A 144,179-nucleotide genomic window follows, 5' to 3' on the forward strand; every position below is an offset into this window, starting at 1 on the left:
ATCTATCTGTCTGTCTGTCTATGTATGTATGTATGTATGTATGTATCTATCTGTCTATCTGCCATCATTATTCTTCTGCCTCTGTCTCTCGTTCTGTCTTTTCCCTTTTTTTCTCTTTGTTTTCCCATTGTCTTTCTTTCTATAAAAGAAGACATTTGTGGATTTAAATCCTGGCTCCACCCCTTACCAGCCACATTACCTGTGGGTGTTGTACTCAGTTTCCGGATCCTTAGTCTCTTTACGTCTAAGTGGAGATAATGGTGTCTAATTCACAGGCACACCACCAAGGAAGTTCACAGCACAGAGCTGGGCACAGAGCAGACATGAAGAGATGGCTGTTAATCACATCACGTTATAGCCCATCTTCTGCAATATGGGGTCAGCCTTTGGGCTCCCCCGCATAGCAGCCGGCAACTGTAATTACTCTAATGACTCCTTTTCCTGCATCATCAGCCCTTTCCTTGGCTTATGATGGAGGATAACCTGAAGCTCATTAATTAACATATATTTGAATTATTATATATTTCAAATTTAAGTTTGTGTTCTGAAATAAAATCCCCTGAATTAAAACTCATTTACCTTTTTCTTGCTCTGTCATGCAAACTTACAATGTTTAGTGATTTTTTTTCTTTCTCATCAGTTTGGTAATTTCTTTCCTCAGAGGAGCTTAATGTCATCTTTGGTTCTGGAGATTTCACCGCGCCCCCTCTTCCAGCCATTTATGATCTCAGCCTCAGCCCCTGGGATAGGAGCCTCTTTTCTGGCATGATGCTTCTGTCTTGTGAACCGGTTTCTTTTACATGATAAAGCAGTCTACTGGGTCCCCATGACTAAATTTGGTAAGATAGCTTGTCAGAGGCTTTTGAAAGTCTAAATAGAAGAAGTCCTTTCTAGTTTCTTGTTGGCATCTTTATCCCCTAAAAAGGTATTTCAGTAGATTGAATAGGGAATGTTTTCCTTACACAGACATTCTTGCTTTTCCCTTTTTTGGCGTTTTCTGAGGAATTTGGTGATCTTGTATGCTATAAAATGAGACGCCTGTGATACTTCCTGTGTCTGGTGTGAAGCCCTCCTTAACATGGTGGTCACACAGGCAAGCTTTTTGTTCTCTAGCTCTGGGTTGACAGGTCACCCTGGGTCCTGCATTTTGACCACCATTTTCTCCTCAAGTTTCCTGATGATTCAGAATTACGACAATGGGTGCATTTGTGTTAAGAGCTCCCTGAGTGGTGGCCACCGTTAGTTCTCTTTTCTCCAAAAATCAATTGTGGGATTGTAACTTTGAGTAAAGCAGCATTTCAGGCTTCCTGCTCTCTTTCATTTTCATCTGGAGAGGAGCTTTGAACCATACAAATCTGGGAGTCCTGCTGATTTTAGAGCTGGCTCTCTGCCTTTAATGCTTTTAAAGAAGCTCTCTGCTTGAGTGAAGCAGCACCCATTTAAACTAATACCTCTGACCCAGGCTTCCTTCCGCCAGAGGAAGAGGGATATACTTCAAACACGCGCACTTTAATCTTCAGCATCAAGGTTGTCTGGCGAAGAAACTGTCCCACTTCTGGGACCGTGGAGGTCCGTTTTACCACACAGAAATGAATGCATGATCATTGTGCTGTTAAATTTTGAAAAGTGTTCTAGGCCTGAGGGTGGGTTACTTTATCTGCTTGGGTAAATATTAGCATTTTTACTCTATAAAAAATATAATTGTTTTCAAAATTTATTTTTAAAATCAACATTTCCCATGAAGTCGGTTTTAGTAGGTTTGAAAACACTTGTGCTACAACATAGTAAGAGGGTTCCCTCAAAGGCCCAGAAGACTCTGCTTCTTGTGGGCCACAGACAGAGCAGGAACTCAGCAATGGGGCAAGGCAGCTGCATGGATGAGCAATCAAGGCTACCGCAGTTTTGTCAGGGTATTTTCATGGTTCATTAAAATGAAAAAAGAAAAAAACACTAGTAAGGAAAAAACGTTGGTTTCTTGGGCCAGCTACCTTCCAGGAGAGAGAGCTGCCGATATCTTTGGAACATTGTCTCAGAAAGCCAGAGGCACCTCAGAAAACCCGTCACCTGTAAGAGTTGTGTGCATAATTTTGGCTTCAGGACCTTCTTCCAGTGGGACCCTCCCCCAACGCACCATCCTACTGCTTATCCCTGAGTCTCCAGAAGGGACTCCTGTTTGCTGAGAAGAGAACAACACATCACTAGATGAAGTAAGAGAGAATGCACAGGGTTCAGCCAGCCCAAGGCTGGGCTCTGACGGGGGCCTGGGTCTTCTTCGAGGGGAGGCCTTGCAGTTGGTGTATCTGGGGCCTGGGGGTTTAGATGGCCAGGATGGGAGGCATAAATGGAGCCTCTCCTGTCATGTCCCCTTGTTGCTGGGCAAGTTTTTAAGTCCTGTGAAGCAGAATCATTATCACAGGTAACATCCTCTTGAATGGACTTTCTCTTCTGCCTCTGAGAGTTGACAAGATCATATTTCCTTCAATTCTATGCTTATATATTATTCTACAGAAACAAGATATCATTGGATGCTTCTCACCATGAAGACCTCTGTTCACTTGAGACAGAACTCTCCCATTTTTGGATGGGAAAGCTGAGGCAGAAGAGACGCATTGGGACAAATTCATTCAATAAAAATAGAAGCAGAACCAAACAGTCCCGGCCCCTGGAGCTGCCTCACATTTCTCACTCCCCACCCTACCTCAGTGCACCGAAGATCAGAGGGTTCCACAGGTTACAGCACCGTGAATACTGTGTATCCGTGAGTGCTGTGGGGCAACGGATCAGAGCTAAGGAGGGCGGTGTTGTGGGTATAAATGCGTCTCTCACAAGCAGGTGTTGCTTTTGGGCAAACCTACTTGGGGAGCATTTTGATTTCCTTATTTCCTCATTTCCATGCTTTGCTCTTGGTGTTTCCTTCTCTTCCTTTGCCCCTCTACCCTACAAATGCCAGGCTTCTCCTTACCTGGGCTCAGAAAGAGGGAGCTGGACTTGGAGACGGATGGAGAGATTCAGATCATGGTGATCGGAGGTTAGAGAGATGACGGGCAAAATGAAAAACGGCAGACTTCAGAGCTGCAGTGGGCAGATGTAGAGAAGGAGGGCTTGAGGGGAGAAGAATGAGAGACGGAGACGCTGCAGAGCAGAGGGCACCTGGAGGGGGTTTTCAAGGAGTTTCTGATTAGCTGCGTCTGGTCGCCTCTATAACCTTGGCTTGCTTTCTGTCCCTGGAGAGTTGGGGAGGTAGGGAGGAGAGGGTTACCAGAGGGAGGGCAAGAGCAAAAGCATCCTGTGATTAATTCTCTCGCCACAGAATCCCTCCTTGAGGTTGGAGAGCTAGGAGGGCTTGGCACCTATACAACGACTCTGCAGCTGTTCAAAGAGAAACCACTCTTTCCATTTCATACCAACTGCCTGCCCAGAATGCTGTCTGTCCCGCTCTTCCCCTAGAGTATTCCACGCTCCTCTGTCATCACAGCAATTCCCATATGTGCGTGCTGGACCAGGAGGTAGTTCTGGAGCCTGTGGTGAAGTGTCAGGTACCTGACAGGTCTAAGATGCATTAGTTTGTCCAATGTCTAGAGCAGGGAGCTGGCTGCTGAGATGCATGAATGAATCGCATTTTAAGAAAGGCGTGTGTGCAAGGACCCCAAGAAGCTGCACTAGGAAGCTTCCACCAAGGATACTCTTGACCCTGGAGTATGAACTTGACAACTCTGGCTGGTGCCTCTAAATTTGGGAGCTGAAGACTTGCCCTTGATTTTTTGGTTATTATCCTGTGAGTCCATGTGTGTATGTGCACAATATCATAGGCCAGTAGAGGCCACCTGCTCCAATTCATGTACTCATTCATTTATACTTTGATTTACCAATTTCAACGCATGTATATTTAGTATTTACTACGTGCCAGGCTTTGATCTAAATACTAGGGTATAGATCAAGGAGCAAAATGGATAAAAATTTCTGCCTTCATGGAGCTTACGTCCTAGGGAGAAGAGATGGACAATAGCCAATTCGGGTAAACTATAGGGCATATTTGAAAGTAAGTCCAATGGGGAAAAATAAAGGAGGAGAGGAAATGTGAGGCGATGACATGCAATTTTAAACAGGGTATTTGAAGAAGGCTTTAGTGAGTAGGAGATATTTGATGCAAAAGTCAAAGGAGGTAAAGAAGAGAATTGTGTGGATATCTGGGGTAAGAACATTCCAGGAAGAAGAATTAGCCAGTCAGAGGTCCTGAATGAGGAGCAGGTCTGGTGTGTTTGAGTCACAGTGAGGAGGCCAGGGTGGCCAGGGTGCAGTGAGTGAGGACAGTGGCAGACGAGGTTAGAAAAGTGGGCGGCCAGTAGCATGTGCCTTGCAGGAGATTGTGAGAAATTGTCTTTTACTCTGTGTGAGATGAGGAACCATTTGAGGTGTTAAGGACTGAAATGATATAAAAAGATCACTCTGGCTGCTGTGTTGAGACCAGGCTCAGGGAGCCAAGGTGGAAGCAGAGAGATCAGCAGTACAATAGTCCGGGTGAGGGAAAACACGATTTAGATGAGATTAGCGGTAGCTGTAGTGAGATGTGGTTGGATTCTGAATATATTTTAAATGTAGAGCCAGCAGATCTTCCAGCTGGGTTGGATATGGGATGTGAAAGGAAGAGTGGGGCCAGAATGAGTTTATTTTTTGCCTGATCAACAGGAAGGGTAGAGGTGTCATTACCTGAGATGAGGAAGGCTTCAGGTGGGGCAGGGGTGGAGAGGAGTGATCCGAAGTTCAACGTGGGGCATATTAAGTTTGAGATGTCTGTTTGATGTCCACATGGGTCTGTCTGATTGGCAGCTGGACATATGATCTGCAGTTCACGAGGGAGGTTCAAGTTAGAGGTAGGTATAAATCTGAAGTCATCAATTACGGTGATATTTAAAATCATGAAACTGGGTGAGATCATTATGGGAATGAGTACAGTTAGAGAAAAGAAAGGGTCCCCAAACTGAGCCCAGGGAGGCTGCACAGTTAGGAATATGAGAGGAAACCAGAAAGGCAGACTGTGGGGGAGTCTACAGTCTCCAGTTGCAGCTGAGTAAACCATATACTTGTGTCTGCTTGTTGCTCAGTTTGTGCGTTTTCATCATAGAGTATTTACCTGGAAGCTGATGTCGTGGTGTAGTAGGATGACTTCCCCCATTGAAAACAAACAACTATTTCAGTCCCTATGTAATTTCTTCTGTTAAAGGTAATGTGGAGGGTTGAATGATGGTCTTAGCGGGAGCAGTAGACCTTACTCCTCCCAATTCCTCTTCATCCAGAGGGAGTGAAGGCAGAACCCAAACCCCATGGAGACAGAACTGGAAGCAAAAAATTCTGGGTTCTAAAATACCAGGTTCCTATACCAAATTTGCCTTTCTTTTTTTTAAACTACAGTTACTTTAGGAAGTAATTTACTTTGTCTGAGCCTTAGTTCTCATGACTTAAATATAAGAATAATGATAAACCCTGTGTCTAATTAGCAGATTTTGTTTTGACATTTAATTTTTAACAGCTTTACTGAGGTGTAATTGAAATACAAAGAACCATACTCATTTAATGTGTGTAATTTCATTAGTTTGGACATAATGCAAACACCCATGACACCATCACCAGGACTGAGGAAATGGACGGACCGGACACTTCCCGGAGTTTTCCTGGGCCTCGCTCTCTCTTTCTCTCCCTTTTCCTGGGTTGGGGAGGAATACTTAACATGAGATCTGCCCTCTTAACAAATTGTGAAGGGCACAACGTTGTACTGTGACCTGTGAGCATGATGTTGTACAACAAATCTCTAAAATTGATTACCAGGCGTAACTGAAACTTTTTACCCTTTGAATAACAACTCCCCTTTCCCCACGTCCCTCAGCCCCTGGCAACCAATATTGTATTTCTTCTTCTGTGAGTTAGACTCCTTCAGATTCCTCATGTATGTGGAATGAAACAAACTGATCTCTCTCCCATCTTAAAGAAAATCTTTCTTGATCCCATTTTTTTTCATCTAGTTACCTTTTTTTGTGCACTTGGAAAAATACCCTCAAGAGAGTGATTATACTTTCTGTCTGTATTTCTTCTTCTCTTACTCTCTTTTTTTAAAAATAACACTTTACTGAGGTGTGATTTGACATGTAAAATGCTGTTTGGCGATTTTCAATGAGATCTTACTTATGAAAACATTTTACACATTCTAAAGTACTTCGTAAATGTCACTTATAATTTGCACATGTTGAAGAGCCATGGTCGATGTACTTTCCAGTGCAGAACTCCATCCTGCCTTTCCTTGCCACTGAGCTTTCAGCAGGTAGAGAGCCCTCTCATTCTCACTCTTTGTATGCACATAGTTTCCCTGTAAGGTGAGAAGCAATTGGGAAGAGACTCCGTCTGGACAGGCCTCCTTGGTGATGAGGACTCACGGATGTGATGATATCATTCAGAAACAGCAGTGTAGTCATGGTTCAGAAGTTTGGAAACAGTGCCAAGAGGATCTTGGACATAATTTCAGGATGTATAAGCCCTGACCTAAAGCAAAATGTACCAGTGACAGGAGTTTGGAGTTTTATACATAACATTTTCTTTGGCTGGAGTCTGGCTTTAATTGAAGAGTTGTGTCAACACAGGCAATTGTCTCCTTGGGCCCAGGGATTCCTCAGAGTGCTGGTGCCTCTGTTCCCTCTTGGAGGGTTGGAGTGAGTGTTCTCAGACTTGGAATCATGTGGGGTCCGTGTTTGAACAGAGACTGGAAATACTTACATCATCTCCACATTCTTTAACCATTTGTCACCAGATTGCAAATTGACTGGAGGGATGCCTGCTTCTAGGGAGAAAAGATAATGCTTCTCTCTGACTTCAGCAGAGAAGCAGTCACTTAAGTCATAGGATTTGATGAGTATCTATGGCCCTAAGGAGGAAAAGTTAATTTCTTTTTGGGCTTTGCTTTTTTTTTTTTTTTTTTTGTAAATTTATTGAAATATAGATGATAGAAAAAGAGCATTAAACTTAAAGTATCAAAAATAAATAAAATTATAATGCTATATAAGGAAATCAAGAGCATACGAAAGAAAACAGATCATAACCAAAACCTTAAGTTGATTTTCTGAAAATTCTAATAAGATGGATAAATGTCTGGAATTTTCACCAAGGAAAAGTGAGAAAAGATATAAATGAACTAAAAAATGAAAAAGCAAAAGTTAAAATAGATAACAGCAGGGATTAAAAATAATAAAGTAATATTATTGAAAAGTATTTATGGATGCAGTAGACACGTATCTGAAAATAAAAGCCTAACTGGCCCAAGAACACTAAAAAAAGATAACAAATTTTATTTACAAACCGGAAATGAGAGTCACAGACAGAAAACAAACTGTGGTGGTTACCAGGGAGGGCGGGGGGGTGGGGTGAGGAGGGGTAGACCAGGAGTTTGAGAGTAACAGATACACACTCTATACATAAAACAGATAAACAAGAACCTACTTACAGCACAGGGAACTAAATTCTATTTCTCGCAATGAGCTGTAATGGAAATATTCTGATAAAAGAAATATATGTATGTATATGTACAACTGAATCATTTTGCTGTACACCTGAAACTAACATTGTAAACTGACTACACTTCAATAAAAGGTAAGAATTTAAAAAGAAAAAAAAAGCCTAATTGGCCAAAGAACAAAAATAAAACTTGGATAGAATTATAATCATTAATGACATTGAGTTGCTGCTAAAAAGATGACCTAGAGATCATTCTAAGTGAAGTCAGCCAGAAAGAGGAAGAAAAATACCGTATGATATCACTCATATGTGGAATCTAAAAAAAAAAAGGATGTTATGAACTCATCTACAGAACAAAAACAGACTGGTAGACATAGTAAACAGTCTTAAGGTTACTGGGGAAAGGGGGTGGGAAGGGATAAATTTGGGAGTTTGAGGTTTACACATGTAGCCACTATATATTAAAAAAAAGTTTCTGCTGTATACCAGAGGGAACTATGTTCAATATCTTATAATAACCTTTAATGAAAAAAATATGAAAATGAATATGTGTATGTATATGCATGACTGGGACGTTGTGCTGTACACCAGAAATTGACACATTGTAACTGATAGTACTCCAATTAAAAAAAAAAGGTAACATCTCAGTCCTTCTCAATCTCCCATGGAAAATAATTTTACTGGTGGATTTTACCTAAGTTTCAAGGTGAATATATAACAAAGTATAAATATAATAATAACTATAAAAATATTATATAGATATACTATTAAGTATATAATCCCTATATATTACATTTTTCCAGAAAATGAAAAAAACAAAGAAAAATTGCCCAACTCATTTTATGAGGTTTGTATAATCTAGGTTAAAATAACTCTCATAGGTATATTATGTAAAAATATGTATACTAATTTTATAGATGGAAACCTTTTTTAGTATTATCCAAGGAAATTTAATATTTTTTAAGAACAGCATTTTTATGAAGTGATACTTTTCCCAGGAATACATAGATGATTCAACATTAGAAAAATCTATAAATTTACTATCGCATTGGTTGACTAAAGGAAAACAGAGTCATCTAAACATACACGGAAAAAATGATGAGAATTCTTAGAAAGCAGAAATAGAGAGGAACTTTGTAACCTAATAAAAACTATACTTAAAAAGTCTACAACAAATGTTATGTTTAATAGATAAATCTGAGGCGTGTCTTCTAAAGTCAAGAACAGGATGCCAAGTGTCAATGACATGTAGCTGCACAGTGCGTATAATTCTAGCCAGCACAAGGAGGAGGAAGATAATCGTTGATATGGAGGGGAACACATTAGAATTATTTGCTGATGATATGATCATTTACATTTAAAGTCCGAGAGAATTAATGAGCAAATTGGTCACACCAATAAGAAAGTTTAGCAAGATTTCCTGATAGAAGATTAACATATAAAAATAAATAAGGTTTCTCTAAAGCAGCAATAATCGATTCGAAAATATAATTAAAAAAAGATGCCATTACAGTAGCAACATAAATAAAAAAATGTATAGGACTTAAATTAACAAAATGCACATAAACTTTGTAAAGAAAAATATAAGACTCTAGTAAAGGACTAAAAAGAAAATCCAAATAAAGGTAGACATATACCATGATTAGGAATGGATAAAAATGCTCCATTTCCTTGTAAAAATGCTAACTTTTCCAAGTTTGAGATATATTAAGTACATTTCCAATAATAAGTACCATAGGAATCATGAGGCAAATTAGTATATTGTTTTAAAAATATATATAGAAAAAATAGACCCTAAAATAACTTTAAAAGATTAAAATTTCAAACTAAGGTGAAGAGGAGAGATACTGACATACTGTAAAGCAACAATTAATAAAACACACTAATTTTTGTGTAAGAAAAACAGGCATTTGGTAAAGGATTGGCACTTTGGAAACAGACCCATATTTTTATGTGATCTTGTTAAAAAAAATTGATGGATTTGACTAATTAAAAATAAATATTTTGGTTAACAAAGGACAACCAACATAAGTAGAAATAATAGTCCAGGAAGTGGTACTTGTATCATCAATGACAAAATGGTCTTGAGCTATACAAGGAAGTATCACTAATTTTAAAAAACAAGAATAAAAATGGACAAAAGATGTGATTAAGCTGCTCAAGAAGAGGTCTGTGAATGAATGAGAAGTCATTGAAGAGACTGTCACCATTGTTTTTAGCCAGAGATAATAACATTTAAACAGCCACACGGTCCCTCTGTTTTCTTTCTCCACAGTCGCTGCTACAACGTGGGTACTTAGCCTTCATTTTATATCTTCACATTAGCCTTTCAGGATCCAGTTATCTTTTGTCAAGAAACAAAAGCAAAATTGTCCTATTTCTCAATGGATTTAAATAAAAGTTACTTATCATATCAGTTACAATGCAGAATGAGACATGGAGAGTAAGAAGCTGGATTTTCGGGAGAATGGTGGCTCACGTGCACATATTGCTTGATTCCACACGTTCTCACCGGGCAGGTCTGAGCCAAGGACCGTTTACGGTAACTACTTGCAATTTGTTGGAAAACATAACCCACTGAATTTTTTTCCCCTGGTTTTTTGACGTTTAAAAGTAAATATATGTGATACTTTTTGAACTACTGTTATACCTTAGTTTGTGAAATAACATATTCACCAAATGTGAGTTTGAGGCTACAACCCAGCCCCAGCCAGATGGTGTAATACATTGAGCGTCATGCCTGACACTTATGAGATGCTAAACAAACAATTAAATGAAACAAGTAAGCAAGAAACAAAAAACAAGCAAGAACAAATGAGAAACCCATTTATAACCATATATTAGCAAAAATTAAAGTGCCATATAATATAAAGTGCTGATGAGATTGCGGAGAAATAGGAACCCTCTTGTATGTGAGTGGAAGTTATTATGGAAAACAATTCAAAATATTTCTCAAAATATAATGATGAGTAAAAGTAGTAAGAAAAAAATGTAGCATAATGCCAGGTATCTTAATTAAACACATAAGTGGGTACCTGAATAGAATATGAAAAGAAGAACCACACATGACTGACAATGTTATTGTGCCACAAAGTGAATATGGGCAGGTTAGCTTTTTGCCTCACTCCCTGAGGCTTAGTTTTTCCCTTTCTCCCCTGCAATCAGTGGGAATGAGAAAGGGTATAATTGGTTATAGTTAATTAATATCAGATTGTGATAGATCCTTCTCTTATTATCCAGTCTACTCATCTGAGGTCTATGGTATCATCAGTTCATGTCACCATTGTTAACAAATTTCTGAGATTACTTAGAAAACCCAAAATCACCTTTGATGATTTCTTACAATAAAGACTGAGCAATGTGGGGGTCAGGGCAGTATTTTCAACCTCCTTGCAGTCACATAATTAGTTCCCTTAAAGGAAGTAGTACTGCCAAACCTTGTCCCTATTTTCCTGTCCTCTCCTTTTCTGCTGCGTTTTCAATGGCTTTAGCACTTACATTACAATGTACTAACCGTATTTCCCATCCTTGACTGTTTCCACTCCTTTGTTTAACTAGTGGCAAGGAGATGATTGAGCTTCATGACTGAGAATCACTAACACTCCTCTAAGACATGATTTACTAAACCTTTTAACTAGTTGTACCCTTGTTTATGTAGTATGATGTATTTTTTATTCCAGTTTCACCCGTTCCACTAGCTTACTTTCTGACAAGACGTCTACTAACCTTTCCCAATACCAATGCCTGACCAAACTTCAGCTGGGTTCCTACAGCTGCTTGATAATAGTTGGCTCATTTGCTGATAAAACCTAAGAGTTTCTCTGTCAACCAACCTACTTCTGTTTTTCTTAAGCTTACTTCTGCTCACTTTATTCTTAAACAGATATTTCTTATTAATTACTACTATTGTTGCTCCCTCTAATTCCATTGCTACATACAATAGCTTAGAAAAGTTCCTGGGATGTAGCAAACACTCCATAAATACTTGCTGCTATTCTTACTACCACCACTCCTACCAACCACTACTAGAAAGTCTCCTAGAATCGCCATATGTCAAACGATTGTTACATGTTAAGCCTGGTGTCACATATTTTACGTATGTTGTCTCAACTTAATGCATCTTCACTGAAAACATTGAAATCATTCAAGAAAAAATCTTTAGCCTTTTCAAAGTCAGTGACTTTAAATTTTGAGCCCTCCATTATCCTTTTTATCTCAGAAAGGAGGGGTACTCTTCCTCTCCAAGGCCAACACTTCAGTAAGTATTTTATCTTCAGTCCTGTCCGTCACTCCCAGTACCGTGTTCTCTTGACTCCGTAGATTCTTCAGTCTCTCTCTTTCCACTGTCTCCTTTCTCAGCTTTCAAATATGCCTGGGTCTACCTAACTAGTCTTGAAACCCCTCAGGTTTGAACTTTTTTCTGTATAAGATTTTATCATATTTTTCTCCTTCCCATCATTGTACTCTTTCTTACGTAAGTTTTCAGTCTGTCCTACACCTTCATCTTGCCTGCATTCTATGTTCCTGGAACCCACCTCTATCTATTTCTGATCTAATCATAGTTGGTAATGATTTCCTAGTTACCAAAACCCTCTTCTAACTATTTATTCTCACAGATCTTTTTAGTGCATTTGCCCCTTTGACCACTGTACCCTTGAAACTCTTCTTTGGTTTGTATGATAGGACAGATTCTTATTCTCTTGCACCTTTCTGTGCACATTCCCTGCCTCTCCCTGCCTCTTTAAGGCCAGATGGTGAGCATCGTGTGAGGGCACCATCTGAGGGATCTTGGAAGCAGAGCACGCACAGAAAGTCAGGGCTGGGGCAGCAGTAGGGTCATTATTCATGTTGTCTGTTGTCAAGGGAGAAACCAAGAGTACACAGAAGGCAGAGAGAGGTGGAAGGTTCATATCCCTGGCATCCACTGAAAGCTGAGACAGCTGCAGTTTTAGGTGAAATATTACGAATGTCCGGGCATGGTTGAGTAAAAGGTTTACAAAAACTGATGGAACTGAGCAAGGAAGGGCAGAAGGTGTGCAGTTGGCAGTTGGGTGGTTGACAAGCAAGTAGGTAGGTTGGTGGGCAGAAGAACAGATGGAGAACAGAAAAAAAAGGATAAAGAGAAGGGGCTTTGGCATCATTTACTTACCTCCTCCTGATCAAGTTAATCCTGCATTGGTCTTTCTCAGGGGCCTGGGGTTAATGACGGTGTGAAGCAGCAGACTGAGTGATTGTGAGTGTGGGGCGAGGACGTGGTAGGGCAGCCTGATTATTGGCAGTGGAAAGAGTAGGACCTTGTAGAGGTTCAGATCCTATAAGCAAGACTTGGACCATCATCTTCCTTCTTCTTTAATAAACATCCACACATCTTAATAGCTTTTTATTGTAGAAATTTTCATATGTACATAAAAATAGGATAGTATCATAAGCCTTCATGTGTTTATCACATTCAGCAGTTGTCAACATTTCCCCAATCTTGTTTAATCTATCTTTATACCCTTTGGATATTTGTTTTTGCTGCAATGTTTTAAAGCAAATCCAGAACATCCTATTATTTCACCCACAAATAATTTAGTGCATTCACTTGTTTTGTATCTAAACGCCTGCATACTATTACATTTTTCGCTTCTGTGCTACTATTCATGTAGCTCTTCTGATATGATATTTGAGTACCATGTGAGTCTTAAAAAGGAGCAGTAGTCTAAAAGCCCATGTAATAAGGACTCTGGAACTAGTATCTTCTGTCTCCTTTAAATTTTGTGGCTTTGAGGCCCCACTAAGGACTAGCCCTCATTCCTTAAACTAAAGCAAAGTATTCCTTTCTTAAGCAGTCAGCTTGGTTTTTCGCGTGGATATTTGTATTTTGGGTAAAAAGGGCGTCGCCATTTAAAGGTCAGGAAGGATTTGTATAGGTTTCTAGCGGAAGGTAAGTTCAGAAAAGGACATAGAGGTGAGGTGGTGCATGTCATAAACTGTGTTTTGTGGAACATTAGTGCTGAGCAGATGTTCTTAGGTTTTTGTTGAAAAGATGTTGTGTGGTCAAATGCATTTTGAAAATGCCAATTGAAAAAAAATTCGTCTTGATTATATATTCAGACTCTGCTAACGTGCATGTCAATGAAGAAGGGGGGTTAGTAGGTAGTATTTCATTTTCTTAAAATGAAGCATCTGTTAATATCTAAAGAGCATGTGTTTCTCAGCACACAGTTTAGAAACACCAAGTTAAGAGTTGATCTTAAAGGATATGGAGAGTCACAGAAGGTTTTTCTGCAGGAGACGAAGTGACATGTCACCAGCATTAATCTGTGTGGTTTTAAGATGGAATAAAAAAGGAGAAAAGGGGAACAAGGAGAAGGTGAAAGGTGGAGTCCTGAGAGCCTGGTTTTGAGCGGTGGGTGTGTGAATGGGAAAAAAAGAGCTCACATTTGGGAGATAACACAAAGAAAGAATCTTCAGTTTCAGTAGAAAACTGAACGGGACCGGTGAGGGTGAGGGATAAGTCAAGGGCTTATTCTGAGGTTTTGAGTGTGGGCAAAATCTGTGACCGTTGACAGAAATGGAGGCATACGCAGAGAGAGCTAGCGAGCTGGAAAGGATGCTGAGGTCAGGACTGAGCTCACTGAGCTGCACGTGGCTGTTCAGGTGCTGGTGCACAGCAGCTGCTGGTGTGGGTTTAAATGTTTAGGAGAGAGAGGGCAAGGCAGGATGTGGAGGCTTGGAAATTTTTGTGGCAGGATGGAAGGCTGGTGTTGGCTCTGTGTAGACTTTATAGGCAGTGGGGTGTGCTGGAAAGAATAGTGTCTGGAGTCAGAAGATCTGGTTTCTAGTTCTGCCTCTGCCACTAATCCTTTGCACTTTGGGCAGATTATTTATCTTGCGTAACCCTCTCTCTCTCAACAGATAGATAGATTAGAAGATGATAGGTAGATAGATAGACATGCAATTAAAGATGCCTATCTCAAAGGACTGCCCTGAAGGTTGAACTAGATAATGTTTGCGCAGTATGAACTGTAAAGGGCTTTAACAGTGCTAGTTACTGCTATGAATGACAGGTCCAGGGAGTTAGGAACCTAAAATGTAAACCCCAGATTCAGAGGTCAGTCCCACACCGTTATAGTTCATGTCTACACAAGTGCCAAGATCTGTGGAACTGAACTCGCTTTGGGGAAGGTAACGCAGGGCACAAGTGGGCAGAGAATAGAGAATAGGTCGTAGCAAGGGATTCTGATGGCAACGATTAGAGATCTGCTCACTGGGAATCTGGGGCATGAGGGGGAAGGAGCCAGGGTGCCCTGTATGAGGGAAGAAATCCAGGCAGCAGGCCTTCTTTCTTGGAGGAAGTGAAAGATAAGGACACCCACTCCCCTGGAATGCAAGAGCAAGCCTGGTGATGCCAGGCAGGTAGGTGACTGACAGCCAGAATTCGTCTCAGAGTCGGGGGCAGAGCACACTTAAGGAGGTCCTTCAGTAATAAAAATAAAATAATAATAATTACCACTAGCGCTTACTGTGTGCAGGCACTGTTACAAGCTCTCCCCTCATACTGACTGAATGACTCAGTCCTCAGACAACCCTCTCATTAGCCTTTTGCAGATGAGGCAGCTGAAGCCCAGAGGCGTGAAGTAAGTGTCCAGGTTCACACAGCTGGTAAGTTGCCGGGGCAGGATTTTCCGGGAGCGGGCTGGCTTGAGAGCCTCCCCTTTACCTCGGGCCACAGCTACAGTGTTGGGAGGGAGAGAGGACTCCCTGAGGGGTGGCTACCCCATGGCACACCACGTTCCCGGAGTCTGGGGATTCTTTTTTTTTTTTTTTTTTAACATTTTTTATTGATTTATAATCATTTTACAATGTTGTGTCAAATTCCAGTGTTCAGCACAATTTTTCAGTTATTCATGGACATATACACACTCATTGTCACATTTTTTCTCTGTGAGTTATCATAACATTTTGTGTATATTTCCCTGTGCTATACAGTGTAGTCTATCCCTGTTTTTCGTGTCTCTAGAATCTCCATACCCCTTTCTGACGTTGGTCAGTGTATTCACGATCACCGTGAGTGTTAATCCTGTGACAAACGGTGGCTGGCTTTCCTCACTCTAGTGGAGTCTCTGTTATGGATGCAGCGTGACAGAGCAATGCAGAGTGGGCCCTGCGCTCCGGGGAGTCAGGGTCCGAGGCCTGGCTCCACTTGGTGGTGGCTGTGTGCCCTCAGCTGTCACTTAAATTCTCTAAGCCCCAGTGTTGTCACCTGTTGCTCTAGGCTAGTTGGGTGTGATGATTCCATGTACAGGGTTTGGAGTCAGATGCTTTGAGTCCTGACTTGGCCTTTTGTTAGCCACGTGCCATCGGGGAAATGATGGACTTCTCTGTTTCCCAGTTTCCCCCTCTATGAAATAGGCATAATAGCAGTCGTACCTCTGCTACAGGTGGGATGTAAGTGGAATATTAGCCTGATACCCGAGCACGCACAGAGGGTGCTCAGTCAGTGTTCCCTGTATGTCAGTTTACAGGTTACAGAGAGGGTGGCGCAGTGCTCAATCTGCAGTGGTGAGTCCAATGTACGGACAGAGTAAGCCCTCACTAAGTCTCATGTTAGCATCTCCTTTATCCTGATGCATTTATCGCAGAATGGCAGCAGTGAATAGTCCACGTTCTTTTCCTTGAGGGCTGACGCTCTGCATGTTCTCAGTGGGCGCCGTATGTCTTGAATTTAGACGGCCTCTAGATAGAATCGAATCTAAAATTCAGTGTTGTTACTGATTCCAAAATCCTGAGAGAAATTTTTGTCTTAGAGCTCTTGGCTGCAGGCAGCATCTTCCCAGCTCTTTTCTGTGGTCTCATCTGGAGAGCTCTCCTGTCCCTTGCAGCTCTCTGAAGGCTCCTCAGCAGGGGGCCTCAGCGCTCAGAAGCAGCCCCACTGGCCTCCCGAGTGATGGCTGGCAAGTCAGCTGCCTCTGCTTGCTGTTGGCTGAATGTCTCCTTGTGAGCCCGCTTCGTGAATCTCACCACAGTCCCTTCCTTGTCCTCAAGCTCCTGGCAGGAAAATACACTTCTCTTCCAGTTGAAGTTTTATTTTTATCAAAGTTAAAACATAATTATGTAAGGCTGAAAAAAGTATCTGTTCCTACTCTGCCCCTGCCTACCTCTGACTTTGGCTCCTCAGTCCTAGTGCTTTCCATTATTTTTTTAAGCTGGTGTATTTAAAAACAATCTTAATCTGTAATTAGTTGATTTTTTTTTCAGTTTTACATACCGTTTCTCAACTTTCTACTGTGGAAGAAGAGAATTTGGCTTTCTTACACTCCTCCCCAATACAAACGCACACAAGACAAACACACATACTTCCTTTCCCCGTAGAATAATTACGTCCTGATCTTGGTGCAGAACTGTATTCACTGTGCACGTTATTGCAATGATGTTAGTATTATTCATGCATAAGCCATAAATTACACTATTATCACCAATGTTACATTTCCTTTCTTGTAAAACTTTCCTTTCCCCTAGAGTTAATAATTACCACATTTTTGTTTGTTTGCTCAACTTTCCGTGTACCGACCACTACCTCACCTCAGAGCACTGAGCCCACAGTGTCAATCGCTGAGTACATTTAAGTAGATTAGCAATGTGTCAGTCAACCATTGTCATGGGGATGTCCCTCCTGGAGCCCCAGACGCCTGCTCCCACGGGGCTGGTCGGTCTTTGCTCACAGCACAGCTGTCCTTTGGCACCGCCCTTCTACACACCCCAGGGATCACCTTCGCTTTCTCTGGCATCCCTGTCTCCTGCATTCTCAAGTTTTCTCTCTCTCCTGTACTGCCTTACTGGTTGGAGAATATCCCTCTAGAAACTTCCTAAATGAAAGGAATGTGGGAAAAGAAAGTTGTTGTGGTCTTTCATGTCTGATAATGCTTTACCTTTCTGGACAACGGAGCCATACTTTGAGGGGGTGTAATGTTTTGTGCTGAAAAATCCTTTCTCAGAATTGTAAAGGGTCACTCCATTGTTTCTGACTTCCAGTGTTGCTTTTGAGGAGTCTGATCGCATTCTGATCCTCAGTCATTTTCCTATAACCTATTTTCCCTTTTTCTCTCTGAAAACATTTGAGGTCTGCTCTTTGTCCAGAGTAACCTGACATATCATGGCACTGAGCCTTGGTGTGGGTCATTTTTTAAAATGAAGCATGAGTGCCTTGGTGGATTCATTCAGTCTTGAAACTCATGGCCTTTCTTTACAGGAAGTACTCATTTATTGTGTTTTAGATAATATTGTTCCCTTCTCCTTGTTCTTTCTTTTTGGAACTCCTACTCAGGCATTGAATCTTCTGGGCCACTCCTCTCTTTCTTCCTTCCTTCCTTCCTTTCCTTCTTTCCTTCCTTCCTTCCTCCCTTCCTTCCTTCCTTCCTTCCTTCCTTCCTTCCTTCCATATGTATTTTCGCTAGTTTTTTCCTCTATATCTTTTTGCTTTACTTCTATAAGTGAGATTTTTCTTGACTATCTTCCTGTACTTTTATTGAATTTTTCATGTCTACTGTCAACATTCTGATTTTAAAGAACATTTAATTCTCTGACATTTCTTTTTCTTGTGTGATGTGATGCTCTACCTGAGGGATGCCTTACCATATGTAATTTCTCTGAGGAGACACATTGTATGTTTTTCGTAATACTTCTCTTTCTCCTGAGATTTGTGTCTGTGTGTGTCTTTTCTCTAGTGTTGGAGGTTTTTAAGATGACTGGTACATCCTAGCTTTCTGTCATATTTGTGATGAGTCGATAAAGACTATTTAGAAGCACAGTATGGACAGACAAAGCTTGCTGATGGGTGGGCTTCAGCGATCGAGTGGTGCCTCGGCTGCCTCAGCAGGGGACCTCCAAGTGTCAGCGTCTGTAAATTTCTTCTGCTGACTGGTCAGTGTACTCAGAAAGAAATTCAGCCATCTCTAGCGTGTAGAGTGTAAGTCTGGGTGCCAATTGCTAGGGTGAAGGGGATCCGAGGGTGAGATGGGGAAGAAGCCTCACTCAGTGTCGCTGTTTTCAGTGTATACTCACTACCCCTGCTCTTGGATATGCAGGATGTCCCCAGGGACAGAGTTCCTAGAGTGCAACCTCCCCCGCCTTCACCTGGGGTGGAAGAGGGGCAGCTCGCTGGCTGTAGGGATCTAACTGCTTCTGTGCAGACTTTTAAACCAGCCCTTACGTTACTTAGCTTTCGAACTCCCCCTCTTCCCCAATTCCAGAGACTTTCTAATAATCTGCAGTATGAATCTAGCCTTCAGGACAACTGTGTTTTTAGCATAGGTTTCTGTTTCTGAGTCTGTGAGGTTGGTTACCCATCCATTTTGCAAAGACTAAAATTTGCTCTTGTCTCCACTCCTATTTTCTTGATCCTTGAAGATTTGTACCTTTTGTAATCCTTTAATTGTCATTTTAGTGAGGAGTGAGAGGAAGAAGAGGTGAACTAACGTGGTAAATCTCATGCATAAGTGGAAGTTTTGTGAGAAGGACTTCACCATCTTCTGTAGGAGATGTGTGACTACCCAGTGTGGAAGACAATCATTTAAAAAAAATTTTTTTTAAAATTTTCATTCCTGACAGCAGCCAGATTTGGTTTTAGGATTTAACTCCGTCATAATCAGATGAAACAATAACAAGGACCTTTTCTCTTCTCAGGGGCTGGGCATGTGGCCCGTGCTGAGCCAGATTGATTCTTCCTCTTGAAATGTGAATGTTCAGGAGATCTAAGACAAGTCTGAAGACATTTGCCATTCATCCATCCCATCCATGGCGTCTTAACTAGACTCCTTCATCTGTTAGCTGGTTTTCTTGCCTTCTGTGCTTCAGAAACTACCTTTATTTATGTTTATTTCAAATCTGATTCTGTCGGCTTCCAGCCAATTTTATATGCTTCTGATAATGTTTCAATAATTTCATATTTGATTTTGTCTTTGCTCCAAGGTGGTATGATAGTTTGCATACCTTTGATTGGTGAGAATCTGCTTCATTACCCAACCCTGCACATTCTCAACTGACTAAATTTCCTCTAAATTCTTGCGCACTGACCAGTTCTTTCCTCAGTTCAGCTCTTTCAGGTAGCACCTTAATAATGTAGCTAGTAGCAGTCAGTTCATCTTTCAACATTCTTCTACAAAACATCTTCGCCTAATGCTATAATTTCATTAGTGATAGTTTGAGTTACACGTCACCATAGTCAACATCTGTGCCAAATGTTTTGCCTCTGTATAATACATAACAGCATTTTTTCAAGTTTCTGCTGACAGTCTCCTTGAAGCCCAAAGCCAATGCCACATATTTCAAGTTTTTATTATGGCAGAACCCCACATCTGTGTATCAATTTGTGTTCCAGTCAGCTATTGCTGTGTAACAGACAACCATAATTCTAAATGTTACATGACAAGATCATTCTTTTTTCATCGAATTTCCTTTACATCTTTGTGTAAGTTGATCATTTATGTATGAGTCTATTATCTGGATTCTACTCTATGTGTATGCCCTTCCACCAACACTACACTGTCTTGATTAATATACTTTTATAGTGAGCCTTGATATGAGGTAGTTTAAGTCTTCCAAGTTTGTTTTTTTCAAAATTGTTTCAGCTCTTGTAGTTCTTTTGAGTATTTTTCCTGTGTAAATTTTAGAACAACTTATCAATTTCTACAAAAAAAAATCCTGCCATGACATTTAGATTGCACAGACTCTATAAAACAATTGAGGGAGAACTGACATCATAACATTAAGACTTTCAACTCATGAATAAGTTATGTCTCATATTTTAGGTCTTTGAAGTCTCTCATCAGCTTTTTAGAGTTTTCAGTGCACAGGTCAGAAACATATTTTGCTAAATTTTTGTGTTAAAATACACCAAAGTATTTTGGTTTTTTTGGTGCCATTATAATGGTGCTATTTGAAATCTTTCAATTCCCACTATCTTAGTGGATAAAAGTAGCCAATAAATAAAATGTACATATAAGTATGTCAAGGGATAATAAGTGCAGTGACAGAAAATAAAGCCAGATGAAGGAGAAAGACATGGGGGTGCCATGCTATTTTATTTGTCATGGTCAGTGACTATTTCTCTTAAAAGGTAATATTTGAGCAAAGTGCTAAAGAAATGAGAAATAGTAGGGGAAAGAGCATTCCAAACAGAGGAAAGAGCAAGTGCAAAGGCCCTGAGGCAGTATCATGTTTGGAACTGGAGAGGAGAACACTGGGGGAGGAAGAGTGGTAGAGATGGGAGCTGGGAAGTTGCTGTGTACTGGCCATGGATTGCTTTATAGGCCTTGGTAATGACTGGATTTTATTCACAGAAAGGGGAAGCTATCGAAGTGCTTTTGCAGCTGAGTTGATTTGACTTACACTGTAAAAGACTCAGAGTGCTGTGGGGAGAACAGAGCATAGAGAGGTAAGATGGAGGTAAAGGAAGGTATTGCAAAAGTCCAGGCAAAAGTTGGCGGTAACTTGGTTTAGGGAGACAGCAACAAAGATGGTGAGAAGTGACTGAATTCTGCTTTTGTCCAGCAGGTACAGCTGGTCAAATCTGCTGATAAATTGTATGGGGGCTCTAAAGAAGGGAAGACGCCAACCCCTACTCCCTATCATTCCATTTGGTGTATTTTTTTTTAACATTTGTAACATTTTGAACATTTATAATTATATCATGTATTTTTCTTTCCTGTTTTGTGTCTTACTTAAATACTAGAATACGTACTTCATGAGATCAGAAACTTTGTCCACCTGTTCTTGGCTATATCCCAGCTCCTAGAAGAGTGCCTGGCACTTACAGACACTCAGTACATATTTGCTTGTATGAGTCAGTGAAAGGAAAGGAATTTGACATCTACAACGAGTCCCTAATTTATTTTTGCCTATTCACTCTCTAATTTCACTCCTAGGAGTCTATTTTGAGGAAATCTTCACCAACACAGAGACTTATCCCCAGAGATAGACATCAAAGCAACTGATTTTAATAGTGGAAAATCAAATACATCCTAACTGTTCAACAAGAGGAGAACTGGGGGACACTGTCCAAAGCTTCAAGGAAGACTCTGCCCACGTTCAGGGCAGGACAGTCAATGGTGGGAAACAGCTCTGTCTGCCAGGGCTTTAGCCTCCAGAGCCCAGCAGACCCATGGGCACAGGACTGTGCCAGCTGGATGGCAGGGTTATGTCAGTTCCCTTCAAATCATGCATTCTAATTAAAATTCTTAAAGTCTCCAGGGTTTAATTTAAAAAGTTTCACGGCAGGCTTTGAACCAATTCCTGGGGCCTCATTATTGTCAACTCTCTCCACCACGGGCCTGTGCGGAGGGACTTAAGGGAACAGAGAGAAGTGACTAAGGGAAGAGAAGTGTATATGGTAAAAAAAAAAAAACCCAGGGAAAGTGGGGGCAGAGCTTTAATTAAAACCCAGCTGCGCAATTTGCATCAGTGAGTTTAACCCCAAGAATGCGAGGATAGCCTTAGGAAATAATGTGGGGATGTGGATTTGCTTGGCCCCTCAGAGGTAACACTTCCCATAGACCTCGAAGTACAGCTCCTGGTAGGAACGCACCTTCCTGTGGGAATTCATCCTTGTGTATGCAAGCGTGAGCTCGTTGGCATGTATGATTTTACCAATTAATGAAACCTACATTTATTCCGAGTGCTGAGTGCTCGGGAAAATAAATGAGATACAACCCCATTTTTTCTCACCAAAGAAAGAATCTTTTTTTTTTTTAACTTGCACAACAGAGTTCTGAGTCCTAGTAACCGATCTTCAGCATATTGATTCCCAAATCAAAGAATTTCTGACCTGAAAGATAATCAGAGCTATTTTGCCTCCTTATTTTACAAATAAAGAAAATGATGCCTGGAGAGTACTTCAAGGTAGTAGAGAAAGGAAGAGAATGCTTTATTTTTCTGACCTTATTTCAGCTCCCTCTCCATGATTTTGTACTGTTTTCTCATTTTTTTTTCCTGGATTTATTTATTCAGTAAATATTGCCTGAAAATTTGTGTGCAATGCACTAGTTAGTCACTGGGGAAAGTGGCACACAAAGACGAAACAGGAATGAATTCTGTTTTCTAGAGCTGTGTCCTCTGGATGTATGTGTTCTCACACTCGTTCTTTCTCTCTCTTCCTTCTGCCTGACTCTAAAGCCAACTTTAGGTGGCCAAGATTTACATTATCAGGAGCCAAATAGAACCTAGTGCAAAGGAAAAAAAAATATAGTTACTGTTTGGTCTTCCAGACATTCCAAGATTTGGGTAGAATTCTTGGAGAAAGAGTCTATCAGATTGGCCTGGGGATTGTACATTTGTGTGTATATCTGGTGTAGCACTTGGGGGTCTTGGCTGGAAAGCAACAGAAAAGAAAGCCTTGGCTAACTTCTGCAGGGAAGAAATTTACTGGAAGTAATTTGGGCAGCTCTCATAACTAATGGTGTGTGTGGAGAGACGGGCCTGAATACACTAGGAACTGGATCTACATGTTCGGGAGTGCAGCAAATATTATGCTACAAGAAGAGTTTGGTTAGGACGTGGCTGCTGTGGTCACTGGCCACTGGATGTCACCAACAGAATTAACCCCATACTTTACACTCCCTTTGTGTCATCTGCTTGGTATTCGGTGTCCCAGTGGGCATGGCTGACTACTTGTGAGCTCCAGGGTTGAGGGCCTCTTCAGTCCATGTGCTTTGAAGAAGGACATTGTCTTCCACAGAGACTCAGACTGTTTGAGGAAGACCCCAAACAGAATGAGAATCCAAATGCTGAGCAGCCAAAAAAGGGAAAAAAAAAACCTTAAAAAAGCCCCTGTGTTTGTTTAAAATTAAATAGAATGAAATGAGTTGAGAGCAAAGAGGCAATCTGTATGAATCCAGTCAAATTTCCACTTTTTCACCCATACAAGGATTCTGGATATGAATTAGTAAGTACTTTGTCAATACAGATTCATCCCAAAGATACACTGAGAAGTAAGGTGCTATCATTAAGGGAAAAAAGCCCAGATGTTTTACTATTATGAAAATAATCTCTGAGTTAATTACCTACCTTTAAAAGAAAAAAAATCTTTTACGCATTAGTCTCTTAAACACCAAGCATACAACAAATTTCAAATCCAATTGAATTAATAGAAGATGACTTTGGTTGATCCATGAATCATGTTCTATTGAATCTCTTTCCTATTACTTGAAAACTTCTTTATGATTTCATATAGAACTAGATTTATCTTTTCCCCCTTTCAAGCACATAAGTCAGTTTCTCCCTTCATACTGGATTATTCACATCTTCATCTTAGAAATATTCTCTGGTATTTCATCATCTTAAAAAACAAACTTTTCTCTTAGTCCTTTATCCCTCCAGTTACCACTCTTTCTTTGCTTCCTTACTAAGAAAAATGTACCAAAAGTGCTTTGAATATGGATGTCTCAAATTCCTCACCTCCTGTTCTCCCCAACCTACCCAGGTGTTTTCTGACTCAGCCACCACCTACCCTGACAAGATCGCCAACAGCCTCCCCGAAGACTGATCCCAAAGTTCCATCTCCAAACTTCACTTTACATGACTTTTCCATAAGCATTTAACAGCAGGACTGTTGACATCTTCCCCCTCCTCTGCTATAAAAAATATCTTCTTTTCCACAGTTCTGTGATAGACTATAATAAATTTGGGCTTTCCTCTTATCTCACAAAGCTAGTCCTTCCCAGTCTCATTTTCTTGCCTCAAAATAGTGGCTTACAGCATTCTTAGTCTTCTTCTTCTCCTTAAGGAATTCAGTGTGGTCTAAAGCTTTGAATACCATCTATATTCTAATGAGTTCTAAATTTGTATCTTCAGACTTGACCTCTGCTCTGAAGTCTAGACTCATCTATCAAACTGCCTATCTAATATATCCTCTTAATTCTGTACACCAAACCTCTAAAGTCTAGACTCATATATCAAACTGCCTATTTAATATTTTCTCTTAGTCCCATACTCTCATTTCCCACTGTCTCAGTTAAAGGTACGGAAAACACTGAGGGCTCACGCCGAGAGCCCTAGGTGTCATCTTTGACTTCTTTACCTGTTTCCATCACATCCTCTTTATCAGCTTAGTCTATAGGTCCACTCTCAAAATATAGAGGGTTATATTTTCTGAAAATAATGACTATTTTCCCCTTCATTTCCAGTGTGTCTATTTTTCTTGCCCGTAACGCATTAATAAGGACCTCCAAGGATATGCTGAAGGTAGCACTAAGAGTGAACGTTCTTCTCATGTTCTTGAATTTAATGTGAGTGCTTCTAACTTTTTGCCACTTAGTATAATGCTTGCTAAAGGTTTCTGGTAGGATATGCTATTTGTTATAGAAAGTTTCTTTAATCATGACTAGGTCTTGAATTTTTCGAACTATTTTTTGTTATGATTATAAAGTTTTTCTCTTACAGTCTATGAATTAAGTGAATGTGCTAGATATACTAGAATTGAATCGTCCTTGCATTTTTGAGATTTCTCTGTTCCCCCAGTCTGCCTTCTCTGGACGTGGAGAGCGTAGCCTCTCTTGCTCTGTAAACCTCTCTGTGTGGGGCAGGCTCTCGGTTTTCTTTTGCCCTGTGATACTATCTCCTTGGATCTCTTAAGGGCCGTCCGATGCTGTGCTAGAGTTTTAGAAAAGGTCTTTTCTTTCTAGTAATTAAGGGCTGGGAGTTGAGGAGGCTGGTGCCTGTGCTGAGGGTGCCACCTTGAGGACAGACAGGAGAAGACCGGAGTCATCTTGGTTGATACAGAGAGACTTGGGGTCACCCTGGTTTAGAGGAATGTCCTTGACCCAGAATTTAATAACATATAACAGGCCTGGGGGAAGTGATAATTCAGAGATAATTAACATTGTCAAGTTCAAGTGAGGAGAGAAAAGAAACAGGTGTGGGAAGAAGTGAAGACAGAGACCATAAAATGTCAAAGCCTGAGGAATTTAGTTACAAACTAATTATATGTCTTGAAAGTTTCCAACATCAGCCTCCACAAAAATTTTCCTGAAAACATTCTCCTAAGTGCTGAATCTTGAATATATAAAAAGGGTGGGTAGAAGACCAATGGAAAGTTCCCTCTTGTCCAGTCTGATCAGTAATGTAATCAAAATTGTTGTAGCTTGGTATGAGGTAGGAAAAAAAAAGAAAAAACTGAAGTCACATTACAGCTTCCTTCTAGAATAATGGAAGAATTTCTTGGAATTTCAGTAAATATCATAGGCCTCTATGAGACACTTAATGGTGACAGGTGTTGGGAAACACCTGTCCGTCAAGTACCTGTCTATTACAAATCCCTATCCATCCAGAACTCTTGATGCGTTAGGAACTGCACTGTGCATTCAAGATAAAGCTCTGAGAAACACAGACATCAGCCCTGCCTTCATGAAATGCACGGTCTGGTGAGGTAAGAGAACATTAAACACACATTAAATGCGAACGTGATGAGAAGTATTGAGTGAAGCATGGGTGGTGTGACTGCAGGTAAACAGTGTGCACAGCCAGGACACGGCTGGGCATGGTGTTCCCTCTGAGAAAGGATCTTTTAAGTTGAAACCCCAAAGAGGAGACCAAGAACCAGTGGTCAGCCTTTCTGACTAGACTCCTCTCTTTCCAAAGCTGGGGAAAAAAACCCAAAGTCTTTGTCTATCCTCTCTGTCCAAAGGTACCTTTAAAAACAAGACTGTTTGGTTTCAGAATCACGGAATTCTACAGGCGAAGGCCTTGGTGACCATTGGTTACCTTTACCATCAATGGAAAACTGGCTTGTGTTATCATTCACTGGGCTCATGTCCTGCAGCTCACCCACGATGAGTGGAGGAAAGAGATTTGAAACCAGGAGGCATGTCCCCGGTGAGGAAAGGTAGGAGTCACATTTGCTCCAACAGCAAACTGGAGAGCACTTAAGAAAGGGGAGTTTTTAGTTGGACTTTTCTGATGACAAGTTAATAGGACCTGAACTCCAACGGGTAAAAACAAAAGGAAGCCGTTTCTTGATTCAAGAAACAGAAGTCCGGCAGTTGACCTCGAGCTTGAAGCACTGCTAGATCTAGATCCTTGGACAGTATCCTTAGGGACACAGAGCTTTGATTTGTCGTTGTTTTCCTTTGTGTGGGTTTTATTGTCCATCAGGCTCCCTTTTGTGTGAAAACGATATTGCAAGGCAGCTCCTGAACTAAATGGCTCATAGAAGCTGTGATCTCATTAAAAAAATTCATTCTTCTTCTACCAGTGACTTTACTACTTATCAAAAAAGGACACGGCTTGGTTCTATTTAAGTCACGTGAACATCTGTGGCCCAGTCACTAGGTCTAGGGGGTGGAGTACTCTGGTTTTCTGTGTGGTCTTGTACTTACTTTATATTGGGAATGCTGTGGTCCCTTGATTGACAACCCCATTCCAATCATGGAGAAGGCAGAGGCAGTTCCCAAGAAGAGGGTTCATAGAACAGGTGAATGTAAAGTCGTCCGCTGGAAAAGGGGCATATTAATTAATTAATTAATTAATTAATTAATTAATTAATTATTGCTCTGTCAGCTTATATCTGGCTCTTGTAGTCAGAGGAATAGTAGCTATGGTCATATGTTCTTTCAGTGAAGGACACTGCATCTGGAATCTAATAATCTGTTTCAAATTCTTGCTCTGCCATCTGTCACTTTGAAATTTAAATTTCCTTGTGTGCTAGTGAAGATGATACAGGCACACGTGGCTTAACAGTACTCCATTCAGCATGGGTTTGCAACGCTGATCCTCCAGCACGGAAACCCCTGACCAAAAAGCAGCCATGTATGCCTTACAAAGATTTCCCCTGTCTGCATGAACAAGCCAATATTTCTTTTGTTTGCTTGTCTTGGTCTATCTTTCTGGCACTGACATCAAATTTTCTCGGATAACAGACTTTAAATTGTCAGTGAATTCTCTAAATGTTCCCCAAAGGGGCCACAGTGGATGTTTGGTAGGCTGTGTGGCAGCTCCCATCTGTAGAGGTGAGATGGATGCGTGTGGTCCTCTATGCTACGGGAACAGTTCTAAAGAATGCTGTGAGGGTAAATATATAACCATACTCCCCTCCCTCCTCATGCATATGGAGTATATCTTCATGAAATTTTTAACTATTATCACGCTAGAGATTTACTTTCCAGGAACACATTCTCCTGCTTGGAATGCCTGTAATAGTTCCTTACTCATAGGGTCGCTGCAATCAGGAAATGACTTAGTCCAGTTAAAGCATTTACTGGCTGGCACACACTGAATTCTCTACCATGCAGTTGTTTTTATTCATTTGCAACAAGTTTCTGTTGACCACCTACCATGCTCAAACCATGCAAACAAAAGATATTTGTGAAATGTATGACATAATTTTAGGATAAAGAGGAGGGTGCTCTAAAGGCATCCAGAGAAAGACATTCCTGGGGTTAAGTCTCTGAGTCTGAGCAACTCTGGTCACCCGATAAAGCAAATGTAAAACACTAAACAATCAAGAAACAAATCTCAGGATTAAAAAATAAAACTAGAGAAAACATGGTTGAGTTGTACATATTACTAATTTTGAAAAATCACTGTTTAATTTAATCTCTGCCTTGCGAAAGAGTTAGTATAGTCTGAACAAGGTTGAGAAAAATATAAAGTTGGAATTTGGGTTGATTACATGAGGATTCGATCTTCTGCATCCAACGATCTATTTTAAAGTGAACAATTCTTCACTCCTTTCTAAAGATGCGTATGATTTCATGGGATTTTCTTGCCTCCCAGGCAGACAGACCAAGCTGTCAGCCACTTCCTTCTGGACCGGCCAGCTCCAGGCCTCAGAGAAAGGAACTAGTTTCTTTGCACCTTTTCAGAGAACTTCTTCACTGACAGATTCATCTTGCCAGGCTTGTCTTTGGGGATGTCAGACAGGGTCTTTACTCAGCAAAGAGCCGGATGAAGGGCTCCCACCCAAAGGCCTCCAGGAGCTGGGAAGAATGAGGTGTCTAGTCTATAGAAGCCACTCCCCCTCCACATACATGTAAAATTACACGCTATCCTTCGTTATAAGCCACCTTTAACACTGGTTTAATTCTCACCAGTGGCTCTGTCCTTCTGCATTCTCGAATATGTTCACTCTGGTGACTGGTGTCATGTCTCATTCTGCCTCCCTCCATTTTCAGAGATTCAGTCTGTGCTTGTGTATCACCTGGTCCGTGATAGGTTCTCAGTAGATGGTAGTTACTTTTAGAATTATTATTTCGCTCACTCCTAAGCTTAGTGGTAAAGATTTTAGTCTGATTTTGGTGAGGGTACTGTCTCATCTTGTGTAGCTGAGAAGTGGAACCCTTCCATTTGAAAACACACATACCACCCTGACGTAATGAGATTTTTATTCTTTGTCGAAGACTTGACTCTTGGTAAGTCTGCCATGTTGCCTTACGGAGACGGACAGTTAGGTAAGGAGAATGCATTCTTTGTGGATAGAGCTAGGATGGACTCAGATAATAAGAGAGAGAGGTGCTCAGGGACAGTTCCTGGCAGGCCCCTGACTTAGTTAGTCAGGACTGTAAACTTTAGAGCTGGAAGGGACACAGTGGCCCATCATTTAGGAACCTATGACCCTGGAGAAGCACTGCCTCGAAGACAAGCTAGTGTCTCAACCATCGCTACTGTCATCCTTTCATTGTTGCTCAGCTGCAACCACAGACTGAGCCATTAGGAGATATCTGATACTCATTGTGATCAACTTATTAAATACGTTTAATTATATTTTAATCAGTTAAGTTAAATTAACAAATAAGTGGCAATGTGGTGTCACTCGAATACAAACGAACATGGGGGAGCAAGCAGATAGTATCTCAAAGGAACATACTCAAGGAAGGCTTCTTGGAGAAGGTGACAAATGACCTGATTTTGTAAGATGAACATTTTTCCTTGTGTATAAAGAAAGCAAAACTATTTCAGGGAGAAAGAGCAATATTTGCAGATGTACGGAAACGTGAACCATGGTGATGTGTTCAGAAAACTGTAAACAGTTTGGATTTGAAAGAATAAAAGGCTGGGGACCTAGAACTCGAAGCAGGAGGGTAAGGCAGGGCCAGTTACTGAAGAGTGAGGCATTCTACTTGAAGGCATCAGAGTGTTACTGAAGGGTTTTTAGCTGAAATGTGTGGTTTGGCAGCACTTTGGAAGATTGGTCAGTTGGGATTGTGGGCAGAAGCAGGGAGGCTAGAGAAGAGGCTGTTGGGATAGTTTGGATGGCAGATACCAGGGACTTGAATTTTGACCATGTGGTGGGGATGGAAGGTGAGGAGTCAGGGAGGTGGCTGCCTGGCCTGGACTTGAGTCTCAGACCCAGAGTGATAGTAGTCTAGGTAGGGAGCAGTGAAGGGACTCTGCCCCCAGGGGCTTTGCATTAAACTTGTAGATCCAGCTTCTGGCTGGCACTGTGACTGTTTCATGCTGATGCTCAAACAGATTACTTATTACTGAGGAATCTCAGAGTGTTTGGAATTGTGGACATCCAGAGACAGTGTGCTGTGGTGCCAAAAGCACGGGGAATTGGAGTTAGAACACTGATCCTGAGTTCTCGGTCTGTCCCTTTCTCGTCAAGTGTAAGGTTGATGGCAAATCACTCACTTAAGCCTTCAGTTTCTGCACTTGTGAAATGACGATTGTGATAATACATCCTAAGTGTATTTTATACGCCTGGCAAGGATTAGATGGGAAGATGGAAGGGAAGGTTTTTGAAAAACATTGCACACGTATTATTTATTTTATAATGAAACCAAGACTCATCCACATTTGGAGCTTGAGTAAGAAGATACCATTTTGAGAAGTTTGCTACCAGGTCACCTTCCCCAGCGTATGTCCTTACAATGCATCGTTAAGTGAGGCGACGTTCTTGTGTTCTGGGCTATGAAGATAACTCAGGAGGAGCCATTCTGGTTTACATTTGGCAGAGCTGGGAGTCCCCCTCAAGGTCTTCTGGCCGGAGTCTTGTTGTCTTGGTGCACTTTTCACAATGACTCTACTCACTTTTATTTATTTCTACAAAGGTCTGAGGTGGGAGAGAGGAGTGGGAAACATGTTACCCATTTTAGACGTGTACAGCCTGAGCCACAGAGGGACACTACCATGCAGCCACCTCCCGTGTCCAGAGGAAGCGGTGCGCCTGTGACAGGGCGAGGGGTGATGTAGGAGCTGTAAGGGTCTTGAGGCTCCACCAGAATGGTGCACGGCTGTGGGGTCTTTGGTCCCCGTCTCCCTCCGTTTCTGCTCTGTACCTGAAGATAGGCTTCCAGAGCCATCCAATGGTTCCAGTCACTCAGGGGGGCTCCCGGGTCCATGTGCATTTTGACCCTCCACTCTCGACTTTGAGGACTCAGAGGAGAGGGGCCTGTGCCCTTGGGGTGTCCAGGACTGTCTCACTCACACAGACTGATCAGAGGTTGCACATGGCCTCGCTGGTATGGGGATGGATAATCCATCCAGAGTGCCACAGGTTGGGGCCCATCTCACGGGAGAGACCTCAGATGCCTTTGGACCTTATGATCTTCTCATTAAAGAATACAGGCACCGACTGCACATGGCACATGATGGGGTATCCATAATACATCCAACCTGAAGGAAGCAATAAGGAAGAAGAAATGAAGTGATGTGTGATGTCCTTATAGATTGTATTTCCTCTGTCGTCCCAGGAGACCCAGAACATTTTAAGTAGTCCCAGGTTAATCAGAAAAGCATCTGACTTTACCTTCCTGTCCAAGCTTATGTGCAGCCTAACTGGTCTTTTTCCCAGTTTCTCTAAGTTTTACATTTTCATCCCTACTTGATCCTGAAAAGTATATGTACACAGAATATAACTATTAGCATTATCATACTCTTTTTCTGTTTTGCAAGGGTGACTGTTCCTATGCATGACAAGAGAAGCTATGCTATAAGCAGTGCCATGGAATACTATTCATCTGTGCCAAAAAACGAGGTGGATTCACATACACAGGGGAATTAGGCAAATGAGGAAAAACACTGACTTACCTTCTTGGGATTCAAGTCAAATTCATTTGCTCCAATCTAATGGTTACGAGAGACCCCATCATTTGTCCAAGTTCTCTCTAATCTTTGCAAACAGAAGGGACCCTGCTCCACGGTGGAAGGAGATGTCAGGGGACCGCCCGTTGCTTCATAGCCATCAGCTCTTCCATCAGCTCAGAGATAACCCTCCCCGAGTTGTTCCAGAACACTCCTGGGCAGAGAAGCCCCCGAGTGTAAGGATTAGCCTGACATGTTCTCCCTGCCATCCCTGGAACACACTGACTCTCAATTTCATTCATTCGTCAGTGTTTATTTGGTGTCTGCTGTATGCCAGCTGGTGCACTACACGATGCTAGTGATACCAGGGTGCTAGCGGTAGACAGTAAGCAGAACAGACGTGATTCTTGTCTCTATAACCCTTGTAGATGTTCTCTCCGCTTACCAGCACTCTCTAACTATTCAAAATTTGGAGACACGATAGTAAATAAAACAAAACAAAAAATCCTGCCCTCGAGGTGTATAATGCTCAGTCCATAGGAGAGAACAAAGAAGATATTGTCCTTTATTTGTCAGGGGCCATTGTTATAACTACATTAGTAATTTGTAGTGATTCCATTTCATACTGACAGGTTTCTCCTCTGCTAGACTGGAAGAGCCTTAAAAATAGGGAACAGACCGCTATTTAACGTAGATCCTGTTCCCCACAGGGACACGTTACTCACCCGACGTGGAGAGGGTCCTTGGGCACCTTCTTAGAAACCTTGAGTTGGCCTCTGTCCCCAAAGATGTCCATGAAGTACACTCCGACCACACTGGTCACCTGGTTCCCTGGGACCTTGGACAGCACCTTGTCACTGCTGTGCTGACTGGCCCAGTACAAGGCCTGGCCCCCGATGAGCAAGCCCCCTCCACGTTTCACAAACTGGATCAGCTCTGCAGTCATGGTGTCATCGTAGGCATCGATGCAGTAAACCCCCAGGGGTTCTCCCGGTTCTGGCTGAACCTGGGCCTCAACCCCAGAGCCCTGCAGGATGCTGGGCTAGTGATGCCAGGGATGGGTGCACTCCAACGGGAGCCCCACGTGAGGGACAGAGCCAGCCCACTGCATTGAGAAGAAATGGGGCCAAGCCAGCCTCCAGCAGGTAGCCCTCGTGGGACACAACCACAAGGCGGCCTTGACCATAGGAGGAGGCGGCAATGAGGACCTGGCCCTGGTCATTCACCATGACTGGGAAGGCGGCCTCTCCAGTCAGAAGGAGTTCACTGGGGATGGGGTCTTTGGGGACATCCCAGCTTGTCACTCCAGACATGAGGGCCTCAAAGGCAGCAGCGGGAGTTGTCGCCATGGTTCAATCAGCTGCAGCAGAAGAGAGCAAAGACTCCAGTATAGGGAATGAATGAACAAAAAATAAATGGATAGTACCAGCTGTGCAAGTGTTAACAGTGAAAAAGATGAGTAAAAGTTTAGTAATTTCAGTATTATTATGAAAAATAAATAAATGGAGAAAGGCAACAGTTGCCTGCTCTCCCATGGTGACCTGCCCCACAGTAACTGCAGCCAGGCTCACGTCGTGTGTGTGGCTGCCTCTCCATTGGTTCCCCAGGCTCTAGAACTCTTCATACAGATGATTTCTAAGGGGCCTCTCCCTCTTGATTTATTTTCATTACTCAGACGTTACCTACAGGAAGACATTGTCTGTCCCTTCCTCCCGTTCCCCAACCTAGGTTTTCTTCCTGGCTCTGTCCTCTGCCAGCTCAGCTGTCCTCTCTTCTAGCGTCATTTTGCCCATTTCCAGTTATCCTTCATTTGTGGCTGCTACAAATGATACCCATAGTTTATCCATATCCTGAACTTCTCCAGTGAACATAAATTCTTCATTTTAATCAGCATATGGAGCACTTGCACTAATCCTGCTCCAACTTTGTATGTAGAAAATTGAACTCATTTCTGTCCTTCTCAACTAGTTACTCTTCGATCCAATACTTCAGCTCACCTTTCTCATTTGCGTAAGGAAGATCATACCAGCCTTGAGGATTTTGAAGTGAGGGATCGATAGCATTATTACATGGCGAGTCTTTGCTAAGAGCCTGGCAAGTTACACCATCAAAAGCAAATTCCTGTGCTTTCAGCACTTTTTTTGGTTTCTCCAAATGATAGGAAACAGCACAGCCTTCGAATCATGATCAGCCTTTTCCTCTCTCCTCTTTGAACGTCCAAGTTGATCATCAAGCTTTGTCAAGAATCTGTCTCTTTCATTCCTGTCGCCACTAACCTGCTTCAGGTTCTTAGTACTTCGTGCTTGGACTGACCTGACCTGGAATCCTCAGTTCTCATAAATCCCCCTCAGAGCTGCACCACAGGTAAACCACGAGTGCCTCTTTCAGCCTGGGAGTGGAGGTCTTGGGGTCCCCCCCATCATGGTCTTTCAGCTTTATCTTCTGCCATTTCCAGAGCAGAGACTCTGTCCACTTGGGAAATGTGAACATGGCCTGTGATGCTAGCCTCTTTGTTCTGTAGGACGCCATTTCCTCCTTCCCTCCCCTTCTCTTTTGCCAACATTCATTACAAGAATTTTAAATGACTCGAAGAAGGCTGGTGAAAAGTTTCTGTATTTATTCTGAGAATAGAACCTTTTTATAGAAGGCCCTGGCGAGGTGGGTGAAGACTCATGAAACATGGTTTCGGTGCATTTTGCAGCTTGGATGTGAGCAGCAGGCATTTGGTTGAGAGGCATGGTCTGCTGACTTCTCAGCCCGACAAAACACTACCTTCCCCCCTGGCTTTTTCCAATCACCGAGGCTGGTGAAGAGGGGGAGAAATTGTTTATCATTTTGAGAAGCCAGGAGGCTTGGCATAATATTTCCATTTTAGCACTAGCCCAGACTCTGTGGGCTATTGCAGGTGACTGGTTTTCAAAGTTAAAGATCTGGTCTCCTCTTTGCAAATTTAAGGAAAGGCAGGAGTTTTCTGTAGGATCATTGAGTCCCTGCAACCAAAAAGTTAGCTAACATCCTGCCCAGTAGGTGTGTCCTTCGATCCATCATCAGTGTGGTGGCAGAGGCATATGCAAAGGTCTTTTTATTTGGATGAAGCAATCAGTTGCTTTGCTTAATGAATCCTGGGAGAGTACTTTTCAGCCTCAGAAAAAAATATTTCAGAGACAATAGTTAAATGTTTAGAGAAAGATAAAAATTAATCTCCTGCTTTGCTTGAGAAGAAGCTGAGGAGGTAAGCTTGGTTGGAGAAAGTCTTGGAAAAAGAGATAGGTGTATGATATAAGAGCCATTGTGGTTTCATCAGAGGCTTTAGAGATAGTTGACATCTGATTCCCTTTCATCTCAGAAAATCAGGATCCATGAAGAGAGAAAGAAACGTGCTAGATCACCAGTCTGATGACAGGTCCCGGGTGGGCATGGGGACAGCCACGCGGGGGCAGACGTCCTCCACTCAGTACACTAGCCTGAACACCTGTGACTGGGGCAGTGGAGCTGCAGGTAGAGGAACAGCACATATTCCTGTTCAGAAGTAACTTATGATGTGGCTGCCTTAAAGCCAAGAAAAAGTTTTCATTACAAAACCAAAAAATGAAATTTTCTACATATAGCCCCTGGATATTTTCTGAAAGTTTAAACTTCCCAGTGGGTGGGGAGGGAAGGACTTGAGAGCCTTTAGGAGAGGGTGTGGAGGTGGAAGCAGTGAGAATGACATAGGAGATGAACTGACGCTGAGAAGGTGAAGGCGTTCTGTGGGCCCCGTGGGGATGGGTGACTGTAGCCAGACTCTGTAAAGTGTCCCCAGGGAGGTGGGAGTCTAAGGGGTGAGGGAGGAAGAATTTGGGTGCTATGTCTAGAGAAAGTGGACTCAGTCTCTGTAAAGATGTCCTACCTTAATTAAGTAGCAGAACCACTGCTGAGACCATGGAGAGTGGGCATCTCGGCTGTAGCCATTGTGGACCAGGGACCAGAGGGAGACTTCCTGAACGTTTTTTGCTTAAGTACTGAGCTGAGATTGAAAATTCCCCAGTGCTTAACAGACAATGAATTTCCTACTAATCCAAGAGGACGTAGGCTCAGAGTCAAGTCTAATTTGATTGAAAGAAGATACAGTATCTGACATTTCTCCTTTCGCGATTGTAAAGGTCATGAGAACAAGAACAGATTGTGACCTGCCACCACGTGTGTGACACTCTGAACCCGATAAGGAACGCTACACCCACGACACTGACTGGATGGTAGCTCTCCCCTCACACATTCCATATGTAATTGGAAACCACACCATATACTGAACTGTAAAAGAAGAGCAAACAAAATTCTGATTTTTTTTTTTTGGTGAAAACTTCAATTTTTTTTTTCAAAAACAAATGTGAAAATTCTTTTGAAAATGACTTTTGTTTTGACGCCTCTTCTTTGCTGCTGCCCCAGCCCACCCGTTGGATCCAGCAGGTCTGGGGACAGAGCATCCTCTTTCACCTCCCCAGGTTGCAGTTTTCTCACCTACCGTGTAACAGGACGAGGTCCCTAAATTCCTCTCAGCCCTGATGCTCTGCCTATGGCAGCCAAACAGACAAAATCCAGACTCTTGTCTGATACGACCTAACAAGGATAACTGTGGGAAAAAACAAAAGAAAGAGAACCAAAGAAAATCAGAAACAGAAAGCAGATCAACAGGAAAGAAACTTCTCTCGTGCACTTTGGGCACCTGGAGGCTCCAACTGAAACACTTGCATTTATGTCTTTCTTTGATCCAAGGACCCATTAGCTCACATCCTGTCAGTGTTATGTTTAAGCCCTAAGCACAGAAACCCCAGTTCCATCACACAAAGAGAGAACTTCAGAGAAACCTTCCTCCCTCCGTGCCCTGCACAGCGGGGACATTCACGCTCCAGAAGCAGTCGGAGAAGCCCATCTGATTGTGACTGTAGCTCAGGTCTGGTGTGAGAGGCGTCCGCCATGTAGGAGGGACGGCGGGATGGTCTGGAGGTGCTGCACAAAGGGAAGAGGATGTGATGATCTTTGGGAATATCCTTCTTCCTGCTCCCTCTTGGGACAGTGGTGCTTGGCTGGGAGACCTCCCAGAACACCTGAACGACACCCAGTGGTGCTCCTTGCGGGTCTCCGGGTCACTTCTCTCTGCATCTGGGTCTGTTACTGGGACTGAGATGATTCAGACTCTGAGGTTGTCTCAGCCTCCAAGTGTGTTCTCCAGATGCCACCATCATGGATATCACCATCATCATGATGGTATTTCCCTGCGGTGAGCAAAGGAGCCTCTGCAAAGCTTCTGTCACCTTTGGTGAGAAACATGGACCAAAAAAATGACAGGAAATGGTGGCTGGCTGAGGAAAGGCCTTTAACAAAATGAGCAAAAGCAATGAGGTTGGTGACTGCTCTGGGCACGTCCTGTCTCAGTGTCCTTGGAGGAGGCTCATCCTTTGGGTTTCATCTTTGCTCTTTAATCCTCGTCTAGGAAATTGAAATACTGCTCCTGACCAGACAGGGCAAGACTGAACATTCTGAGCTGGACGACTGCCCTCTGATAACAGTCCAAAGCGATGCATCCTGGTGCAGGGCATGGCCAGCTGCTGCACTGGGGATGCCTCACAAGCCACCTGGGGTCGGTGCTGATGGTTTACAAAGAACCATGGCACTGAAAGTCACTTCACCAAGAGCTAAAGTTTGAAAATCCATACACTGGAAGCTAGGGTTCCTAGTGATTAATTTGCTGGATTTATTTGTTCCTTTTAGCATTTATAAAAGGTGCAGCACTTTGTGTTAAATGGGTGTGGGTTTTGTTTTGGTTTTTGTTTTTGTTTTTGTTTTTTTTGTTTTTTTAGAGGTTGTTTGGTAACACTTTGAGACATAATTCATGTACCATGCAATTCACCCATTTAAAATGTATATAATTCAGTGGTTTTTAGTATGTTCCTAGAGTAGTACAATCATTACCACAATCAATTTTGAACATTTTCATTACCTAAATGGGGGTGGGTTTTGATGGATTATGAAGATATTTGTCTAGTTTAAGTTTCAGCTAATTTTTAATTTATGACAGACTTTGAAAGACTTTTCAATTGTTCTTTTCACCAAAGCCTTGCTACTGTAGCTGAAAAGAGGTGGGACAGAGAGAATGAACTGTCTGCTTGAGAAAAGATAGAGTAAAAAGTGACCACTGAAAAATGTATGTATCTTAAAAGTTAACGTAAGAGAAGAAAAAAGACTGAAAATAAATTGAACTAAAATCATATTAAGTTAGAAAATGATAGTAAAATAACACCTCCCCTCCAAAGCAGAAGAAATGAAATAATGAAACTAAGAGGAAGTTTTATTTAAATAGAAAGAAAATGGAAAAAATTCCACGAGAATAATTTCACTGTTGCAGCTGATGGTCAGGAGCTGTAAGGTTTTCTGTATGGCCACAAGGGGGAGACAAAGAGCAACATAGGTGACCCTGGAATCCATGTCTATTTATTCAAGATAAAAATCACTTTAATTCCCTTTAGCAGTGCTTGTTATTTAATTTCAACAATATTTTCCAGACGTATGAGGTTCTGTGGTTCCATTTAGTGTGACCAACTGCCAGTGCGTTAATGTTTTGAAATGAATTGCCCATTCCTCTAATAAGTCAGTGGCTATATTGGGCTCAGGGGACAAAATAGAGCCACAGTCCTTTTACCTCCTTTAAAACTTTGAAGCAGCCACTACTGCTTCCCTAAAGTACCACTGGGTGATTTATGTCCTTCGAAATTTATACAATTTGCTAGGACTTTGGGTATTTCAGATACTGAGCTAATAACCTACAGGAATGTATGCTTCCCGTTGACCCTGCTCTCAGACGTGAGGATGGAAGTTTGCATGTCCTTAAGAATGAGCGAAGAACACTTGGATACAAGCCCTGCGTTGAAGACAAGCTTCCTCTAGGACTCCACCAAGTTGTCATTTGAAGCATGGGAGCTTCAAAATCCTCCAGACTAAGGAGGTGGAGTCTTAGGTATTGAGGGATACGTGCCTTAGATGAATGACCCTGGTGGTTAAATATTCCTGCAGGAACTAGAAAGAGCCTGTTTGGGTCTTAGCAGTTTTCACTGGGCCATTCTGTGACTCAGCAGTCATACACACAGCTCCCTGCAAGCAGAGGTCCAGGCCGTAGCAGACCCAGTAACAGAACACAGTGTAGTGTTGGCTCAAAGTCTGAGACCAGAGGTCAACTTCTGGAGCTGGACATGTGGCCTCACCGCTTGCTAGCTCTGTGTCTGCCTCTCTGAACAACAGAGATAGTAATAGTTACTGTTCTGTAGGACTGTTGTGGGCATAAATGAAAAGCATTCACAAGACTTCCTGGCAAGCAGCATTTAATGATGATTCACCAGATCTGCACTGGCATCCATGGGAGCAAGTGTGCTCTGGAATGTGGAATACTCTCTGAGCGTCACAGTTACGGACAATTAATTCTGAACTTAGACAGAGCCACAGTCTCTCTGTAACACAGACAGGCTCCAGCTTCCAGAGAATGTGTGGAAAGTCAGGTTTTGTCTCGGTCTCTATGGCAACCTCTTAAACCCAGCATTTTTCGTTCCTTATCTCTGGCTTCTTGGGTAAGAACACCCGTTCTGGAGTTGAGTTGCCTGGGTTCAAGTCCTTGCTCTGCCTGTAAGGGAGGCTAACCACACGCTGGACAACCAGGAAATCAGGAGCAATACCCTCTTGGAGGTTAAATTTCATGTTTAATAACAATTCAGTAGTGAACATGGGATAAATCAGAACTTTACTGAACTTACATTTTCTAGGTGAATTTTTGTTTAAATTATTAATCATTTATGGAGGAAAGTGCCACAATTTTTTAATTGCAAAAGCCCCGATTCTTCTGTGATTTCAGAGGTAATTTAACATCCCTAAGTGACTGTTTTCTCATTTGTGAAATGGAGTAACTCAGAGGTTTGTCGTGAAGATTCCACGAGGTAACTCATAGGAAGTACCTCACACAATCCTTGGGGCATAAAGACTGCTCATTAAGCATGGGGTTTTCCTCCCACCCAGGCAGACAGGCCAGGCTGTCAGCCACTTCCTTCTGGACCGGCCAGCCCCAGGCCTCAAAGAAAGGAGCCAGATTCTTCTGCACCTTTTCAGAGAACTTCTGCACCCACAGGTTCATCTTGCCAGGGTTGTCTTCAGGGATGTCAGACAGGGTCTGGTACTCAGCAAAGAGCTCGGTGAACGGCTCCCACCCAAAGGCCTCCTGGAGCTGGGAAGACAAGGGAGGGCAGGGTGAGGCCCGGGGGTTAGTGGAAGTCCTGTGCAGCACGCATGCCCACGAGTGCACTTCCCTCCCGGTGCTTCTTCCCCTCAGTCATCCACTAGCTTCATTCACTTCTTCACTCGCCCCTGTCTCCCCTCTTACTCCTGCACATAAATACAACCCTGCTGGCTCGTTCCACCCCCTGGCCACGAAGCCTGTACCCCAGGATCTAGTAGGGGACTTCATGAGGATCCTACTGTCCGAAAAGAGGTAGATGCTCAATAAATGAGAGCTGTCACCATTATCTGAGAAAGACTTATATCCCCAGTTCCTTCGTGTTCTCCCAGGCACCAGACAGGTTTGTGCCTGACTGAGATGGGGACTGGGACCCCAAAGCTGGAAACTTCCAACAATTTTCAGACATAATAAAATCCTTTTTTTTTTTTCTTTTTTAGCCACCTCAGACCTGTGACTGTTCTCTTCTTCGTGGAACACTGCCTTTGGGATGAAACAAGGAAGAAGCAGGTATGTCACAAGGGGCTCAGCGTGGGAGTGGATCAGACTTTATAGGGAACAACTCACCTGAAAGCCATGGACAGGAGGCCCTTGTTAGCTAAGAATACAGAGATTTAGAATTAGCGGGGATCTTGGGGTTTCCAAGACCTCACTCCCCCTTTGATGGAGGAGAATCCTCTGACTCTGGGGTGTAAAAGCCTGAGGACAGATGACACTTGGATCAGCGCCCTCTGCTCGCACTGCCTTGGCCTTCGACGGTCCTCCTGCTCATCACCGTTAGTTTAATACATCGACAGATGTGGCACTTACTACACAAGTAACATTTATTAAATATCTGCAATGTGCCAGCTGTAGTGCTAGGCAAGAGCTCTTATCCTTCTGGAGGTCCCTGGCCAGCGGGACAGACAGACAGATGTGTAAGTAAAGAAATTACAAAAAAAGTTGGCTTGTCAAGGAGATGGCGTCAGGAGAAGAGGACGATAGAGCTGAATTGTGACAGGTGACTTGACAGGTGAGAGACAAGATGTTCAAGCACGTTTCAGCTGCAGGAGGGAAGCATGGAGCAGCCGAAACAGTGAGACGTGTTCCCAGTGGGGAGCAGGCGGGTAAACTGGAGGGTAACTGTGGAGGTGGGAGACTGGGAGTTGGGAGGGAGGTACTGGTGAACGTCTGATAATGAGGGGCCTTGTGCGCCCAGCCGAGCAGCTTCTGCTGTATCCTGTGTGCAAGGGAGAGCACGTGACGAGGTTTAAACGTGAACCTGCAGGCTGTTTTGGCGGTGGCAGTGGGAGGCGGGCTGCAGGGCGCCAAAGCAAGATGCCAGAACAGCCGGAGGAATGATGGGGAGTAGACCCCCCGCAGGTGGGGAAAGCCAAAGGTGTCTGTCTGTCCTCAGACCAAGCCTCAGATTCCAAGATGAGGGGGGTCTCTGCATAGCTTTTGCAAAATGATATCCAGGGCTCCCTGGTGAGTCGGCCAGTGGGTAGAGTGGAATTAGGGCTTTGTCTTGCACTTCAGTGCCGACTACCACGAGTGTCTGCTTCCCTGCAGACCCTCAGACTGGTTCTAGAAGAACCCTGAGCTGATGCAGTGCAAAGTGATCTCATTGACTGGGGCTGTCTCACACTCACTCTTCAGAAAAACGAGTGAAAGAAAAAGAATCAAAGCGGGGGTTATGGAAGTGCAAAAGTCTGGGCTTGTCACGAACTCCTGATTTCAGGTTCTGGGGCCATCATTTACATGTGTGACACTGGGCAGGATGCCCGCGGTCTTTAACTCGATACTGTGCCTATGAAAAGCGGGCCGTGCCCACTAGAGGGTCATGGCACACAATGTAGGGGACCTGATGTGGGGAGCGGCTTTGATGACTTGAAAGTATTAAAATTCAAAGCAGGATGGGCGAGGGGACAGGGATTTACGCTCATTTCACAGGCAGTCAACTTGCTTCAGGACCTTGGTGCTCTCCCGAGTTGGTTATTTATTTACTCATTTCAGAAACATTTTGGGTTCAGGTGGGTGATGGAATTCTGAGAATCTTGTTACCAGATTTATTTCCTACGAGGCTGTCTTAGTAATGCAGTTGCCCGTAACACGTCACTGTAAGTAACTAAGAAAGAATGCAATACTTACTGGACCCGTGAAATTAAGGAGAGGGAAAACAAAGCAAAACAGAGCAATTACCGTTGCTGAAACACTTTGGAGGGGACAAAGGACAAAAGCAGTGCGTGCGAGAGCTGTGGCTCAGTCTCGGGGAGTCTTACTCAGCAATTCCGCCCTTAATCAAGAAATCCGGGGCTGTGTTTCTCTCTACTTACTTTCTTTCATAACACTTTGCACTTCCTCTTACTTGTCATTGTGAAATCATAGGAGGTGAGAGGCACAGGAGTCACTGTCTCCATCTCAGAAACGTGTAACCAGAGCAGCACCGCCGTGCAGCCAGGGGAGCTGGTGGGCCCAGGCTAGCAGGGGTGGTTGGATCGAAGCTTCTACCTGACAGAAAGTTCTGGCCACCCCCACCCCACCCCAGTCTCCCTGAATTTCTGCTCAGTACCTGTAGATACAGTTCCAGAGCCGTCCACAACTCCCAGTCATTCAGGGGGGCTCCCTTTCCCAGATGTGTTTTGATCCTCTTCTCTCGTTCTGGAGGGCTCAGATCAGGGTGGGCCTGATCCCTGGGGATGCCCAGGACCGTCTCGTGCACGTAGACTGACCACAGGTTGCAGGTGGCCTCGGAGGTGTGCGGGGGGAACTCCCACTGCCAACGCTGCTGGTTGTGGCCCAGCTCGTGGATGGGTCCCCACAGACCTCTGCTTCTCACGCCTGTCTCATTGATGAGCTCCTGCACCGACTCCAGGTGGCACATGATGGGGTACCCTGCGTGCATCCAGCCTGGGGACACAGGACAAAGAGTGAGGAGGGGGCGGGGGCACCTGCCCAAACCCATCTCCCTTCGTTCCTCTCCACTGTGTACATTTCCCTCTCCATCCTGGCTGTCCCCAGTAATTCCAGAATCTCCATGCTGATTGGAAAGCAGATGCTCTCTCTGACTTGGTAGAGACTGAAGAGACCCTACCCTCTTCCCAGCCTCTCACTCTGGCCCTGGATAGTCCTGTCAGTCTGGCCCTGGAGAGTACCGTCACTCTGGCCTTGGATAGTCCTGTCAGTCTGTCCCTGGACAGTCCTGTCACTCTGGCCCTGGACAGTCCTGTCACTCTGGCCCTGGACAGTACTGTTACTCTCTCTATAACTCAGTGCTTCATTTTATGTGATGTTCCCTTGTATGTGAGTTTGCGATGTAAGGTATTGTGTCTAAATTTGAGATCCTTGAGGCTAGAACATTGCCATTCCTTCTCCCACATAAACCACTGTTGTCCAGGTTCATTCTCTTTCATATCAATAATCTTGTCTTTTTTTAAAAGATAAGAAACCAGGTCCAGAGAAATTTTCTGCACGTTGGAACCAGACGTCCTTATTTTTTTTAGCTGCCATTCTTTCCGCTAAGCCAGTCAGTACTTCACATAAGCCTCTTTACTCTCTTGTTTCGTTGCCAACTCTGACTTATGTTTGAAGGAGGTTCTTCTGTTTTAACTTCTCCTTGAAACACCGTCACTGTTCCCTTGAGCTCCTGGTACTGATTTTTCTGTGACTGTTCTGCCATCCTGTGAAATCTCACCTTGTAGATGAACATGATTTACCTTTTCACATGTAAACATCTTTTTATTCCCATCAAGGTCCATGTCTTGAATGTCTTTTTTCTCTTTACTGGTAAAATTATGTCTTACACATATTGGACATTAGAAAAAGGCAAAATAAAATTCAGCAGAAGGAAGGAAATAATAAAGATCACAGAGGAAATAAATAAAACAGAGATAAAAGCAATAGAAAAGATCAATAAAACTGAGAGCTGGTTTTTTGAAAGGATAAACAAAATCCTTAAGCCAGGCTAACAAGAAGAAAAGAGAGAGGACTCAAATAAGCAAAATAAGAAATGGAAGAGGAGAAATAACTGATTCTACAGAATACAAAATCGTAAGAAAATACTATGAAGTTATATGCCAACAAACTGGATAACCTAGAAGAAATGGACAAGTTTCTAGACACATACAGCTTGGCCAAACTGAGTCAAGAAGAAACATAATTTGTACAGACCAATCACTAGAAGTGAAATAGAATGTTTAATTAAAAAGACTCCCTACAAACCAAAGCCCAGGACCAGATGGCTTCACTGGGGAATTCTACCAAACATACGAATAACTGACCCCTAACCTTCTCAAACTATTCCAAAAGACTGAAGAGGATGGAACATTCCCAAAGTCATTATATGAAGCCACCATCACCCTGATACCAAAACCAGATAAAGGCACTAAAAAAAAGAAAATCACGCCCCCCCCCCAAAGGCAAAATGATAAATAAATGGTGTCCATAGACTAGGAGCCTCCCCCCGGGGTACCCACCGGCTGAGAGCTGCACGTCAGCAACAATCCTCTCTGGACAGAGGAAAGGGAAGGGCTGGGCTGCCAGCCTGGCTATGGCCTGCATCATCTCATCCCAGAGGCGGAGCAAGGGCTCGGGGTCGTCCAGGCCCCTGAGGTCTGCAGTTGGCAGTGTCAAGATGATGTTGTCTGTTGCCAGCTCCCCCCAGGGAGCCGGGCTCTCCTGGATACAGTTCCTCCACTTCTCCAGGGACGTCTTACCTGGGAATAAATACCATGGATCCTGTCACCCACTTCCTCAGGTTCCCTTGAGCTGAAAAACACCACCTGAACTCCCGGAGGAGGACACTGAAATAATGAGCGATCATCACGTGGGGCTGCATGCTGCGAACTGAAGGACAGGCCTCTAGACCCTTCCGCCTGTTCTGCCCTGAAGTCTCTGTGGACACAGAGTGTACCTCACCTCCTGCCTCCACTTCCACCTTGAACAGTTCTTCCTCCTCCTGGCCACCAATCCTCTCCCTCCCCTTCGTAGCAGCAGCCCACAGCTACTGCGGCGTCCCCAGATCTCCCGCCTCCCTCCACGTTCAGTCCACTCACCCAGCTTGTAATACGGGGCAGGCACAGCTCTTCTGATGGTGACAGACACAGGGCCCAGTGTACTGCCCTTGGGCACGATGACATAGAGAAGACCACCCCAGAGGCAGGCGACTGTCCGTGTGGTCCTATCCATGCTGCACTGGTAAGTCACCACGGGGGCTCGAGACAGCTTGCTGGCGCTCGTCAAGTCATCGGTGTGGCAGCCAACCTGTACCTGGAGAGGGGATTCCACCACGTGTGAGAGGAGCTGGGTCTCTGTGCTGTGGGTGTGGGGTTGTGTGTGGTGCGATGTGGAGGGCACGTATGAGAAAAACTCCGGCTTCCCCTTCCTGTGAGCTGTGCATGCAAGTCTATGAGATTTTAGCACTCCAAAAGGCATACGGACCGCAAGGTATGGAGAACCATTTTTCTGGGGATTTAAACAGCTCCACAGTGGACCATCATTGGGCGGACCAGGCATAACCCTGAGGCTGATATTGACCAGGGTCCCCGGTGCCTCTGCAGCAGGCGCCAGGGCCCAAGCCCATGTCGTTATTCTGATGCTGGGAGTGAGGCCTAGGGGCTCCTCATCCCCACTCTGTGTACAGAAAGGAGGCCCGTCCAGAGGCACTGGGGTCTGGGCTGAGCCAGGGAGGACTGGCTCTCTCCTCCCTCTCGGTCCCGGCCTCCCCTCCTGCTCAGATGGATTGAGTGTTGTTTGGTCTGGAGCCCTGGGGCTGCTTTTCGTAGGTTTAATGTAGGTGAGCTCAAGAAAGGAGACTGACACAGAAGAAACCCCAACTTGTGGTGGGAAGTGACCCCCCCAGAACGGAGGCAGGAAGAATTTAATTCTGCATGACGGCCTATTTTTGTGAGTGATGGGATTAAGTATACCCTTCAGGTGTCAAGGTAAAGGGGTTTTAAGACTCAGGAAGGCTGAGCTGGGAAATGAGTGAGACTCTGCACATGTGACAGGTGCTTTCTCCTCACGTCTCTGTCAGGAGGTGGAACTCTGAGGGCTTGTGTCTGGGCCTGGATCTGATGTTAGGAGCTCTGGCATCTTCAGCCACTGGCCTGGGCTCCCTGTGACTTAGCCGTTCCATCTGTGAAATCTGTGACACGGGCAGAACGATGCCCGGCACTCTTGGGAGCACGGCTGCGAGCTGGATGAGAATGCAGCAGCTCTGTGGCTCTGAGATGTGGCAGAGGGGGTTCTGGTCTTACCTTCAGGCCAGCAGAGGCCGCAGCTTCAGACAAGGAGACTTCTGCATCTTGTCCATTATGGAGGTAGAGCCCTGTACTCACCCAGGCATCCTCGCTGCCTGAGAAGAACCATAGGAGAGGCTGAGTTCTCCCCCGACCTGACTTCACCCCACCTGGAGCCTCACAGTCCCTCCCAGGGCTACAGCCCTGCTCTGCACACCTCCGCTCATCCATGCTTCTTGCATGCATCCTTCCTAAACCCTAAGCAGAATCCCAACCCCAGTTCCCTTGAAAGTACCTGACAGAATGGAGCTGGCCTGCCTGAGCTTCAGTGTCTGCGTGCCCCGGGAAGCCTGCTAGCCACACCTTCCCCCAGCCCCGTCTTCCCTACCTGGGTTGCTTCCATCGATCTCCACCGTGATGGGGTGATCTGAGATGGACAGACTGGGGCTGCAGGACCAGACCCCAAGCTCCTGCGCCAGCTGGGAGCAGTCATTGCCGGAGTGCGCCAGCTCTGTGGCCAGGTAGAGCACTGCCGCCTCGCAGGTGTCACTGGCAACTGGGTTTTCCCGGCTCACAGCTGGGAGGCCCGACAGGCGCAGAGTCTTCCGCAGGAGCCGGTGCAAGGACGCATAAGCAGGGACCCCCTTGGCCGGAATCTGGAGGAAAGCTGCACCATCGACTCCCAGTCTGGCTAGCCAGCTCTTTTCCAAGTTCCCACCCCCATGATTCAGGACAGCCTGGAATTCAGAGAGCGCCTTGCGGAAGTGGTAGCTCTGCTTCTCCGGGGAAGGGACAGGGAAGCAGCCTGGGTTCACTGTCTGAGCTAGGATACTGAGGCCAAAGCAGTTGAGGATGACGTTACCAGGGAAGCCAGCCAGAGCGGAGCTGCCTGGGTTCTCGGAGGCCCACCACCAGGCCTGGCCCCCGATCAGCAAGCCCCCACCCTCGGCCACAAACTCCTGCAGCTGCGTAGCCTCCTCGTCACTGTAAGCCACACAGCAGTAGACACACAGGTCTCCCGTCAGATGGGGCTCCAGACTGCATTCCAGGCCATGCTCTGATAGCAGGGCACACAGGTTTTCCAGACTTGTGTTCACCCCAACTTTGCCCGTCTGGCCTCTGGCCAGCCAGTGCACAGCATTGAGCAAAAAGGGCTCCATCTTGGGAGCACAGAGCATGCCTTCGTGGGCAGCTAAGACCACCCGGCCCCGGCCATAGCGGGCAGCTGCCAGGAAGCAGCCGAGCGAGGCATCTAAGCCCAGGGGGAAGGCCAGGGCCCCGTGCACCAGCAGCTGCGAGGGGATCACTCCCGTCTGGATGTCCAGCTCTGTGATCCCTTCCAGGAGCTGCTGCTGATCCTGCCGGGGATCCTCCCCACACCTGCAACAGGGACAAAGGAAAAGGAGCAGAGGAGCTGCAGTTAGTGAACCACTGAAATGAGTTCACTGAACAGAGAAATCTGTGTGGGTTCAAAGATTACAGAGTTCATGCCAATCTTATTCTTACTAATAACATTTGAGATTTTAGTATGTAATACCATTTATTGAGTGCAAGGCATATTTTTTTACCTTTTAAAACAATTGATGGCATATCATTTAATTGGCAGTTTCCTCTTTAAAACTAAAATTTAAAAAATTGAAATAAAATAAAATAATGGTGCTCCTTAAAATAAATGTCATAGATTTGATGAAATGCTGAAGAGTGAGGTAGTGGCTTTATCTGCACATTTTAAAACCCACATTCCCCAAGTAAACACTTCCAGGAGTTTGTTCTTTCCATGTTAATCGACTGAGTGTTGAATATTCTGCCTTGAATTTCAAGTCTTTAAAGTACAGGCATACCTCCTTTAATTGCACTTCGCTTTACTGAGCTTTGAAGATACTGCGTTTTTATTTTGTTTTGTTTTTTTACAAAGTGAAGGTTTGTGGCAACTCTGTGTCGGGGGAATCTATCAGAGCTATTTTTCCACCATCATTTGCTCACTTTGTGTCTCTGTGTCACATTTTGGTAACTGCATATTTCCAGCTTTTTTGTTATTACTATATTTGTTACGGTGATCTGTGATCAGTGATCTTGGTGTTACTATTGTAATTGGGCATTTTTTTTAGCAATGAAATATTTTTACATTAAGGTAGTTCAGACATAATGCCATTGCTCACTTAAAAGAGTACAGTCTAGTGTAAACATAACTTTTATATGCACTGGGAAACCAAAAACTTGGGTGACTCGCTTTATTGCGGTAGTCTGGAACAGCACCCTCAGAATCTCTGAGGTGTGCCTGTAACTAAGCTTTCAGATGAATTAAGTTAGAAAAATAGATCTGTTATTCCTTTAAAATGTAGTCCTTCTTATACATTTCTCAGAGAAGCGTTTCTGTAAAAGAAGGCAGCAAAAAACATCAAAGCCCCCTCTCCACATGCTGCTTCTGATCTACTGTTTAATACTAAACTTGAAGATTTATACAAGCCAACTTAAAAAAAATTCTCACTTAAATCTGATAGGAATATTTACTAATTTGTGTTGAGAAATGACCAAAATGTAATGAATTCAGAAATGATTTTGTATTTCAAGAATTTTTTAAACCCATCTGTAGATACTTTAAACGTCAAACAATAGGAAATTGGTTAAATAAGGTATGGTTAACTAAATAACAAACCATGCACTAATTTAAATAATTATTAGATATTATTAGTAAACGCTTAATAGAAAAAATATAAAAATCAGATTCCAAGATACTATGCTCTAAATAAGCCGAAGTTTGCAAACGAAACACTAAAAACAAAACCCACAAAACCAGACATAGAAACAGTATCTAAAGTACATTTATCAAAATGTCTTCAGTGGTCATGTAAACTAGTAGGGTCACAGATTAGCTTTATAAACCTTACTGTCTCATAATAAAAATAAAAAATAAAAAAAAAAAAGACTTACTCATTCGAATAGCAAAACATTACCAAACTAAAGCCCCCTTGTAGAGTTTCTCCTTAGTTTCTCTTCAGCATGAAAACGAGGACATATCATGGTTTAGTTTTGTCATCTCATTTTCAAACTAACATGGCAAATGTCAAAAGGTTTCAGGCGTCAGTTTGGCCTGTAGCTTTTTTTCTCCCTTTAGAGACTTAAAGACTTATTTTGTGGAGTAATGATGTTGAGTTACAAGACTCAGCTTGTAGACTTAGCTCCAGGTGTTCTTGCAGAATCTTCTGACAGATAAGGTCTCAGCTAATGATAGGACATCTTTACTATGGAGAGCCACGTTAATGCCACCGGTGACCTGCAGTTTACACGCATGTGCTTATAAAACTGTCTCACTGCTGCCATGCAGCTGAGCCAGCCACCGGGGGGCTCTGGCTCTAATCAGGAACGATCTCGCCTCCCCTCCGGCAGGGCAGCCAGAAAAGCCTTCCTTCTCAAAGCCACCACTTCCTCATTTGTTTCTGGGAGAATTCAATAAAGATGACCTCCCTAAACTGGCTAACATAGTGCCTTCAACACATGTTAGTGAGTATTTAAAATATATAAACACATACAGAATATTTATCTGATAATTAAGCCCTTTGTATCTGATAAACAGGGACCTTAGTACCAAAAGGTCACTGTTATGGGTTGAGTTGTGTCTCCTCCAAATTAATTTGTTGAAGTCCTAACCCCTAGTACCTCAGGATGTGACCTTATTGGAAACAGGATCATTGCAGATGTAATTAGCTGAGTTAGGATGAGGTCACACTGGAGAAGTCCTCATCCAGTATGCCTGGTGTCCTTATAATAAGGGGGGGGTCTGGACACAGACACCAGCACAGGGAGAACACCATGTGAAGTGAGGACAGTGCTCAGGGTGATGCTTCCACAAACCGAGGGAGGCTAAAGGTGGCCAGCAAACCCCCAGAAGCTGGGAGAGGGGCTTGGAATAGATTCTCCCTCACAGCCTCAGAAGGAACCAACTCTGCTAACGCCTTGATCTCAGATTTTCAGCCTCCAACTGTGAGACGATAAAATTCTGTTAAGTCAACCAGTTTGTGCTGCCTTGTCACGGCAGCCCTAGGATGCTGATAGGATCACAGTTCTGAGCACTGATCCACGTAGAACACCCTCGGTGTAGGCAACATGTAAAACCAGTCTGGATGTATCCTAATATTCTGGACTTACTTTCAGAAACACCGATACTGAATCAGAAGGTTGCTCTGGGGTAGGAGCACACTCTGTTTGTCTCCGGTTCCAGCAGCACCCAGTGTGGTCCTGGTGGGGAGACACTACCTAGCAGCAGTAAGACACGCCATAGAAACGAGGTGGCAATTATGTCACATTAACCTGCAAGGGGACTGGAGCAGCCACCCCAGCTGCACTGCCTCTCACCTCTTACCTCGGCTTCCTCTGCTGAAAAAAGGACTCACCCCCTCATTAAATATGTGAATACACGTGTGTATATGTTTGTATTTACATGTTTGTGTATACATATATACACATATGCACAGAGACCTGTGTGCACACACAGACATGTATAATACCTGTAGATGATTATATGGACGTGGGGAGAATATGGAAGCTAACACCCTGGGTTGTCAACACTGGTTCCCTGGGAAGGGCTGGTAAGATGGTGCACATGGTACCATGAAGGAAGAGCAAATAAAAACCCGGGATTTAGCCATACTGTGGCTTACTATTTACCAGTTGAAAACAACAGGTAGACCTAGGACAACTAACATGGATAGTTCAGGATGAATCCACAATAAACTGACAAGGGCATTCTGGATTGAGTGATGGAGAGAAGGGGCTGGTATTGAAAGAGATGCTTAAGGGGCTTTTGTCTTGTCAGTATTGTTTCTTTAAATAAGGAGAACCTATAAATACATTTCTCGGGTAATTAACAAATTTTAAATGTTAAAGTAACTGATGGAAAATAGAAATAAAAGCATAGTCTACAAATGTACTGGGAGAACTTAAGTAGAGAAAACTAGGTCAAATAGAGTAGAAGCCAAAAAAAAAAAAATTAAAAAGAAACAATTAAAAACAAAATAAGAAAACAAGACGACAAGAGTAATACATTTGAATTATCAGTATCTCTGAATGGATTACATTTTTATATGAAAAGATAGATGCTCTCAGAATGGGCTGAAAACATCTAGGTACAAACTGCTTATAAAAGACACACTAGAAACTAAATGCCACACAAAGACTGAAATGAGAAAATCAACAAAGCTGTATCTGGAAAATACAACAAAAAGAAAGCAGAAGTGCCAGTATCAATATAAGATGCAGTTGACCTCAAAGAGGAAAGAATTAAAGATGACTATTTTCTATGAACAGAAGTTAAGCTTTCCAAATACACAATTTTCATTAACTTTCATGGGCCTAAAAACAAAGTGCTAAAAGCAAAAACTGCTGCACAGAAAATTAAAACTTGATGAATTCATCATCGCATTTGGAGATGGTAATGGATCTCTCAGCATCTGATGGACTGATTCAAAAATGAAAGGACAGAGATCATTTGAGCAGAAAGACTGACAAGCTTGATCAGAACCAGAAGACAACAGTGCTGTATCTTAGAATCTGAGGACGAGAAAGTGAGAGCCTACAATGCTGTACTGTCAGTCTGTTTTGTAAACATAACAGAAGAATGAAGACATTCTGAAACATGATACATTAAAAAGAGTAAATTTTTACAACACACACACAGGCAGAGACAAGCAACTGAGATGATTCGTATCAAACTTCTAAGAGTGTCTGCCTGAGTCCAGGGGATGAGCCCAGGAGTGGTGGTGTGAAGGGGCAGAGGCAATTTGCTGATCTCCTCTGTACATTTATGTATTGTTTGTATTTTTCGTAGTAAGTTTGAATTAACTTTGAAATATTTTTGTAAAGAGATGAACTGTTTCTCAAGATAAAAAGAAGAGAGAAAGAAGGGAGGGAAGAAAGGGGGAGGAAGGAAGGAAGGACGGATGAACAAGTCAGCATAGAAGATGGGATGCTAAGTAATTCTTAACAGATATTTGTATTTACCAATATTTAAAGCTTTTATAAATCTGCATTTACAATATTTAAGTCTGGATAATAACATAACGGAAGTAGCTATTATGTAATGAGGTTTAAGATATGCTAGGCATTTACACATACTGCTTATCTCTTTTATAGAACAAACCTGAACCTATTCTTGCTTTCATAGATGAGGCTTAGAAGAGTTGGGCAATTTGTCCCATGTTCCTTAGCTGATAACCAGCAGGGACAGGAAGCAAACCCAGGGTGGTTTGTCTCTAAAGCCAGTGGTGGTGTCCACACACTGGAAATCTCACTCTATTACTGAGTCTTTCGATGAAGCCCACAGCAGCCGGGTGTGCGGCAATCAACAGGTATATTTTGTGCAAAAGAGGCTTTAAATTGACATGAAGGTGCGAATGATACTGTATTTATGCAAATGGAAAAGCATGTGTTTCTTCAGAGCTGGAAGTGCAAGAGAAGGCACTGAGGAGGGAAGGAAAGGAGAGATGGCGGTGTTTAGGTAACATACCAAATCACACCTGAGCAAACAGGTGATGTGGGCGATGGCTTTCTGGATGGAGACTTAAAACCTGGCATAGCGATTAATGACAGCAATGACTGGGGAGTCCAGTGTGAAGCGAGCTGCTGGCATTGTCACCATGCCCTGGCCTTGTCTCCTCTCTCCCTCATGGTGGACACTTGACTTACTTCACCAGGCGTGTTTGGTTCTTAATTTGTTCTCTTCACTCTGAAATCCCCTTTTGCATGTCCTTCTGTCTCTCCGTTTATTTTACACATATCTTTAGGAAGTTCTGTTATGCTGTGAAGCATTCTCAAGGAATGAATGTGTATTCATTCATCTATTTATTCACTAATTACATAATCTACAAATATTCTATTCTGTTCACTGGGCCACATTTTTCTTCCAGGCATAATTGATTCTGTTGTCTTTCCGTACTAAATTTCTGTCTCTCTTACATTTCCCTTTTAAATTAATTATCGCCTTTTCATATAGTTACTGTACAGATTGTTTTCACAATTGGCACGAGCAGATCTTTGCACATCCTGATATCGTATGGGTGAGCTCTTACCCAGGACCTGTCTGTATGTAGATACACACCATGTCCATTCACCCTGAAGTATATCGGGTCTGTATAATGCTGCTTTCGCCTTCTTGTCACCTGAGGTTTGTAGCACTAACTGAAGGGCAGAGATCATCTGGGGCCTAATACTGTCCTTGCTGGGGCCTCGTTCCTCCACTCTTCAGGGACCTAAATCAAGGCCGACGCCACCCACCCAGGCATGGAATGCACTGGAGGGGTTCAACCCGACCCCTGTGCTTGGCAGATGGCAAACACCAGCGTCCCTTTCTGCCTCCACCTAATCCTGAAGGAGCTCGGCTGCTTTTACACTTGTACTCACCCAATCTGCTCATTCTTGTGTCATGAGAAGGCATTAATGACACCTCTTGCATTTGTGGGTTCAGCTTTTTCCCTTTGGTTGTGCGTCATGGGTAGGCACAGTGTCAGGAGAGGCCGCACACTGCACCACACCTCAGTCACCTGGCCCTCCCGCTGGCCATGAAGCCGCAGTACCTGGGATCAGCATCAAAGCCTCCACACTCAGCTGCTTGCTCACTAGTTATCATCCACTCAGTCAGACTTGGTGGGAGGGCAATTCTGGGATCTAGGCTCATTTCACACTCCCTCTACCTGGAAACTCTCTACTTAGGGACCTTGAATATGAAAACAGAACCATGCTGCTTACAAGCTGAGAGTCCTCAGACAAAGACCTTGCACTCAGCGGGGTTGTGGTGGGGATCGAGAGAGAGAACACATAATCGTCAAGAGAGGGATAAACCTAAGCGACTAGTATGTATTCACTTTTATATGAGCAGCTCCTAATATGTTCTGCACCTTGCGGGTCACACCCCGTGTAAGCATAATGAGCTGTTGAGCCAAGGTCAGTGTTTCCCCCAGACTCTTCTCTGTCTTTGGATCTGGCTTTGCATATTAAAGTGTGGGCAGTGTATATAAACTTAGGTGTGCAGCCAGCTCTTGCCCGTGGGGATAAGACCCGTGAGAGGATCTTTTGTTGGTTTTTAGAGACTGCTCCTTCCCTCGGCAGACAGGACAGTTCCCTTAAGGAGTTCCAGAGCCTCCCTCGGGGATCTTACATTAGCAAGCTTGTTTGATCAGCCCAGGAGCCTTTAACCCAGATTTGCTGGCAGGCAAGGTCACTGAAAACTTCAAAGGAGACATGCATGGAGGAGGCAGGCATCTGAGCTGAGGGCCTGGGCTCAGTGCAGGCCCTTTTAAGACTTTAGAGTTGATGGGGTTGGTCAGCTCCAGCTCAGTTTTGGGCTGAGGGTGGAGGCCCCCGGAACTCAGCACGTTCCATGACGTGAAGCTGTCTGTAGTCTTAACCCTGGTGTCACAGGCCACCCTTTCTCTCCTATGCTTTAGAATGTGTGTTCGTTCACCTATTTACTCATTAATTTATATGGTCTGTAACATCTGTTGCTCTCTGCTACGTTTCGCACACCGCGCGCTGAGAATAAAGCAGCACACAGCGGGCAGGGTCAGTGCACCCGGGGAGCTTCAGACTCCGGAGGGCTGGACACGCACTGGCATGTACGCAGACAGGGTATTTACAGATTGTGGTCACTGATGTTAAGGCAAGAGACGGAGAGAAGTGAAACTGGAAGTTTGGCCCTGGGGTCACTGAGGAAGGCTTTTCTGAGCAGGGTGTTTGAGCTGAAACTGAATAAGGACAATAAACTGGCTTTCCAAGAGCTGAGGGCAGATGCAGAGTGGGAAGAGAAATCCCCAAACCAAGCCTCAGACTTAGCTTGGCCATTGAGCTGCCAGGCTATTTTTTTGACTAACTGCATTTCTAAGTATCTTAGTATTTTATAAGATAAGAAACTGTAAAGAAAAAAATGTTGCCATTCCAGTTCTAAAGGGTCAAGCCATCAGCCACCACAGTCACCCACCTACAGGGCACCCTGAGAGGAATTCAGGATGGAGAAAACCCGAAAGCATTCCAGCTTTGGACTTACTGGCCCCTAGATAGTTAAGATGCACATCTAAGGAAATATTGGACATGACCCCAGATTCTTGAATCTTCCCCGACAGAAAGGCACTCAAATCATTAGCTTGGGATGCCTGTTCTTTGTCATTAGCAGTAATCTTTTGATGTTCAAAGACATGTTTTTTCCCAGCAAAAAAAATTCATGTATATATCCTGGCGCCTCCCTGACCTCTTCAGAGCCGTTCCTCAGAGCTCTCTAGAGCCCATCTCCCAGGCTATAGCTCTCAGTAAGTCCCCAGATAAAACGTAACTCACAACTTTACGTTGGGGTGTGCTTCCTTCAGTTGACAAAACCTAACGTTGCACTTGCGGCCTCTGCACTGAGGGAGATTTCTAAAATTCCTTAAAGATGTGAATGGCTGATTTGTCAGTTACAGCCCCTCCTCAAAATACCCAAACCAGAAGATAGCTAAGTACTCAACTAAAGGAAACAGCTAAAACAAATTATGGAACATATATTGTGGTTAGAAATTCGCCTTGAGAAGATGACTTTTAGAAATAGGAAAGTGTCTTTAAGCAAAAACAAAACAGTGGTACTATGTAGTCACAACTAGCAAAGATATATGACAGTGGAAGATGGGTGAAGGTAAAGATTTTGTTGGGGATGTTATGAGAAACTAAAAATATTCAAATGCTTAATGTCATATTGCTATTTCAGTAAAAGTTTTACAAATAAGGAAAACTGATAATGTGAAAAAATTATTTTTATTAAAGTATAGAACAAATACAGACTTAAATGCTACTATAATCCCAGTGCCTAAAATAGCATTTAGAATTTAATAGGCACTCAGTATATTTTAGTTGAATGAAAGAATGGTTATATAGATGGGCACTAGAAAGAGGGAAGGAAAACTGATATTTAAGAAGATTTGTTTCTTTATACATTTTGTTGCTGAATTAATGAAGCAATTTAAATGATGTGAGGTCAGAAAAAGTATGATTTGAAGACCATTTTCCTACTGTTTAAGGGTTTACAAGAAGGCAGAGAAGTAAGGTAAAAACTTTTCCTCCCCAGGTTATAGATAGACAATTTGGAGATAACAAATGTTTAAAGATAAAAATAGTAAACATCCATCAACTTATCACTAGAGATACAATATTAATACTTTTCTTCTGGTGTTACGTATTTCACCTACATATGCACACATTTTGACATCATTTGAATTTAGTTTTATACCTTAATTTTGTCTATTATATTATGAATATTTTCTTAGTCCTTCAACTAGTCTTTGACACATGATTTTTAATGGCTACATAATTATTCACTCTATAACTCTAGGATATATCATAATAATTTAAGCAATGTTCCATTCATGGACACAGAGTTCTCCCAGTGTTTTAATTAATAGCAAAAATACTATTTAAACATTTTCTATCAAATACTTGCCTCATAGCCCAATTTCTCCTCCTGTCCAATCCTTTTCCTTCCTTCCTCTCCCCTTCTGATGTTGACGTGGAGTGTATGCCCTGACAAACTTCCCACACACTGGTCTCTGTCTCTGAGCCAGCTTCCTGGGGAACCCAGTTCTGGGGAATTTGGTAGTCTTTAGCAAAATTACATTTGCATTTCTCCTTTGACTTGGCAATCCCATTTTCAGTGATATGGCAAAAATATGAAAATATACGCACAAAGGCATTTGTTACAATATATATGCAACAGTAAGAATACTAGAAAAATTTTTAGAAAAATACTTGAAATTTGAACGTCGGTCAATAAAGAACTGAGTAAACTATACTGCATCTATACACTATATATAAGAAAATATATAGTGCATATCTCTGTACTATTATAGAGCCACATCCAGGAAATCATTTTTAGTAGAAAAGTAAGGGGGGAGGAGAATACACATAGTACACTATTGCCTTATTCAGGAAAGAAAAGGACCCCAATGTGCATGTGTGTGTGTGTGTGTGTGTGTGTACTTATATATAAACAAATTTTTTAGAAGGGGAGTGAGGAAGGACATTATACGAAGGGGACAGGGCTAGAATATAGGCTCTTGAGATTTTACTTTGGATCCACATGACTATTTTACATAGCTATAAATTAAAATTAATTTGCAAAAGTATTTCTGAAAAGCACAAGTAAAATAACCAAACGAATCTCCATGTGTATTTACTCAGTGGTAGAATCACAGAGAAGAACTATTCTAAGTGACTTTAAGGATGGTTATTTGATTTTAGATAACCTAATAAAATATGCCATAAGGATAGAAAGAACTAATAGAATCTTTAATTGTGCTGGTAGCAGTACATTTACTTTGCAGTTGTTATGTGTGTATTGTGGGATAAAGCAAACGAGTCATGATGTTGCTTTCTCACAGAACTAGGATTTTTCATCATGGGATAAAAGGAGACACAGATCTAAGGTTGCTGAAATTAAATAAAACTTTGTAGCTCCAAACCTGAACCTGAAATATCAGTGTGAACTCTTGATGTATTTACTTTTAAAAATACTTATTTCCTAGCTCTGCCCACTCAAAACACCCAGAAATAATCAACCCAGCGGATTGTGATTTCTAAATACCATTTTCCACTAAAAAATGAGGGCTTTTTGGAGAAATGGCTGATCTTGGGTCTGGGGCAGGGAATGTGTAACATGACACGGAAACTTCTCGTTACAGTAAAAATCAAGGAAATCTATTCAGGTTAGGTCAAAAAGATTCAGTAATCAACTCAAATAGGCTCACAATGACCAAACACAAGACAATTTTGGCATTGATAATGATAATAAATGAAACAACACATTTGTTATGTGGGTGTGTTTCAATCTGTGAGTTCATAATGATACTAAAAAAGTTTCAAACAAGGAGGGGAGGGTACAGCTCAGCGTTAGGAGTGTGTGCTTAGCACGCACTAGGTCCTGGGTTCAATCCCCAAGTACGCCGTTAATAAAAAAAGAAAACTAATTACCTCCTCCCAAAACAAAAACAAAACAAACAACGAAAGTTTAAAAAAATTTAAAAATTTTTTTTAAAGTTTCAAACACAATGGTAACTGTTGGAATATACTAGGGATCCAGCTCAGTATTTTGAAAATGTTAAAAGGAGTGGGGATGGGGAGGATCAAGCATGTATCTTGCCTTCCCTATGTAAATTATACCACGTGGTAAGCAAATATATTCTGTCCTCGGTATCTGTACATCCATGCATTCCGCCAACCCTGTGTCCCTTCCAGTCTGGGGTTGCCTGAATTCATGGATGTGAGACCTGTGCATAGGGAAGATGGACTGCAACTCTGCCACTTTATGTAAGGGACTATGTCTCCTCAGGTTTGGTATCCACAGGGGTCCTGGACCCCCCCCCCCCCAACAGATATAAAGGAACAATTGTAGCTGACGAAAGGAAGTTTGTTTTTTTTTTATAGAATATTCCAAAAATATTAAATAAAAGGAATGCTAGAATTTTAAACCTGCCATTTGATAACCACTAATGAGTTCATGGATCAAGGGCTAGGCAATGACTGTTAGACTGCTGACGTCAGGAGGAGAGAAACAGACGCTACCTTCTAACCCAAGGAAGTACGTGCTACCACCCAGGGAACAGGCCAGAAATTCAAACATGAATCCGATCAAGCCGCTCAACCAGGGTGTGGGAAGCTTTTTCTTAGCAGCTGGTTATAAACATCTTATGCTTGGGGGCCACACATCCTCCACTGATGCTACTCAGCTCTGCCGCGGTGGCTCAGACACAGCCACAGACAGTACGTACACACGCAGACCCATCTGTGCTTCTGTAGAACTTTAGTTACAGAAACAGGGGGCTGGCCCACAGGCCATAGTTGGCCAACCCCTGCCATAGACTCTAGATCTAACTTCAAATTTACGAAAAATACAGAGGACAGAGGAACACATTCAGTGAGACCACAGGGATCCAGTCAGCAAAACCCAGACTGAATTCTGAAGCAAACTCTTAGGACAAAGTACCTAGTTTCTTCAACAAAAAGGCAGCAAGAGATGAAAAGAGCTGGAAAGGAAACTCACACCTTGTATGAGACATAAAAGTAATCAAAACATTTGGGTCTTAATTCCAACAAACTGAGAAAAAAATGAGATAATCGTGGAAATGTATAATGATATTAAGGAAGTATTACTTCTTTTAGGTGTGATAATGGTGCCTTGTGGTTATATTTTCAAAGCAGTTTAAACCTTTAGAGATACATACTGAAATACAGATGGAATATGCCTGCGATTTGCTTCAAAATAATTTGGGGTGAGGCAGGGGTGGGGCTATGGCTGAAATTCGACTGACTGTGAGTGGGCTGGTTTTGAGGTCAGATGAAATGACTCCATGGGGGCTGTAGTATCTCTATTTTTGCATACGTTTGAAGTTTTCCATAATTAAAAGTTAAAATAAACACAAAATATATCCCAGATTTAGCGGCAGAGATGAAATATGTAGGCATAGATGAAGAAAAACAGGTTTTAGTTTGCTGGACAGGAGTCCTTTGGAACAATTAAGAGGAATTAGATTGATGGGGTTTAACCTGTTTGTCCCTTAGAATTAGAGTCAAAGACAAGCTGGAGTGAATCAGATCTACCCTGCCATCTCCGAGAAACCCATCACCTCCCAACCCTCTCAGAGGGAAGGAAGTCCAAGTGGGCCAAGGCGTGGGGCTGAGGGCCCAGGGCACTGCAGGGTGCTCGTCAAATATGTGTATGCCCTTCCTTGTAGCAGAATCTTGATTTCTTCAGAGATGCCAGTGCCCATTTAAAAATATTCAGCCCCTCAGACCCTCTGGCAGTTAGCTGAGCTAGTTTTGGCCACTGAAATATAATAGGAGTCTTTTGATCAAGGCTCCCAGAAAATACATTATTTTCTGCATTAAAAGGGACATATTCAGCAGGTGTACCCATTCTAGCTTATTCTTGCCCAGGTGTAATTGCAGTGCCCGAAGCAGCAGTAGCAATCTCGTAACCATAAAGGTAAAAGTGACACACCACGATGGTGGGGGTGGAGAGAGAGGATGAATGAATCCGCTTGAGCGAACCTGGGAGGTCACGAAGCAGGGAGTCACTGCCCAGGCCTGCCCTGCCTGGACTTCATGTTACGTGAGAAAACAACCTCCTACGTGGTCAGTCCACTGTTGTTAAGTCTTCTGTGACAGTGACCCAACACAGTGACTTACTGATTTAACAAGTTCCCTAAAACCCCAGATATCCTGAACTAAACTCCTCACCTCTAATCTGTCTTCCAGTCGCTCACAGCTCCTTAAGCGGCAACGCCCATCCTGAAGGCATTCGACCACCAAAACTCTTGACTCCTTCCCCTCTTACTGCATATTCGGTTGAATAGCCAAGCCTGCTGGGCCCAGAAACTAACCTCCAGCCCCTCCTTATGGCTGCAGTCCAGGTCACCATTTCTCATTTCAATACCTCCTGAATGGGCTCCTGTTTCAACCCTTGCCTCCTACAGTCTGTTCTCCACCATCACTCCATCAATCAAGGGTTCTTTTTGGATTGTAAGTACCTTATGTCAACCCTCTTCAAAATCCAAAAATGCCTTCTCATCTCGCTACGGATAAGAGCTAAAGGTCCACCCATGGACTTCCAGTTCCTGTAGGACCTCAGCTCCAGTCCCCATTCACTCAGCTCCAGTCACACTGGCTGCCTTGATGTTCCTGGAATGAACCAAGCGGGCCTCGGCTTTAGACTCTCATCTTCGCTCCTGGCTCTGCCTGGAACCCTCTTTACATATTTGGCCCTATGGCCATTTTCTAAATTCCTTCAGGTCTCCTAAATGTCACCAGACCAGAGAAGACTTCCAAGCTGGCTACCGGCTTGTTTGCCCTCAGATCCTCTTCCCACTCTTGTCTGTCAGCTGCGTAGCAGGATCTGCATTTCCTGGGCCCTCAGCTTCTGGTAGGTTCAGCCCATTAGAGGCAGAAGAATGGAGGCAGGCAGGAAGGAGGAAGGGGTCAAGGGATGTGTCTCTCTCCAGTCTGTGTCTCTGGCCATCACTGTGTCTTCTCTGAGACTCAGGTTCCACCATGCAGCTCCTACATACATCTGGGGTCCCAGCTCCCACTGGACAGGCCCAGCACCACCCCAGGCTCCACCAGGCGGCTGCAGGACCTGGCCTCCAGGACCACCCCCACCTCCCTCTGTGGGTCCTGTTGCTGCTCATCTTTCAGTTACCGTGCTGTCGCCTGTGCAGTTTTCAGCTCGTGGATCACCGGTTTAGTTAGTTCCCCATATTAAATCCCTTCTGTTTGAAACACGAACTAATCCTGACCAGGCCTGATTGATAAACCTTCCCTGATGACCTTAAACAAAATACCCTCCACTCTACTTGCTGTCACTCTATCACTTACCCTGCTTTACTTTTCTTTAAGCTCTTATCAACACCTGCTAGAGTTTGTATCTGTTTCCTTAACTGCCTAATTCTCCACTAGAATATAAGTGACAAGGCAGCAGGGCTCTGTCTGCTGCATGGAGCCTGGGACATGGTACGTGCTCACACAAGGGAGCAAATGCTTTCTCATTCCTTTAAGAGATGCACACACTCTGTGTCTCAGGCACCAGACACGGGAGACAGCGTGGCAAATATGACAAGCTTTCCTATTAGACTGATTGTCACTCTGGCCACCAGCAGGGGTTGCAGTGAGAACCCAGCCCCTCTTGGGCTTCAGTGCATTTTAATTATCCTGTTTTTCATTTGTGGTGGTTCTGAAAAGGAGTGAAAAAGTATGTGTATTAAAAGTGGACGCTCACTGAAGAGGGGGATCAAATGTATTGTGAACATGTGTCAGACTCCCCATAGGGAAACACCACTCACCTGACCTGGAGAGGGATCTTGGGCACCTTCTTAGAGACCTTGAACTGGCCATTGTCCCCACAGGTGTCAGTGAAGTACACTCCGGCCACACTGGTCACCTGGTTCCCTGGGAACTTGGACAGCACCTTGTCACTGCCGTGCTCATTGGCCCAGCACCAGGCCTGGCCCCCGATGAGCAAGCCCCCTCCACATTTCACAAACTGGATCAGCTCTGCAGTCATGGTGTCATCGTAGGCATCGATGCAGTAAACCCCCAGGGGTTCTCCCGGTTCTGGCTGAACCTGGGCCTCAACCCCAGAGCCCTGCAGGATGCTGGCTAGTGATGCCAGGGATGGGTGCACTCCAACGGGAGCCCCACGTGAGGGACAGAGCCAGCCCACTGCATTGAGAAGAAATGGGGCCAAGCCAGCCTCCAGTAGGTAGCCCTCGTGGGACACAACCACAAGGCGGCCTTGACCATAGGAGGAGGCGGCAATGAGGACCTGGCCCTGGTCATTCACCATGACTGGGAAGGCGGCCTCTCCAGTCAGAAGGAGTTCACTGGGGATGGGGTCTTTGGGGACATCCCAGCTTGTCACTCCAGACATGAGGGCCTCAAAGGCAGCAGCCGGAGTTGTCGCCATGGTTCAATCAGCTGCAGCAGAAGAGAGCAAAGACTCAGTTTGGTCAGAAAAAACGAACGAGTGAAAATTCAAACAACTAAATGCATTCATATGAAAACCACTTGCCAGGTTCCCCAAAATATGCCAAGCCCTGGGGGTGTGGCAAGGAACACAACAAAGTCCCTGCTTTCATGAATCTGATACTTGAGGTGGAGAGGGACAGTAAATAACTCGTTAGATAAACAGATAAAATGCAGCAATTAATAATTGTTAGATAAAAATAAAACAGGGATGTGATATCGAGCAACTGGAAAATTACTTTCGATTGGGTGGCAGGAGAGGCCTACATGAGAAAGTGACATTGAAGCTGAAACCTGACATTTAAGTCATACATACATGACATAAAGGCCCTTCCCTGCTGGCTTCCCCTCTTTCCAGGATTTGTCCTCCCCACGTCCTCACTGCAGTGCTGGGCTCACTGCTCAAATCAGCTACCTGCACTCAGGTCCATCTGTCAGGCTTTGCTTTGGGGAACGGTGTCAACAGACAAACACCAAACCCTTCTGCTCTGTCTGTCTCATCCTTCCTCCCTCCTGTGTCCTACACCGTCAGCCGCCTCATTTAGTTCATCTTCTTTCACCAGTCTCTCCACTATTGGTCCCTGTGGTTTCATATGGTTTCTGTCCCCAGGATGTATTCTTATCTACAGCCATCTTCAAGCCATCCGACTCACATGTCTTCCTAATCAGAACCCTCCAGATTCATCTCTCCCCTGAGGGAAAAACAGTGCCTCCCCCAGAATTTAAGCCTCCAGGGTCTGTGCTCTCCAGATTTTTAGACTTTTTTCCTTTCCCTTTCTCCTCCAAATCTTTAGTAGGCTTGGCTCTCTGAGCACTCCCTGTATTTCCAGGAAAATTCTAGCTTCTTTTTTTCTCTTTTAACTTCCTTCCCAAGTACTACCTCTTTCTTAATATTGTCTCCAGGAAAGTGAATTCACAAAAGAGCACCAGTCCCCAGCTGGAGAATGGAGCCAGTGCGTGCCTGACCTCAGCTTTCGGGAAAAGGCAGCGGGAGGTGAGGAAGCCTGAGGTTGAGTTAACTGCCTCTGACAAGCCAAGAGAGGTCTTTCAGGAATTTGAGCCTCCCTAGTTTTACAAGAAAAATAACTAAAAAACCCCAGAAAAAAATATGTTCTCAGTACTCTGACCCCAACTCTCTATAGCTGCGTGCACGCGCGCACGCACCCACCCCCACACAAGCACCCTCCACGCCATCACACATCATTTATCAAATTCCTGACCCACAAATTCAAAGAGGTGACAGAAAAGTGTTTTGAGAAAAGTAGCAAAGAGCGAAAGAATGGTGAAACGAAATAAAAACATGAGCCTAAGAAGAGACAGACACCCCGATTGCCGCGAACGTTCTCAGGCCTGCGTCTGGCACCTCGGGGCGCACCACCGTATCCAGGTGCTGGCCCCCGCCCCTCCCCGCGGGCCTGCTCGGACCGGCGAACTTACGCTAGGACCGCAGAGGTGCGCAGCGCAGGCTGGAGAGCGAGGACTGGGCAGGGGCGCGGCGCGCGGTCCAGACCTGCGGCCGGGCCGGGGCGGGGCGAGGGGCGGGGCCCCGGGGCACCTCCGCTAGGCCCCTCCCCGCCCGCTGCACCTGGGGCAGCGCCCTGCGAGGCGGGTTCCCTCGGCCTGCGGGGCATCGGGCCCGACACCGCCCCTCCTAGACCCTCCGAGGGTTCCTGCAGTGCCAGAGGAGCTCCGCAAAGTTACTGTCACACTTGGTGAGGAACATAAACGCCAGGTCTCCAATAAATCAGACTTGGGGCGGACAGTCCCCCAACGACGACGTAACTCACGGCCGAGGATCTGCCTTGGCCCCTCATGAAGCCGGACACCCTCCCCTCCGGTCCTGGGGTGTGGCGTCCAAGAACCGCAGCCGCCGCGTCACCCCCGTCCCGGCCGCTCCCGCGTTGAGGGGCTGCCTCCTGGTGGTCAGCACCCGGCCGTGCGCCCCGTGCCGGGAAAGATAAGCGACGGTCCAGGCAGCTCAACCAAGAGAACCGCGTCTGGGAGTGTAAACAGAAATGCTGCCCAGTGATGTGTCTTACAGCGCCAGGCACGTCCATTCCAGCTGAAACTATAGAGTGGTCGCAGCCTGAATTTCTATCAAAGAGGGTTGAGAAGGTCAAAATCAAGGTGCAAGAGCTCTGGATTTGGCCGAGAATCTGATTTTGCATAGCCTTGATCAGCAGAATGCTATTTTTACTTCTAGGGAATTTTTGTTTTTTTAAGGGGAGAGAGGGTACAGGAAGGGAGCAAGGGGTAGGGGAGTGAGCGTTATGCCTTGAGGGTGATTATGGAGAAGGGGGCTTTGGATCCCTGTTTTTTAAATCTCTCCCTCCCACTTTGGGGTTACCACTGGTTATACATGTAAATCATTGCACTGCTTATAAAGTTACCAGATGTGTCTATTTTTCTTAAAGGTTCATGACTGTCTCTTTAGAAGCATTATTTAAAGGCAGCAGTTATTCTCACACCCTCATTGAATTTTAGCACTTCGCTTGTATTCTCTTCTGTCTTGGGGGCTCATCAAGGCCAGTGTCTTCTCCAGATCTCCAACCCATTCTCTTTATAAAATAGGTAGCATCTCCTCCAGGATCTTGCTGTCCGATTCCTTCTCTTTTTTGTGTTTTCTTTCTGTAAATGTCTTTTTGACTTTTTCCTGGATAAAAACATACCTCTGGTATATTCCCTTCCTTGCCTCTTTGAATAGAACCTGTCATTTATTCCCTGCAGCTCACCCTCTCCTTTGCCAAGAATGAGGCTCAGACGTGGGCAATCCAGCTGCTGGTGCTGCTTCATTTCCTTCCCGAGGTGGCCAGTGGACTCCTTCCCAAGCCCAGGCTCCACCCTTGCCTCCTTGCCTTCAGAGCACGCTGCGTAGTGCTCACTGACTCTTCATTTTCACTCTTTCTCTCTTAAACTAACATAATGGTATATCATTACTCTGTTTCTCTTTGGAACTTTACTAAAATGTATTTTCAGCATAGCCTCTGCGTGTGTGTGTGTGTGTGTGTGTGTGAAGGCAAGGATTTCAGAAGAACTTGATAATCATGGTTACTTCTGATAAGTGATTCCAGGGTATTTAGGAATGGAAAACACTTTTCCTTTTCATCTAGTGTAGTTCTTTTTTAATATGTAACTTTTCTTTTTCTTTCTTTTTTTTCTTTCAGTTTTATTGAGATATAATTGACCTACAACACTGTGTAAGTTTAAGGTGTACAGCAGAATAATTTGAGTTACATACAGCATGAATTTATTACGACAGCAGCAAGTTTAGTGAACATCCATCATCTCATATAGATGCAAACTTAAAGAAATAGAAAAGTTTTTTTTCTTTGTGATGAGAACTGTTAAGATTCACTCTCTGAATGATTTTCATGTAAGATACAGCATGTTAATCACCTTTATTGTTTTGTTCTTTACATCCCTAGGGCTTATTTATCTTATAACTGGAAGTTTGTACCTTTTAACGGCTTTCATCCAATTTCCCCTCTCTCATTTCTTCCCCCACCCCCAGCATCTAGTAACCACAAATCTTATCTTTTTCTATGAGTTTGTTTGTTTTTGAAATATAATTAACCTACAACACTGTGTTAGTTCCTATTATGCAACATTGTGATTTGATATTTCTATACATTTAAAAATCATCACCATTATGTCTAGTTGTCATCTGCCAATGCACAAAAATATTATGTAATTATTGAATGTATTCTCCACACTGTACATTTTATACCTGTGACTGATTTATTTTGTAACTGAAAGTTTGTACCTTGATCTCCCTCACCTGTTTTCCTCCTCATCCTCCATCCTCTCCCCTCTGGCAACCTCCTGTTTGTTCCTTATCTTTTTGCTCTGTTTCTGTTATGTTTGTTCATTTTTTTGTTGGTGTTTTTAGGATTCCACATATAAGGGATATCATACAGTATTTACCTTTCCTATCTGATTTATTTTAGTTAGCATATTACCTTCTGGGTCCATCCATGTTGTTGCAAGTGACAATATTTCATTCTTTTTTATGGCTGAGTAATACTCCAGGGTGTGTGTGTGTGTGTGTGTGTGTGTCTGTCTGTGTGTCTGTCTGTCTGTGTGTATAGAGGAGAGAAGAAATTAAACAACTATAAAATCAGATGAATTTATATAGATACTGAATTGGCTACAAATTAAGTGCAAGGTAGCAGAAAGGAAGAAGCAATTATTTCTAATTAATGTATTGGAGAAGAACTTATGGAGATGACACTAAAACTTAGCTCTGGAAAAATATGTATGATCTTTGTGGGGAAATAAAAGTGGAAGTCTTCACAATATGAGGCTACATCATAGTCCATAGCATGGAGATGTGAATGTGAAAAGCTTGGCTTGGGAAAGAGAAAATGTTCATCATGACTGAAGCTTGTTAACAGGACTTCATATATATAATGCTAGCTCTGTGAGGCGTTTGGGCCACATTTTGTACCACCAAAGTCTGGTACACTAAGGAATTTGGATTGTAATTTACAGTCTGGAGGAAGGTTTTTTAGAAATGTTGTGTAGGAAACAGTGAGGTTTATCCCCTCAACATCTATTCCCTGTCCCACCTCTGTTGCCCTTTCTAACCAAATCCCAGTTTTGCAGATAATCTACCTCTCCCCTACGAGATTCAGTGGGAAATGAAGCCATTTCCAGTTCCAGGGGTGGATATGGATTAGCTTGAGCCAAGTGTGTTAACCTGTGCCCTTTGCACTGCAGTGACTGGGTTTTCTGAGTTGTAAATAATAGATTTGCACAAATCCTATCATAATTGTTCAGCACATGCAAGAAGCATACACAAGTCAGAACTGTGATTGTTATCAGTGGTACATCAGTCCTTTTTTATCAAATAGAGGAAAAACTCACAGTAATTCCAGTTTCTCACTGAGTCAAGTGCGGGGGTTACTTTGTGTACGTGCTTTCCAACAGTGGGCTGGCATTAATAGTCACTGGCTTCCTTCTTCAAGTATTTTTAGTTATGAGTTAAACTTAATGTGGTCCCGTATATTCTTTCCATAAAGGGCCTCAGGAATCTGAAAAGGATTAGCCACACTCTAATTCAGGAATAGAGATGGATGGATCCTCCTATGTGCATTTACTGGTATGAATCACTGGGGAGGTTTATTAAGTCACTGTTTAGGATGGTCCAGAACAGGTGGCTACAGCTGTTTTAAGACTGACTGAGTACTATGGTGGCCATGGAAATGTTCGGCTCAGATCTCCAACTGCAGGGAGTGGGTATGTAACTGACAGACAGCCCCAGCAGGTGCTTTCTGGAATCCTTGGCGCCAAGACCATGCTGCCCAGAAGCTCCTGCTGGCCAGTGATTAGGGATGGTGGAGATACTAAGGTGGGCCCATTCCTAGAGACATGGGACTCTTTTGGTGGGTAACTTTGGCTTAAGGGCTCCCCAGTGGCCTTGATGAAACTTTCTGCGGTGCAGTGCAAGCCATCCCTTCTTTGACTCATTCCTTCACAAGGGTTAAAACCACATCACAGTCTGATGGCTCTCCCAGCCCCCTCTGGGTCCCTCTCCATTTTCTCTCACAAGTGTTTCCCTTAATAAATCTCTTGTACACCTGACCTTATCTGGCTTCTGCCTCTTGGAGGACCCCAGCTAACATAAGTACTGTTATAATTATATCTCCTAACATTAAAACGCTCAAGTGTACTTGTTAAAATTGTATTGCGACGGGAGCAAAGAGCAGAGTCATGAGCTTGGGAGTATTTACGAAAGACTTATCCACTACATTTTTCCTTCTTTAGTACATGTATGATAACCTTTATTCAAATTACAGCATGATCTATTCCCAAGGGCAAGTTCCTGCCTGCCTGTTTATTTAAAGCAATGAAGCTGGAGTTTGCTGCTTCTCTTGACAGGTGCCCAGCCCTAACTCAAAGTTATAAAGGTGGTCATATTCTCCCTTGGTGTATTTGTGAAATTAATGTGGGCTTATATTTTCTTTTTGGGTCAGAGGTGTATGGGATACACATGGTAAGGGCCAGCAATATTCTAATCACAGAAGATGTCTTGGAAAATATCACTGCCACTTCAGAGGTATCCAGGCTGAAACTCTCTTCCTCCAGTAACGAACAAGGGAGGGAGCTTCATACATTTCTAAACTCCTGTTTCCAGGTCAGGCATAAAGTTTGATTTTTACTGAAGTTTTCAGCCATCTGAGAGCCAGTGGAACTGACTTAGCCCAAGGCTGAGACAGGATGTTCTTCCTCTGGCTCTGAAATATCAGACCCAATGGGTAGGCATGCAACAGATACAATTTCCTATAGTGGCGCCTACACCAGTGTGAATTATACATCTTCAGACACAAACCCACAAGGGTTGCAGATACTAAGATGCCACAGGGGCTAGTGTATGGGGATTAGGAATCATGGAAGGTTAAATATCTCCATAAGAAAATCCCTACAGAGGAAGACTGTGTCAGAGTTCCTAGTCCTGTGGGAGCAGCAACATTATTATCTTTCTTGTAAATGCAAACAATTATTTCCAAATGGATTTGTGCCAGAGTTCCTGTGACATTAAGGTCTTCCTTCACAAGGCTTTCTATTATATATTGAGACTTGCGATCCTAAGTGTCTTTTAATTTTAACTGAGGATGAATGGACATTATTTGGCTTGGGCAGGTGGGGGAGGAGAAAGGGTGGATATGGAATAAGAAACCAAGAATAACAGCCTGAGTTTCCCACTGCTCTCTCCACATTTGTCCTGATGCATATCAATGTGTAAGACTAAGCGTTCATTGCTATGCAAATTTAGTCATTTCTTTCCAGGTCAGTTTTCTCCATATGAATTTGGTTCCAAATTCCACTTAGATTGGATCCATTAGGCCATTGACAGGGGCCCAGGAATTAGTGTCAAAAAGTATTGTCATGTCTCCTTGGGCATCCAGGCTTTTTGGCAGAGGGCATAGCAATCACTGAGATAAACCCATCTTTCTTTTTAGTCAGAGAAATTTCAAGAGGGAGAAGCTGCAAAATTTACCGTGAAGTGTGTGTTGGCTTCATGGTGTGAGGACAGACATTCAAAAGTTGTGAGTTTCCGTCAGGTCAGTGGCTCCGTATCGTAACGTGAAGGTCAGAAACCTGTGCTCGAGACTTACATGTGAGAGAGTGGCCCTTGACTCTTCTAGGGATCAAATGCATGTCTGCGTTGCTTCTCTCAATATGCCAAGTATGATTTTACCCCTCTTTGCCATGAATTCTTTATGGTTTCTCTAATCATTTCCTTCAAGAATCTGCTCAAAAATCACCTTACCAGAGAGGCTTTCCTGGACCTCACTACATAAAACAGCAACCACGCCCATTTGTCCAGTCCCCTGCCCCAGAACACTCTCTTCCCTACCCTTAGTTTTATATTCCTTCACAGTACTTACCATACCTGTTGTATGTTTATTTGCTCATTTTTATGTTCAAACTGGAGCATGGGCAGAGCTTTATTTGGTTTATCTTGTATTTATTTGTTTATCTTGGTATTTCCCGTCCCTGTAACACTAACGAGCATTGCAGTTAGTGTTCAATACATGTTTATTGAATGAATTTTTAGGTGACTTGATGGCTAGACTGGAAGAGGATGCCCAAATGTGGGAAATGCATCTTACAGAAGCCAACATTGTATGATGATTAATGAATGTTTAAGAAACATGTTATGAATGCTTCTTAAAAGAGGGTGGGTAAAACAAGAAAGGCTTGAATTTAACTTAAGTAAGTATTTCTTGAGTGGCTTCATCTAGTTTAGTGCTAAAAAATACTGAAAATCTGGGTGAGGACATAGATCTTTACTACCTTAATCTCCTGTCCCAATGGAGCTCATAAATTTAACAAGGGAAGTTTGATCAGTGAAGAAACAGTTTCTATTACCCCTTTCAACCAAGCTTTATCTATCTAGTGGAAAAGTATCTTTCGGTTTCTGTTTTAAATTTCAGTTCCTTCTGTGTGGCCCAACCATAGCAGTTAGCAAGCGAATTTACATGGATTGGAAAGGTATATTGTTACTCCTCCCGGGTGAAAGCAAACTGCTACCCTCATGACTACTCTCTGTTCCTCCCAGGAATGCTCTGGAGTCTACATTTGAGGAGTGGGGATGTTTCAGACAGTAAGTGAGTGCCCCCTAAGTATTGAGTATGGCCCCAACTTCACTTTAGTTTATAACAAGACTACAGCCAAATTGGGGGACCATCCAGGCACCATCCTTTCCTAGGCGATCTCTTGTGTGCCTTGTTATCTTTTCTTCTAATTTGTCCCTTATGCTCAGTCAACCGACGTGCAGTTTTGAATTTTCTGTAAGGCAAACAAAGGCTTTTTCTCTACTCTTTTGCATTGAGAAAGAAAGAAAGAAAAAAAAAAGAGCAGCCCCTGACACCCAGGATGTCATCTGACACTCAAAGCTAGAAGGAGGCCACGTTTGCTCCTGTTGGACGTAAACAATTTCACAGAACGTAGACATCAGATGCAGTCACTCTGAGACTAGGCTAAAGGAGATCGAAGCAAGTTCTCTGGGCAACCACAAAATACCAAACATACCACTTTCTCGTCTAAAGTAACTGCTCCTTTTTGAAAAAACAGTTACAACTTTAAGCTTACTTTAGTCAGCTCTTGTTAAAGATAAGATTTATTGAGAAACTCAATCATAGAATTGCCCCTGTATCCAATTGATAGCATCCAGTCCAGAACAAAGCCTTGCTTCTTTTGACCCTCCCCTAAACTACCGAACGAAGCCACAACACCTTCTTACTGAGATGGCCCCAGTTCCCCAGGCTATGCACTTCCCCCAGCTGCAATGAGTAATATGTCCAACTTGTTCAACTACAGGTGTGTTCCTCATCTCCGGCTGGAGGGCCCTAACACCATCAACCACTTTACCCGAGGACATTCTCTCCTCTCACCCCATCAAAGGCCCTTCTTTGTCCAGTACCAGAGAAGCTTTATCCAAAAGGTCACTTGGACACTATTGACATGAGTCAGCAGTTTTCCCTTTTATAGTTCATCTCAGAGTTTCCCTTGGAGGACCTGAGATTGAAGTCGGCTCTAAGTTTTGATTGTTTGTCATCAATAAATAAGTTCATAGTGCCAGTCCTTTCGTGATTAGATGTCAAAGGCTCTAAGGCTTATTATTGTTTCTTTTTTTTTTTAACATTTTTTTATTGAGTTATAGTCATTTTACAATGTTGTGTCAAATTCCAGTGTAGAGCACAATTTTTCAGTTATACATGAACATACATATATTCATTGTCACATTTTTTCCCACTGTGAGCTACTATTATTGTTTCTTTTGTAACAGTTTGGCTCCAAGGCTACATAGACAGCAAGAAAAAGAGAAGCTCTGTTAAAAAAGCAAGTTGGAGTTTCCTGTCCCGCCTCTGTTAACCTTGATGAAGGATAAGGAGTGAGTTTATGATCTCTTTTCAGGTCCTTGGCTCCTGTTTAAAACACAGACTTCACAGATACAACAGGACGAGGCATAGGTCTGGCCTGCTATATTGTTGAAAAGTGGGGAAGGCCTTCTCTCTATGTCTCTAGGGCCTCTTCTGAACCACCTGACTTGATTGTTTTTATACTGCACATTTGATCATTTTGTCCCCCACCACCCCACTGTTTCAGCACCATCTCAGTTCTCAAATTATACTAAATTTGGCCATCTGTAAAAGTGAATTGTATGTCCAAATTTAAGCAGTTCATGCAAAGAAATTTTTAGTACCTCCATATACATATTTCTTAAACAATTATATATGAGTTCCTATATAGTACAGATGAACAGAATTAACTTTCCAATGGCCCCCGGCACACTTCTGTGTATCAGCATAATCCTTGACTCCTGACACTGTCACCACTGGTCAGTGTATAGCTTGTTTTTAATTTACTCATTTATTTATTCTGTTTATTTCTAATATAATGAGCACCGATGAAGCCAGCCACCCAAAATGACACTCAAACATTGACAATAATGTAAACCTCCCAAGCTTTCCTATCAAAGAATTCTACTTTACAGCATTTAAATCACAAGAATTCAAATAAGTAACATTGCTATAATGCTATTGAATTAGACATGGAATTGTTTTTGTGTATATGTAGCTAGAAGATGTCTGAAAAGTTAAGGGTCACCCCCATCCCTTCCCTACCGTGCTTTAGAAGACTGACTCTAATGTTGTGGGTCAATGAAAGAAATCTATTTCAAAAATGGAAGCCAAGTAGGGGGTCCAAAATCTTTGAAAGAGTAAAGAACATAGGAGTGAAGTCATCTTGAAAGAAGGATGTGTTACTTTTGGCAGCAAGAGTCAACAACTAAGTCTGCATCTGATTACCTACTGGCCTGTTAAGTACATATATTAGGTGAGATTGTGACACTGGGTGGGGACAATGATTTACGTATATTAGAGAATGATCTTATGAAAAGGAGACGGGAGGGATCTCCAATAAATACAGCTGTTGAAGATTGGCAGTAAGGCCAATGCTCATTAGAGAGATCCAGTTGGCCTTGGGAGTTAGACAATAGAAGAAAGTAATTTAATGGAGAAGGAGGAGAGCCACCAAGAGACCAGGCACAGCAGGACACAACAAAACTTTAGAAGATGCCCACTAGATAGTTGACTTTTTCTCCCAACTACAGGGGAAAATAGCTGGAAACTATTCTGAAAACTAAACTGAAATGTGGCAAAGAACAAACCGAGGAGAATGGCAGACAGAAATCCTCTGACACCACCTGGTCTCATACATGACTAACACTTAACAAAACTGTCAGATGAATGGGAGTTCATGAAAGCTTACAAGACAGTCTTGAAATGAATAGAGACAAATATCACGTGCTTTCTCAGGAAAGAACACTAGTTGGCGATCTTCATGAACGCCCATTCATTCACTCAGCAGGAGACTGAAAACCCGTGAGGCGGTATACTTAATCAACAGGCACGTGGTGAGATGGGAACAGGCTCTGTTTTCTGCGGAACACGTGTAGCAACAAGAGGAGGGGTGGTGTGTCTGAGTGGTTGGAGGTTAGTGTGGCTAGAACTACAGAGTCGTGGGGGTATGATGAGCCAGGGCACGTCAGGTGGACCCAAGCACTTAAGGGCTTTTTATAAGCCATTTTAAGGGTCTTGGTTGGACTGTATCTTGGTCAATATGAAGCCACGGAAGGATTTTTATTTGAATTTATTAAAAATTTCTCAAATACATGCACAAGGTAAAAAATTAAATAGTACAGAAGGACTTAAAATGAAAAACATGGTTTCCCACCCCACCCTTTTAACCCTAGTCCCGTACCCTAGACGCAATGCACTTAACAATTTCTATTTTTAGATATTCTGTTAACTAACTTCCTAACATTAAATAATACGTTTGAACAATAATTTCTTGACTTATTAACTTTAGACAATCTTTAATAATTCCCCATTACAAAAGATAAGGATTTAACGTACGCAATTCCCACCTTTCATTTGCCTATCCTTTCCCAAGTTTTTGATAGATGTCATTTTTAATACCTAGGTTGGTTTCATTTATAGTTTTGAACAGTAGCTAATTCTTTAGTTCTTGTCCCATTGACTGTACACTTGATCTTTTCACTTTGAATAGATACGTAATTCTAGTCTTCCTTCCACTCCACCCCCCCCACCGCCCCTCCACCTCCACCCACAACTAATCCTCAATCTCTTCCTGCTTTCTTTTTCCTTGTCAGGATTAACTACTTTGAATTTCATTTCTGAATAAAAAATTAAGCCATTCATATTTTGTCTATAGGCTGATCAGAACACCAAATACCAATAAATAATATCTACATTATTTTGACTTTGTACATACTGTTTACTGAGAGCTAAGTAGAGCTAGGATATTTTCTTCCATACATATCCAGTGTCACGATTCCTGTGTCACTTGAAATGTACCTACCGCCGCTGTCAAATCGAGTCTCTTCTTACATTCTATGAGTATTTTTTGCTGTTGTTGCATAATTGGACCTGAATTTGACGTATTTTTGTTTTGTTTTCTTTTTGTTGACTGAAGAATGTATCTCCTCTGTATTCTCAAACATTCCAGCTTCTCAGTGATACTCCCTATGGTACATAATGCATATTCTCCCCAGGGAGCCCAAGACTGTGTACTCTCATCTGAAATGGGTCTCTTGGATGACTGTCACTCTAGAGTGAGACATCCTGTTGGATGACTGTCACTCTGGAGTAAGCCCATCCTATTGGATGAGTGTCACTCTAGAGTGAGATATCGTGTTGGATGACTGTCACTCTGGAGTAAGCCCGTCTGTTGGATGACTGTCACTCTGGAGTAAGCCCGTTCTGTTGGATGTCACTCTAGAGTGAGACATCCCTGTTGGATGACTGTCACTCTGGAGTAAGCCCATCCTGTTGGATGACTGTCACTCTGGAGTAAGCCCGTTCTGTTGGATGTCACTCTAGAGTGAGACATCCCTGTTGGATGACTGTCACTCTGGAGTAAGCCCATCCTGTTGGATGACTGTAACTCCAGAGTGAGACATCCTGTTGAATGACTGCAACTCTGGAGTGAGACATTTTGGGTGAGGTCCACTGTTTTCTGGATTCCACTTCTTCCTCTTTCCCGATTTTCATCCTCATTTTGCTGGAGAACTTCCTCAAGGTACTTCCTCAGTAAGGGTGCAAAGAAGGTAGACTTTCTGGAAACATGCATGTCAGAAAATTTCTTTCTTTTGACTTGACTCTTGACAGTTTGGCTTGCTGTGGAATTCTGGGTACAAGGATTTTCCATGTGAAGACACTTCTCTATTGGCTCCTAGCATTGTGTTGCTGATGAAAAATCTGCTCCCAGTCTATTTTCATCCCTTTTCAGTTGAGTTAATTATGACCTAGTTTTATTTTCTCTCGGTACTTTCATTGCCTTCTTTATCCTTAATGTTCCAAATTTTCACAAGATTGTGTCTACATGTAGGTTGAATGGGGTCCCCTTAATTTGGAGACATAGTTCTTTCTGTTCAATTCTTTTTCATTTCTTCACCTACATTTTCTGTTCTCTCTTCCAGAAACTCCTAACAGTTAGATATCGATTGTCTATGTCTCTTCCCTCTCTTTATATTTTCTGTTTCTTTTTGCTCTGTTATCTAGGGAGATCAGCTTGACTTTATATTCCAGCCTGTCTCTAAATATTTCACCTTTGGGAAAGTTATTTCACATTAGGGAAAATTATTTCGCCTTAGGGTTCTTATTTTCAGGGTTTCCCCTTCTTTGTAGCATCCTGTTTTTATCTAACAAATACACCTCAGATCTCTCTGATGATATAGTTAGATTTTTAAGTTATCTTTTTTCCATGTTAACTCTGTTTCCCCCAGAGTTTGCTGTAGTTTTCAAATCTCCTGATTCTAATTGGTTATTTTTCTTAGATAATTCTCTCTTGGTTCTTTCCCCAACCCCTGCTCCCAAGGCTCAGTGTCTGGGAATTCCTAGCTGACCATTTGCACTGAAGAATTAGTATGACTGCTGATGTTATATGGGAGTTGCTGTGGGTTCCCTCTGCCACTGTGTGGTCAGTCTGCTTCTCCAGCAAACCCTTCTATGACTAGAAGCACTTGGTTACTTGAGTAACCAAGATCTCAACTGTCAGTACAGAATTAGCTAATGGGCTAGGGGGTTACTTATTTCCACAAAAAGAGAAGTTTTATCTTGGAACACGAACTCCTACCTCGCCTCAGGCAGTTTATTCGATTCCTTTATACAAACAACAATAGACTTTTAACTGAAACCAAGGGTAGATTGCCCGTGTTCTGTGCACAATGGTTTGGGTAGAATGGGATGGGGTTCAATTTCACAATTAATATAATTCTTTAGTAGATAGACTTTTCAGATGCCCAAGTCTCTTTGGGGTTATGTGTTCAGATCAGCTTATTTTCTGTCTGAAAGGGAGCTTCACTCCTTCATTATCACTTCATCCATTTTCTCTCTTCCAGAAATGTGTTGAGATCTTCTTTACTAATAACCAAATCCCTTCAGTTTTGTTGGCTGAGACGTGTCAGTTCTCTTTTATGTTTCTTGACTTCGGTTTCAGTGGGGCCTAGGGAGGGAGGGAAGTAAACTTACATGTTCAGTTCATCATCTTAAATTCAAAGTCCCACTGGAAATTTTTAGACAAGGAGATTGACATGGATAACTTGATATTTTTAAAAGGTCCCCATGGTTGTACTGCTGAAAATGGCTTAAAGAGGGCAAGAATGAATATAAATATTGTTCTAAATGGCTGAGGATCTGATTTCTTTTCTGAAAACTTGCAGTGTCTGGGGCTTTTAGGAGTCAGACACTTTACCAAAATAGCCCATCATTCAAAATCCAGTAAGCTAGCAGGATGCTTTCATGGTGCCCTAGAGGGAAGGACTGAAACTTGAAGAACTTGGAACTCAGAAGACTAAAGGGGTCATCCAGCCCTGTCCACTGGGAAGCATGTCAGGAGCCTGCCTCAAGTCTTCCTTTGAACTGGCATTTGGGATAAACAAAGGACTTCCTGTTCTGATAAAATCAGATGAGGGGCAGCCAAAGTCCTGGCAAGTAGGGACATAAAGGTCCTTCTACTTGCTGGTTGGTTTCTTCACTTACTCATTTATTTGGTTGTTCAAAGTACTGTAGTTACTAACACCTAGTCTGTAATCAGAATGCCTGGGTTCAAATCCCACATCTATCACTTACTAGCAGTAAAGGCTTAGGCAATTTACTCAATCTCTGTAAAATTCAGTTCACTCATTTGTAAAATGGGAGCAGTAAGTTTCCATCCCGTAAGATTCCTGTGAAGATTAAATGTAACAATCTATACTTTGCACACACTCAACAACCCACCAGTTGATAGCAGTTATTTAAATGTTGAATGTTCATTCAGCGCCTATGTTTAAAGTATCCAGATGATAGATGTTTATGAAATAAGGGAAAATAATTCTAGGACTGAGAAATAACATGATAAAAGAATTCAAAGAAAAACACTGTCCAGGTCAAATCTTATTGTCTGTGCATCCACCCAATTCCCAATAAAGGGAAGAAAAAAGTGCATTAAAACAATTAAAATAAGTGAGTAAAGGGAAACTGGGTGGATGTACACAGCAATAATCCTGGAGCCTCAACTCTAGGGGAAACGTCGAAGAAACGAGAGGTTCTGAATAAGATTGGAAGAAAAGTTAAGAAAATCTTTGAATGCACTGTAATTAAATGAAATCTGGGTCGGCGGTATCCAGTTATCTTGTTCCAAAGTAAAGGTTTCTATTTGTGCATGGACTTTTATCTGCCAAACAGCAATAGGAATCTGTGTCACTACGGAAATACAAACGCTGTTACTAAGCCGGATGTCCCTTGTTTGCTAAGGACAAACACTGTCATGCAACTGTCCTGGTTTTTCAAGCAACCTCCACTCTTGACTTAATGAAAGAAGAGATTTTACCTGAAAAAGGGAATTGAAGAAGGAGACCAAACTCTCCAAGTAGGTTTAGAACCCCACTGTGGATTTAGAGACCTTCCTTTAGACCACAGGGCAATGTACCAGAATCTTTTCAGAGTCACTGTATAAAGTGTAGGACGGGACAGGATTACTTCACTGCATCTGTAAATGCCATCTTAAAAGTGCAGTCCTGCTCCAAAACGATATTGAGTTGATCTGATAAAAATAGTGACAGCTGACATCTTCTCAGTACCTACTCACTGACAGGTACTGTTCTAAGCACTTTTAGAGGCACTAAAATTTAATCCTCACAAGAATCCTATGAAACAGATCCCATTTTACAGATTAGGAAATTGAGTCACGGAGAAGTTAAGGAGCTTGCCCGGAGTCATACAACTAATTGGTGAAAGAACCAGGATTTGGATGTGGGGAGTCATCTGTGAGATGATGACCTTAACCCCTGGGCTTTGGGAAGACAACGGGGAGTAGGAAGCTCACTACTCTGGACCAGCATAAAATAAAACCACGCCCTACAGTGCAGGCACGGGAGCCACACAGCTCCTCAGAATTACCAGAGTCTTCATGGCAACCCTGTGAGGCAGGGATCTTAACCCTGACCTCACATACAAAGAAAGGGGAGTTCAGGGACAAAATGACTTTCCTAAGAGCTAACCCTAGTTACAGGCCCTTCCGACTACACCAGACTGCTTTTCAAGCCACCCAAGATACAAAATCTATGAGTTATCAGGGAGCTATCTGAATATCATGGTAAATTTGTGTTTCATTTGGGTTCTATGGTCAGGTCTGGGGGGACATGATTAAAAATAAGAGCCCAGAGAGTCCTCAGGATGTCAAAAGGAGAGCCACCCTCTATGGGCTGTGGCCCTTGATGGTGAACCAAGGGCCATCCTAGAAGCAGGGGCCAACGCTCTCAGCACGGGCCCAGTCCAGGGACAGGAGGGAACCTGATGGCTGACAGCAGAGGAATGAGGCTCTGCTCCTGAGAAATTCTGATTCCACTTTTTTCTGTTTTCTTAACCCACTTCCCAGAGATACTGCTGAGATCCAGGGGCAGTGACCTGAGGGGGCAAGGCTAGGACCTAAGAGACAGAGGTCGAGGAGTGAATCCCCATCTCTGCCTACCTCCCCAGACCTCTCTACCTGCCACCTCGCTGGGCACTCCTTACATCTGTGTGAGGAGGTACAATTTCATAATATTTTCCTTCCATTCGGGCAGATATGCCAGGCTGGTTGCCACTTCCTTCTGGATCGGCCAGGCCCAGGCCTCAAAGAACGGAGCCAGATTCTTCTGCACTTGGTGGGAGAACATCTTCACCCACAGGTTCATTTTGTCGACGTTGTCTGTGGGCAGGTTGGTCTGGTTCCTATACTCAGTGAAGAGACGGATGAACGGCTCCCACCCAAAGGCCTCCTGGAGCTGGAGAGAGAAGGAAGAAGCAGGATGAGCCATCTGGGCTACAGAAAGGAGACCTGACCAACACTCTGAATGGACTCGTGTATCTCACCCGTTAAACACCAGCTTCACACCCATCACCAACCCTCTCCTGTTTGACCTGCTGGCCTTGCATGCTGCTGTCATGGTCTGAGGATGAGAAGGGCCTCTGAGCGAGCACGGCGCTCAGCACAAAGCAGACAATGGATAACTGCAGTGAATATTGTCAGGATTTACCACCACTTACTCATCTGTCTCACTAGATCATAAAAGTAGTGGTAGGATATGACACAAGGATTTAAAACTGGTTGAAGTGAAAAAATCCATTGTCTTTCATAGTTGCAAAGGTAAACTCCCACCCCTATTCTGCCATAATCTGCACTAATCATAGGTCCATGTCAATTTGCAAGGCGACTAAAATGGCTTTTGGGGAAAAAAGTGAGTTCAGTAGAAGCAGAAGACAATACACAGCCCAGGTAGCAAGAATTAAGAGTAAGGCGTCATTTTGGGAAAAGGCAGCCATCCTGAGGCTGGTGGAAAGAGGCCGTGTTAGGCTGGGTTAGGACACTTGGGAGCTCAGAGGGACATTAGCACTTCCATACTCAGCTGGGTTTCACAGATGAGGAACTCCTGTCCCTGGGGTGAAGTGGCCCCAATGACACAGTTAAAGCAGAGTCTCCTGGCAGCTTCACTGTCAGTTTCGTGGTGGAGGGAATCGACAGAGAGAAGTTGAGCAGCTGGGAGGACCAGAATAGTGTGTGCCGGGCCTGAGCCTGAGGTCCAGAGTCCAAGGTGATGCAACTCCCCATAGTGAGCTGGGAACTGATCCAGGGACTGGGGGGCCGGAACTGGGGTGTTGAATGATAACTCCAAGGCAAAGGCCACCCCCATGTTCAGGCCAGTGAGGAATCCTGGCTTGCTACTAAGGTGGAAACTGAGGCACAGGCAAGTCGTAAGGAGAAGATGGTATTTATCTAGGGGAAAAAATAGCTTCTATCCCACATATTGTGTGTGTGTGTGGGTGGGTGGGTGCGTGAGGAGGGGGTGTGTTGAGTTTGAGAGAGCTATTTAAGTAGCACAGTTTGGCTTCAGTCTCAGGTGTGTCTGGGTTTAAAGCCAGTGATAGTAAGTTTATTTATAGTATTACATTTGCCTCTTAACATTTTTTAACCTTTTCTCAGTGCTTTCTATCTACTCTCATAATCTCTTAAAAATTCTGGGGTGAATGGTGGGGCTGAGATAATTAAGTCCACTTCAGGGTCATACAAAGTGACTCCCTGAGTGGCATCGGCAACCAGGACCCACACACCTGGGCCGCGTCAGGGCCTCCCTCGGCCTGGTGTGGGAAGCAGATTAGTGTGAGGGCCCCTGGGCAGTCGCAAAACCATATGCTCAGGGTCCCCACAGTGGGGCTCCCACCACCCCCCATGCTGGCCCAGCACCTGCAAGTACGTTTCCAGGGCCGTCCACGCATTCCAGTTTTTCACATTGGGACCCTTGCCCAGGTAGATTCTGACTCTCTTCTCCCGAACTGGGGGCCACAGAGCGATGTTGGCTCGTCCGCGAGGGATGCCCAGGACCGTCTCGTGCACGTAGACACACCACAGGTTGCAGGTGGCCTCGGTGGTGTGTGGAGGGAACTCCCACTCCTGCCGCTGCTGGTTGCGGCCCAGCTCGTGCACAGGGCCCCAGAGACCCTTGGTTCTGATGAGTTTCTCATTGATGAGCTCCTGCACCGACTCCAGGTGGCACATGATGGGGTACCCCGCGTGCATCCAGCCTGGGAAAGGCAGGACAGGGAAGAGAAGGTTAGAATGCTTCCCACCCACCTTACAGAATTCTTCTCTGACTTGCATCTCCCGAAACTCCCCGTCATCCCCAATGACTTCCAGAACTCGGTGATGCTCAGAAAGGCAACCCAAACCCAGACCCTCCCAGGCTTTCCTCCTTCTCCTCTCATTCTGTAATAATGCCTGCATCCTCACTCTGACTGGCTGTGGGAGGTGAGGCAGGTATATATCGCCGCTCATGCTACTGTTCAGTTCTTCTGTTTCTAGGAGAGTGCCTTGTCCACCTGAACCTGTCATTACACTCCCTTCTCAGAATTAAGAACTTGTTGAAGGCATGTTCCCTTCTCATTATTTAGAAGTGGACTTGCCCACCTGACACTACTCTACACTGATCACCTATGTAAGCCAAGCAAGCTAGCGTCCAGAGAGATTTCCGTGGTTCTTAAATTTCTATACCTCCCCCTCATTTTTTAGGGCTTTTGACCCACTGGCAAAGATCTTTTTATTCAGTGCCTTCTCGAAGTTGTTAAATTCCTTCTTCCAGCAACTGTGATCTAGGAAGAGGCCCTCCGCCATTTTTAGCCACCCCTTGAAGTCCCCTGATGGACATCTGTCAAAGCCCTGCATGTATTTTCTGCACCATCCAGACTGGCTGACAGCATCCCTTGACATGTTGACTTAAATGGTTACATATTTTAACATACTCCATACTTACAGTTCTAGGATCTGCTTTTTTGGTCACATAATCTCATCATATTTCCTTTAGCCATCAAAATATCACTTTAAATGTCTTCCTTAATGTCCATTGAAGGTACACATAATACATTACATAACTGTTCCACAAATGTTGGACATTTAGGTAGTTTCCAATTTTTCTGCTTGGGAAGATGGCCAAGTCTTTTTTTTTTTTTTTTTTAATGTATTTTTCCCTTTTGATTTAAACAGCAAGGATTACATCTATGTCCTGCTAGAAAAACATTTTTACCCTGGTGGCTGCCCACTGCGTGGATGTTGTAAAACAGGAAGGCCCCGAGGGGCAGCATGCACAGAGGTTCGCCCCGGGTACCCACCAACTGAGATCTGCACGTCGGCCACGATCCTCTGAGGCAGACGCAGTGGGAAGGGCTCGGCCCCCAGCCGGGCCACGGCCTGCATCACCTCGTCCCAGAGGCGAAGCAGTGGCTCAGGGTTATCCAGAGTGCGAAGGTTGGCAGTTGGCACAGTCAAGATGATGTTGTCCGTAGCCAGCTCTCCCCAGGGGCCTGGATTCTCCTGGATACGCCTTTTCCACTCCTCCTGGGATGTTTCCCCTGGAAGAAAGGCCACAGGGCTTGAAACTCACTTTCTCAAACCCCTTGGACATTAACACGTGCAACTTGAACACCAGGAGGAGAACATCAAGGCCATGAACAGCCCGACCCCACCTCTGTCCCTCTTCTGCAAAGTTCCCGTGGATGCGAAGCGGTTTGGTCTTCATCTCCTTTGCCCCAAAGCTGAAGCTATGGAAGGCTACCTCCCGTCCCTCCACCAGTCTGCGTCTCTTCCTACACCAGCAGCCCCAGATGACCACCTCGCCCCCAGCTCTCCCTGTCCCTCGGGGCTGGCTCCGGGGCCTCCCCTCACCCAGCTTGTAGTAGGGGGCACGCACAGCCCCCTTAACGGTGACGGGCACAGCGCCCAGCTTGCTGCTCTGAGGCACGATGATGTAGAGGAGGCCGCCCCAGAGGCAGGTGATCGACTTCGTGGGCTTGTCCAGGCAGCAGCGGTTAATCACAAGTGGGCCTCGGAACAGCTTGCTGGCCCTGGTCAGGTCGTCAGTGTGGCAGCCAATCTGTACCTGGGGCAGAGAGATCCCCCAAGTCACCATGGGGTGTGTGTAGTCAGAAGGAGAAAGTGCCCAGGATGTGGGGACAGGAAGGGTCATAGGGCCCCATGCAAGCCCAAGCATCTCACCACTTATGAACCATATCTGCTAAACCCATCCTTTGAGGTCACATGGACCAGATGTGTAAATCCCCTCTCTGGGTGGGGGGGTCAAACAGCTCCACAAAGGGTCATGCTGAGACGCCGTGTGAGGGGCAACAGGTGTGACCCACAGGCTAATTCTGAGGAGGGCGACTCCCACACATTATCCCTTGGTGTCTTTGTAGCAGAATTGTAGGCTGCCTATTCCCTGGTGGTGATTTTGGCTTTGGGAGTGGGCAGAGGGGATCCTGCCTTTTGCTGACCAGAGAGAAGGCCCAGTGGGAAGGCAGTGTGATCAATGGATGAGCGGAGGGTTGATTCCCTTCCTCCCATTCACCAAGGCCCCCCGTTCCTGGGCCGATGGAGTGACCCCTGCCTTTGGAGGAGTCCTGGGACTGTTTTCCCGGGTTTATGCTAAACAAGTTCCAGGATAGATATAGGCACAGAACAGACTCTAAATATCAGGGTGACCCTCAAAGGGGACAGAGCAGGACAGCAGCTTAATTTTGTGAACAGGGTGTGTGTATGTGAAAGTGACAGTGAAGGTGGGCTGGGCAGGTGAGGAACAGCCTGTGGCATCGCAGGGAAGAAGCTGACGTCAGAAGGGCCTCGTGCTCCAATGTGAGATGTACACAGCACGGAACATGAACGAGGATTTACTGGACGCTACTGTGTGCGAGGGCACCTTCCACTTGGTACCTTCCTTATTCCCCATCTTATGATGTAAACTAAAAGCACGGGGACCTGAGCCAGACGTCGGTTAGGTTTGAGTCCTAGACTCTGAAATGTGTCAGGTCCATACATTTAAATCAGTTAGCTGTTCTGTACCTTAGTTGCCCTGTTCTTAAAATGGAGGTAAAGGTACGTGCCCTGTATCACCAATAGGGTTTGTAGGAGGATCAAACAAGATGCCGACTGTGAAAGCAGGAGCATCTAGGTTCTGTGTTACGTACGTAGCGAGATCAGGCATGCCTTACCTTCAGGTCAGCAGAGGCAGCAGCTTCGGGCAATGAGACCTCTATAATTTGCCTTCCTGGTATGTAGAGCCCGGTACTCATCCAGCAATACCTGGTGCCTGCCAAAAGCAAAGGAGGAGCAGGCGTCACCCCTCCTCCAGGATGCCACCTCCACCCAGCTTCCAGGGTCCCTTCAAGAGCTCTGCATGCTGCCTCCCCCTCTGTGCTCCCTTGGCTGCACTCTTCCATTACCCGAACCCCCAACCCCCATCTTCTTGAGAGTGCCTGGCAGAGGACGGAGATGGCCCCTGGGAGGCAATCAGACCCTGTCCTGTCCCCCAGGTCCCCACCCGCTGGCTCCCTCCCCTCCTTCCACACCTGGATTGTTGCAGTTGACCTCAACAGTGATGGGAGATTCCGAGGGGCGCAGGTACTGGCTGCTGTACATATCTTCCATTTCTGGGACTAACAGAGAGAGGTCACTTCCCGAGTGGGCCAGCCCGGTGGCCAGGGAGAGCATGGCACCCCTGCAGCAGTCGTTGATGACCGGGTTCTCTCGGGTGGCCACGGGGAGCCGATAGCGGCTCAGCAGCTTCCTCAGGAGCCGGTGCACCGACATGTAGGCGGGGACCTCCTCGGCCGGGATCTGCAGGAAGGCTGCGCCGTCCGGGCCCAGCTTTGCCAGCCAGCCCTTTTCCACGTTCCCTCTCTTCCTGCCCATGATCACCTGGAACTCGGCCAGGGTGGAGCGGAAGTGATAGGTCCTTATTCCTGCCTTAGGGGTGCGAAAGGGCCCGGGGTTGAGGCTTTGGCTGGTGATGCTGATGCCAAAGGGGTTGAGGAGGAGGTTTCCCGGGAATCGAGCCAAAGGGGACACTCCTGGGTTCTTGAAGGCCCACCACCAGGCTTGGGCCCCAACGAATAGGCCCCCGCCCTCTGCTACAAACTCCTGCAGCTCCTTGACCCCGACGTCACTCACGGGCTCAAAGCAATAGACACTCGCATCGCTGGTCAGATTGGGCTCAATGCTGGTGTCTATTCCCCCCACGGCAAGCAGCCCACTCAGAGTCCTCAGTTCTGTCTGCACCACGATCTTGCCTCTGCGGCCCCCGTCTAGCCAGCGGACAGCATTGAGCAGAAAGGGGCCCAGTTTACCAACGGTGAATAAGACCTTGTGGCCAGTCACGACCACCCGGCCCCGGCCGTAGCGGGCAGCCGCTATGACACAGCCGTGGTAGGAATCTAGCCCCAGGGGAAAGGCTAACTGCCCCGTGCACCAGCAGCTGGGACGGGAAACAGTCCGAGTTGCTGATGTCCAGCTCAGAAATCCCGTGCAGGAGCTCATCTCTGTCCTCGGAGAGATCATCTTCACAACTGCAAAAGAAACGTGTTCTCTATTACAAAGCGCTCAGAACACCCCCCGGCATATAGCAAGTGTCGTGTTTAATAATGTAATCATTTTTAGCTCTTAAAGGAGAACTGGGAGAACAAAGTGGGCAGATCTGACCTCACCAGGTATAGAGATTTGTTTGAGGGAAGACAGGGACTTGGCATTAATTCTGCTCTACTTGTTCTTGAAGCAAACTCTCCAAAGGAAATTTTGAAGGAATCCTCTTGAGTTTACCCAATAACATGTCTCAGATATTATGGATTTAAATGTTTTGTATCAGCCTTTTAAGCATTACATAAAGAACTGAATGGCTTTCTTTTTATAGAGTCTTGTTTATAAATTTCATGCAGCTAATTTTCTGCAAATAAAGTCAACAGAGAGCTGAGTTAGTTACTGGCGCTGGTGAAAAATCACCATTATCTCAAAAGGTGGGGCAGGGAGCTGACTGACCTCAACTCTAGAGAGACCCTCCTGTCACTTGAACCCAAGAGGACTGACTGTGTCCACCCAGCATTCCACACATTCATTGTCGGCCCAACAGGAGTGATACACAGCTATACTGTAAGGTTTTTCTCATCACCAACTGTTCCTGTCTAAGGATAACAAGCTTCCTTAAGACTTCAGGACATCTGTAAGCCCCAAATGGGGCAGAGAGCCCTGGACACCTATGGGGTTATTAGAGGGTAAGAGGTACAGAGATCTCTATAAGCTTGAGATCCCAGAGCAGGTTGAATCACTTCTGTAGGTAAAGCTGTGGCAACTGAACGGTCAGAGGCAGCTGTAAGGAAAACACTGAAAACTGGGGGTCGGGTAGATGGTATACTTGCAGGATCTGTGTTGTACTCTCTGTGGTTTGCAGAACTATAATTAACTGATAGGGAAACTGTAGTCCTCTTAGCAGGTACAAACCTCTCCTAAAGATAAAGGTATCTATTATCTTACGAGATGACTCTCCAGCCCCTTGAAGGCTGGCACTTCTTACTCTGATTTCAGGTTTACCCAACAACCTTGTGTTAAAATCTTGCTTTCTATGATCATCAGCCTAAAGAAATAAGTCATTGGCCAGGCCAATCAGAATGTTCTATTTTTGTGACATTTATATTTCTCAAGCAATATCTTAATGTATCTTTAATCTGCTGATTCTAAAATTTAAAAAATTCATTTTTAAACTTTAGTGCTTTAAACATGTATCGAAAATTAAATGGAAAATGTGTTTTAATTCTAATAACCAGGAGTTCTGTTCATAAATTTCGTGCAATTAGTTGTTTTACAAATTAAGTCAGTGAAAAAATGAATTACTGTGCTTTAAATTAATACTCTGATACAATTAATTAATTGGTATCAAAGTTTATGCACTAGCCTGTTATGAGAAGATGAGCAATACTGAGTGTGCAAGGTTGAGACCCAGACACTGAGGCACTAGCAGGACCCCAGGTGAAGTCCTGCTCAGTGCTGAGCCAGGGGCATCGTCCGAGACCTCTGTCTCTTATTTCCAACAGCCATGACTTATATGCAGGGGGGAAATAACTCTTTTATAAAAAAAGGCTGAATTGGATTTTTATTTCTCTTTACCACTCTGTTCTGAAATAAAACAAAAGCTATTAAAATAAGAATAAATCCATGATAGCACTGGATTTTGAGAAGGGTGCAATCAACAAACTGGGACAGGAGGACTTAAGAGGAAGTTTAAGTCAAATGGAATCAGATTGATCAGAAACCCACGAGAAGAGAAGAATCTATAACTGCACATATGAGGAGAAGATCAAGAAAACAACACTGGAATTTGACACAACATTGTAAAATGATTATAAAAAAAAAAAAAAGAAAACAAGAGCCACAGAGGTTATCATTTGTCTTTAGAAAATACACTTCAATAACCAAAAATGTTCAATAGGATTTCAATGCTATTTAACATTTAAATAAACAAGAATCACCAAATATTTGATGAAAATTAACAGCACGAAAGACAAGCACCAAACTAAACAAAGGGAAAACCAACTCCCTCCAAAATAACTGAAAAATGAACAAGAAAGTCCTAAATAAATATTGTACATCATTGGAGAGTACAGAGATGATATATCATCTCTCTTCAAAAGCTGCTATAAAAAGTTACTAATTAGAATAAAAACGTAATTGCCAAACAGGTAATCCCACTTACACATGGGCAGAAAATGAGTCTTAACATAAAGACTACGAATAAATCAACAGGAAAGTTGAGTGAAATGATTCTTCCAAACAACAGTGCTGAAGGTCAGTCAGATGAACGTTTATTAGAAAAAAATTAAGAGATAGCAAAGGACAGATGAGAAGATCTAATGGCTCGCAAGGAGTTCTAAAACAAAGAACAAAGAGAAAAAAGAAGAAATAAAGAAAATTAGATGAAAATTTCCTTGTGCCGAAAAACAGATTTGCGTTTTTAGAATGAAATGACTATCCGAATGCAAAGCAGCACGAATAAAATGAAGAACAAAGTCTGGTCAATTCATGGTAAGCTTACGAACTTCAGAGTACAAAGAAAAGGAAAAAAAAATGCCTACAAAGAAATAAGTGAAATGAGTGCCCTAAAAACAGTATTTTAGGGCAATGAAAATACTCTGTATGATACAAAGCTTCAGGAAGACTCTTCACTGGCACAGGGAACCCTGAAAAAATGTCAGAGGGACTAATGAAATTTACCACTCATGAAAGTTTTCCAGAAAAGCTACTTGAGGTTATGCTGTAGGTTTAGAAAAACAAAAATGAATACAATGTAGGAACAAATTTGCTACACGAAGCAGTGGTGGGCAAAAATGCCGGTATAATTTATAACTAATGCTGGAAAACTGCTGATAAAGTTCTTGTGATACTTGATGTGATTGGCAACAAATCATTCCAAGTTAGTAGGAGCCACAGTGTTAAAAAAACAAAGCGAACAAAGAAACAAATAAAGCAAAGTTAAAACCAAATTGGAACCAAATACCAGACAATTTCAAAAGAACATGGGCGGTAAGGAGTGAGCACAGGAAAGCAGAAGGATGGGACAAAGGAAGTTCCTGTTTTGAATGGAAAGGTAGATTATAAAAACTAGTTAATTCCCAACTCAGAAAAATACACATCTGTTAAAAAATTAAAGGCAACATGGTAAATGTGGGTATTAGTAATATAATAAAGGTGGCATTTTATATTACCTGGAAAAGATAGATGTTTTCACAAATGTCGTTGGTACAACTGATTGCCGTTTGGAAAAAGATAAACTGAACCCAGGATACACAAGAAAAGATTCCAAATGCATCAGAGATACACATTTTAAAAATGAAAACACACAAGTACTAGAAGAAACCAAGAGTGAAATCTTTTCTAATCTGGGTGTGAGGAAAGGCTTTTAACTATGATCCTAAATCAGATGTGATAATAGAAAAGACTGGCAACTCTTACAGTGTTGTGGTCACTTTAGCTTTCTAGTAAACCTTGAAATTAAGTTATGTTAGTTCCTTTCATTTGCATATAATTTTAGAACCAATATGAATTTTGTCTGGGACTGCACTGGATCTACAGATCATTTGGGGAAAAACTGACATCTTAAAAATATTGCATGTTCTAATCCATCGACGTAGTGTATTTTGCCATTTCTTTAGGTTTTAATTTCTCTCAGTGATGTTTTATGCTTTTCAGCACACAGGTTGTGTGATATATTTTCTTAAATTTATCTGCTAGTATCTCATGATTTGGGGTTCTGTTTTAACTGATACTGTATTTCTAATTTCAGTGACCAATTTTTGATTACTAATATACAGAAATAGAATTTATTTTTGTATTTGGACTTTATATCCTGCAGCTTTGCTAAACTCAGTTATTACAGTAGCTTTTTTGTAGGGTTTTAAGAATTTTTTACACAGTCATGTTTTCTGCAAATAAACACAGGCTTGGCTCTTAATTTTTAACATCTATTCCCTTTTACTTGCCTTACTGCACTGACTAGAACATTTAGTACAATGTTGAATAAAAACAGTGAGAGCGGTCATCCTTTCTTGCCCTGTTTTCAATACTTAGGGTATTTCACCTAAGTTTGTTTATTAAATATGTTCGTAGCTCTAGGTCTTTCAAAGATGACTCATCGCATTGAAGAAGTCCCCTTTTGTATTTAGTTTGCTGAAATTTTATCATGATTCAGCACTGAATTTTGTCAGAGTTCTTTGATGTGAGTGCATCTGTTGAATTATATAGTTTCCCTCATTGATTCTGTTATTATGGTGAATTAATTCAATGTTTGAATGTTAAACCAGCCATGCATTCCTAGAATAAGCCTTACTTGGTCTTGACGTATTATCCTTTTTATGTACTGTAGTCTATTTACAATATTTTGTTAAGAATTTTTGCAGCCATATTCATGAGGGACATTGTTCTATAGTTTTTTGTTTTGCAATTTCTTTCTCTGGTTTTAGTGTCAGAGAAATACTGGCTGAATCAATTAAGTTACAGAAACTTTCCTCCTCCCTTACTTCCTGAAAGAGTACATGTAGGGTTAGCATCCAAAAAGACACAGTCCAAACCATTAGCAGTGATCACCTCTGGGCAGAAGTGGTAAGAGGCAGAGGTGGAGGACAGAAGATCTTTCACTTTTTATTTTATATACTTTGGGACTGTTTCCCTTTTCTCCAGGAAGCAAATGTTTTGAAATTGAAGAAAGGAAAATGTTCATAAAAAGGAAAAGAAAACTGAATTGTGATTTAGCAATTTCTCTTGTCAAGTGGCTCATCTTCCCTCTTGAATGTACTCTCTAAAAACTTATAGATTATTTTGTGAGAACCAAGTGATACCATTCTGCTAGACACGGCTAGGAACACAGTGAGAAGGGCAGAGGACGAGTCAGGCAGGTATGTTCACCCCAGCATGCAGGGCCGTGACCTGACATACCATCTGTGGTCAGCATTCTGTCCATCCTAGCAGTGACTTCCAAGGACTTGTGGATCCTCGTTACAAATAAGCTTATTAATATCTGCTCAGATATTTTTGTTTTCCAAACAACTTGGGGAGTCATATTCATGCTTCTCTTCCGTACATTTTCTTGTTTCATTTGAGCTCAATTCAAGTAGATAGTCAGTTCTCAAGATTCTGAAATCTTCATAATCTGGAATTCCAAAGACTCCTTTTATGTATAGTATCTCTTGACCATCTTTCAAAATGAAGTGGAGATACATGCATACAAACATATGGCATCATTTTACAATGTCTGCCAATTCCGGTTTCACGGGTGTTTTCAAGGTGAGGAATGTGAAGCACGTGGACATTTCAGAGCATGACCATTGTACCACATTCTTTCCTCTGCATCTCTGATGACTCTGTGAATATATAGGGATCACTGAAGACTGAAAACCAGTCTCAGTGGAGTAATAGCTGAAAGGGGGACTAAGACCTACTCCAGCACTTTCCCTTTAGAGGGAAAAAGAGAGTTGAAAGCACATGCTGAGGTCACCACATGCAGCTGCTGGCAGCAACCCCAGGTTTCCACTGAACCACGACATCACAGTCCTCTTCCTACAACAGTTACTTGGTTTTGCAGTTTCTTCCAGGCCTGGTTATTGGAGATGTTTGTGTGCTTCTAATTCTCAGATCTTTGGAAGTCATTTTCTTGAAATGAGAAATAATACCTGGGAAGTAGCGTATACTCAATAAATGCTCACTGAATGAATGAATGAATGAGTGAATGAACATAGAACTAGAACTCTAACAGATGCCTGAGATTTGCGTTATAATGAGACACAGGCCTTCTTATCCAAAAGACAGAGCAGACAGACTACTGTGGAACTATTGTGGTCAATTCTCTTGAAACCTCTCTTAAGATTCGTTACCTAATAATATGTTTAATCTGCATCAAATCCCTTTATTGGCTAAAGCCAGTTCCTAATCCCTGTTTTGTAAAATGTATAAAGAAGGTAAAACGTGGCTTCCATCATGATGCTGCGGCCTCGGTCTGGTGGAGGAAGTAGGAAGAGATATCAGTTAAAATGTCAATAACTTATACAACTGTAACAACATATATGACTTGGGGCAAAGCAGAATAATGATGGATGCCATGTAATTTTCAATTTCGGAATGATATTCATGCCCTCATCCACTTCCATACCATAGCACGGAGGCTGATGTCAAAATAATTAAAGTGTTTTAGGTACTTTGAGCATATTTCTTCATTTAATCCTCACAACCACCCTTAAAGGTAATCATTATTAATCCTGCTTTAGAGGTGAGGCTCACCTGTGGCTCAAGGTTTTAGAGCAAGCACTAGACAGAGCTTGGGAATTTACTAAGACCTGCTTCCACTAAAATCGGTGCTTTTCCAGTATATATGAAATATCTTACTAGAATCCTGAGTCCTGCAGTGAGACTGGGAGTAGTTTACGACAGTTGGATCCAGTGTGCGCTCAAATGAAATGCTTAATAGGAAGAAGGTGGGACTGGTTTTTGCAAGTACCATAGCTGTTGCCCTCAGAGCTGGAGGCACAGTGGAGGCCACTGAGGACAAGCGGGTGGAAGGGCAGAGACTGCTCAGGGAACAGAGCACCGGTGGCTTGGTCATGCTGATGCCACAGAGGCTAGTGTTCTCAACACAGTTCCTGATGCTTTCCAGACGGGAAGTGAGGGCAGGGACCACGGGGCTTGCGTCCTGACATCTGTGGGTATCCTCACTAGGCTAAAAGTAGATCCTCCGGTTTTATTACTTAGGGTTTTATTTTTCTGATCATAAAAGGAGTAATTTCTTCTGATAAAAATTTGATTCATCTTGGTAAGACCTGTGGACAGTTTACTCTTCGAAGGTTGAGATGATCCCAAGATCTTATTTAGGATTTAATTTAGTAAGAAATGTGCAAGCAACAAGGTTAAAGCCATCTTAATTCACACTCACGTGTTCAAATGCGAGGTTTAAAAATAAATAACAAGACACTTGGGCAGAGTAACTAAATCCATAGGGGCTTTCAATGTGAACCTCACATGGCCTGTGATGGAAATAATCTTCCTTCTTGAATTCTAATAGAAGCATGTTGGTGTCTAGTACTGTCTAATATTTCTAAAGTGCTTTGAAGATATTTTATACAGTATTACATAATTACAAGACCGAAAAAAAGATCCAAATCCTCAACAGTAGGCAAATGATTAAATAAATAAGGTATATACACTGGTATTCCCATAAAAGCCATCAAATATAATTTTAAAGATTACATAGAATGAAAATTACTTATGAGCAGAATTCCAAACAGCATGTGTGCTAAGATGACAACAGCATAAAATTATGAATGAATAGGGAAAATAATGTGCAAAGATGAAAAGAGTTGTGGGTTTATGATTTAATAATTTTAAAATGAAAATTAAAAATAAGAGATCCAGCAATATTGAAAATGTAGTTTAAAAGAATATCCCATGAAGAAAAATCATAATTCAAAAATACAGTTGACCCTTGAACAACATGGGTCCACTTATATGCGAGTTTTTTTCAACAGTAAGCACTGCAGTACTGCAGGATCCAGTTGGTTGAATCCGAGGATATGGAACCAGAGACATAGAGGGCTGACTCTAAGTTATGTGTTGATTTTCCACTGCATGGAGCAGTGCCCTCAACCCCCAAGTTGTTCAAGGGCCAACTGTATTGGTAACACCGTGTGTGTGTGTGTGTGTGTGTGTGTGTGTGTGTGTGTGTGTGTGTGTGTGTGTGTGTGTGTGTATTCAGAGATACTAGAAAGGAAAAAGGAAAAAAAGTGACCCATTAAGTGAGTTAGAATTTTAAAAATATTTTCTTTTTATATAATAAGAAGCATTTGTGTGTTGTAAAGATGTGGGATTTTTAACGTGACTTCTGAACTGCATGTGAAGCAAGGTAATGAAATATATGCCTCATTAAAAAATTTGATAGAAGGTTTGGAAAATTAAAGTTTATAACTGAAAATCATCTATCATTATTCGATGATCAAGAGATCCACCTATTAGTACTGTTTTGGGCTCTTTTCTTATGTAATACTCTCTACACATAGCTATATTTTTTGAACAAAATTGGGAACATGTTGAACAATTATTAGCATCCTGCTTATTTCATTTCATGGTGCCCCCCAAAATATTTTTCCTATGTCCTTAAATATTCATGGAAACGTAATATTTGTAATGGTTAGTTAATAGTCCATTGTATAACATTACATAATTTATTTATTTACCCATTCTACTCTTACAGGTAACAAATAATGCGTAGTTGTGATCCTTATACATGAATCTGATTATTTCTCAGATTATTTCTTTATTTTTAAAAGTCCTATTTAAAAACATTTTTTCAAAGGTTTATTGAGATTTAATTTACATAAAGTAAAATTCACTCAACTTCAGGGTACAATTAATCAATCTGGATAAATGTATACCGTTTGGTAACCACCACCACATCAGGTGGGAAAAAGATAGCTCAGTGTCGACCTTTAAGCATTGTTTTGATTTTTTGAATTCTGTGACTACATTATTTAGTAGAAGGAAGGAAATAAAGAAGGGAAGAGCAAGGGAGAGGGAGGGAAGGAGGGAGGAAGAACACACACTGGGCGTTTGAGAGCTAATACTCAGAACATTGTGGGGTTAGGTTTTCCTTTTCTCTTTTTCCCTACTCTACTCATGTAAAAGTAGTTCTTAATGTAGGTATGTTAAGAAATATATATATATCACACACACACACACACAGATACATATTCTCTTGCACCTTTTTCTTCTCTTTACTTCATCTCAGCCAATTAGCTTAGGAAAATCACTGCTGCCATCTTCAATTCATCCCCAAGTCAAAAAATGACACACATAACACAGGAGTAACACTATGATATACCTACCTATATAAGCAGAGGCAAGAGTTATGATGCAGTCTTACCTAGTGAATAACCAATGCTAACAACGAATACTCTCCACAGTAGCTTTATATACTTCCTCTATTAAGTCTGGTCGTCTCCTCCAGCGTTAGCCTTCAAGTCGATTTCACACGTGTGCGCACGCCCCCCCCCCCCCCCACACATACGACTAACCAAAAAGAAAACAATTCAGATTCCATGATGATGGGATATAGGCACAGCTAAAGAAGAAAGAGCTATGATTTTGATAGATAAAAAACATCTTTTAAGGCAACTAAAGGGGATTACACGGTTTAAAAGCAGAGTTATGGCCGTCCTTTCCCTTCCTGTGCCGTACGATGAAGATCCACCAGTAAGCCGAAGTTTGATCAATCTGATCAATCACTGCGCCTCTGAATAACTCTTTCCTTGTTGCACGTGTGAGAATGCAGCTGTGGGTGTTGCAGGAGTTCCATGCCTCAGAGAGGCCACAGCTCATGCTCTCTCTCTATTCTATATCCTGGTGTGCCCGCCTCAACCAATCCTGCCTTGGGTCAGAAACACCAGTGCTCTTTGCTCCAAGGAGGCTGTGAGTTTTCCCATACAATTTAGGGCGTGGCCTGGTGTACTTTTTCTACTCCTGGGACAACTCCAGCTTCTCATCTCTCTCTTCATCCATCCAGCAAATGTTTACTGAGCACCTATTAACCTGCTCCATGTTTAGCACTGTATGAGGTGCTGGAACACAATGTGAATGGAACAGGATGGACAATGCCCTCAAAGAACTTTCTGTCCAGCCTGATTCTGCACCCGTCACCTGCCTCCTTCATTCTCCATTATCTGATTTTTTTGCCCCCAGAGGTTAAAAATCCTTTCTTCACTCCAAGATTTAAGATTCAGCACATATCACTTTTGCCAACTCTTCTGGTATCTCAGCTTCTGAATCCTCTAATTTTCACTTCCATCCTAATCCCAACCAGCTGTATATTTCAAAACCTTTCCCACAGTTCTCTAGACTTTGTCTTCTGGGGTGCTTTATGTCTCTTTCCCTTTTTCTCACATTTCAGTCGCAAGCAACCTTCTCCTGGGAACCCTCTTGGATTAGTCATACCAGATCTGAGATTCAGCAATATATTTTATTAAGCTAGATGCCGGGGGACAAAATGGTCACAAGGATGTTTCTCCCCTCAAAAAGCTAAGTGATCTGGTCCAAAGAGGCAGCAGAACCAGGGACCCTGCCCCTCCTGTGCATTAAGGTATTTTAAAACTCTGGTTGATTCATGGTGAATCCATGTTCAAGTGCCAAATTCTCTTACGTTAGCCTGGGAGTAGCCCGAAGACAAGAACCATTTGTCTGCTTTTTAACCTGGGACCAAGTCCCCACGGGGGTAATACACTCACCTAACTAAGACTGGGATCTTGGGCATCTTCTTAGAGACTTTGAAGAAACTTGTGTCTCCTTTGTTGTCGGTGAAGTACACGCCAGCCACGCTGGTCACGAGGTTCCCAGGGAACGTGAACAGAACCCTTTCATCGTCGCCCTGGTTGGCCCAATCCCAGGCTTGGCCTCCAATGAGCAAGCCCCCTCCACGCTTCACGAACTTGACCAACTTTTCAGTCATGGTTTCATTGTAGGCATCAATACAGTAAACACCCAGGGAGTCCTTCACTTCCGGCTCAATCTTTGCCTCCACACCAGAGCCCTCGAGGATTTTGGCCAGAGGGGCCAAGGATGGGTGTACACCAATGGGAGCCCCAGGGGAAGAGCAAAGCCAGCCCACTGCATTGAGGAGAAAGGGAGTGAGCTGGGCCTCCACCAGGTAGTCCTCGTGGGACACCACCACCAGGCGGCCTCGGCCATAGGAGGAGGCGGCAATAAGGACCTGGCCCATGTCATTCACCATCACCGGGAAGGAGGCTTCTCCAATAAGAAGCAGTTCACATGGGATGGCATCTTCGGGGACATCCCAGCTTGTCACTCCATTCATAAGGGCCTCAAAGGCAGCAGAGGGAGTCGCCATGGCTGGATCGGCTTCTGCAGAGAGGAAAGCAAAGACAGCCTGGTGAAAGGTGGATAAACAAACAAACACGCCAGGCAGTTCACTCCCCCACTGGCTGGGGCAGTTCTTCCCATTCAGCAAATGAGTGACACTGCGAAATGACTCAAGAGCTCACCGGGGTGTCAGTGTCTCCCTGACCCCAGGAGCACCGTTGTGTCCCATCCTCTAACACTCCTCTGGTCAAACTAAATGAGTTCAGTACTTTTCTGTCACAGAATGAAACAAAGAGAAGTGAAGAATGAGAGCAGAACTGGGTCCCCAAAGACATATTTAAGTACTAACTCCCAGTACTGGTGAATGTGACTTTGTTTGGAAACAGGGTCTTTGCAGATGTAATGAAGTTAAGGTGTGCTCATACTAGATTTGAGTAGGCCCTGATGTAATGACTGGTGTCCTTATGAAAGGAGGGTATTTGGGCGCAGACACAGATACACAGGAGAGAATGCTATGAGAACACGGAGGTGGAGACTGGAAGGATGCCTCTACAAGCTAAGGAATGCCAAAGATTGCTGGCAAAAACACCAGAAGATGGAAGAGAGGCATGGAACAGATTCTCCTTTGGAACTTCCAGAAAGAACCAAACTTGCCAACACCTGGATTTCAAACTTCTAAGCTTCCAGAACAATTAGAGAATACATTTCTGTTGTTTAAGCTACCCAGTTTGTGGTACTTTGTAGTGGCAACCACTGGAAACGAACATGCTGCCTCCCCACTCTCACTTCACCCAACTCAGCTCCCACACTGATCCAGTTAATCCCAGCTTAGGGCCAGAACCTCAGTCTGAAAATTCTGGGTCCTCAGAGAGTGTTCTTTGGTCACAGTCACACGTAGGTAAGAGGAAAGCAGAAGTCCTCTGTGGCTCGAGTCCAGATCCCAGACAACCAGAAGCAGAAGGTAACACATTCTGAACTACTGGCAGATTCTTACTGACACCTGGACATAGCAGAGAAAGGTGTGTATGTCTGTGGATGTGTCCTCACAGAAGTCCTCTGCTTCTTCACCGTGAGCTCCCGCTTAGGGTCACGCTATTGTCTGACCTCCGTTGTATGCACTTCCCTGGAGCACTTCCCATGTGTAATAGTCAGGACATCCAGGCCCATCATCCTCACCGACCACTTGGGTGCAGCTTCCTGGCCTCGGAGGCTCTTACCTCTTCTAACGTTACGGCCTGAGCCAACCTCATCATCTGCAACCTCTCAATCGACTCACTTCCTGTCTTCCCTTACCGCTCCTGAAAAATGCAGGTATTCCTTATGTGTTTATCTTTGGCTCCTACTGCCTCTCCCTTGTTAGAGAACATGCTCACTCTCCAGGTGCTGTGGCAAAGTAGGCAGAAACTTAGACGCTGGAGTTAGGCTATCTGGGTTAGAATCTCAGCTCTGCTACTAACTGAGATCAGGCAACACTTCCCAGACTCAGTTTCCTCATTCATTAAGTAGGGATAATAGTATCTACCACATAGTATTAAAGGAACAACATGGGTTAAGTGCCTTCCCATTATTTATTATATGTATAAGTATTCATGTGTTTTTATATATATATATATATATATATATATATACACACACACACACATATATGTATATATATATATGTATATGTATTTGCCTAAAATTACTTGGTTAAGAGTAAACTATTTAAGTATATACATAATAGGGAATTCTTATAAAGTGAAAAAAATCTAATTTTTAAAGCATTTATTGATTCTGATTTTATAAGTTTCCTATTTTGGAGACAATACTAACACTAATGATGGTATTTCCTTCTTAAGTGTTCTGTGGGCCCTTGAAGAAGTCCTTGGCATAGGCCTTCCCTGTGCCTTCTCCCGGCCACAGACGCGAAGACCTTGGTCCTGATATAACTAACAAACTTGAGACCCCTCGTGAATGCACACTGTCATTTGTAGCTATCTCTAAAACTAAAAGGTCTAAAATTTATTCTTTTCCCTCCAAACCAGCTCCTCTTGGGTAAATTACATAAACTCAAGGTTCCCAGTTGTTAAAGAGGGGACCCTCTACCTCTTCACTTCTATTCTACTGAGAAGATGCAATCAGCAAACAGCTGGTTGATAAGGGGCTTGTCTGTCCCTGCTCCTCCTGGTGTCCACAAATAGCCAGGACAGCGAACTGCAAGAAGTCACAGTTGTGTCCCTTCTCTCTCCTGGTCCACATCCAGCTGGTCACAATGTCCTTCTTCATAGCTTCCAATCACACAGCCGTTAACCTCGTTTGCATCCTCAGTAATGCATTCCTGAACTAAATGGATCCAGTTTCTAAGTCACCAGTATCTGTTCTTGCCTTTATTCTTCTACAGCAGCTGACTGTATTATTTCTCAGAAAAGATCCTTCCAGAGCTTCGCTTTTGCCCACTGGGGAAAACCTGAGCTTCCTCCTGGGGTTTAAGGCCTTCGGGGCTGTCTGCTCCTTACTTTCCAGCTGTACCTCCTTGTCACCTTACCTCCCTGCAGCTTCCAGGATATTTGCCCTTCCTGGACGTGCCCTGCTTTCATTTTAGATTATCTTTCTATTGTCTTTCTTCGTGTTACCTCTCTCACATCTTTCTACCTGATGAAATCCTACCCTTCTAAGAGAAGACTCTCACAGAAGAGGAAATTTAAATAGCCCAGTAGTCTATGAAAATATGCTCAATCTCACTAATCAGGCATTTGAAATATATGTTACCCATAAGATTGTCCAAAAAGAAGGCGGGGAAAGAGGAAAGAGGAGGAGGAGAAGGTGAAGATAATGATGTCCAATGTCCCCGAGGCCATGGAAACACTGTCACAGTCTGCTGGAAGGACTGAGAATCTGAAAGTAGTATGACAGTGGCAACTCCGTTTTAAAGGTGTGCCTGTCCTTAGACTAGCGATCCCTCGAATGACCTTTCTTACAGAAATAAGAGCAGCTGTATTAAAGATAAATGTGCACGGACGCTCACTGCCACACAGAACTGCAAGTGGACACAGATTAAAGGAAAACCTAGACGTGCAGTTAGATCAATGACAACAATATTTCCCAGAGTCATTTCTGACTCCCATGGGTGCAGGGTCTCTAACCCACAGCTACAGCTACCGAGCTTCTACATTTGCCCCCGGCGCCCCCCGCCCACCAGAGCCTACTGTGCCCAACGTGAGACTGTGAGGCACAGCCCCAGCCAGCCACCCACACACACCCCTGCAAACAGCTGCCTGTTGCTACCAGTGTTGATACTCCAGACACACCTGGAGCAGGGCACTCACAGTTCTGTCTCACTAGCTGTATCTGAGCTAGCTCACGGGAGAAGAAATATCCGTGGTGAAGTGACAAACGGCTGGACAGGTGGCCTGGAGATTTGAACAGTAGGGGACCAGATGGAAGAGGGGCACTTTTCCTGCTGTGTCTCCTCCTCCTTCCTGGTTCCCTGGCTCGACTGCCAGCCTGAGGTTAGGGGGGTTTGGGTGGAAACACCCGAGCGCCCCTCTGGCTGCCAGCTCTCCCCTTTCCTACACTGTGAGTGAGTTGCTGTGTCAGCCACACTCTGACCCCAAAGCTGTGGGTGTGGCAAGACGAGTTTTGAGAGGGAGAGTGTTTGAAGTAAAGTAGGATAATCAGTACTACAAAATACCACGTAGCTATTATAAAGAATAGAGTTAAATCTACTTTCCTTCTACCTAGAAGAATGTCCTAGATACATTTGAAGTGCAAATTTCAAGTCACTTTAATATGTAGGACACAAATCCATTTTTGTACGGATGAAGGTACTACTAGTAGTAGTACTAGTAATTTTCGTGGCCGTAAGGGCAATCCCGGGCTCACCAGGCTCTAGGCCTCCTCATGAGTGCCTTATATACACTATTTAATCCTGATAATAAACCTGTGAGGTGTGTACTATTACTATCCCAATTTTAAAAATGGGCAAAACCAAAAAACAAACCAAACAAAAAACCTGACGGCCAGAGAATCTGTTACTTGCTTAAGTCATGGAGGTGGTAAGTGGTGGATCCAGCATTCAAACCCAGGAAATCTAGGCTTGGAGCCCATGCTCTGAAATACATAAGCCTGTTCCTAGGGCTTTACAGACACAGAAAATTTAAAGAAGCCACATTTCAACAAGCTAACACTGACTGCATTAGAAAGGAAGAGGTGGACAGTACTCTTTCTCTTTACACAACTCTGCAGCCTTTGAATTGTGGTGTATGACTATTACAATTAAAAATAGCACAGGAAATACAAATTCAAGCAAGCAAACACACATGAAATGGTTGAGTATATAAATGATTAGATTCATCAGCTGACCCCACCTCAGTCATCCTAAAATGTCTTCCTTCATCTCCCAAAAGATTGTGCATTTGGTCACCAATAAATCTGATTTCCTCCTCTGCAGGGAATTCCCTGACCTTTGCAGTGGGTTCTGTTCCCACTTTAACCAGCTATCGGTGACACTTGATTTTTGAAGCAAATGTTTCCTCTCTGCGCCTCTGTCACTTTCTGCCCTCCCCCTCGGTGAGCTCAGATGGACACAACATGAGGGAATCTCTTATTTCTCTTCCTGAAGTTCTTCAACCTTGATTCTCCTTCCATGCTCCTGCCTTCTCTCCCCCAGGCCCACTAGCTTGCTGGAACCCAAGGCACTTCTAAAGCAGGAAGCACCTGACGCTCACCCTGTAACTCAGGGAGAGGGCTTCCCAAATCCCCTACCACAAAGAGCCCCGTGGTACCTAGACAGGGCTTCCCTTTCTAAGAGATGTATTTGGGAGGGAAGGAGGGTAGCAGGCCTGCATTATAGTTTGATTTCAAGCCCCCAAAGTAGGGTAAGTGTCTGAGGTCAGGGGACACGTTTTATTCTTTGGATTCCCCAGGAGAATGAGTAGGTACTCCATAGATGGATGAGCGAATGATGGATGTGGGTGTAAGGGCAAACTGGGATCACTTCTTCAGCAAACAGCTGCCCTGGCCTTGAAAAGGATTCATATCACAGACATGCAATTCTATGGGTCTTCTCTTCTTCATGCTGTTTTTTTTCATGAACCCCTTGTTTCTTTTCCCTTATACATCCAATATTTTTTCCAGTGTCCACCATCTTCTGCAAATAGTAACCAGAATTGGGGTGGGTTTAGCTCTTTTTGCATGCTTAGACACAACTAGGGCAATCTTATTTATTTGATTTTCACTTAAAAAGGGTTTAATTCATGCATTTAAAGAAATAAGTAATGCACGTGTAAGAATACAGACAGTAAAAAATCATAAAACATTTAAAAAATTAAACAAACTCCCATATACCAACCATCCAGCACAAAAAAACAGACCATTAATGATCTTTGAATACCCTCTCTTTGCCCTCCAGAATCAGTTCCTCTCTCCATCCCTATAAAAGTCGGCACAATTCAAAACTTTTGCTTTTTCTCTTCCCTATTTCAATCTTAATGCACCCCGTTCTTAATCCTAAATTCCCCTGGCGCTCTCTGTCTTTCTCTCACTCATGTTAGCTCACTTCTTTCACTAGTTTACTTCCAGGAAAACAGCATAATAGATGAACATGAGCCCAGCAGTGAGACCTGGGCTTTGGGGGGAAAAAAAAATCCAGGTGCTGCCTCTTACTAGCTGCTGACCAGCCTGCTTAAGAGGGTGTCCTATCAAATGGACAACGTGAGAGACAGATGTCCCTAACTCCGAGCTCGGGGCTGTCAGCACTAAGTTCTGGTGTGGGATCCCACTTTCTCCTTCTTTCTCTAGGGCCTCACCAGGCCAGACTTTCCTTCCCAGGCCCGGAGCCAGTCTGCAAAGAGCATGTCGGTGACGTCAGAGGAGGAGTGGAGAGGGGGCTGAGGTAGGGGGAGGCAGCAGGGGGAGGGGTGAGCGAAGGGGGCAACAGACAAGTGGAAAAGCTCGCGTTGGCAGGGAATTCTCTAGGCCCGCTGGCACGGAGGTCTGGGTGGGATGGGGGTGCAAAGACCTCTGTCCCCTCTTAGACACGCACACGCACACGCACAAACACACACATCCCCCAGCGTCCGGGGGGCAATGTGAGCGGGCGAGGGATCTCAGTCCCAGAGACGGTGTTTGCAAAGATCAAAGGGCAGTAGGACAGAAGTGATGCTCTGTCACCAGCTACCTGGGTGACCCTGAGCAAGCCCTGCCACCTCGTTGGCTACGGTAGTCTCATCCGATAAAGCTGTGGATCAGACGTTGTTTCTCCAGGCCAGGCCTGTGCGTAACTCCGCGACACAAAGCAGGCAAGCAAACATCAGATATCAGAACCCAGAGAGGAGGAGCAATGCGGCAGGAAAGATGCAGAGGGGGAGGAGAGAGAACAATCGCCGCAGAAAGGCGGACACCACAGCAAGGGATTCTGTAGCCAATTTGGGCACCCTCAGCCTCGCCGTGCGCCCGCAGGTGGGCCCGCGCGCCCCTCGCGCCCCCTCGGCCTCCGGCACCGCCCTCCGGCTACCCGAGCTCAGTCCACGACCACCCGCCCCTAGTCCAGCTTGCGGGGCATTCGGAAGAAGGCCACTCACCAGGTCGCCCTGCAACTTCCACGGGGGCAGCTGGAGGAAGCAGGCCTGGGTGCAGAGGGGGAGACGCTCGGTGGGGCGGGGAAGGGGCGTCCCATGCAAGCAGGGCTGGGCGAGCGAGCTGGGAGGAGACCGAGCGGGAGGAGGGGAGGGGTTCCCCACCAGTCTCCTCCCCACTTCCTCCCGGGATCGCGAGCCCGAGAGGGCGGCGCTTGGCAGGGGACAGGGCTTCTTTGTGTCGCCAGCCCTGTCGGCTCGGCATTGCGGCGCCCCCATCCCGGCAGTGGGGGCAGCCGTCTTATTAAAGACAAACTTCTCAGCCTATTCATTAGTAATGAAAAGGCTGAACAGACCATAGGACACAGTCTACAGAGTACGATTCAATTCTTAAGAGGAGCTTGGATTTCCATTTCGTTGAGGGAATGTACTTCCGACATACTGCCTAGGGGAAAATAAAAATTGTAGAAATTGTTGAATATACTTTCATTTCTATAATAAAAAGCAGCCTTGCATATATTTGTATTATGGTGGGTGAAGGGAAAGATACAACTCTACCTCCTAGAATTGTTTCATCTGAGGAATAGCGGAGGGCAACTTTTTTATAGCTCTGTGTCATTTGCAGTGTTATTACTTTACTTTTTTAAGTTAAAAATAAGAATATATCATATTTCAAACAAACAATAGGTGGCTGAAATTTATTCTTCTGTATACATTTCAAATTCTCTTTCTTTCCTTAAGTCCTTTCTGATAACCCGTTGCCAGCTGCTCCTCCCTTCTATGAATTGCAAGTTCCTACTGTGTGTGATGCTTTACCTCCTCAGGGGCTATGATAGTATAACGTAGCACAGTGGTTAAGAACTTAGACTGTCATCAGATGTCCTAGATTCAGATCTTAGTGCTACACTTTACATGCTGAGTTGACTTTGTGCAAGTTACTTAATTTTTCTGTGCCTCAGTTTCATGACCCGTATGTAAAATGGGGATGCTAAGATTAGTACCTATGTTACAGATTTATTTTATAAGGTTTAAGTTTGATGAGTGAATACTTGCAAAATTCTTAGACCAATGTCTCACATATAGTAAGGCTGTACACATGCTTGTTAAATAAAATAAATATTCAGGTCGTCGAAGATTTAATAAATATGTTTCAGGAAAATGCATACCTTTTCATCTTGACTAGGATTTTGGTCCAAATCCAAGTCGTATTTCTTTTCCGCATTTCCCTTCAATCCTCTTTCCCCAAATTGAATCATATGAACAACATTCAATAGGAGCATGTGGGTAGGTGAGCTCACCGGCAGGGTCTATGTAGAGGAAACGCCAGGAACAAAAATCAAGAGAACCTGAATTCAGGATCCTGCCCAGTCAAGGAGTGATGGACGCCCTTTATCTTCTCCAGGGCTCAGGATTCTTAGCCAAACAAGGAGGGCTAGTGACTTGTTTGCTAAGTTCCTTTTGGGTCTGAAATGCCAAGACCAGTAACGCCAAGGTAAAAACCCCCAAATGTTGAGTTTCACGAAAAAATTTAAAATTCACAGTGAAAACGCATATATTTCTTACGTAAAAATATATAATAAAAAGACCAAAATATACAAGGGAGGGATACAACCTAACTTACCTCTGAGGATGGCAGCATGAGACTTGGTGGGGTAAAAAGGTTTTAAATGTCGGATTTTGTGTCTTTAGAAAGGAGGAGAGGCACGGAGGGAGAAAGAGGGAGTGACGTTAAGAGAGGAGCTGAAGGAGAGGTGAAAAAATGTCAGCATCTGATAAATCTGTTACATTATTTTCTCTACTTATCTGTAGCTTTGAAAGATTTTATTATGAAGAATGTTTAGAAAGGGCAGCGATATATTAGACTTTTGATGCCTTCCTGGAGGAGAAGAAATACAGCACTAAAGAAATAAGAGCCAGAGGGGTAGGAAAAAAAGGTGAGCGAGAAACAGACATGAAGAAAACACAGGGAATCTTCTCTGAAAGACATCTGCCTCCTTAGGCCCAAACGGTCTCAGGCCAAAATCCCGATCACCTTCGCAGGCCCGCAGGGCCCCGTTCCCTGCGCTCCCGCAAACCCGGCTGCGTCCCTCCCTCTCCCAGCCGGGCATTAGGGGGTTTGGTCGGTGCGCCGGCCCGCTCTGCTTCCTGAAACCATCTTTGGACAAGACTCACCCGTTTTCCAGCAATTTCCACACTCGCTACTTCAGAGAGGGAAGGGAGTCCTTTGTAGAGATGTGACAGGGAGAGGAGACACAGAGCCTGGGATTTGAAAATTGGTGGAGGTGGTGGTGGAGGCTGCGGATGGAGGTGGGCAGCTATGGGGGTAGTGGTACTGAGAAGGGGGCCGTCCCAGGAGCTGATTGGCGGACGCGGCAGTGGGGGCGGAGCCTGGCCTGCCTCCCCCAAACTGCAGAGGCCCAGCTTTTGTGTCAGTTTCTGCGCGAAGATGTCACCCCAAATCCGGGATGGAGACCCTGGCACCTGCCCGGGAAGAGGGGCAGGGCAATTTGTCAAAAAAAAAAAAAAAAAATCCGTGAAACTATTTACCAGCAAGCGAGTTCGTTGATAAATAATGATGTCTTAATATAAAATAATACAGCTATTTACAAGGATGTCTTAAATCTATATATATTTGCCAGGAGTTTGGAGATATATATATATATATATATATATATATATATATATATATATATATATATATATATTAGTATATATATAAGTACACACACACACACATTTAATGGAGACTTTGTATTTCTGTAGATATAAAAAATATTTTTATATGCTTATATAAACAAAAATTATATAGAAGACATACATCAAACTATAAGAATCGGTTAGTTAAGACAGGAAAGAGAAGTTTACTTGTATTTTTTCTTTATACACCTCATTAACGTTTCAAGAGTAATATGTATTATTATGTGATAAAAATAGATAAATTTAATGAATTAAAAATAGATAAAATATCTTTGCTCAAATAGCTGGTAGTGACCCCTCTATAAATATGATCTGTCTCTCTAGATAGGTTTCTTGAGTTTTGTTCCTAGTTCTGACTTACTTTAATCAAGAAATAGTGGGTTCTAACACTTGACTTTTGAGCCAGGACTTGGCTTTATGCCTGACTGGGTCCTGTCTTGAATCAGTGTCTGCTCATCTAGCTTGGTGACCTCAACATTAGAACCTGGGGGAAAACCACTTGCCCTTTTTTTATGGCTGGCCCAAAAGGCTTGCAAGATCCATGTGACCTCTGTACATTGTCCTGTTTCCTCACTCCTCACCGCCCTGGCTGGTGTACGTAAGGAGAAGGTGTACCCAGACTAAACTGTCCTCAGCAAGAGACCACTTTAAAGCTTTCTCCACTAGCACAAAACAGTATCCAGGCTGGACCTTCCACAGGAATGTAGATTCAAGGTAAAGTGGATAGAGTACCACATCTTGGATTACTTTAGGGTTTCATTACAACTTCCCAAACTAGAGGAAGCTTAAGCCAAGAATTGTTTTATTCTTCTCTAGATTCTCCACTTCATGTGGTTGTAAACAGGTGCTCCATGATGTCTAATTGATGGCTGGATGGACAAGACGGGTAAATGTGGGGTAAGGAAGGCAAACTAAGGATCACTTCTCAATGAAACAAATGGGCATGAGGTAGACAACTGACCAAATTTCAAATTTCTGTACTGTAAGTTTCATCTTCATGCTCTTTTAATATTCTCCCTTAAGCCTTTAGTTTTTTTTCTATGTCTCCCCAAATTTCAGTTGGTTCTATCTTTCCTTTGTTTCAAACTCCATTACTAGCTCAATTATAAATCCTGTATCCTCTCTTATTTCTACTTACTTGCCCTCGTGTTTCTGTTTTACTTTCCAGTTTCTGCCCTGAGTAATAGAAGCTGTCATGAAATCCTGAAAGCACTGAAATAACTTTTGAGATATTAAGTTCTGCAAATACTCAGCAACATAGGAATGAATAAGTTATTAAAAATCCATACTACAAAATGTTACACCATTCTTAAAAAAGATGAGCTCAAGTCAAACCTTGAGGAATGATCTCAATACATATTTTCAGTGAAAAATTTATGATCCTGCTTTTGTAAGTTTCTGTTTCTCTAATGGGAAAAATAAAGACATATTTGGCTATGTCATGAAATGGGGAGGTCATGAATTTTTTTCTAAGGAAAACAGTAACTTTTTCTTTAGACATTTTGTACTTTTAAAATGTTACAAAAATCATTTTGAAATTTAAAAAATAGGACTACTCAGTAATACCACTCTTAAGTATACATCCAACAGATATGCATACACATGTCACCAAAAGATATGTATAGTCTGTTTTTGTGTGTGTGTGTATGTGGAAGAGCTAATATGTTCAGGAAAAACCTGAAATGGGCTAGGTCTAAGAAAGCTTAAAATTAACCTTTGATAGTATAAAAGTAACCTGCTAGTACTTTATCTGTCCCCCACTCCCAAAAAATCCTCTTTGAAAAACAATAACATCAACCAGAACTTTATGATTTTTCATTCATAATGTCCTGCATCCAATCAAAAATTTAGAAGGAGGCGAAAAATAGATAAAATGTCAAGAACTCAAGAGAAATAACAAATAATAGAAACAGACTCACAAGTGGTTCAATGAGTTCTTAGATAGGGACTGACTTTAAAATAACTGTAATTAGTGTGTTCAAAAATAACAGAAACAGGCTGGAAAATTTCAGTATAGAATTAAAACTCATTAAATATTAAAATGAAAATTTTAGAAATAAAAAAATAATTGAAATCAAGAATTCAACAGTTGACTATAATAGCATGTTAGACACAAATGACCAGAGAATTGGTGAACTGTCACAAGGATCAGTAGAAAGTATCCAAAAATAGCACACACGGAGAGGAAAGGATTATGCATATAGAGATGAAAGAATGTACAAAGGCTATATAATAAAAATTATAAGACATGGTATAAAGTCATGACATATGTGTAGAGTCCCAGAAGGAGAGGAGAGAGAATGAAACAGAAGCAATATTTAATAATTAATGACTGAAAATTTCCTGAAAGAGATGAAAAACATTAAAACTCAGATTGAAAAACAAAGAATCCCTCTACATTCCCTAAGGAGAATAAATACAAAGAAAACTACATTTAGGCACATCATATAGTCAAGTGCTAAAAAACAAATTCAGAGAGGAAATCTAAAAGTTAGTGGTAAGTGAAGGATACTATCCATTCAGAGGACGAATAATACATCTGGATTTTCAAAAGAAATGATGGAAACCAGAACACAATGGTTTTGCCACAGGAAAAAAAAAGAAGAAGATAATCTGCCAACCTAAAACTTACACAGAGCAAAAATATCCCTCAAAAAATGAAGGCAAAATAAAGACAATTTTAGATTAAAAAAACCTGAGATAATTTGCTGGCAATGCAGTGTAAGAACTATAAAAAGGAGTACTTCAACATCAAGAAAAATGATCCCAGACAGGCATCTATAACTATAGGAAGGAATAGAGAATGCTGGAAAGAGTAAATATACAGGCAAACACCAATTAATATTGACTATTTAAATAAACAAGTACCTCTTCTGGGATATAAAGGCATATAAAAACGTACAATAACAACAACACAGTTGTAAGATGGGGGTTAACGAAGATAAATTGGTTTAAAGTTATTGTGCCGTTTGAGCCTTACCCGTACCCTGATACCAAAGTCAGACAAGCAGACTACAAGAAAAGAAAATTACAGGCCAACATTCCTGAAGAACACAGATGCAAAATCCTAGACAAAATATTACCAAAGTGAATTCAACTGCATTAAAAGAATCGTACACCATGATCAGGTGGGATTTATTCCAGGGATGCATGGGTGGTTCAACATCTGCAAATTAATAAATGTGCTACATTAACAAAATGAAGGATAAAATCTTCTCAGCAGGTACAGAAAGAGCATTTGACAAAATACAACTTTCTTTCATGACAAAAACTGTCAGATATTGGACATGGAAGGAATGTACCTCAACAAAATAAAGGCCATATATGACAAATCTACAGTTAACATCATACTCAAGAGTCAAAAGTTGAAAGCTTCTCCTCTAGGATCAGGGACAAGGCAAGGGGTCTCCCTCTCAGTTTTTTTCAACATAGTACTGGAAGTTCTAGCCAGAGCAATGAAGTAAGAAAAAAATGGAAAGAAGGAAGTAAAATTGTCTTTGTTTGCAGATATCTCTATTTGCAGATGACTTAATTTATTGATTAAGCTTTTTTATATATAAGATCATGTCATCTTCTAACAGAGACGGTTTAACGTTATTAATTCTTCCAATCCATGGCTGGAATATCTTTTCATTTATTTGTGTCTTCAGTTACTTTCATCAATGTTTTATCATTTTCAGTGTATAGATCTTTTACCTCCTTGGTTAAATTGGTTCCTAAGTATTTCTTGTTTTTGACGCTACTATAAATCAAGTTGTTTTTTAATTTCCTTTTCAGGAAATAGCTAAATAGCTGTTAGTGTATAGAAACACTACTGATTTTTATAAGTTGATTTCGTATCCTATAGCCATACATTCAATTGATTGTCAACAAATGTGCAAGGAGCATACAACGGGGGAAGGATAGTCTCTTCAATAAATGGTGTTGGGATAACTGGTTATCCAGATGCAGAAAAATGAAATTGAATTCTTACCTCATACTATATATAAAAATCAACTCAAAATGCATTAAAGACTTAAACATAATGCCTGAAACTGTAAAGCTACTAGAAGAAAATGTAGGAAAAAAGCTCCTTAACATTGGGCTGAGCAATAAATTTTCAGATATGGCCCCAAAAGCATAGGCAACAAAAGCAAAAATAAATAAGTGGAACTATATCAAACTAAAAAGTGTCTGTACAGCAAAGGAAACAACAGAATGAAGGACAGAATGGGAGAAAGCTGTTTACAAACCATATATCCAATAAAGGGTTAATAATATCCAAAATATATAAGGAACTCAAACAACTCAATAGCGAAAAACCAAATAATCTAATTAAAAATAAGGAAAGGACCTGAATAGACATTTCTCAAAAGAAGACATACAAATGGCCAACAGGTATATGAGAAGTTTTTCAAATCATTAATCATCAGGGAAATGCAAATCTAAGTCACAAGATACCACTTCATACCTGTTAGAAGGGCTAATATCAAAAAGACAAAAGATGACAAGTGTTGGTGAGGATGTGGAGAAAAAGGAAACCTTGTGCATTGTTGATGTGAATGTAATTGATTCAGTCATTATAGAAAACAGTATAGAGATTCATTAAAAAATTAAAAATGGAACTACTGTATTATCTAACAATCCTAATTCTGGGTATATATTCAAAGGAAATGAAATTAGTATCTGGAAATGATATCTGCACTCGTATGTTCATTGCAGCACTATTTACAGTAGCCAAAATATGGAAACAACCTAAGTGTCTATCAAATGGATTAATGAATAAAAAATTGTGGTATATATATATATATATGAATTTATTTAGCCATTAAAAAGAAGGAAATCCTGCCATTCGTAACAACATGGATGAACCTCGAGGGCATTATGCTAAGTTTTGAAATAATTCAGACAGAGAAAGACAAATACTGTACAAACTTACATATATGTAGAATGTAAGAAAGTTGAACTCAGATGCAGAGAGTAGCATGGTGTTTAATAGAAACTGGGGCGAAGTTGGAAATGGGGAAATATTGATCAAAGGTTGCAAAGTTTTAGATATTTAGGCTGAATAAGTTCTGAAGATCTAACGTATAGCACAGTGACTATAGTTAATAGTATTGTATTATATACTTAAAAATTTCTAAGATAGTAGATCTCAATTGTTCTCACCAAAAAAGGGTAAACTATTTGAGGTGATCAATGAGTTAATTAGCCTGAGTGTGGTAATCATTTTACAATGTATATACATAAATCTGTCTAAAAGTCACATTGTACACCTTAAGATATATGCAAATTTTAATTGTCAATTGTATCTCAATAAATGTTATAAGTTAAGTGTACTGTACAACTAGAGTTACTCCTAAAACATTTGACCTAAAACATTAGAACATGTAACTTCCAAATAAGAGGAGGAGTAAAATGGGGAAATATAGGAGAGAAAAGAAAGAATGGTGAGGAATGAAAGAGACAGATAAACCATAAAAAATTAAAAGCAAATAATAAGATGGTAGAAGTAAATCTAATTGTATTACTAATCACAATAAATATAACAGGACTAAAATTCAATGATAAGTTATAAATTGTCAATCAATAATTTAAAAAACAAGATTTAAAAAATACAAGTAAGTTTATGACATATATACTTACAATGTAGATTTAGAAAGATTTACAGTCAAAGGATGAAAGAAAGATAAATGAGGTAAACACCAATTAAGGAAACCTTGATTTGATGATACATGAACACATTAAAAATTCAAAACAAAAAGCATTAAGAGATAGCCATAATATTTTATATTCCTACATTTGATATTTCCAGTTTATTCCAATTCATTAGTAACATTGCAGCAAAATATGTGAAGTAAAACTACAAAGATCTACAATGAGAAATTTCAAAATGCAGCATCATAGTGAGAGATTTTAACATACCTATTTTTGTAATTGATAATTCAAGCAGATAAAAATTGGTGAAGATATGGCAGATCTGGATTGCATAATTAACACTTGTTTTAAAGGTATATGTAGGACATTACACAATTAGAGACTACACATTATTTTCAAGTACACAAAGAAAACTGACTACATGCTATGTTATAAAGCTAGCTTCAAAAAATCCAAAGGAATTGGCATCTTATGGTCCCTGAATGAATTATTAGTCAGCTAGGCAACATTTACTACAAGACAATAAAATATTCTTCATATGAGTGATTAGGCATTAAAATACACATTTCTTAAAAATTAATGGTTCAAACAATAAACCGTAATGGAAATATAAATACTTAAAGCATGAAAGCAAAAATATTCACATCAAATCTTGTGAGATATAGCTGAAGAGCAGCAACACAAAGTTATAGCCTTAAGAGTTTATGTAAGAAGAACAGCTCAAAATTAGTAAGCTAAGCATACACCTTAAGAGCTTAGAAAATAAATAACAGAAAAATTCAAAGAAAGAAGAAAGAAGTAATAAAATAAATTTTAAAAACACAGTTTTTTTTGTGTGTATGTGAAAGAGCTAATAAGGTAGTCTAAGTTCCAGTAAAATTAATCAAACCAAAAACAGAAAAAAAAATACACACATTAGTAATGAAAAGAAGATCATAATAATAAATGAGAAAATATTTAAACAGATGAGAGAATATTGTGAACAATTTTGTTCTATTAATTTTGAATATATATACACACGTGTATATATAAAATAGTTAAATATCTTGGAAAATACAATTTATGAAAACTGATTCCATAAGAAAATCTAAATAGGCCTATAATCCTTAAAGTAATTGGACCAATAAGTTTAATACCGTCTGACAAACTAAACTCCAAACTCTGAGTATTTTGCTGGTGATCTGAAGTAATATTCGACCAGATAATTCCAATCTTGCACAATTCTTCCAGAGAATAGTAATAGTGAGACTACTACTCATCTTATTTTATGAAATGATATTAACAACAGATAGTGTTAGTACCATGAGGAATATTTATAAGCCAATCTCAATTCACATATATAGCTGCAGATACCTAATACTTATCTTTATATCTATATCTAAAAGTTATTACATATTCATCATAGAGAGTTTATTTCAGGAATGTAAAGTTGATTTAATATTAAAAATTAAATACTAAACTTCACCATGTTAACATATTTAAATTAAAAAAATCATATGAGAAAATCAACAGCTACAGAAGAAGCATTCAATAAACTATTTACTCATAATAAAAGTGCTTGCCAAATGAAGAACCAAACTTTATTATCATGGGACAAAGCATTTACAAAATAACCATGTGATATTTAAAGCTGATATAATTAAATCTTTCTCTCTATTATCTTAAGGATAAAACAAGACACCTTTCTCTACTTTAACATTATATTGGAAGTCCTAGCCAATGCAGTAAGGCAGGAAAAAGAAATTAAAGGTATAAGGATTAGAAAGGAAGAAACAAAACTGTCACTATTTTCAGATGATATTACGGCCTTTATAGCAAATCTGTTCTACAGGTAAATTTAGAATTATTAATGGAGGCTATCACATTTGATATATAATCAGTATATAAAAGGCAATTGGATTCCTATACATCAGCAACAAACAATAAGCAACAAATACAATTTTTATGAAGGAAAACATTTACAATAGCAGTTAGAATATAATGTACTTAGAAATAAAGTTAACAAAAATGAGCAAAAGGAAAACAATGAAAAATATTATAGAATATTAAAAAACATTAATGGTAAGCTAAATAAATGGCATTAAATATCAAGTTTATAGATGAAAAATTCAACATCTTGAAGAAGCCATTTCTCCCCAAATTGATATACAGAATTAATGCAATGTTAATAAAAATACAGCAGGCTTGTTTCTTTGCTTATTTTTTTTTTTCCTGTTTTGAAGAATTTGACAAGTTTATTTAAATATTTACATGGAAGGTCAAAGATCCAAGAATTGCTAAAACACTCTTGAACTAGAATAAAGAGGTGGGAGGATCTTTCCTACTAGATTTAAACTTATTATAAAACTACTGTAATTAAAAACAATTTTGTATTGGTGTAGAGTTAGACAAATAGATAATGAAAGAGAATAGGGAGCTTACAACAAATTCATGCATATATGAAAAACTTGATTCATGCAGATCACTGATACTGGGATAGTTGATTATCCATATACAGTAAACAGTATAGTAATCAATTTCCAGGTGGAGCAAGGCTAACTGCCAAATACAAAACCTTAAAAACCTTTAGAGGAAAGTATAGTAAAATTGAAATTAAAATTCAAAACTTAGTTCATTGAGAGAGATAGTCAGACATACAGAGAAAGAAAAGCTAAGCACCAAATTGAAAGCAGACATTTGCAGCATATATAGTTAACAAAGGATTGATTAGCATTCAGGCTATATAAAGAAAGCATTCCAATGAGACAATAAGAAAAAGGTAAACAACCCAATATGAAAATGAATAAAAGACTGGAAGGAGGCTTTCTCAGAGAGAAAGCAGAATAGCTCGTCATTCTATGAAAATATGTTCAACTTCATTAGTGATCAAAGAAATGCTAGTTAAAATCAAAATAGAATGCTATTTCATGCCTGCTAGACTGGCTAAAAATGAAATTTGATAATACCAAGTTATGACAAGTATGTGGAGCAAGAGGAACTGTCATCTGTTGCTGGAGAGTGCAAACTGGCTCAACACTTTGGAAACAGTTTAGGAATAACCTAAGAAAGTCAAACATATACAAATCTTACAACCCAGTAGTTCTACACTGAGGTGTACACTCCACAGAACCAAAGTGTACCAGTGTATGTGAACCAGAACGCATGTACAAGATAGAGAACATTGTTAATACTGCCTGTAGTAGGCAGCCTTCAAAATGGCACCCAATAATCCCTGCCTCCAGATATTCATGGTCTTGTGTAACCCCCTTCCGTTGAGTGTGGGCTAGAACTAGTGACTCACTTCTAATGAGCAGAAGATGGCAAAAATTATGGGATATCACTTCTGAGTGTAGGTTACAAAAAGACACTGGCTTTTGTCTTTCTCTCTCTCTCTGGAAGCCTTCAGTCTGGGAGACGCAAGCTGCCCTTATTAACTCCTGTACAGAGGCCCAGGTGGCAAAGAACTGATATGTCCTACTAAGCCAGTGAGGCCCACAGGCCGGTCGAGATTCATGCTAGTGAACTTAAAAGGGGTTCCCGTCACCCCAGCCTTGAAATGACTGTAGCCTCAGCCAATACCTTGCCTGTAGCCTGTGAGAGATACTAGGTCAGACTCCCAACAAAGCTCATCCTGGATTCTTGACCCACTGAAACTGTGACATAATAGGCTTTTTGTCTGTTGGTTTTGTTTGTTTTAAGCTGCTAAGTGTCGGGGTAATTTGTTATACAGCAATGGATAACTAATACAAATCCCAAACAAGCAACAACCCACACGTAGAGTAGATAAATTAAGGTATACTCAAACCCTAAACAGTGAAAATGAAGGAATTACCAACAGGGGTGAATCTCAAAAACTTAAGAATATGTACAGTATAATGCCATTAATATGAAAGTAAAAAACAGGGAAAGTCAACACATATATATGTTTTTGGAATACACACAGAGATAATAAAACTATAAAAGAGAGCAAGGAGCTGATTAATACAAAAAAATCAGGATAGATGTTGTCTCTTAGGGAAGGGAGAAGGATGGGCATGATCTACAACACAGAGGGGTTTCTAAGGTACTGCAGTGTCCTATTTCTTGACCTAGGAGATGGTCAGGCACTCACTTTATTATCCTTAGATGTTTTATATACTTTTATTAATGCATTTAAAAAATAAAAGAAAAAAGGAAAGTATTGAAATGAAGTCAATTCACAAATATTTTGTAGTATGGAAGGAAGGATGGATGGATGGCCTGCTAGACAGATATATTCTGTCCTTTATGTCGTTAGACCTGCACTTCTTCCAAGAAGTTTCCATGATTATCTGATTGGTACATCTTTTTCTCCCATATGTAAGGCCTCCCTCCATTGCAGGTTGAGCCAAGCTCAGTGGCCACCTCGGGGCTGTTAACCCGGGAACTGTTCTATCCAGCACTGACTGCCTCAGGCCAAAGCATTGCAGACTAAACAGGACGCGCAATTCCCCACACCCAGTGCTGCGCACCCCGAGCTCCCTCCCCCACTGCAGACACACGCTTAGAGCCCGTGGGCGCCTACAGCACCCGGGGAGGAGGGGACTTTCACCTTGGGGGTTATGCAGAGGCAAGCTAGCCCCAAGGAATTCGAGATCAAGTCCCCAGGAGGTATAATGACCTCGCCTCCACAGTTCCTTTTAGCTCTTATCTCAGTGTCTCCCTGCAGAGGACAAAAAGCACAAGAAACAGGGGGGGTCCTATGCCCCCAGACAAGCAGGGTTTAATAACAATGCGGCAAGAAGGGAGCTGAGACGGAGCTGCAGAGACATCAGGGAAGAGCCGAGAGGCAAAGAGCGATGCAATCCTCCGTAGAATTCGTCTGCTACCCTGCCTGGGGGACCGCAAAGGACCCACGCCAGTGCCCACGTCTCCCCTATCCCGCGCAGACACACAGACAGCCTCCGCGGGCATCCTCCACGTCGCCCAGTCTCCCCGCCCGGCCACCCGCGCTCCAGGCTGTGGCCTGTGTCACCGCCAGGGCTTTCTTGTCCAGAACCCATCGCAGGCCCCCACTCACCGTTTGCCCCGCTATTCCCTGCAGCGCGCGTTGGAGGCAGAGAGGACTGGCTAGGAGGCAGCGGCAGTTCCCAAGGGGCAAGAGCTTCTTAGGCGAAAAGGGACTGGGCGGCAGACAGAGGCCTGAGACGTGGAAAGTCAGTCGCCGGGGTACAGGGGTGGAAGAGGAGTCCGTCCTGGGATCTGATTGGCGGCGGCGGCGGCGGGGGCGGAGCCTGGCCCTCAGCACCCAAGCTGCAGAGGCCCCGCTTTGTGTCAGTTTCTGCGTGAAGATACGGCCCCAAATCCAGGGTGGAGACCCCCGCCCCCGCCCTGCGAGTGCGGCAGGGCAATTTGTCAAAAAAGAAATCCATGAGAATATGAACAAGTGAGCCGTGGATAAATAATAATATATTTTTTCTGTAAGATAATGCACAATTATTTCCGAGGGTCCAGTTAAATCTGTGGGTCCTAGACAAATTGTTCATTAAAAGAATGAAGTTGCATTACAGTGGAGGCTATGGTTACATTTTCGTACAAGAAGAAAATGATTTCACAATTGCTTTTATAGGGGGAAGGGCTAAGAGTGAAGATGGCTATTGGTACTTACCTTCGTAACCGCTGAATTGTTTTAAACTATCACACATACTGTTTCATAAACTAAACAGGAAATTGTTAACATTTTTTTGCTAACCAACAGATAAGTGACAGATACTATGCAGGAGAGTGAGAAGAAAGGTGTGGTAGTTGAAAGCATGGACCCTGAAGCCCCCACCACATCCCCTACTCACCAGCTGGGGAACTATGGATACCTTAACAAATGACCACAGATTCAGTGGCTTGAAACAACGCATTTATTATCTCTGTAGCCAGAAGTCCAAGAGGGTCTCACTGGGTACACTGGGGTGTAGTCAGGGAGACTCTTCCTTCTGGAGGCTCTGGGGGGAACCTATTTCCTGGCCTTTTCCATCGTCTAGAGGCTGCCCAAATGCTCCGACTTGGAGCCCCTTGCTCCATTTTCAGAGCCAGCGATCTGATCCCTTGAACCTCTGTTTCTATCGTCACATCCTATTCTCTGCTTCTCCTCTTTCACTTATTTCTGAGCGAGTTTGACCTGTTAGTTCCTTCGTGCCTGGATCCAGCAGGCCTCCCTCTGTTCTAAATTCCACTTCTCTTCTTAGCTCATTTTCCTTTGGTCTTTCTGTTCACCTCCTCTCTTTTGCATTATGTCTTTGTCCCCCAGATAATTTAGTTTTTCACAGGTAGGAAGTGTAGTGGGTAGAACACCTTATCAACAGAGCAATTCCTTGTCCTCTTACTGCCACTCAAAATTCTGCTGCTTCTCGGAGTTGTTGAAACACGTGTGATATGTGAGAAGGGATGTTCTAAGGTCCCACTCTGTGTGGACTGCTCTCTCTCTCTCCTTTCCTCTCCAGACCCTCACTTAAGCCAGACTTTCCTCCCCAGGCCCAGAGCTAGTCTGCAAAGAGCACATCCATGATGGTGACATCGGAGGAGGAGGGGCAGGGGGGCTGGGGTTGGGAGAGGCAATAGGTGGGGGAGGGGAGGGGAGCAGAACAGGCTGGCCCCCATTGGCAGGGAATTTGCTGGCAGAGGTCCTCATAGTCTGCATGTGATTGCAGGAGGGAGGAGGTTTGCAGGCTGCTCTGGCCTTGTGTCCTCCCCACCCCCAAAACACACACACACACACACACACACACACACACACACACACACACACACACACACACACACACACACACACACACACACACACACACACACACACACACACACACACACACACACACACACACAGCAAAGCCCAGAGGACTGGGCCAGTGATCTTGGTCTCGGGGGTTTTGTACTGGAACCACTGGAGCCTAGTTGGACATTGAATGTCAAGGTCATACCCCGTCTCTGCCTGCGCTCACCTTTTCTGCTGCCTGCATTTCAGTATTCCTTTTCTGATAAAGATGGAGGTTGGATGAGATGTTTTAGCTCTGAAACTCTGTGACTAATTGCACAGCAAAAACAACACCAACTACAAATAGTGGACTCTATGAGTATGTCTGGGGAGAGAGCGCGGACAGGCAGTCATGTGTCATGTTGACCGTCAGGTTCTGAGGGGAGGAGGGATATGGCAAGAGAGAGATGCAGCTGTCTTGGCAGAGAGAACGAGAAAGAGAAAGCTCAAGGCCAAGGAAGCTGGGTCTTTTAGGAATGCTTAGTCTGCAATCCCTCAACACCCATCTACCTCCACAGGTCCCCCAGGACACCCCACTCAGCTGCACAAACATGCCCAGACATTGGCTTTTCCTTTTAGCTTCAAAGGACATTGTAGTCAGAAACTACCCCTCTGTGCTTGTGCAGCCAGGGTTGCTCACTTCTAGAAACCTCTGAGAAGTGAGCCCCCTTTTCTGCCCTCCAATCTCAGGTCAGGCTTGGCAGGGTAGCTCTGAGGGAGATCAAGCTTTGGCCGGGAGGCGAGGGAGAGGGGAGCAGAAGTCGTGCCTGTGAACACAAAGGCTGACCCTCCCCTGAGTAAAAGAAAATTCTTCTTGCCTTCAAACTGGGACGTGGCCTGTTTTCCTGCCTGCAGACTCCAACTGAAACATCGGCTCTTCCTGAGGGTTGAGCCTGTTGACCTTCAGAGTGGAATTACACCCTCAGCTCTCCTGGGTCTCCAGCTTGCAGGCTCACCAGGCACATTTTGAGACTTACTAGCCTCTACTTTTTGACCCTGATGTGAGCCAATTCCTTGTAATAAATCTTTATCTGTATATCTGTCATCAATCAATCAATCAGTCTATCTGTCTATCTATCCTATTGTTTTTGTTTCTCTAGGTAACCCTAATACAGCCCACACCCTCCCCTGGGTTATTTATTTGGAACTTGCTGCCCAGTGCTCCGTGTCCCTCAGCTGCTGCCAGCCTCCACATGGCTTCGCTGCTGGTCACTCCTGTTAACTCCTGAGCACAAGCCTCTCACGGGGGCTTCTCTTTATTTACAGAAGTGAAGGGTGAACTCAGGACAGGCCTCACTCCCTATTTCCCTGTGCTTTTTTTCTCCTCATCATCCCTTAGAGAGATCCCTGCAAAGTACTGCCTCTGTGAAAGACAGAGATTTCAGTGCCCTGATTGTAACTCTCTACCAGAGTCTGGGATGAACCCCCAGGGACATAAATCTGCCAGAGGAGGGCCTTTGTGGTTGCTTCCCTCTCTCCCTATTTCCTTCCTTCCTTCCTCATACATCCCTTCCTATGAACTTTTATAGAGACAAAAATTGATTTTTTTTAAAAAATGGAATTATAGTAAACAGCAACTTGAAGAAGAAAATTTAAAGCTTATGCTTGATTTTGTGTTTGGAAATCAAGTATTGGTCTTAAGTAGGAACTTCACTGAGAAATAAATATAATCAAAATAGAAACAGTGGGAGAAGGGGAGAAAACTGAAGGAAGACATTAAGCTGGAGAATTTTTTTAAAAAGGAAGGTTAAATGCTATCTTCTCCTTTTAGGATAATGACTTCCTTATTTTTATGAAAGAAATACAATGCATAAATAGATGGGGAAAAGGGGGAAAAACAAAGAGGATCATACTGTACATACTATTTAATTTAATCGGTATCATTTCTGGGTGGTATAACAAAAATATCGTAGACTGGGTGAGTTAAACAGCAAACATTTATTTCTCAAAGTACTGGAGGCTGGGAAATCCAAGACCAAGTCGCCAGCAGATTTGGTGTCTGGTGAGAACCCTCTTCCTGGTTCGTAGATGGTGTCTTCTTGATGTGCTCTCACCTGGCAGAGAGAGAGCTTGGACTTCTTCACCCCTTTCCTAGGGCACTAATCCCATTCATGAGGGCTTCACTCTCATGACCTAACGACCTCCCTCACCTCCTAATACCATCACATTAGGGTTTAAGATTCACCTCTGTGGAACAGCAACTGGGGACAAATTGGCCTATGAGTTTCTTTTCTTGTACTAATTTTTGTCAGATTTAGTACTAGAGCTGTGCTAACTTTATAGAATCTGGACATGAATAAAACTTTGTCAATATTTTGGCTTATTTATATTAAAATAACATATTTTTCATGATTATTATACTACCACAAGTTCATTACAGAAAATTGGGAAAATACCAAAAATCAGAGAACAAAAGCATTTAAGTCACCTATATGTAATCCCAATATTAAAGATAACTGTACTTAACATTCTAATTTTTTTATTTACCTATGTCTATATAGGTATCTGTCTTAGATTTATGTATGGTCAGATATTTGTAAAGTTGAGATTATTGTGTGTATTGTATACAGTTCTATGTTGTGTTCTTTTCACCATGATTTATATCTTGCACCATGTCGTTAAACATTTTTTAAACATGTTTTGTAACTATATAATAGTTCAGCTCATTTACCAAAATTATATTTATTTTCCATTTTGAAATTCGATTATTTCAGAAGTTTGCTAGTCAAAATAATCTTGTTAAAAATGTCTGTTTTACTTACTACATCTTGATCTGCATTTCTGATTATAGGATGGATTCCTTGAAGTAGAAGTAAGGAGCCAAAAGACATAACACTTAGATTTTTGATACATATTGCCAAATTATCTTCTAGAAATGCTTTTTATTCATACTCCCAACAACTCAACTGTAAATGCATCCATCTGGACTTCTAATAGACTGAATGTCTTCTTTTCCAAACATTATGTAGGTTTTCCACATGTTGACTGAAATCCCTTTTGGTACAGATTGAAACATGTGTGGCGTAATGGGCTTTTCTCTCCTTTCTTTCCTCCCTGGAGCCCAAGACATATAGAGCCGAAGATGAGAGAAAGGCATATTTTGGAATATAAGCCAAGTTATGGGAGGTTAGGAAGATTTACTAGCTTAAAGTTAAATTTGCAGTTCATAATTCTGTATATCTTTTAGAGGATCCTTCCAGAGGCTGATTTGGGTAAGGGTCCTGATCTGTTTCCTTCTCTAATTATCCAAAGGACTCCCCCTGCCTCATCTCAGCCTCCTATTAAGTAGGGAAGCTGAGTGGAGTGAGAAAAATGACTGGAAACTTGAGGCAAAGGCTGGTCACAGAGGACCTGTGGTGGGCAAATGGGGACAGCAGGACAGGGGGCGGGGGAAACAAGAGGAAGTAGGCAAAGGGGGAATGTTTGCTACTGACTGCAGGGACATATTTGGGATTAGACCCTTGGAATATAGGACTAAGGCCTTGTGCTCATGGGTGGAGTTTGGGAACAGACTGAATACAAACAAGAAGTTGCTCCAACATCTCTGCTTGGATTAGAGTCTATCACAGACACCTGCAATAAGAAATCACTAGTCTTCCTCTGGGATTATAAGCATAAGAATGTTTCTCTTGTTCTTGTTCATTACCCTTGTTTGAGCATTACTGGGTCGTAGAACTGAGCCAAGGACAGTGCTTCACCATGGCTGCTAAACTGTAAGGAAAATAGTTTCAAGCAGCTGAAGTAGATCCTAGAGAGTGGGGTAATGGTACTTAAAATGTGCTCTCCGGGAAAAGGAGATGCTGTGATCTCACTTCTAAAGATTGTCTGTAATTTAATAGCTGATGCCTCAGTCAGAGAGTCTTGATTTGTTTTAATTCTTATTTTTTATTGAAGTGTAGTCGATTTACAATGTTAGTTTCATGTGTGCAGCAAAGCAATTCAGTTATATATATACATATATGTAAATCTATTTTCAGATTCTTTTCACTTACAAGTGAAATTGTAATTTCACAGTTGAATTACAGTTGAAATTGTAAATTACTTTACAAGTAATTGAATATAGTTTCCTGTGCTATACAGTGGGTCCTTGTTTACCTATTTTATATATAGCAATGTGTATCTGTTAATGCCAAACTCCTAATCTTTCCTTCTCCCAACTTTCCCCCACTGGTAACCACAGTTTTTCTATGTCCATGAATCTATTTCTGGTTTGTAAATATAATTTTAATCTTTTTTTTTAAGATTCTGCATATAAATAACATTATATGATATTTGTCTTTCTCTGTCTGACTTACTTCACTTACTATGGTAATCTCTAGATCCATCTATGTTGCTGCAAATGGCACTATTCCATTCTCTTTTATGGCTGAGTAATATTCCATTGTGTATGTGTGTATATATATGTATCTCTTATCTTCTTTATCCAGTCATCTGTCGATGGACTTTTAGGCTGTTTCCATGTCTTGGCTGTTGTAAATAGTGCTGCTGTGAACATTGTGCATGTGTGTTTTCAAATTGTAGTTTTCTCTAGATATATGCCAAGGGGTGGGATTTCTGGAGCATATGGTAAGTCTATTTTTAGGAACCTCCATAGTGGCTGCACCAGTTTACATTCCCACCAACAGTGTAAGAGGGTTTCTTTTTCAGAGTCATGATTACTCTGTGTTATGAAAGGTGCCAGATAATGGTGGCCCATAGCAGGTGGGGTATGTGTGGGGTAAGAACAAATCTATGCCAATTAACGTATTTTGGAGAAAAAAAGATTATTTTTGGAAGAAGTGAGATAGATGGGTAACATGATCATACAGGACAACATACCCAAACAGAATGAAATTTGTTGATTTCATTTTCAGAACCCTGGACTCTTGGGATATGAAGAGTAGGCAGTAGGGCAAGCATCAGATCCAGGTGGGGTGCTATGAAGTCCAGAAAGCCACCGGTGTTTATAAGGTGTAGAAAAGGAAGCGCAAAAGTAAGAAGTTTAAACTGCGAATTGAATACATTAAGAGTCTGAGAGACAGAGTTATATATTACGGTAGTTAGCAGAATCTAAAGGTGATGCCTGGGTTGAAAGCTGTGAAAACAACAGCTCAGTGCATTATTAGGTGCTGGTCTTTGAGTCTTTGAAGGCTAGAGAGGGCTGAGAAAATGCATGGCAGATTTCTGACCATCTATCAAGGAATGGGCAAAAAATTTTGATTATGAAGAGTTTTCTGTAAGGCAATAATAAAGGCCCTAAAATACAGGCACAGACAGGAGGCATTTAGAGTCAAATACAACTGACTGACTCACTTGCATAACTGGCCTGAGAGCTGTCTGAGGTTCTTTTTGCTAATGTATAATTGAAGTGGAAGAGGAGGAAGCCAAAGCCAGAGAGATTGTGAGACTCAGCACAGCACAGCTGAGACTGTATCTTGGACCCAAGCCTCAAGTCTCAGAGGATGATGGAAAAGCCGACAGGTTAAACTGATGGTGCTTCTTTGCTTCTAAAGACAGAGAGGACTGAGAGGCAGCAAACTCCACCTTAACCAGGGGAGGATGCCAGTGAAAAAGACATCTCAAATTTTGTTATTCATGAAGACTGGATGGGCATGAAGTCACAAACTTTACTCTCCTGTGGGGGTTTTACTTTAGTGTTAAAGTGTCTCAATGGTCAGTTGGATGATTTTGTTAGATAGATGTTCCACATTTGAATCGGAGTCTTGCCCAATTCATTATTGATCACACGATCTCCTTGAACTTCGGAGATTCCATTATCTCCTCTGAAGGATTTGGTTACCCAGGAGGAAAATATGTTTTCCCATTCCATAGGTTGTCTTTTCATTTTGTTCATAGTTTTCTTTGCTGTGCAAAAGCTCATAAGTTTGATTAGGCCCCGTTCGTTTATTTTTGCTTTTATTTCTATTGCCTGGGTAGACTGCCCTGGGGGAACATTGCTAAGATGTATGTTGGAGAATGTTTTGCCTACGTTTTCTTCTAGGAGGTTTATAGTGTCATGTCTTATGTTTAAGTCTAAGCCATTTTGAGTTTATTTTTGTGTATGATGTGAGGGAGTGTTCTAACCTCATTGATTTACATGCAGCTGTCCAGTTTTCCCAATACCACTTGCTGAAGAGGCTGTCTTCTTTCCGTTGTGTAGTCTTGCCTCCTTTGTCGAAGTTTAATTGACTGTAGGTGTGTGGGTTTATTTCTGGGCTCTTTATTCTGTTTTGTTGATCCATAGGTCTGTTTTTGTGCTGATACCATGCTGTTTTGATTACTGCCGTAGCTTTGCAGTATAAAGTCAGGGAGTGTGACCCCCCAGCTCCATTTTTCTTTCTCAAGATTGTTTTCGGGTATTTGGGGTCTTTTGTGATTCCATACAAATTTTAGGATTATTTGTTCTAGTTCTGTGAAGAATGTCCTGGGTAATTTGATAGAGATCTCATTAAATCTGTAGATTGCTTTGGGTAGTATGGCCATGTTAATGATATTAATTCTTCCAATCCAAGAGCATGAGATATCTTTCCATTTCTTTAAATCATCTTTAATTTCCTTAATCAATATTTTATACTTCTCTGCATATAAGTTTTCCACCTCCTTGATCAGGTTTAGTACCTACTCTTTTAAGTGGAATTACCTGGAATGTATGGCTGGAAATGCTTTTGCATGCATCTTGATGACAAAATGAAATGCATCTCTTTCTGTCTGTGTAAATCTACCTGTAGTTTCAGGTCATATAAAATACTTGGTTGTTGCTTTACAAGGAAATATAAAAGTTTGTGAGTTTTTCTTGTTATGAATACTTGCTTCATTTATAATCAACTTATACTCCACACTTCTACTTAAATGTGATTATATATACAGAAAACTTCATTTCAATTAAAATTTTTATTTAAAATTAAATTTCAGAGCCATATCTCTGAAGAAATTTTAAATATAATTAGGCTTCCAAATTTAATTTAAAATTCAACTGTCCATGTTACTATGTGAAAAACTCAACAAAGATGACAAGATGAGTAAAGCTCATCTTTCTGTTTTTTTAATTGAATGAAAGTTCTTTAAATTCTATAGTGCTTTATAGTTTTCCAAAAGTTTCACACACATGATTTCATATACTCCTGTAATAAGCTTACCCCTACCTTGGCCCTTCCCTCTTTGTTCTCCCCACTGGTAACCATTAGTTTGTTCTCTTTATCTGAGTCTGCTTCTTTTTTTGTTTTATTCACTAGTTTGTTGTATTTTTTAGATTCCACATATTAAGTGATATCATACAGTATTTTTCTTTCTCTCTCTGACTTATTTCTCTTAGCATAATGCCCTCCAAGTCCATCCATGTTGCTGCAAATGGCAAAATTTCATTCTTTTCTTGTGGCTGAGTAGCATCCCATTGTGTGTGTGTGTGTGTGTGTATGTATAGTGTGTGTGTGTATATATATATTTATATCTGTTGATGTACACAGGTTTCTTCCATATCTTGGCAATTGTAAATAATGCTGCATGGCCAATCTTTCTGATGATAAAATTCACGTATGCCCAGGCAATAGTGACTCCATCATAACTCAATCCTCTGCCTAGAAGACAGCAGGTTCTTTTGATATTGGATACTTTAAAATCTGGAAAAAAACCAACTACAATTTTATTAGAAATATAAAGGACAAAGGAATACATAAAATGGCACCAAAAGATTAAATCAGCAAATCCAAATTATGGGAAATTCTAAAAGAGCTTCAAGTGCACAGAAAATGTTTTTTCCCTGAACCATTTGAGAGCAATTGCTAATATAATGCCCCAATCACCCCTGAATAGTAAAGAGATTCTCCTGAGTAAGCACCATACAATCACTGCAATCAGAAAAATTAACACTGCTACAACACTACCATCTGATTTTCAGACCTCATTTAAATTTTGCTAATGATCCCATTAGTGGCATTTGAGCTACAGGATCTAGTCTAGAGTCACATGTGTTGCATTTAGTTGTCATTGTCTCTTTAGTCTTCAGCCTAGAAAAGATCTTCAGTCTTTCCTTCACATTGTGACCTTGAAACTTCTGAAGACTGCAAGTTATTTTACATATTCTCAATTTGAATTTTTCTGTGATTTCCTTGTGATTAGTTTCAGGTTATGCATTTTGGCTAGAGTATCATTGTGCCGAGTTCTCCATTCTATTTGATGTCATACGATTTAAACGTGTCCTTTTACTAATGATGTTTATGCTCATTACTTGATTAAGGTGGTATCTGCCAAGCAGCTGAGTAGCTGTTTCTTTTTTTAAAAAAATCTTGCATTTACCTCTCTTACAATACAGTCCTCCAATGCTATTTTAATTTAGTGCATCCCACCTTGTAACTCCACAGACTCACTGTTTCCAAGTGTGGTGGAAATGACATATCTAAGGCCACTGACCTGGCTTCATTTGTATTTGCATAGTTTTGGTGTCATGTTAGCCTTGTTTATTTGATTATTTAGAAAACTTTTCTTATCCTTTTTCTTGATATGCAGTATCATTTGTCCTCAATTTATATGTAAGAATATTGCATCTAGGTTTCCAATATCTCACTTTGATCATTTACATTAATGTGCAGAGAGTATATTTCTTCAGGCTTATACAACCCTTTCTATGGAAGACTAATTAGAGAAATCCTTTTATTCTATCTAAAAACAAAAATCATATATATATACTAGAATCATTTGTCTAAACACTAGGTTGATATATAAAATGCAATTTTGACTTTCAAAGAGGAGAAGGAGTTGATGGGAGGGTAGGAAGAAAGTGGGACAGCAAAAGTAGACAGGAGAGGAATGCTGCTTCCGCATCTGACATCGTGAGTGGAGGCTGCTCCCGGGTCTGGATACCACATGTCTGAGTGCTGGGTGGTGGGTCCGCATGTCAGTCCCTCCAAATTGTGTAAGTAGGGAGCCGTGTACTCAGCTCTGGGGGTTTTGTAGGAAAGAGCAGATGGGAGGTGGAGCACGTGAGGACTCCTGCCTGTGCTCTCATAAATTCCTTGTGCCATGCTGTCCTTTTTCTTCTCTGGACCTCAGTTTTCGTGCTGTGGAGAAAAAGGGTTATGTCAGGACTGCGAAATTCTGAGACGAGAAATAAGGCAGGGGAGAAACACAAGTGGAGTAAAACAGAAACAGATACTCATTAAGAAAACTTTTGCCCCCTTTGGGCTCACAGAGTCTCTAAGCCTTGGGCACACCTTCCTGTTTCACACATTTGCAAAGACCGCCCCCTATTCCAGCCACATGTACCTCTCAGACTGCATCCGTCCCCGCCCCCACCCAAGGAATCGGCTGTCTGTCCTCTGATCTTTGATGCCTGTTAAGCTAAATTTGCCGTGTTCCAGAAATTCTTCAAGGTAAAAGCTCCCTACGGTTCCAACTCACAACATACTTAGAAGGAGATTCATTTTCAGACAGGTGATGAGGAGACAGATGAAACAGCCTGGAGGTCTAAAAATCAGGAAAAGAGAGTAAAAAAGAAGAATTGTTGTTCATAGAAGCCTCTTTCATCCCATCTGGGCTTCCCTGGAGGCCTGAGGAGCTGCGGCTTTGCTGTGGAGGCACTCCTGTTACACAGACACAGCTCGTGGGGTCCTGTGCTTAAGGAACTTGTAGAACTGGGTGAAAAGAAATTAGAAAGCTATTAAACATTTTTTAGTCTTGTTAAAATGTGTGTTTTTTTTTAAAGGATCAAGTTCTGACACAGCTTTCTCACTGAAGTGCTATCAGAGACATTTTGCACAGCTGGAGGTGGCAACAGTCTCTTCAAAATGATCACCAAGGAGCTATCAGGTAAGGGAGCATACAGGAGAAGGAAGAAGATTCTTTTGCATTAAAATAAGTAATAAATAAGTACAATTTAAAAAGCTGAACTGCCTTCTAGGAATGGAAAGAATTAGTCATGGGCACGGGCTTTCCGCTGGCATTGGGAACACCATGCCGTTACCTGCCCACAGGAACGTCTTAGGGTGGGGGGCAGAAAGGAGAAAATATTTCCTTTAGGCGTACTAACACAAAGTCAGACCTGTTCTTTCAAAGAACTTCAAATGCCAAGCAAGACAAGTTGACCACTGCAGTGGCAGAAGGCAGGAAAGCAATTTAAAAATTCTTCTTATCGAGGAGGGCAGAGCTCAGTGGTAGAATGTGTGCTTAGCATGCACGAGATCCTGGATTCAATCCCCAGTACCTCCATTAAAAAAAGAAAAAAAGTAAATAAATAAACCTAATGACTGCCCCCCCCAAAAGAACACAAAGCTAAAATACTGGGAAAAAAGAAAAAGAAGGAAAAAGACGTTATTAAAAAAAAAAAGATTAAAAGGCTGTCTAAAGAGACTATCGGTATTCGAAAATCCCAGAGTAGCTTCCCTAACTGCCCATGTGGTTCACTATGTTGTGTGGTGATAAAAATAGATAAATCTCCCATCATTACGAGATCCAATGAAAGCTACTCTTAAGATTAATTATTTTCTTCCTTTTAAAAACTGTATTTTTAAAAACGTAGCTGCAAATTGTGCTTAATTAGTTAATTAAATCTTTCAACTATTAAAAAAATTTTTTTTGAAATAATTATAGATGTTGTGGGCACACAGCACAGTGACAATGACACACGGGTTCGTAAAGAATTACCAGAGACCAAGAAGAGTTTAGGAAAGTTTAATATGTGTGCTGCCCTAGGCAACGGCGGGCCACACAGGCAAGAGGAGCCTGCATGAGCGTCAGGGATGGGCGTGCAGGGTCTTTTACTGGGAGGAGGGATCTGTGCACACAGGGAGTAGGGGACTGTATGATCAGTTTGTGCACAGGTCCCTGATTGATTGTAAGATCCATCAGGGACTTCTCTGAACAATAGGACTGTGATAGGGGCAGGGTGTGAGGCCTGTCTGCCTAGGGTATTGTGGACGGGGCAATGCATTTTGTTAGGGTAAACACACATCAAGAGAAGATGTTTTATATCTTGCAGAAATGCAGGTATGCACAGGGTCCTGCAGTGGGGAGCAGGGGTTAAGGTGTCAGTGGCTCCAGGCACACAGAGAGCCCTGGGGTGGGGCAGTTGTGACTCCAGAGAGTGCCAGCCGTCTCCACAGTAGATTCACAGGAAGTTGTAAAAAAATGTACAGAGAATTTCTGTGTACCCTTCACCTGGTTTTCCCTAACATCTTGTGTAATTATAGTACAACATCAAAGCCAGGAAACGACTGTTGGTACAATACACAGATCTTATTCAGATTTCACCGGTTTTATACGCACTCATCTGTGTGTAGGTATATATAGGTCTGTGCTGTTTTTATCACATGTGCACAGTTGTGTAACCACCACAGTCAAGATACAGAACTGTTCCATCACCACAAAGCTCCCTCATATCACCTCTTTATAGTCACATGCACCCTAACAGCTTACAGTTTGAATGTTTGCATACTTTCTGTGTACAAGGCACTGTACGGCCCTAGAAACATATCACTGAACAAGCAAGATCCCTGCTCTGTTGAGAAGAGACAAAAAATAAACCATTTTTAAAAACGAATAGAGGCATATCTTGGGGATGTTGAGGGTTTAGTCCAGACCTCCGTTAGTCCAGACCTCCGTAATAAAGTGAACATTGAAATAAAGCCAGTCACATGAATTTTTTGGTTTTCCAGTGGATATAAAAGTTAAGTTCATACCATATTGTAGGCTATTAATAGCATTATGTCTAAAAATTACATACTTTAATTAAAAGATACTTTATTGCTAAAAAATGCTATCATCTGAGCTTTCAGTGAGTCATAATCTTTTTTTAAAAATTAAAAATAATTTTTATTGAAGTACAATCAATTACAATGTATCAATTTCTGGTGTACAGCACAATGTCCCAGTCATGCATATACATACATATATTCATTTTCTTTTTTGTTTTTTGAGTCATAATCTTTTTGCAGTGATAACATCAAAGGTCACTGATCACAGATCACCATAACAGATATAATAATGAAAAAGTTTGAAATAGGTGTTACCAAAACGCAGAGACATGAAGTGAGCAAATGATGTTGGAAAAATGTTGCTGATAGATTTGCTTGACACAGGGTTGCCACAAAACTTGAATTTGTGAAAAATGCAATCTCTGATAAGCTTAATAAAATGAGGTATGCCTGTAGGAAAAAAATCACAAGGCCTTTAGGGCTGGAAAGAACTAGCCAAGGATGTTTTCATGATTTTAGGAAAGGCATGCCTCTCCAAATCTCAGAGACTGCCCTCTGGATTTCAGGTGGGTGGGACAAAAAGACTGAAGGGATTGACGGCAGGAAATGCTAAAGATTTTTCCAGATAGTGAAGGTATACAGAAAAGCAAACCAAATATATCTTTCCAATTAGCTCTAAATGCTTAAGCTAGGAAAATTGACTCTGGCAGGGACAGAAGGTTGGTGTCGAAAACTGTCCAGAGAAGCAATTGCTGACAGATAGCTTGAAGTACTTTTCCTGATTGTCTGTGGTGAGTCATCCTTTTATAGGGCAAAGCTATCATGTTGGTGCATTCAAGTCATAGCAGGACAGTGAGCTGAGAGCGGTGCCTTGAAATTCCAAGGGTTAATCCTTGTGGCATTCTTTGAGGGTCTCCTTCCTGTGGTTATAAGCCTGGGCCCTAAGCTTTATAAAGAAAAATTGGATGAACAAACAAAAAAGGAAACCTATTTTTTTCTTTCTTCTCTTATGGTATTTAAACAGAAAAGTAGGTAAAAGAAAAAAAAAACCCGCTCATTGTATCACTCCCGTATTTACCAAGTTTCCACATATCATTGTCATCTCGTATTCATAGCTGCAAGGAATAGATGCAAACTTTGGACTAATTAAAGCAGAAAACACATTTATTAAGGGGAAATAAATAGCTCACATAATCTCTGAAAATCAGGCCTCAAGTTGACCAGTGTTATGCAAAACAGTAAAAATGATTCTGCAGAACTGGTTCTGTGAGGACACCACCCCACAGTCTTTCCTGGGTCCGGACAGTGTAGTGTGTGCTGCAGATACCTAATTGCTGCTGATTCTGGAAACTGGACTCACCAATGCCTCTAGTACCAGCCTCATCACATTTGATTCTGGGTGGTTCCTCCTTTGCATCACTAGTCCTTGTGCCAAATTCTGGCATGAAAACATCTGAGTGACAGATCTTGGTCACAAGCCCGTGTTCCCGCTGCAAAGGATGCTGAGAACATTCTAGATTCTGATGAGGGAGGACATTCCAAACAGAGAGGGAAGATTCAGATGCAGGGGGAAAAAAAGAAATCATGACAGATGTTGCTTACAATTTCATTGGCTACCCCAAATAAACATATTTCCTTCTTCCCACCTTAACAACTCCTCCCCTGTATAAAGCTCTTGTCTACCACAATGCACAACTCGAGTGCATCAGCTGAGTCTCTGTTGGTGTCAAAGACTTACCCATCTCTAAGACCAGAATTCCTGTATCGACCCTATTCCTCGTCTAGCATGTGAACACCCTCCCTGGGTATTCTGTAACTCGTGGACGAGTGTGAAAACTGTGCCACCATGAACACACTCTACATAGAACAGAGGGGCGAGGAAATGGAAGAAGAAAACAAGTCAAAAATACCAATACACACAGGACACATCAAGGAACAGAATGTGTGAAGACACTAAATCCTCATTACTGTGACCGGTGTTGTGGTCACAGTATTTGTGACTTTCCTCCACTTCGTATCCCATGACTTCTTTACCCTCACTCAGCTTCACTGCTTATTTGGTTTCTTCACTCAGAGTCATCCAAGTGTTCATTCTGAGAAAGGAATGCTGAGAATGGGCACTACACATGTAGATGCATAATATCGTGTACCTCAAAGTCTATCTGTTAAATTCTGTTTTTCTCTTTTTCATTTTATAGCCTAACTATTTTTTCAGAGCAGTATTTTCTCGGCCAGTTCCAATCAATTAAATTCCTGTGTGCCTCCTGGAGGCACTAACTAACATTCCTAGTTAGAAGCTGCTTATGAAAGACATTCTAGGCCTATAGGAGAGAGGAGAGGGCTATTGATGCAGGAAAGAATAAGAAGAAATTCTAAACAATAAAACCATTAAGAAGAAACTAGTTTTTTTTTTTAATTTGGATACTTAAAAATATTTGAGAATAAAGATCAGACTCAGTAGTTAATAACCGTACAGGCATCCTTGAAGGTTGTCTGTAAAGCAAGCCTTTGGGGGACATTTGGGATTTGAAGGTTGACTTGTTTCTATTATAGAACATTAACACTTAATATCCACAAGCCTTTAAGACAATTAGTCACCATGGACGCGATACTTAAATTAATGTGTGTAATCTTAGGACATTGATGAATGATTATGTCTTTTTGTTAATCAAAACACCATGATTTATCTTTCTAGTTTCTTTATGTCTGTGAAAGTAAATACAGGATTTGGGTAGCTTCCTAATCTAAAATGATGCATTTGAATGATTTTTGATGTGACAGGTGTAATAGTAAAAAATGCCTTTAACTCTTAAGTTTAGCCTTTGGAGCCCAGTACTAACTGTTCTTTGGCCTCTGGAAGAAACATTATATGCTGGTCCTAGATTAGAGCAGCTTCTCAACCTTGGCGGTATTGACTTTTGGGCTGTTTAATACTTTGTTGTGGGGGATTGTCCCGCCCATTGCAGGGTGTTTAGTAGCATCCTTGGCTTCTACCCACTAGATAACCAAATATCCCTTTGAGGGTGGGGAGGAGAAGCAAAGTCACCCCAAGGTGAGAGCCACTGGATCACAGCATATACAACCAAAAAATCTCATATACAATCAAAAAACCTCAACATTGTTTTCCAGCTGCAGGCACCCTAACTTTTCAACAGGCTCTCCTACCTGGGTAATGGGTTAGTTACATGGTGAAACTTAAGAATCTCTTAAGCATTAGATCATTTCCTTATTTCTTTTTTTGAAGAATACAAGTACAGTTAGGAGTTTGGAGTTCTTATAAGCAGTGGTTGGAAGCACTTTTCACGTGTAAACTCATTTAGTACGTTTCCTGTTGGGGAAAACATTTTTATTAACCCTATTTTATAAAGGAGGCACCTGAGGCACAGAGAGGTTAAAAAAATGTCCTTAAGGCAACACTGCTAGTGGTGGATAGAGCCAAGATTTTGAAAATTGATTTTTAAAACTTACTACTTTCTTTTGAATTACTTGGGGGGCTGTCAAAATTTTCTAACAGTACAAAAAGCTGCATTATAAAATATAAATCTTTTTCACACATCCACTGCAGTCTTCTTCCAAAGCAAACACAGAATGTATGTATGTTTATGTATGTACACATGTATAAATAGCTCTTTTAACACAATTGGTGGTATGTCATACAATCTGCTTTATATCTTAATTATTTTCACTCTTCGACATACCTTGGAATTCATTTAATGTCATTAATATATAAAGAGATTGCTCATTATTTTTATATTAAAGTGATCAGCCCTTGATAGGATTAAAACATTTTCCAATATAAAAATTTTAAAAATCTGCTAAAGAGAAGGAATGGTAATGAATCTCCACGTATACATACATAACAACACTCAGCCTCAACAATGAGCAAATCATGGCCAATTTTGTTTTATATGTAACACCACCATTTCCTCTTCCTTCAATCATTCTGAAGCACTGTTTCATTATGTACCTCTAAAAGATATAGACTTGTTGAATTTATTACCAAAATACTATTATTACACTTAATAATATTTAACAATAATTCCTTACATCATTTTTTTTTAATTTCAATATCCATTAAATGTTCATATGACTACTTTTCTCCCGCTTGCATCCTAATTTTTAAAAATATTTTTTGTATGACTTACTTGTTAGATCAGGAACACTCCAAATTAAAAGCAAACTAAATTAGTAGCAAACTGGATCTCCAGCCTGGATCTGAGTCTGTGGTCTGGTCTGTAGAGGCTGAAGACCACATGCTGCTCCTGGTTCCTTCTTGTGAGATAACACCGAGTGGACCCTGCTTTAGAATCTCCATTGTCTTCCAGTATGTTAAAACTTAAAAAATGAGTTTTATGTTTATCTCGGTTTTATCACTTTAGCACTTTTCATGTCTTAGTGTGTATCCAGATTTAAGTCTGGTATTATATTCTCTTTGTCTGACAAATTTCCATGAACATTTTTTGTAGGGTGTGTCTTGAGCAAAAAATTCTGTTTTTATTTGTCTGATGAACTCCTATTTCTCCTTTATCTTTGAAAGAAATTTTTTCTGAAATTCTGGTTGATAGCTCTTCTTTGCTTTGTCAGCACTTTACAGTTGTCACTCCATTGGCTTCCAGCCTGCATAGTTTTGATGGGGTTAGAGGTTTCTTTTCTTTGGTTCTGGTTCTCAGGCTTAGGCTCATCCTTTGTTCCTGGGTCTCAGGGAAGGGGCTTTCTCAGCGCCCCCTAGAGCTCCCACTGGGGAAGTGTTAGAGATGGTGAAGTAGGGTGCCAAGATCTTCATTTGTGCTAGCCAGTAGTGAGTCCTCTCCTCACCTTGGTGTCAGTGGGAACTGTGTGGGGGGCTTAGCCTTTCACCACCTGGCTGTAATGAGGCACCTGCCTCCTTTTAATTTTATAAATATTAAGGACATTGAATTCATGACGTAAAAACTCCCCCAAAATCACTCTCCAGGTCCATATGCTTTTGCTGGAAAGTTCTACCAGACATTTAAAGAAGAATTAGCACTAGTTCTGCCTGATATTTTCCAAAATTAGAAAAAAGGAACACTTCCAAATTCATTTGATGAAACTATTACTATTCTGATATCAAAATCATAAAAAGATGACACATAAAAGAAAACTACAAACCAATATCCCTCTTGAAAATAGGTGTAAACATTCCTAAAAATGTAACAGCAAATAGAATACATCAATATCTAAAAAAATATATATATAGCATGCCCATAGTGGAATTTATTTCAGAAATGCAAGGCTGGTTTAATATTTGAACATAAATCGGTGTATAGAACATATTTAGAGAATAAGAAAGAAAAATTACATGATCGTATCAACTGATGCAGAAAAGCATTTGATGAAACTCAATATGTATTCATAATAAAAATCCTCGAAAAATAGGAATAGAAGGGAACTTCCTCAACTTGACAAACAGCATTTACAAAAACCCCACAGCTAACGCCATACTAAATAATAAATGAATGATTTTCCCCTAAGATCAGGAACAGTGTGGTGATAGCTGTTCTCAACACTTTAAATCAACGTAGTGCTAGACACTCTAACCATGAAATAAAGAAAGAAAATGAAGGCATTAGATTGGAAAAAATAAAATGAAACTGTCCCTATTTGCAGGTAACATGATTGTCTACATAGACACCCTCAAGAAATCTGTGAAAAACTCCTAAAATAAGTGACTTCATTGAGGCTATAGGATATATAAGATAAACATACAAAAATCCATTGGATTGTATACTAGCAACAAATAGGTGGACATTGAAATAAAAAATACACTATCAATTATAAGAGCTCAAAAATAAAATAATTATATGTAAATCTGACAAAATGTACAGAATTTGTATGCTTAAAATTATATATTGCTAATAAAATAAATAAAAATGACTTAAATGGAGAGCTACTATGTTCACAGATTAGAAAACTCAGTAAAGATTTCAGTTCTCCACCAATTTATGTATAGGTTTAACACAATTCCTATCAAAATCCCAAGTTTTTTCTTTTTGTACATGTATACAAGGTTGTTTTAAAATTTATGTGGAAGGGCAAAGGAGGTAGAATAGCAAAGCAACTTTAAAAAAGGAATATAAAGTTGGGGGAATCAATCTATTCAGTTTTAACGTTTATTATACATCTATGGTAATAAAGACTATGTGGTAATGACAAAGGAATAGATACATAGATCAATGGAATGTAATAGAGAACCCAGAAATAAATACATGTACATTCCCTACTAATTTTTGACAAATATCCAGAGCAATTAAATGAAGGAAAGATAGACTTTACAACAAATGGTACTGGAGCAATTGGCCATCCATCCACAGGTAAAGGAAAAAAAAAAAATCAACTCCATAGGTCTCACAGCTTATCAAAAAAATTAACCTAAAATGAACAATGGACTTAAATGTAAAATGTAAAACTAAATTTATAAATTGCAAGATGTTACCATTGGGGGAAACTGGGAAAACGGTACAAGAATACTTCTGTATTATTTAATACAACAGTGTGTGAATCCACAATGATTTTAAAATACAAAGTTTAATTAAAAGATAAGTTTGAATCACTTCACAAGTATACGTATATCAAATCATTACTTTGTGCACTTCAAATATTTCACAGGTTTGTTAATTATACATCAATAAACCTTAAAAAAATGTTTGAAAAGATGTAGAAGTTTCACCCTTCTGTGTTAAGGGTTTCAGGTGTTCTGTTTTTTTCTTTTTTTTTCAGTAGTTGCTAACATGCCCTTTATCACCTTTCTGTAAATCTGGATTTTAAAAATCTGTCTATTTGATGCTGATGTCTATTTTCAGAGCTTAAATATGGCCATGAGAAATGAACTAGGATGCCCATTGTACTGACAGTGCTCACAGAAGCCCATGAGGCTGTTGTGCACATACATCAGGGGGGGTAAAGCACATCTCTTCTGTCTCTAGGAGAAGAAATAAAGGCACCTGTAGCTAAAAGGGGAGAATTGGTATTTACACCAGAATTCGATGCAGCCCCAGTCACTGCTCCCTCGATTGGAGGCTAGTTTGATTTGGGTCCTAGGAGAACATCCTAAAAGCTCAGTAAGCTGGCTTCTCTGACTTTTCAGAATGACCTAAGGCTCTGATGAAGATGTTGGTGGGAGAAGGATGGAGAAGAGCCTTCCACAGGGAGAAGGGCAGCATGGAGGCCCCACCCTTGTGAATTGGGAATGGGGGCAGCAATTAACATTCTAAAGCATGGAGCTCCTGAGGGGAATCTGAGGGCCCTGCATTGCCAGTGCAGCTGCTGCCAAAGCTCATTAGGTCTGTGTTGGAGCTGGTTTTGGAGCTCTTGTGACCTTCCTCCCAGTAGTGTCCCTCACAATCACACTTAGTCCCAGGTGCCTTATGAGTCTGGAGCCCAAGCAATTTGGGATAACTCTTCTATATGGTCCCTCCCTTTGTTGGAAGGAAACATTCTTTGACCAACTTAAATACAGATGGAAGCAGAGATGTCTGTTTTGTCAGACACTGATTAATATTTGAGAGGCATCAACAGCATGTGGGAGTGTGGGTTTAGAAGGGATAGAAATAGAAATTACGTGACTTATAGGGACTTAGGAGCAGGGATATGAAACATGGCTGGTGAAATCTCATTCTAAGTATTATAGTAAATGTATGTGGTTTAGATAATTCTGATTTGCAAAAGTGTGAGGCTTGGGTATAATAATTTTCAACAGGCTTCTCCAAAGTTTACCACTGATATAAAGAGTCAGAGACACTTAAGGAACAAGCCCAGGAGTACAAAGTCTTTAGTTAGGTATTAGTATTGTCTAGCAGGCGGTGGGAGTATTAGCATATTACATTTCTGGACAGGCAAAGATAAATCATTAATTGCTTTAAAGCCTCCTATCTCAATTATTTCTCAAGGTTTTAGCACTCATAATATTATGCTTTTCCTTTTAATAACAAATAAGTTAAGATGTAAAGCACTTCATGGCTTATGCAAAGACTTTTGGCGATTAGGGGGTGAATTGAAGTTAGGATTTAGGTCTCCTAACTCTCAGGGTTGGTTCCTGTAGAGTTGGTGGTAGGGACTACACTATGGAGACTTGGCAGGCAGAGGGAATTTTACTGCAGACAAACAAACAAAAAAAAAAACCCTAGCCTTGGCAGCAGGGGACGAGAAATATAAAGAAGATGAGAATTCACACAATAAAACCAAAATAAAATATGTCACCAAAAGTGAGTGTCAAGTTGCACATGTTTGAGAAACTGAGTTTAAAAAAATTGTACTCAATTAAGTAAAAATTCAGGCAACTGTATCAGGCTAAAAGATGTTAACAAGACCAAAAAAAAAAAAAATTAACTGTTCTTTCAGCTTGTCAAATCCATCTTTGAGATAACAGACACCCAAAAGGCCATGGGCTCTCTGTTTCCATATATTAAGATGATGCAAATATTACTTCTCAGAATGGATGCACTCAGTGTCTACATCAACCAACCCTTGAGTTACAAGTAAGAGAAATCTTTATTTAAATGAAAGTGCCATTTCTATGGACAGTTCAACTTTATAAAGGTATGGCTCTTAATTCTTTTGATCAGCATGGAAGAAATGTATCTGCAGGTACCTAAATATGTGGGACCCACAGTTATGTGTTCTGCTTCTGTATTCAGGACTTCCACTTGTCCCAGTCCCACCCAAGACTGAATCCCCAAACAGAAGGTTAAGTAGGTTTAAGCTTAAATGGACACATTTTCTCTACTTACATGAAAAATCATAACTGACTAAAGTTGATCGAATTAGTTGTATTAAGTTACGTAAAATATGCTGTATTAGGAATCTGAAAACTAATTTTTTGTTTCCATTTCTGTGTCATAAAGAGAAGACATTTTGGTTCTATTTGCTGTTAAGTATTAATAACTGAAATAATGAGAGAAGGCACATGGAGGTACTTTTAACTGGGGTCACCAAAGGTTGTATTTCAACAATGAGGAGCCAGTCTTTGCTATTGAAACCTCATATCTGATTTTTCCTATAATTTCTGTGTTGTTCCTAATCCTTCCCCCATTTGTAAGGGTCTCAGTTTTCTGCTCTTACATGACCTATTTTAAAGGGTCACAGTAAGGTTGGGTAATTAATATTTCAAAACCCCATTTAGAATAATTATGCCTAAAAAGTTGACAAAGAGGACAGCTCAACATAAAGGAATAAATGCAGATACCATTTCCATTTTCTTAATCTACTAGGTGTCTAAGAAAGGACTCTATGACCGTAGAAACCAGGAATATTTGGATATCAATGTCTTAAGATTTAAATAATTTTACAATCAAGACAATGAACTTTGGAAATAAATATACTCTTTGAAGGGGTAAAAGTAATTAGCCAACATATGCATGGTAGATATTTAAGTATTAGCAGAATTTTATAATAGAATGCTTTGCTCTAAAACATGCACATGATATTAAATGCTACAATTAATATAATAAAAATAATATAATTAATTTCTTATCCAGGGTGTATTTAATTCTGTAAGCAATTAGATTTTGCAAGGTCTGTTGGTATGTTTAAGGGCTGTGATTAAATTTGCATTTTAGAATGATCAATCTGGTAGAAGAGTATAGGCTGCTTTGAAGTGGGCACAGGCTGAATCAGTGAGATTCAGAAAGAAGTAATGGAGCCTCATCAGTTGCAAGGTGATGAGGCATGTGTTAATATGCCTACAGGAGAGGTGGGAGATATGCAATAAAACAATGAGAGATGATTTATTCTGTTGAGTGTTAAGAAAGAAAAATTAAACATGATATCTTGGGAGAGTGGGAGAGTTTTAGCCTGTTGATAGAAATAAAGGAGTCAGGAGGGAAAACAGTTTGTGGAGAGAAGAGTTGAGTCGATAGGTATTTTGGAAAGGTTCATTATGCTTTTGAAGAGATTAGCTGGACTATTGGCAAGAAGTCTCAGAGATAATTGTAGAATTGAATGGGAACCATACAGAGTTGATATTATGGTTAGAAATAAGCCCTCCAAGGAAAAGCTGTAGAAAGAAGAGTACAAGTTCTGAGCACAAAACACTAGAAAGTCCTCACAGTAATGGAACAGGAGAATTTAAAATAATTATCCAAGAATACAATGAAGAAAACTGGTTTGAAAGGAAATTAGTACAGAAGAGCATCATAGAGTTGAGAGTTCGAAGAAAACAAAAATAGTTACATGGTTTAAATGATATGTGAAAAAATAAGATAGAGTAAAACTTTCTGAATTTGATTATTAGAAAACCATGAGTGACCTCCAAGAGTGCAAGTTTTATAGATTAATGGAACTAGAAACCAGATTTCCATGGCTTAAAGGATGAATGTTATGAAGAAATAAATCCAGCAAGTGGACACCAATTACTGGAGAATTCTGGATGTGAAAAGAAGAGAGAATTAGAATGGTAATTATATAACAAAGATTTTTCTCTACAAACTGTCTTTGTTTATTTTTTATAATGAGAGAAAAGGAATCAATCAGGAGCAAGAGAAACCAAGGATGGTAGAAAGAGTAAATGAATAGAATAAATGAAGGAATAAGATCCTCAATGTGATCAAGAGCTTGAGATGAAAATTTCATCACTGAATGATGGACACCTGTCCATCACTAGTGTAGGGACTTTAGATCTTCAACACATTGGATTCACCAGTGACCCTTTCAGGTCAATATTATCCACCTTTTATAGATCAAAAAATTGAAATTAAGACAGTCTAAGTAGCTTGCTCTAAGCCTCAGGAAGCAGAAAATAATACAATTGACCCTTGAACAGCATGGGTTTGAATTGCCCAGGTCCACTTAGATGCAATTTTTTTTCAGTAGTAAATATTACAATACTGCACCATCAAGGTTGGTTGAATCCACAGATGTGGAGGAACTGTAGATATGGAGAGCCAACTGTATATGCTCAGATTTTCAACTACACTGAGAGTGGTCACCCCTAACTGCTGCAGTTTTCAAGGGTCAACTGTAGATTCAAAGCAGGAACTGTTAGACTCTACAAGTCACACTTTCTCTGGATGTGACACAGAGTTCATTACAATACTCAGTTATAAATAATATCTGCATAGCAATGAGATGAGGGCTGTAGTAGAGAGATGTGCCTGGTGAGTCAGAGGAGTGCAATGAGTCCTGGGCAACCTGTTCTCCAGGCAGCTTGCGCAGAGCAACACAGGAACAAATGATGTGATGACCGCCTGTTCTGTGTCTTTTTCTTGCACTTGAGCACTGTAAGCACAGAGAAGGGTAATAGTCACACTTGAAATCCCAGCATCTAGCGAAGATGGCATTTCATCTGTATTTGCCAAATCAATCAAAAACAAAATGTCTCATTTTATGCAGATCTGCTACTCACCAAAAGTTAGGTTTCTTTCCCTCTTTTTATGCTAGAAAGCTTAAGCAGTCATTTTCATACTATCATTTTTACTGAGACCACACATAAGGGCTAGAGTTATAGACAAATAAAAAGGGCAAGTCAGAACAAGTAAAAAAAAAAAAGAGTAGAAAAATAGAAAGAACAATATAAAATTACCTTCCTCTTTTCCTTCCAAAGACTGAAGACACCAAATTCTCAGTGATACTCATATTTTCTTGGAGATTTAAAGCATCTATACCACCTTCTTTGACTTCAAATCTGTTAAAGCTTTTGCTTCCTTTTTAAATGTCTGAAATTGTGGCGGGATATGAGGAAAGTACAATATTTACTCTGTCCCTCCCAGGGCAGAGCTCAGTCTTTATCTGGCACCCATACTACTGAAGAGTTTGTGAAGTATTTTTCGCCATTGCCTATCTACATTGCAACTTATTTTGTATGTAAAAGTTTAAATCTATAACCCAGTCACACATCTGGTATGTCACAAAAAACAAGATTCATAATCAGGTTCTCAAATTTCAGATTTTTCCATGAGACACCAGCCTTACTGCGTTATATATCTGCCTCTTACAAATCTTAAAAAAAAAAATTTATTAATACATTTCATCATGTTTTGTGTAGTAGATATATACAGGATAGTCCTTGAACTTTGAACTGTATTTATCTTCATTGATTATCTACAATTTTCTCCTATCCTGGAAACTGAGTAAATTGGAAATATATAGATCTTCCCAAAATTGCACTGCATTATCTCCAGGCTTTAACTGACTTTATGAGATCGCATCATGTCCTTGTGAAGGCACTAGCCTCTCTCTCTTACGTACAGTAGATATAATTCATAGTAGAATCAAGCCTGTCTTCTTGGCCTGTAAATGATCTGAAACATCTGGCTAAGGTTGGCTGATCATTATTATATGCATTCTTTTAAGAAGTTATTCTTATGGTTCTGTGATTCAGTAGCTTCTGTTATTTCTGACTCTCTCGGCAGATTAATAGTCCTCTGTCTTTCTATGGGAACGGATAACCAGACTTGGGTGAGAGAGTTTATTCTCCTTGGCCTGTCCAGTGACTGGAACACGCAGGTCTCTCTCTTTGTCCTGTTCTCAGTCATGTACCTGGTCACGGTGCTGGGGAATTTCCTCATTGTTCTTCTGATCAGACTGGACAGCCGGCTCCACACCCCCATGTATTTCTTCCTCACCAACCTCTCCATTGTTGATGTCTCTTATGCCACAAGCATCGTCCCTCAGATGCTGGTGCATTTTCTTGCAGAACGTAAAGGAATCCCACCTGTGAGCTGTGCAGCCCAGCTATTTTTCTCCCTGGGCCTGGGTGGGATTGAGTTTGTTCTCCTGGCAGTGATGGCCTACGACCGCTACGTGGCTGTGTGTGACCCCCTGAGATACTCGGTCATCATGCACGGAGGGCTCTGTGCTAGGTTGGCCGTCACATCCTGGGTCAGTGGCTCTGTCAACTCTCTCCTGCAGACCACCATCACCTTTCAGTTGCCCATGTGCACAAACAAGTATATTGATCACATATCCTGCGAACTCCTAGCTGTGGTCAGGCTGGCCTGTGTGGACAAGTCCTCCAATGAGGTTGCAATCATGGTTTCTAGCATTGTGTTGCTGATGACCCCTTTCTGCCTGGTTCTCTTGTCCTACATCAAGATCATCTCCACCATCCTCAAGGTCCGGTCCACGGAGGGGAGAGAGAAGGCCTTCCACACCTGCGCCTCTCACCTGACAGTGGTTGTCCTGTGCTATGGCATGGCCATTTTCACTTATGTCCAGCCCAGTTCCAGCCCCTCTGTCCTTCAGGAGAAGTTGGTCTCTGTCTTCTATGCCATTTTGATGCCTGTGCTGAACCCCCTGATCTATAGTCTCAGAAATAAGGAGGTGAAGGGGGCCTGGCAGAAACTACTAGGGCAGTTATCTGGATTAACGTCAAAACTGGCAACTTGATGAATCTTGAGCAGTAGTTGGCGAAAAAAGCTTTTCCTGTGTGTTCTCCCACCCAGCTGAGATCTGAAGCATTAACTGCATCACCCTGGCAACCAGGAAGGAGATGACAAAACGTGTGCTGGTGATGTCGGGTGGGAGGCTGAGTGGCTGGGAAATGGGATGTGGAGGTATTTTTATGTCACAGCAGCATGTTCAGAGAAATTAAGCTCGACTGTAATAGAACTTCCCACATTCAGTCTCCATTCATATGACCCTACAGTAATGAAAAAATACCATATGTGTTACTTTGTCATTTTGTTTGCAGTCATAGACTTATCTAACTTTGAACCACTGATTCTATTTTTTTATATATATAGTAGTTTGTACTTGCTAATCCTGATCTCCTAATTTATCCGCCCTTCTTTCTACTTTGGTAACCATAAGTTTGTTTTCTATGTCTGTGAGTCTGTTTCTGTTTTGTAAATAAGTTCATTTGTATCATATTTGAGATTCTACATTTAAGTAATATATCTGTCTTTGTCTGACTTACTTCACTCAGTATGATAATCTCTAGGTCCATCCATGTTACTGCAAATGGCAGTATTTAATTTTTTTTTTTTATGGCTGAGTAGTATTGCTGTCAAGGCTGATTAAAATATTTTGGGGCTGGATCTTTGACCTGTGGAGATAAAACTCAACCTTTGAGTGGAAGAATCAACTAGAGGTCTTGTTTTATATGGAATATAACTAAAGATGTTTGTACACGTGGCTATGATTGGCCAAGGAAAAGCTGAGTTTCAGGCTCTTCCTAAGAGTACACAAACCGAGAGGAATTTTACCTCATAGTTTACAAACAGGGTACTATTTAAGTGTTAAAACGCTCCAACCTCTGAAAAATCTATGAACTCTTTCCTGAGACTTTAGGTACAAAATAAGGACATAAAATTTGAAAACTGTATAAAATATCAAAGATGTAGTTAATCTAAGAAAGGACAAATTCTACGTCCAAAAATAAGACAAATTATTTTGGTGAATCAAGGTAGTTCAGTCAGCTGGGCAGATGCCACTCTCCAGTCTCCACATTAAATGCCTTCTCCCATCCCTCCTCCTTCACACACAACAGGACCCTTGTTGATCTTTGTAAGTCTACCGAGCTGGAATAGACTGAGAGTGGACATCACCTTGAGAGCAAGCCTAAGTAAGGTAAAAGAGGGAGGAGATACAATTGTACAAGGCACATGAAAGGTAGCTCATCGTCACCTCCCTTGAAGAAGTCTCAAAGCCTTTTCTCCCACTGTGTCTTTTTTAAGTCAG

The 144,179-nt window shown here is 42.1% G+C and overlaps 5 protein-coding genes and 1 long non-coding RNA gene across 6 annotated transcripts; 2 read left to right on the forward strand and 4 right to left on the reverse strand.

Annotated features, from left to right (window-relative positions):
* Positions 1 to 32,215: 32,215 nt before the first annotated feature.
* Positions 32,216 to 64,053, reverse strand: LOC106729703 (TRPM8 channel-associated factor 2). The gene is given in 3 exon segments (XM_032484368.1): positions 32,216 to 32,533; positions 32,535 to 32,854; positions 63,925 to 64,053. Coding segments are annotated over 2 exon segments (627 nt in total). The 5' UTR covers positions 32,844 to 32,854; positions 63,925 to 64,053.
* On the reverse strand, positions 39,183 to 64,060 carry LOC102520523 (TRPM8 channel-associated factor 2). The gene is made up of 8 exons (XM_032483557.1): positions 63,925 to 64,060; positions 61,806 to 62,439; positions 46,352 to 47,343; positions 45,982 to 46,079; positions 44,779 to 44,992; positions 44,200 to 44,439; positions 42,297 to 42,634; positions 39,183 to 39,736 (listed from the first exon to the last, which is right to left on the reverse strand). The coding sequence occupies exons 2-8, from the start codon at positions 62,426 to 62,428 to the stop codon at positions 39,458 to 39,460; spliced, it is 2,784 nt and encodes a 927-aa protein (XP_032339448.1). The 5' UTR covers positions 62,429 to 62,439; positions 63,925 to 64,060; the 3' UTR covers positions 39,183 to 39,457.
* A 9,571-nt stretch (positions 64,061 to 73,631) lies between these two features.
* On the reverse strand, positions 73,632 to 102,965 carry TCAF1 (TRPM8 channel associated factor 1). Its single transcript, XM_006185381.3, is given in 10 exon segments — positions 73,632 to 76,524; positions 79,074 to 79,324; positions 80,782 to 81,119; positions 82,200 to 82,439; positions 82,753 to 82,966; positions 84,072 to 84,169; positions 84,429 to 85,314; positions 85,316 to 85,424; positions 95,661 to 96,294; positions 102,813 to 102,965. Coding segments are annotated over 9 exon segments (2,766 nt in total). The 5' UTR covers positions 96,281 to 96,294; positions 102,813 to 102,965; the 3' UTR covers positions 73,632 to 76,514.
* A 108-nt stretch (positions 102,966 to 103,073) lies between these two features.
* On the reverse strand, positions 103,074 to 106,061 carry LOC116665086. The gene is made up of 4 exons (XM_032484369.1): positions 106,052 to 106,061; positions 104,979 to 105,385; positions 103,973 to 104,113; positions 103,074 to 103,251 (listed from the first exon to the last, which is right to left on the reverse strand). Exons 1-4 carry the CDS (start codon positions 106,059 to 106,061, stop codon positions 103,138 to 103,140), a joined length of 672 nt encoding a protein of 223 aa, XP_032340260.1. The 3' UTR covers positions 103,074 to 103,137.
* Positions 106,062 to 124,344: 18,283 nt separating this feature from the next.
* Positions 124,345 to 131,757, forward strand: LOC116664844. The gene is made up of 3 exons (XR_004321324.1): positions 124,345 to 124,475; positions 125,839 to 125,840; positions 131,744 to 131,757. It is a non-coding gene; the product is annotated as an uncharacterized LOC116664844 (long non-coding RNA).
* A 10,175-nt stretch (positions 131,758 to 141,932) lies between these two features.
* Positions 141,933 to 142,886, forward strand: LOC102510697 (olfactory receptor-like protein OLF3). The gene has a single exon (XM_032484380.1). It carries the CDS (start codon positions 141,933 to 141,935, stop codon positions 142,884 to 142,886), a length of 954 nt encoding a protein of 317 aa, XP_032340271.1.
* Positions 142,887 to 144,179: the final 1,293 nt, after the last annotated feature.

Source organism: Camelus ferus, chromosome 7 (assembly GCF_009834535.1).
Source record: "Camelus ferus isolate YT-003-E chromosome 7, BCGSAC_Cfer_1.0, whole genome shotgun sequence".
Lineage (NCBI taxonomy): Eukaryota > Metazoa > Chordata > Mammalia > Artiodactyla > Camelidae > Camelus > Camelus ferus.

What these genes read in the sequence shown, in the direction of transcription:
- LOC116665086 (XM_032484369.1), bottom strand. An exon ending in TGGAAATTGCTGGAAAACGG is followed by an intron (nt 104,114 to 104,978) that starts GTGAGTCTTGTC and finishes TCCTCTACATAG; the next exon opens with ACCCTGCCGGTGAGCTCACC. An exon ending in ATCCTAGTCAAGATGAAAAG is followed by an intron (nt 103,252 to 103,972) that starts GTATGCATTTTC and finishes ATTTTCCCCTAG; the next exon opens with GCAGTATGTCGGAAGTACAT.
- LOC102510697 (XM_032484380.1), top strand. Translation starts at nt 141,933, where the DNA reads ATGGGAACGGATAACCAGACTTGGGTGAGAGAGTTTATTCTCCTTGGC.
- LOC102520523 (XM_032483557.1), bottom strand. Translation starts at nt 62,428, where the DNA reads ATGGCGACAACTCCGGCTGCTGCCTTTGAGGCCCTCATGTCTGGAGTG. An exon ending in CGGCCTCTGCTGGCCTGAAG is followed by an intron (nt 44,993 to 45,981) that starts GTAAGACCAGAA and finishes TCCCCTCTCCAG; the next exon opens with GTACAGGTTGGCTGCCACAC. An exon ending in CTCTGGAACTGTATCTACAG is followed by an intron (nt 39,737 to 42,296) that starts GTACTGAGCAGA and finishes TTGTCTTCCCAG; the next exon opens with CTCCAGGAGGCCTTTGGGTG.